This window comes from Balaenoptera musculus, chromosome 9 (genome assembly GCF_009873245.2).
Source record: "Balaenoptera musculus isolate JJ_BM4_2016_0621 chromosome 9, mBalMus1.pri.v3, whole genome shotgun sequence".
NCBI classification, from domain to species: Eukaryota; Metazoa; Chordata; class Mammalia; order Artiodactyla; family Balaenopteridae; genus Balaenoptera; species Balaenoptera musculus.
The window spans coordinates 57,197,834-57,321,794 of record NC_045793.1 but is presented as its reverse complement, the minus strand read 5'-3'; the positions used below and the strand labels follow the sequence as shown (position 1 = coordinate 57,321,794).

The 123,961-nt window shown below is 37.1% G+C and overlaps 4 protein-coding genes across 10 annotated transcripts; 3 read left to right on the top strand and 1 right to left on the bottom strand.

The window, feature by feature from the left end:
• The first annotated feature begins 396 nt into the window (after window positions 1-396).
• FAM133B (family with sequence similarity 133 member B) lies at window positions 397-24,765 on the top strand. 3 transcript variants are annotated; one of them, XM_036864418.1, is made up of 12 exons: window positions 414-523; window positions 6,263-6,360; window positions 8,150-8,228; window positions 8,923-8,997; window positions 9,131-9,163; window positions 9,586-9,645; window positions 10,113-10,205; window positions 11,543-11,593; window positions 17,288-17,380; window positions 19,333-19,405; window positions 19,730-19,777; window positions 22,977-24,765. In XM_036864418.1, exons 1-11 carry the CDS (start codon window positions 500-502, stop codon window positions 19,756-19,758), a joined length of 708 nt encoding a protein of 235 aa, XP_036720313.1. In that variant the 5' UTR covers window positions 414-499; the 3' UTR covers window positions 19,759-19,777; window positions 22,977-24,765. The 3 variants fall into 3 exon arrangements, with proteins under 3 accessions (XP_036720312.1, XP_036720313.1, XP_036720314.1); XM_036864417.1 differs by lacking the exon at window positions 19,333-19,405 and having other exon boundaries at window positions 397-523; XM_036864419.1 differs by lacking the exons at window positions 19,333-19,405; window positions 22,977-24,765 and adding an exon at window positions 18,127-18,195 and having other exon boundaries at window positions 19,730-19,770.
• Window positions 24,766-31,029: 6,264 nt separating this feature from the next.
• LOC118900542 (EF-hand calcium-binding domain-containing protein 1-like) lies at window positions 31,030-42,326 on the top strand. Its single transcript, XM_036862944.1, is given in 5 exon segments — window positions 31,030-31,122; window positions 34,262-34,397; window positions 35,376-35,480; window positions 37,984-38,132; window positions 40,237-42,326. Coding segments are annotated over 5 exon segments (663 nt in total). The 3' UTR covers window positions 40,417-42,326.
• A 650-nt stretch (window positions 42,327-42,976) lies between these two features.
• On the bottom strand, window positions 42,977-49,780 carry RBM48 (RNA binding motif protein 48). Of its 2 annotated transcripts, XM_036864415.1 has the most exons (5): window positions 49,487-49,650; window positions 48,754-48,944; window positions 46,827-46,972; window positions 44,936-45,489; window positions 42,977-43,305 (listed from the first exon to the last, which is right to left on the bottom strand). In XM_036864415.1, the coding sequence occupies exons 1-5, from the start codon at window positions 49,595-49,597 to the stop codon at window positions 43,219-43,221; spliced, it is 1,089 nt and encodes a 362-aa protein (XP_036720310.1). In that variant the 5' UTR covers window positions 49,598-49,650; the 3' UTR covers window positions 42,977-43,218. The 2 variants fall into 2 exon arrangements, with proteins under 2 accessions (XP_036720310.1, XP_036720311.1); XM_036864416.1 differs by lacking the exon at window positions 48,754-48,944 and having other exon boundaries at window positions 49,487-49,780.
• A 79-nt stretch (window positions 49,781-49,859) lies between these two features.
• PEX1 (peroxisomal biogenesis factor 1) lies at window positions 49,860-122,220 on the top strand. Of its 4 annotated transcripts, XM_036864410.1 has the most exons (24): window positions 49,928-50,099; window positions 55,267-55,410; window positions 57,873-57,956; window positions 62,672-62,786; window positions 62,885-63,651; window positions 65,333-65,452; window positions 75,435-75,558; window positions 75,790-75,893; window positions 76,796-76,878; window positions 78,038-78,170; window positions 82,031-82,127; window positions 83,603-83,773; window positions 85,962-86,116; window positions 88,322-88,511; window positions 88,942-89,108; window positions 90,609-90,743; window positions 93,462-93,526; window positions 95,932-96,074; window positions 96,160-96,263; window positions 97,078-97,254; window positions 98,349-98,579; window positions 99,590-99,784; window positions 100,054-100,184; window positions 121,710-122,220. In XM_036864410.1, exons 1-24 carry the CDS (start codon window positions 49,968-49,970, stop codon window positions 121,792-121,794), a joined length of 3,852 nt encoding a protein of 1,283 aa, XP_036720305.1. In that variant the 5' UTR covers window positions 49,928-49,967; the 3' UTR covers window positions 121,795-122,220. The 4 variants fall into 4 exon arrangements, with proteins under 4 accessions (XP_036720306.1, XP_036720307.1, XP_036720308.1 ...); XM_036864411.1 differs by lacking the exon at window positions 65,333-65,452 and having other exon boundaries at window positions 49,860-50,099; XM_036864412.1 differs by lacking the exons at window positions 100,054-100,184; window positions 121,710-122,220 and having other exon boundaries at window positions 49,860-50,099; window positions 98,349-98,620; window positions 99,590-99,674.
• Window positions 122,221-123,961: the final 1,741 nt, after the last annotated feature.

The window sequence follows — 123,961 nt, the reverse complement described above, 5'->3', positions numbered from 1 at the left end:
TGGAATTTAACTTAAAGAGCAATTTCTTTAGCAACATCTATGACAGCAGTGTCTTCTCCCCCACCGCCTGATGGACTCTGAGGGACCACGTCTGTCCTGGTCCTTATTTTATCCCCAGCATTTGCACTATGCTAAGCACACCATAAGCGTTGGAATAATCATTATATCCTAGAAAGGATTTCAGCGCATCAGGAATGGAAGAAAGCAAAACAATCCCAGGCCAAACGGAAGTGAGCTGCCTGGGCGAGGTTGTCGTACTGGGTTGGTGGTAAAGAACAGGAATCCCCAGGCGAACCCTGGGAACCGCGGGTGAACGCGGGCGCCTGCCTCTCCTCCGAGGCGGTAGGTGGCGCCGTGGCCGGGCGTGGCCCCCGAGTCGGCGCGGCGCCGCTCTCTGGACGGGGTGGGGAGTTGGCAGAAGGACTTGCGGCGGGTCCGCTTCGGCCGGCGCTCTGGCCTGGTCTACCCCAGCGGCTGACTGAGCGCTCAGTGCGGCACCATGGGGAAGCGGGACAATAGGGTGGTGAGTACCCGGTGGGGAAAGCAATGCGGCGGCGCGAGGCACGGCGGCAGGAGAGCGGGACCCCTCGCTGTTCCTGGCTGGGCCTGAGAGTCAGCGGCGGTGCTCGGATCTCGAGCCAGGAGACCCAGCTCCTCCTCCCCGCTCCGGCCCCAGACGCGCGTGCGCCGCGCACGAAGTTGGCGCCTTCGGCTCCCCCACTCTCTTTTCTCTTCTCTCTAGTCTCTCTTTTCTCTACACCCCGTCAACCGTGCCGCACCCTTTGGCAGTGCTCTCTGGCATCCTTCCCTTCCGCACTCGGGCCAGCAGTGCCCAGTTTCTAGAGCCCTGGCGTCCCCTGTACCCTCCTGTAAATAAGTCCGAAGTCTGAGGCCCGTGGAGGTGCCGGGACTCTCCCCCTACGCACCGCGACCGGGATCGCGCACCCAGGTGGGACGGAGGCCATGGACGTGGTCCCTCCACCCGGGGGCCTGCAGGGCGCCCAGTTCTAGCAGGAGTCGGGCTCGCATCTGAGAACCAGGATCAAAGCATTTGGCTTCGGGCCCCAGTGCCCAGCACTGCCTGGCACCTAGTAGGCTCTGTAAAGGAACGAATGGCCTGGTAATGTTGACTCTGGAGTCAGGCCCAGACTGGAATGTCAGTTCTGGTCCCTCGGGAGTTGGGGGACCTAGAATAAGTTGCTTTTCTTCTTTGAGCCTCAGTTTCTTCATCTGTAAGAGGGGATCAGTGTTGCCCATAACTTTGCAGAATAGTTGAGAGTGCAAAAGGCAAGGTGGCCGGGCGAGTGCTTGGCATGAAGGTTATTCTAGTGAATGAGATCAAAGAGATGCAGAAGTAACTAATTGCAGAAAGAGTAAGAAATATCTGTAAGTAAGAAATTCGAGGTTCTGAGGGCATTTTGACAGGCGGAGATGGGAGGAAGGCATTCTAGGTGGCTACTAGCTTGGTGTGGACAGCCCAGGTTATGAATCAGATTGAATGGGCAGTAAACAGAAGGGATTAGCAGTAAGCTTAGGTTTCAGCCTTACATTTCCCAGGCTTGGCTATGATAGAGTTTTAAACCACTGAGCAGCAAAATGAAAAAAATAAATGCCATTGAAGCTAATGTACTAAATTTAATGAACTAGCTTTTCAAAAATTAAACGATTATTTCCTTTGCGGTTAGGGAGTAGGGGGAGATGGGGCGAGGTACTAAAAGAGCTTCACTTTTATGAAATATTTCCTGTCTTCATAATCAAAGATGTCTAGGAACCACAGTGGTGAACTTTGATTACAAGGTTGAGGAATGTTCTTTTCTCTTGCTTTCCTGGCTGTAAGTCAGACCTTGTGGTATTCTGATTCTCATAGAGTTGAAATGGTGTTCTCCTGGAGCATCCTTAGGCTTAAGGTGTTAAGAGTGTTTGGGCTCTTTAATGACCTTAGGCCTTAAATGCTTAGAAATTACCGGACCTTGGGTACAGTTTTCATGCAGAGGCCTAAGATGTTTTGTTTTACTGGCAAAAGGTGTTGGTTTACATATACTTCTAAAGCATTTGAAAAAGTTTCCAAATTAGTTTCATTTACTAGAGCATTGTGGTAATTCTGAGCTCTACTTATTACTTGGTATGTTGTCTTGGCCCATGGTGGTTCTGGTAACATTTTATATGCACTTCAAAGGTTGTGGAAAGGAAAACAGGAAATTAAGATGTAGAAGACACAGATCTTCTAATTCAGTCTCCTCATTGCAATGGAGGAGGAGATGGAACTGTTTAAACTGGGACAAAAAAAAACCTTGGGTCATCTGATAACTTAGTTTACTATTTCATAACTCTTGATTTTAAGTACAATGAACATGTGCCTCTGAAAATAATGGCTTTTTTTTTCTTTTTACATTGATGATAAAAATCATGGTTTTAGAGATGACAGAATTGGTTTCTAAAATGCCATAAATTTCAGGTTGAAGTTTTTGTAAAAATAGGCTTTACTTTTTAGAGCTGTTTTGGTCTCAAGGCAAAATTGAGCAGAACGTACAGGAGTTCCCATATGCTCCCTGCCCATAGACATGCTCAGCTTTCCCTACTTTCAACTCCCACACCTGAGGGGAACATTTGTTACAGTCAGTGAGCCTACATTGACACATCATTTTCACCTGAAGTCCTTAGTTTACATTAGGGCTCACTCTTGGTATTGTACGTTCTTGAACAGCTTTTATTTTTTTTTCACTGAACATTTTAATTCTTGAGATTTGTAAAGGGCTCTTTAATTCGTGATGGCCACCCTTTGTGCCCATTGTTTTCCAGAAGTTTCCTTCGTGTTCTTTTCTGTTACTAAAACAGATGTATCCTCTAGATAAAAATAGGTAATCAAAGTAACAAATGAAATTCTGCACATTTTGTCCTTAGCAGTTTCACTGCATTGCTCTTTTCCTAGCTTCCCACTTATATATTCCCTTGAGCTCAATTTGCCATCCTAAGTTTCAAAGACAAATTGTTTTCTGTTACCCAAACTCAGGCAGCAGTTTGGAGCCACAGACAGTTCTAGTTACATATGAGTATGAGTGTTTGCTTTAAAAGGGCAAGGGCACTTTAAAGTGATTAAGTCATAGGCATCTTAAGAAATTGCAGTTTCTTTATTTTGATTGATGCCCAGCCACCCACCGCCTAATGTTAGAGCATTATTTTTCACACTTACACATAATAAGTGAAAGAGCTTTACCTTTGTGAAATACTTTTTTTGTTTTTAAAACCTTTCTGTTGTGCATAGTAAAAGGAGCACTGTTGCTTAGTAATTATGAGCACAGACTTTTGCAAGGAGCTTGTAAGATGCGCTTCATAAATATTGCTATTATAATTGAAATAAATAATGGAGATATTTAGAGCGGTTGAATTTTTCTCATTTTGTTTACTATTAATATTATGGCAGTGTTTGCATGTAGTATTTTTATTTTTGTTTTATAAAGGTAATGAGTTATTTTTAAATTTTTTCTCCAGTGTATGAAATTATGAAAGTAGACGTCTTCCTTTACATTTTGGTGCACATGCACCAAAAACTTTTTTAAAATTTATAGCTATTTATTAAAATGGTATTTTTTTTTTTTTTCGACTTGCTTTTGCTTTTCACCTGAGAAATTTTGGACATCTTCTTTTTAATGGCTACATAATATTTCCTTTTGGGAATATAATGTATTAAATGAATCTCAAATTGACGGCTATTTGGGTATTTTCAGTTTTTCCTATTTTAGTGATAACAGTTTTAACATCCTTGTATATATTTACAACTTTGAAAATAAACAGTTTTTACAGTTTTAAACTTAAAATATTTTACTATTAAGTACTGCTAAAATTATGACATGATACCAAAGAAATGAGAAGGTGATAGATATTATAGTTTTTAAAGTAATGATCTTAGCTTGCACATTGTGCTTGCTTTTGGTTATGATGATTGTCAGTGTCATTGGTTGGGCCAACAACTGCTCTGTTGTGGCCTCTGTTGGTTGTCATTTCCACATGAACTGATTGAAATTCTCAGTAGAGACAGCTGAATGAAATATTTGAGGGCATAACATTTGATATAAAAAATAGGACTTTATGCCTCGGTCTTAAACGTTGCATTTGATATCCACATGTAACCCTGATTCTGTCAACATCTCTGACCTTAGGAGCTCTAGCATTCATTCCTGCTAGTAAGAAAATTATATTAAAGGTTTAACTTTTTCATCTCAAGTAAGTAGGTGGTATCCAATTGAATGGAAGTAGTTCTCGGTATGTGTTGTTTATAGTGGTTTTATATTGTATATTATATTACTCTGCCAGAGTAATCTAGAAATATATAACATATTTGTTATGAAGGTGGGCAATTTTGTCATCTTTAAAGATATTGTTAAATAAAATGCAACAGATGCATTGTACCCTTTCACTTCTTTTCAAATGTTAGGTATTAGGTTTAAAATCAACCTTGGTAATAGTCATTTTCAACCAAAATTCTTTTTATTTATAAAGTAGAAGAGTTTTTATAAATGTTGACTTGAATTAAATTTGGAAAGCTGAATCATAGGGTCAAGAGGTTGAGACTGAATTAAAGACCAGATTTTGTATGTTCTAAAGTGAATTCTATTTAATAAAGCAACACCTCTTTGCTAGACACTGTCATTAACAAAGAAATATTCTGCTTTATTTTGTCTCAGTGTATTTTGGGGGAAAGTGTCTAAAAATGTGTTTTACTGCTATAGTAAGTGTAGTATACAGAGCATAATATAATTTCTGTGGTTTTTTTATTGTTCAAAAATATGTATAACATAAAGTTCACCATTTTAAGTGTATAGTTAAGTGACATTAAGTACATTCACAATGTTGTACAACTATCACCACTATCCATTTCCAGAACTTTTTCATCATCTCATACAAGAAGCTCTGTACCCATTACACAATAACTCCCAGCCCCTGGTAAACTCTGTTTTCTGTCTCTGTGAATTTAGTTATTCTAGGTACCCCAAATAAGCTGAATCATACAATATTTGTCCTTTGGTGTCTGCCTTATTTCACTTAGTATGTTTCCAAGGTTCATCTGTGTTGGAGCATGTGTCAGAATTTCACTCTTTTCTAAGGCCGAATAATATTCCATTGTATGTATATATCACATTTTGTGTATCCATTCTTCCATAGATGGACATTTGGGTTGTTTCCACCTTTTGGCTGTTGTGAATAATGCTGCTATGAACATGGGTATACACATATCTGTTTGAGCCCCTGCTTTCAATTCTTTTTCAATCCTACTTAGAGGTGGAGTTTCTGTTTAACTTTTTGAGGAATCATCAAGCTTTTCCAAAACAGCTGCACCATTTTTTATTCTCACCTGCAATGCTTAACTGTTCCAGTTTCTTCACATCCTTGACAACACTTGTTATTTTCTGTTTTTGATAGTAGCCATTCTAACTAGGGTGAGGTGGCATCTCGTTGTTTTGATTTGCATTTCCCTAATGACTAGTGACATTGAGTTTCTTTTCATATGCATATTAAGACATTTGTACATCTTCTTTGGAGGAACGTCTAAGTCCTTAGCACATTTTTGAATTGGGTTGTTTGGGGGTTTTGTTGTTGAGTTGTAGGATTTCTTTATGCATTCTGGATATTAACCCTTGTCAGATACATGATTTGCAAATATTTTCTTCCATTCTGTGGATTGTCTTTTCCGTCTTTTGATAATGTTCTTTGATGAACAAATGTTTTTAATTTTGATGAAGTCTTGTTTATCTATTTTTTCTTTTGTTGCCTTGCATGATTTAATTTTTGATGTTAACAATTCGAGTATAAAATTGCTCTCAGCATGGCACAGTATTTCCTGAGATAGAAGTTATAGTAGAATAAGCAATGAATTTAGAGTTAGGTCTTCTTTAACTTCTTTGGAATCGAGTTTCTTCATTTACCATTGTGCATAATATTATTACCCTCTGAGCTTTATTGGGCTTCAGGAGAAAGCACTATAAAGCCATCTTAGAGTAAGAGAGAGGTGTCATTATTATTTTCGTCAAATCTCTGGTAAAAACACACTTTCTGTGAAATAGCAGTATTACTTATCTCCCAAAGTTATGAGGCTTAATAGAGCATTAAATCTACTTTTTGTAATGAAAAGTTGGTTAGTCAGATTGTTCATGCTTAGTTGGACATAGTATGCATTTATAATAAAGATTGCTTTATGAGTATACAAATGTACTTTTGTGTTTTCAGTGGTTATTTTAATGGAGTTAATTTTTGTTTTTTCCTCAAGGCCTATATGAACCCAATAGCAATGGCCAGATCAAGGGGTCCAGTCCAGTCTTCAGGTCCAACGATCCAAGATTATCTGAATCGACCAAGGCCTACCTGGTATTTGTGAAACAATTTACCTATATATAAGGTTTTCATAAATTTTTTAAAGGTTATTTTTACAACTTTTATTGATTGCCAAGCAATTGCAAGATACATAATTTTTTGAAGTGGTATTTGATATGTGCTTTGTTTTGAATGTATAAAACACATGCATGACTGTAAAGCAAACATTTGAGAACCCCCCACCCGATACAGCTAAAGCACTGCCAGAGAATCTTTTATACCAAGCACATCTTTATGTCTTAAAAGAGACCTTAACCTTGAAGTGTTCTAAGCTATTTAAAATGGTAGGTTTGAATAATTTCGCCCTTCTTCGGGGTGTAACTAGGTGTTGAGACAGATGACTTTAGACCTTGTTTCTAGTTTTATCTGCTGGCTTTTCAAAGAGTTAGGATTTCCCATTGTAAAAGTTTTGTTTTAAATTTTTTGTTTGTTTTGCCCTTGTTGAGTGGCTCTGATTTTTTGTAAATAAAGTATCATAGCACTTACATTATTGTTTTTTAGTATGTCTTATTATTAAATACCCATACTCCTGAGGTAACATAAGGCAAGCTTCAGAGTTGTTAACTTTGGACTCCTTCTAAGGGCCCCTGATAGCTGGGCAACTACAGTTGAAAGTTGTATTTACATACAACAGGGAATCCTTCCTTTGGGTTAAATAGGAAGTAAGGTGTGTCTGCCTCTTAGAATGTTCTTGAGTGCTATTGTTTATTGTTGCAGCATACCAAAAAATAAATCATCTCAAAACAAAGTATATTTTATCTTTAAAATTGGGGAGACAGGATGAATTTTAAAGGGGAAGTGCCTAAGCTAGTGGATTACATGTATGGTCAGAGGTCCCCAAGACAACCCTCAGGTTGGGTAATTGCTAGAAGGACTCATAGATAGTCGTACTCGTGGGCAAGATTTATTATAGTGAAAGGATACCAGCCATAGTCAGCAAAGGAAAAAAGTGCATGGGTTGAAGTCCAGGGGAGACTGGACGCAGGCTTCCAAGGCTGCTTCTGTGGAGTCCTACAGGATGGATTTCATTTCCTTAGCAATGAGTTGTGATAACACATGTGAGGTGTTGCCAACCAGTGTGATTCAGTGTGTCCAGCTTTTTTATTGGCGACTGATCAGCCTCTGCCTGTCAGGTGCCAAAATTCCAGGCTTCCAGGAGGAATGAAGGTGTTCATATAAACTATATTATTTGTGTAGACAGGCACAGTAAGCCACTCTTATCGGGGCGGGGGGGAACCAAAATCTAAGTTCCCAGATACCAGCCAGGGCTACTCTTCTTAAAAGCAGGTACGTTGTAAAATGGGTGATTTAGTAATAGACTATAGTAATTCAGTCATATAGATCTTAACTCACCCTAACACTGAAACTACTAGCTTTGTGACCTTAGGCAGATTTTCTTCCCTTCCTCAAGCTTCAGCTTCTTTATCTCTAAAATGGGGGTAATAATACTACCTTTTCTCACAGGATTGTTGTGAGGATTAAAGGAAGATGTATTTAGAACAGTGCCTATTGTATGGAAGTGCTCAAATGTTTGGTGTGTTAGTTCTTATAATCTGTGTTTAGAAGGGAAGTGACTAGTGTTATCTGATAGGCTTTATTATGATAATTGATTTACAAGGACGTGAACAAAGAAATTTAAAATGTAGCAGCACTGGAACTAGAATGGATATTTATTAGGATATTAAGAAAGATTTATTTATGAACTTTTTGTTGCCTTGTTTGTAAGCATCCATCTCGAATTTGAATTGCTTGAAAACTTACTTGTACATTCTATTTTTTTAAGGGAAGAAGTGAAAGAACAACTAGAAAAGAAAAAGAAAGGCTCCAAGGCATTGGCTGAATTTGAAGAAAAAATGAATGAGGTTTGTAAATTGTGCCTTTAAAAAAAATAATCTTTTTTCTTATAATAAAAAAAATGAAATCATTTTTTTTTTTTTTTTAATAAACCAAGAGTTTGGGCCTACCTCTTTAGGTTAAGGGTGCTCTGTATTGTAGAAGTGTTTTTGTTATATTGAATACGGTTTGTGTATGTTTGATTTCTTAAGAAAAGAAATAGAGAAAAGCCATCTTACAGTAATTTAAATCATCTTAAGTTTTCTAAATGTTAGGTTCTTCCCTTCACTCCCCTTATCCCCAGGCCCCCATCTTACCCTGGGATTTCCATGGTGATGTTTGCTTGTTTTGATTACAAACATATATGTAGTATTTCAGCCACAGTATAGATTAATTCAACTTTTACTGTCTAGAAAGAGAATCTAACCACTGTTGTTAAAAAGAAAAAAGTTCTCAGCCTCAGTAATAATACCTACTCTTCCTTTCAATATACAGTAACGAACTCCCACGTCATAATATCCTTTTTGAAAGGAGCTCGTAGAGGCTCCTTTGGTGACAGGGTAAAGGATTCTGGCACCTGCAGTATCTTTTGACTGTAATTAGAGGCTGCGATGAGAGCGAGGTAGTAGAGGATGGAAGGAAGAAAGTAGTGGCTGTCTCTATATATTTAGGTATATTAGAAGGGGATAGGTAGCCTCTGATGTGTTTATAACTTTTCTGCAGAACTGGAAGAAAGAACTAGAAAAACACAGGGAGAAATTATTAAGTGGAAGTGAGAGCTCATCCAGAAAAAGACAGGTAATGCCATTTTTAGTTTATTGCTATTCTTAATCTCAGAGTTGCGTTTTCATAATAATGCTGTGTACTAGTATTAGATACATTTGAAAACACCACCTTATTTAGATTTGTACTTGTATTTGTTTGCTTTTAGAGAAAGAAAAAAGAAAAGAAGAAATCTGGTAGGGTGAGCAAAAGTTTTCCATTTTTCTAAATGTTATAATCAAGAACCTACAAAAAAAGTAAGAATAATTGATATAACCTGTACGCTAACTCTAGATAAGTCAAGGAGGTCCTTTGGTGGTTACGGGTGGTTTTGTTCTATTAGTGATAATAAAAGAGAGGTGCCAACCTCCTTATAACCTAGTTACTCCTTCATTACTATTAAAGAGGGAAAATTGACTACTGTTGCTACATCTGTTGTTACCTTGTGTGTGTGTATGTCTGTGTATGTGAGGGAATGTGAGATTTGACATTTTAGTACTTAAGTCATGAATATGGCATCTGTTTCTCAGACACTAGATTAATTTTGTTAAGTATTTGAAAGACTTAGTAAAAGAAAAAAATTCCTGCATCTCACAAGCTTTAATTGTTTTGTGCTTGGTCAAGTATTCATCTTCTTCATCAAGCTCTGATTCTTCCAGCAGTTCTTCAGATTCTGAAGATGAGGTAATGTTTGCCTGTAATGATTCATGAAATAATATCTCTGATATCTTTAATGACAGGTGGAAACCCATTATGAAATATCTGTTGAAAATGTTTACTTCCAGTTTTTGATTAATCATCCATAACTGAGAGCGCTGATATGAATAAATAACTAGGTATTTAAATATTGGTAAATGTGTTTTTTAGATTCCTAAATTTGTCTTGTTCATTTAAAAATATTAGTAGAAGAAATGGATTTAAAAATCAAAAATTCTATTTTAGCTAAGAATTACATGTGACTCATCACTTAACATTTTTTAATAAAGCAAAGTGATGTAAGTTACATTTTAAATATTAATTATTAAGTAAAACATATTTACAAGCTGGTCCTTTCATTAAGTTTTGTTCATTGATAAAGTTTTGATGTTAATAAAATGCAACGATTATATTTTTGAAACAGAAAGCAAATATTTCTGAAATGTTTTATGTAGGATAAGAGACAAGGAAAAAGAAAAAAGAAAAAGAAGAGCCGTTCACATAAATCTTCTGAAAGTTCCATGTCAGAAACTGAATCAGACAGTAAGGTAAAATCATTTAAATGAGCAATAATTTGGATAGCAGACATTTAATTAGGTTCTTCTTTTAGTTCTTCCTGTCTTAAATTGCTCTCAGTTTAGAAATGTGATACTGTTTTTGTACTTTGATGCTCTGTGTCACTTAATTGATGTACTTAATATTGTACATAGGGCATTTAATTGTTCTCTAAGTACTTTGACATATAGGTCTCCACGTCTCAACATTTTTATGACAGCTTTATGATAAAGCATGGCAGACATTATTTTTCCCATCTACATAAAAAATTTGTAGTGCAGATGAAAACATCTTGCTTAAATTCATACAGATAGTGTTAGAATTGGAAGTTGAATCTATCTTCTAATATCTGATTCAGTGTCCTTTTTACTGTACTGTACCTAAATCTGTTCTGTACTATCCAGAATTGTCAGATGCAGTTAATTCTCAAACATTAGTGGTCATAAGAAATACATGCAGGTTATAATAAAAATGTGGATTCCTGGGCCCTGTCTCCAGAGTCTGATTTAGTGAGTCTGATTAGGATCAGAAGTCTACATTTTAAACAAATGGTCCCTATGATTCTGATGCAGTGCTGTCCATGGGCCACAATTTGACGAGCACTGTCCTGGGGTCCCAGGAGAACAAAGCAACTATTTATATATGGTTTTATGGCAGATATCTACTTGCCCTACTGAGACTTCTTTTGATAAAATGCCTGGCTATATAAAGTATTCAGTAGATGTTGGTTTTGTTTTTTAAAGCCAAAGAGCCAGTCTAATGATACTGATAGCTAACGTTTATAGAATGCCTGCTATAGATTGAGCCCAGTTCTAAGCACTTGACTTGTTAACTCAGTCCTCTCAACACCCCTATGAAGTAGTTTTTTGTATATCCCACTTTATGGATAAGGAAGGCTCAGAGGTTAACAGCTAGCACTGAGGGATTCAAAAGTAGAAATTCTTGCTTCCCCACTTTATAAGGAAGAGTAGGGAAATCAGATTGATGTCTGAGCATGGTGTGAATTACAACTTCAGTGCATATGATCACTACAGGTAAAAATAAGCAATAAAGTCTTATTTTAAAATAAACCCTGTGGTTATACAGATAACGTCCGTTGTTTTAGGTGTACAGAGATTTGATATACAGCCAGATAAATGAAGTCTCATTTCCTCATAAGCACATATATACACAACCTGTATTTCTCCCATATTTTCAGAATAAAATTCTGGAAGTAAACTTTTTTCAGTCATAGAGTAAATCATTTTTTTGGTATTTTTGTTCCTTCTGTCATAGTGCTGTATCTTTCACATTTAAGATTGATATATATATATATTTTTTATTTGTTTAGGATAGTTTAAAAAAGAAAAAGAAGTCAAAGGATGCAACTGAGAAAGAAAAGGTAATTTATACTTTACAATGCCTTAAGATACTTCATTTACTTCAAGAATTGCTTCAAAAAATTAACATTAAAGCATTCCCCTTTTTACCTTAAAAGATTTCTTTTGCTTATTGGGTTCGTTATTGAAGGTAAAAGATCAGAAGAAGCTTCCTGCAGAGAATTTGAATTTGTGTAGATAAATGTATTATCTCAGTTTAAAATTCAAAATAATGAAGATTTTAAACATTTCCTTTGTTTCCTCAAGTCATTTTAAAGAAGGTCCTTTTAATGAAAGAACATGGACTTCTGTTTCAAATTGAGTGTACCATAGCTAAATTTGAAAACTTTTTTCTACTGTAAGTAGATGTTTTATCTTCATTTATAGCTTATCTATACTTAATGCTTAATTTATCCCTACCTAAGTTTCTGGTTTATATTTTTAGATCTTTCTGATTATTAAAAATAAAAGCCTAAAGAAAGCAACTACTAATAAAAGGAAAATAAAGACCAGTGTCACTGTATTTTATTCAGTCTTTTTGTATCATTTCTTAAAAATTGAGGTGAAATTCACATAATATGCTATTAACCGTCTTTAAATTACAGTTTGGTGGTATTTAGTGTATGTACAGTGTTGGGCGTTGTTCACCTCTGTAGTTTCAAAATTTTTTCATCATTCCATTGAAAACAACCCATAGTCATTAAGTAATCAGTTTCCTTCTTCCCTCCCCACTCCCAATCTCGTGATAGCCTCTAATCTGCTTTATGTCTCTATGGATTTGTGTATTCTCGATATATCATATAAAGGCAGTCATACTATATGTGACCTTTTGTGACTGGCTTCTTTCACTTAGTATAATGTTTTCGAGGTTCATTCAAGTTGTAGCATGTATCAGTACTTCATTCCTTTTTATGAATGCATATAATATTCCATTGTATGTATATACCACAGTTTGTTTATCCATTCATTCATTGATGGACATTTGAGTTGTTTGTACCTTTTGGCTAATGTGAATAATGCTGCTTTAAATATGCATGTTTCTGTATGGACGTATATTTTCATTTCTCTGGGGTATATACCTAGAAGTGTTGTTTTTTTTTTTTTTAAATCAGTTTGCAAATAAAAATCCATTAACACACTAAAAAAAGAAACCATATTGACAAAGTTGGTTTAATTAATTCCAAGGATTCAAGGATAAGAAATTTATTAATATAACTTGCCATATTAACTGGTCAAAGGAAAGAAACCGTGTGATTATTTTAATAGTTGCCAATAGGGTGTGATATAATTTCAACAGAACTTCCTGATTTTTCAAAACCATTATAAAATAAGAATAATTGGTTACTTTCATGTTTTAAAAAAATTGTAAAACTAAAAACTGTCAATTTACAGACATGAAATACTATAACAACTGCACTGTGATTTTTGAAGTAATTCGAGATATACAAAGTATAGAGTAATATACACATATATAAAAAATAACCCATATGCATACCAACTAGAGTTAACAGATGGTTTAAATTTTGTCATATTTGCTTCAGGTCTTGTTTTATGGGGGAAAAAAAAAGTCCCAAGCACTTTCTCCTTCCTTAGAGACAGCTGTTTCTGAAATTACTGTACCTCCTTCCCATCCATATTTATACACTTTTATTAACATAAGTATGTGTTCAGAAATAACAGAGTATTTTGTATTTTTAGAAGGGTGTCACCATGTTTCCTCTGAAGCTTGTTTTTTTCTCTCAAAATTAGTGTTGACATTTATCCTTGTTGATACTCTCAAGTTTGTTTCTTTTGCTTACAATATTCCGTTATTTTAACTCACCACAATTTGTATCTCCATTCTCCTGTTTGTGGACATCTAGGTTATTTTCATTCTTCAGTAATGCAAACAGTGCTGCAATGGCTATTTGTTATCCATTTCTCCTTTTCCTTAAGTTGTCATTAATTTTCTGAGGTATACCTGGGAGTATAACTTCTAGGTCCTAGGATATACATACGTTTCACTTGTCTACATTTTGCTTACCAAAGTGCTTGTTATTAATTTACATTCCTACTAGTAATGTATGACAGTACCCTTGTTCCTCATACATACTTGTCACACTGTGAGACCTCCCTTTTTGCCAGTTCAGTGTGTAGAGATGTTTGAGCCCCTTTATTTGATTATTAGCCGTTCAGATTTCATTTTCTGTGAATTGCCTATTCATGGTCTTTGCCCATTTTTCTGTTTGATTGTTATTAATCTTTCTGATTCAGAGGAGTTATATACTTTGGATGCTAATCTTTCAGAGAGGTAGTTAACATCTTTTGGTCTATGGCTTCTGTTAATCCTGTTTAGTGTGTTTGTTATAATCTTACATGGTTTTAATTTTCAGTTATATGTATCAGTCATTAGTTTTATTTTATTTATTTATTTATTTATTTTAATTTATTTATGTTTGGATGCTTTGGGTCTTCGTTGCTGCGTGTGGGCCTCTCCCTAGTTGCAGTGAGTGGGGGCTACTCTTCGTTGTGGTGAACGGGCTTCTCATTGCGGCGGCCTCTCCCGCTGCGGAGCACGGGCTCTAGGCACGTGCGCTCAGTAGTTGTGGCTCGCAGGCTCCAGAGCACAGGCTCAGTAGCTGTGGCACACCGGTTCAGCTGCTCCGCGGCATGTGGGATCCTCCCGGACCAGGGCTCGAACCCGTGTCCCCTGCACTGGCAGGTGGATTCCCAACCACTGCGCCACCAGGGAAGCCCCAGTCATTAGTTTTAGCTCCATTTTTATTTTAAATTGTTCTGAAAGTGCTAGGCAATGGAATACCTAATTAGAAAATATAGTGGAAGAAAATATTTCATTTATGATAGTAACAAAAAACATATAAGAAAATCTTAAAGAAGTGAGCAGGACTTATTTGAAGAAAACTAACAGATCTATTCAGAAACGTGAAAATTTAATAAATGTTCCTGGGTATGACTTGCCCTGCTAGAAGTTAAAACATTTTTCATATGCTTTGATGAAAACAATGTTGTATGATCCAGGAATAGAAAAACAATGGAACAGTGTAGAGTCCAGGTAAAAATTTGTAAGTATTTGTGGAATTTAATACATGATAGAGGGGGCATTTCTTGGACCAAAATGACTAGCCATTTGGAAAATATAAAGTTGAGCACTCCTTAAGGCCAAATAAATTCCAGATAAGTGAAAATTTTAAATGTATGAAAATGCAACTAGAGAAAGACATGGGTGAGAATAACATTGGGATGGGAAAGGCCTTTACCTCAAATCTCATGAACTTTTGACCACGTAATTCAAATTCTGAATGGCAAAAAAGACATATAGGTTATAAAAAATAAGCTATGAACAAAGTATAAATATAATGAACAGACTAAGAAATACTACTAGGAATACATAAGACAAAAACTTGATCTTCAGTAATTAAGGGAAAGAGAATACCTCACATACACATAAAAATAGGTAAAATACATGTTGAGGCAATTTTTAAAGAAAATATGAACTATATTCTAATAATCTGAGATTGATATGGCTGATAAAAGAATCTGATGAAGAGGCTTTTTGGTGAAGTGTGATTCATGAATGAAATAAGAAACAATTTTGAGGGTTATGGGAGAGAGTGAGAAAATCATTTGGATGAAGGCTGCTTTGGTCTTTGATTTAGTCATTATTGTTAGATAAAGATTTTGCCCTCACGTACCCTTTACTATATTTCAACTTTGTTTTTAATAGCGAGGAACTCATATGCCTGCCCTCCAGAAGGAGATGGGTTAAGTAAATTGTGGTATCTACTTTCAGTGGTATATACTTTCAGTGAATGTTAAAGGCAGCCAGAAATGATGGTGTAGTTGGCATGGAAAGATACTGTTGGGTGAGAAGAGTGGGTTCCAAACAAGTATTTATGTAAAATTGTACATACACAGAGATGTTTCCCAAAATCCCTGTAGTGGGATTTTGGTGAATTTTCTTAAAATGAACATTTATAATTTCTACCAAAATAATAAAGCTGTTTGCAGAAACAAATCACCTGTAATCTACCACATATATCATCACTGTTAATTTCTTTTCTTCATTTTTAAATTTATTTATTTTATTTTATTTTTTGGCTGCGTTGGGTCTTCGTTGCTGCACGCAGGCTTTTCTCTGGTTGCGGCGAGCGGGGGCTACTCTTCGTTGTGGTGGACAGGCTTCTCATTGTGGTGGCTTCTCTTGTTGGGAGCACGGACTGTAGGTGCACGGGCTTCAGTAGTTGTGGCACACGGGCTCAGTAGCTGTGGCTCGTGGGCTCTAGAGTGCAGGCTCAGTAGCTGTGGCACATGGGCTTAGTTGCTCCGCAGCACGTAGGATCTTCCCGGACCAGGGCTCGAACCCGTGTCCCCTGCATTGGCAGGCAGATCCTCAACCACTGCACCACCAGGGAAATTCCCAGAATGTTTTATTTCTTTTTTTTTTTTTTTTTTTTTTTTTGTGTTTTTTTTTTTTTCTTTTTTTTTTTTTTTTTTTTTTATTCACACACACACACACTGTATTTTATTTTTACAAGACATAAATAGACTGACACCAAGCATTGTACATGGATGACCACAACAAAAGCAACAATGATTGCAATTACCAAACATGAAACACACTCATACTATGTCATAATATTGACATTCAGTCCAGTAATCCTCCACTGTAACAGCTCCTTTACTTTGCAGTGAAAATTGATTTGTATATTCTTTGCCTCTGAGTCCTTGTGGGATTTTTTTTTTTTTTTAAATTCAGACAGAAAGTCACAAAAATTATACTCATCCTCATTAGTTCACTCAGTCCCATGTAATTAATTTTTTTTTTCATCTTGATCTTTTGTTAGCACTTTTATGAGTTCATCAGTTTTTCATTAGAGTTCTGAAAATGCTTATTCATTCAGTTCAGCAGTACAGTCAGTTACCAGAAACCTGTACTTGTCAGAGTCTTTTCCATGAATTTCTTGAAGATGAAACCCTTTTATAGGAACATATTTGCAAAATCATCAGAGTACACCCAGAACTGTCTGTAAATGACAAAAGACTTAAAAATGACCACGGTTAAAGATTTGATGAAAGTTCATAATAATGCAGTTGACAAGAAAATTAGTTATTTCTGAGCAGAATGTTTTATTTCTTAAAAAATGTTTTATTTCTTAAAATACGTATTTAAGCCCCTAAGTACTCCTCCCCAGAATTACACATTTTCTCATCATTAAATACTTAGAGATTAAGTTTTGTTTGTTTTGTATTTTAATGTGAATTTAATACTTTAAATGCACTAAGGGAACTACCGTGCAGAGACCTTTTTAGGCCATCACAAATAATTACCCATTGATTTTCTTTTCTGTAGCACTAGGCCTGTCTGATCCAACCCAGGGTAGAAACAAAAAGAGTTAAACTGCACAGGACCCAAATCTTATACCATATGTTTTCCTTAACTCTTTAAAACTTCATCATGTATAATTAAAGAAAATAAGGAGGATATTGCATCTAAATGGATGTATAGGTATTTCTTTTCAAGTTATTTAATAAAAGCATTGCTTTATTGGAATTAGAAACTGATTCCTGATAATTGTCACCAATTTTAGACGTTTCTAAAATGAAAATGGATAATTTTTGTGATAATTGGGAAAATTCTTAAATAGAACTTAAAAACGTAAAATTCGTGTGGCATAGTATTATATCTGAGTCAGCATACATGTATTTATTTTTCATAGGACATTAAAGGACTCAGCAAAAAAAGAAAGATGTATCCTGAAGATAAACCTTTATCATCTGAGTCCCTGTCAGAATCAGATTATACTGAGGAGGTAAGTCTATAATCAAATCCATTTTCTTTACTTTAAAATATTTAGTTATTTGATTTAATAAATATGAATTAGTAAAAAGAATTTTCATAAGATATTTGATTTACTCACTTTTCAAATATGTAAAAGAGATGCCATTTCAGAATAAGTTTTGTATTTTTACAGAAGATAGTAATATGGCTTTTATTTTGATAATCATATTCCCAGATACCTTTCCAATCTGAGATCTTTTATTTTTACCCTTCTAGTGTTTTCTTTTTACTACCATTTTGATGACATGAAAGATACTGTGTAGCATGTACCATATTAAAACCCAAGCATTCCCTTGTTTTTGTTTGGTGCTCCTCTTTAGGGAGTAGAAAGGTGATAAGGTGGAGCAGAAATGTTGACGTGACCTCAGTTTTCCTATCCATAAAATGAGGGAGTAGAATTAGGTCATCTGTACAGTCCTTTTCAGCTCTAATATCCCTGTCTTAGATTTTGTATTCTCTTGGAATTAGAGTCCATTCTTAGTTAATTTTAGGTTTAAAAGTTATCTTTGAAGTATTTCTCTGCTTGGACTTGATTTCCTCATTTGTAAAATAGGACCTCTTGTCCCCATTTGTAGCAATATTTTGTAATACTCCTTTAATGAAGTTTGTAGCTAATATAGGCTACCTATACACATTTTTATATTAGTATCCTCTAAAGAAATAAAAACGAATACAAGAGAATAATATATAATTTTATAAAATTATATTTCGATGCAGAAGTACTTGAGCCTAATAACACTAGAAGACATAAAATATTAAGCTGTGACAAAATTCACGCTGTAGCAGGTACGTTGACCTATGCCCTTCAAAAGCCATACAATAGCATTGTCACCAATGACATTTTCCAAAATGGTGGACAATTCCCAGTAAAGCTCTGAATGAAACAAAATACAGTCTTCCCTCTATTTATGTGATATAGCTGTTCTGGAACATTCACTGTACTGTCATCCTTCGATATCTGCAGGGAATTTGTTCCAGGACCCCTGGGGATACCAAAGTTCACAGGTGCTCAAGTCTCTTACATAAAATGGCGTAGTGTTTGCATCTAACCTATGCACATCCTCCCATACACTTTAAATTATCTCTAGAGTACATCTAATACCGAATACAATGTAAATGCTCTATAAATAGTTGCTGGCGTGTGACAGAGTCAAGTTTTGCTTTTTGAAACTTTCTGCAATTTTTTTTTCCCCAAATATTTTTGATCCGTGGTTGGTTGAATCCATGAGCGCTGAACCCACGGATATGGAGGGCCGACTGTATCTTAAAACCCAGTACAAGATACTCTGTGTTCATGTTGTAATAAACTTAGATTTTATATTATAATTGGGTCCATTATATGAATGTCAAGCAGGCTATTCTAAAGTTATTTCCGGGCTCCCTACATTGCCTGACGGCACTCCCTGTCCTGGCCCCACCCCCTCAGTCACTGAGATGACAAAAATAGCCACTAGAAACGATGATTGCATTCTCTAAGCTCTTTCTGGAGAGAGCTACCGCTCCTATTGAAAGTTAATAGTCTTTAATGCTTCTGTGTTCTATTCCTTCAGTCTACTTTAGTTTATTTGTGCTATTGTTAGTTACATTTTCATGTATTTAACATATAGTAACCTAGCAGATAAACCAAACAATTCAATATTTCGGCAATTTTTGTGCTTTAGTATTATGTTGTATTAATTATGTTTGTCTTAATATAAAATATGTTACATTTGGATTTAACATTAATACACATCAGCTTTAGCAACTTTGAATTTAATGTAAATCCAGTGTATCACACTTTAAAATATTGAAATAAAATGTTAATGGGGTAATAATTGTTACTTGAAAAGATTTTTATCAGTTCATTGATACTGAGTACACTATATATATAAAGCCACCATTTGTTAAACACCATAGGTAAGAGAAACACCTACTGTATTCCAGGCATTCCCCCTTGAGGGTGGATATTACCTACATATTACAAAGACGATGAAACTGAGGGTAATACATAGCAGAGGTAGGATTCAGAACTTGGTCTGTTTTATTTCAGAGCCCATGTTTTTTATCTACTGTACCTCACTGCTGTTTTTAGGTGCTGAAAGAAAATCTAAGAGAAGCCCTCTAGAGATTTAAAATTTTAATTTTCTTTCCTTTAAATGTTTTTCATTGAATCCTCATTGTGATATAATAGAGGTTTGAGGTACAGCAAGGCATTTAAAATGTTATTTGATTGTCAAAAAAAGTTTTTTTACATAAAGGTATATTAGTGAATGAAAAAAAATGCCTTGGGTATAAGTTACATATTTATCTTCTGTTCTCCACAAAAATTTTAATTTTGTAGATACGAGCAAAAAAGAAGAAAAGCAGTGAAGAACGAGAAAAAACAACAGCAAGTATCACTTATGTTTTTACATGGCAACAGTATAGCTGTTTTTGTTTAATATAAAATTAGTCATTGTAAAGCATGATTGCACTTACTAGAACTAAATAAATATTTATTGGGAAAGGTGTGGTGTTCAGCAGCTTCACTTAATGGGTTGGAGAAAATTAAGTTGACTCAGAAGAAAGGAAACATATCCTGGTAGCAGACATCTCTGTTTCATTTTCAGTATTTTACTGTTAGAAATGTAAGGTTAAACTGTTGTTTGACTTTCTTAAGCTGTAACAGGAAGTATGAGAGTAAAGTATGGTGATTCCCTCCATCTTCGATAGTAGATACTCCCAGATCTGCCAAACCTGGTAATAATAGAAAAAGGCTCATGAAGCACACGCTGCAATGAAAAATAAGCAGGAATGTGACAACATAAATGATTCACTAATAAAGATGATTCTTTCAATCATTTCTAAAGCCAGCTGTGCTATTATGCAGGTTGAGAAGTAGAGGAGAATAGGAAAGTGGAAGTGGTATCCAATGAGAAGCAGACCAACCTAGAGAAAGTCTGTAACAAATTATCAAGGAGAAATGCAGATCATATCAGCAAAGTAATTTAGGAGCACCCACATAAGTGTGGGCTATGGCCTTTGAAGGCATTTTCTTAGTGAGGAGGAGAAGAAAAATGAGAACAGCATCCTTTGTAGGTTTGAGAGTAACTACCCCTTCCCAGAATGTCCCTGGCTCTTAAAATGAGGGTCCTTCTCTGAGAAGGTTCACCTGATAATGTGTGATTCAGAAATAACATTTTATATGCTTCAAGACCAATGAGACATTTAAGAGACTTTTTTCCTGAGTGGGAAAATAATTTGGGTGAAGACTGCATCTTTGGTTCAGATTATTAAGACGTAAAGTTAATTTTGGATAATTCTAATTTATATTTGCATACTTTACTGTTTCATGCATTCAGCTAGCATGTATTTGTTAAGCTTCTCTATGCAGGCACTCTTCTGTCTTGGTAGAGCTGTTATAATGGAGTACGAGGTAGATAAGAGTGTGACAAATGAGAGGCTGACTCAGGGAGAGAAAGCCTCTTTGAGGACGTAAAATTAAGCTGAAATCTGATTTACAAAAAAGAGCTAACCATTAGAAGATGAAAGATAGAATATCCTAGACAGAGAGAAGAGCTCAGAACCTATGGTGGGAGTGAGCTTGATATGTTTGAAGAAGTGAAAAAAGGTAGGCTTGGCTTACACATAGTAGATAAAGAGGATAGCATATAATGAGGTCGGGAAATAAGCAGAGGCCATATCACAGAGCACACTATTTGGGTTTTAATCAAAGCAAACAGGTGACCTAAATCAACTTTACATTTTAAAAATATTTTGGCAGAAGTGATGACTGGACCTAAATGAGGAATGCTGTTGTTTGTATTACAGTGGTAGTGATGGAGATGGACTGGCATGATGGATTTGAGATATGTTTTGGCCTTAGGTGGTAGGACTTGCTTGGTGCTTCAGGGGTGGAGAGTGGAATTAAAGAGTAGAGTCAAAGATAGTTTAGATTGTTTGACTTAAACAAAATGATGAATTAGTGGTGCCATTCACTAAGATGGTTGAGAAAGGATTTGGAGGGAAAAATTAAGCATTTTTAATAACTAGCATGGTAGAGCTAGTAATAAGGCACTTGCAGTCTTGAGTTTAGAGCATAGGACTGGATATAAAGATTTGGTCTGTTAAGTGGTATTTAAAGCATGTTACTGGGAGAGCATGTGGAAAAGAAGGGAAGGAAGCCCACAAAGGTTGAGCAGAGGAAGAAGAGCCAGCAAACAAGGTCTTTGTGATAGAAGGAAAGCAGCAGAGTGAGGTGTCATGGAAGCCAAGAAGAAAAGTGTTTTAAGAACAGAGTGGCCAGCTGTCCTTTTATGAAAAAGTAACCTGTACCCAAAACTTACTTTTAAAAGCCCAGATATAAGATTTTTGACTCTCTAAAAGTCCCTGCGTACCTGGGCTCGTAATGAAAAGAACAGTGAAAGTTTGTTAGAGTCACAAAGTGGTAGGGGCCTTAGGGAAGGCGGGGGGGTGGAAAGTTCCAATAGATAAGGAGATGGAGAGGAAGTTTTATTTTTGCCACCCTTATATGGCTCTTGCCTTTTCTTTTTACTTTCTTCTACTGAATATCAACAACTAGTATATTATTTGATACTATATTTCCACATATCTGTTTCTAAAAGTTCTGCCTTCTCTTTTACATCAGAAAGTCAGGAGAGTCAGGGTTCAGCAGAATTCTAGCTTCCTTTGTCTAGTCACAGTATGACTACTTTTACTAGGCTTCAGTGGCATTTTCCTCTAAAAACCAAGCGTCCATTTTTCTAAGCTGAATATACTTTTCAACTGTACATCAGTATTTTGTACCAGATAGTTGTTAACTTAATAATTAAAGTAGCGCTACCAGTCTAAGCAGTACCTAATACCTGTTCCTATTTACTTAAAAGTAGCAGGTTTAATGTATTTGTTCTCTAAAAGCTATCATTTTACAAACAATCGTGTTTTGCTGTGGTATGACGATTCCTTTGCAATAACTAAAATTATTTCACCTTTAAAATTTTTATTTATTTATTTCTTTATAGCTGTGTTGGGTCTTCGTTTCTGTGCGAGGGCTTTCTCTAGTTGCGGCAAGTGGGGGCCACTTCTCATCGCGGTGCGCGGGCCTCCCACCATTGCGGCCTCCCCTGTTGCGGAGCACAGGCTCCAGACACGCAGGCTCAGTAGTTGTGGCTCACGGGCCCAGCCGCTCCGCGGCATGTGGGATCCTCCCAGACCAGGGCTCGAACCCGTGTCCCCTGCATTAGCAGGCAGATTCTCAACCACTGCGCCACCAGGGAAGCCCCTTCACCTTTAAAAATTAGATAACATGAAGTATAACAGTTGATACCATAATTCAGTTGAATTTATTTTCTACAGGAAATTTTGTTAGAAGCTACATTAATGTGCTACTGACTTAGAGTTTTCCTTATCTTTTGAAAATTGACAAGCACTCTCTTAGTCCTCATACAATATTATTGAGACTTTTCAAGAAATGTTTTCAGTAGCTTACTTGTTTGTGTGGATTGTTAGAAATAACTATACATAGTAGCTTAGAAGTACCATGGTGAAGTTGTTGTTTTTAATTTGCGTATTTTCATGTAGCTATGTCTAACATGGAACTATCTTTTCAGGAAAAAACAAAAAAGAAAAAGAAGCATAAGAAACACAGTAAGAAGAAGAAAAAGAAGGCTGCTAGTTCAAGTCCTGACTCACCATAACATTAAGAAGAATCAGGATTCACTTATAAAGAAAGTGCAATGTCTAAGGAAATTTCAACTGTGAAAATTATGACATATTTACTAAAATGCATGAATTTTCTTGTTTTTAGAATTATTCCTGGACTATCAGTAGCCACTCAGATGCCGCTGTGTGAAAGGGCCATAACTGTTGCCTGCTGCTTGAACATCTGTTTTTTTCTCTTCCAGTGCTTAATAACTTGGAGATAACACACCGCAGTCATACTAGTGGTTAAGATATTTGGGAATAAAGTTAATATTTTTGACTAGGAGTATCTAATGATAAATCAACAGAAACTGAATCTGGATACATCATTAAGATGTAATCAGAGATGACCAGATGACTCTAGTTAACATTTTTGAAGTAGGGATTACGTTGATGTTTCAAAATCCTTACTCTGTAGATAAGCGTATTTTAATTTTTTCCCCTTGTATACTTTTGTTTACCTGGGGAAGGAGCTTTTAGGGGTGGGGGTGGGGTTTGATATCACTTCAGCTAGCAGAATAGCGTGCCTTTATCCTCACACATCTTATTTTTGTGGACACAGTAGCCATGCTTCATGGGGAGGTCAGGGCCGGGTATGGCAGTCTTGCCCTTTACTGAGCTTAGTGACATCCTTGGACTCTGTCATATGCTACTTTGAGTGAACCAGAGAAATAGCCTTTTGCAGCATGAGAATGCCCCAAAAGCTCTGGGATTTACCTCCACTTCAATAATACTGAATGTTTTTTAGCATTAGAATGTGTTATAACATTTGAACTAATTTTGACTACACTTTGGCTTTGAAAAGGAATCATTTCAAATGACACTGGTACTTTTTGAACTTGATAGCTAAAGATTCTAAAATGCATGTTTTATACTGTTAGGTTTTAACCAGTCAGGAAAATTTTATGTAATCAGTGATAGTTCCTTTATTTTTTGTATGAGTTTTGTTTAGGCTGTAATGTTTAGCTTTTTATTAACTCCTTATTCTTGCTATTATAAATTCCTTACTGTGTTTAACAGCATACTTGCCAAGATATTTAGCATGTAAAAAGCAGGTTTTTTATTTCTTTTTTTTTAACAGCTTCATATTGAAGCTGAGACTTAACCATAAATAAGTTGAGTGACAGGCCTGGTATGCTGTGTCTTGTTACACAAAACTATTCCCAGAATCTTAGTAAATATAACGTTTTAAAGGTTTGTCTTTGTATATTCACAATGGATTATGACAAGTTAAATTTAAGTGAGAATTACATATTTGCTTTTCCTGTGTCATATTTTACTAAGATTTTGTGCCTCATGTCTCCTGCTGAATTGTTTACTAGTAATGTTAAAAAGAATTGATAAATCATTTTCACTTTACATTTTTATATAATCAGGTAACATGAAATATAATTTGATGTACAATTTTGCGTGTTACAGAGGGTGTGCTAATTATAGTGGTATATGCACAAAACATTTTGGCATGACAAGCTGAATAAATAGCTATTTTACTTAAAAATAGCTGTGTTCTTATCAGCTCCCTTTGAGTCGCAAGTTTTAAAGATTAAGGAACACTACCAGGTGTTAAGTGCTAGGTGGATAAGTCATGTCCCCAAGTTTTTAGCCATAAAATATAATACATTTCTTGGTAAATTTTCCTAAATTTTATGCTTAAAGCTTCATAATCTTTCCTAATAAAAGAAATCTATAAGCTCTTGAGTACACAGCAAGTTTGGGAGACATTTTTTATCCAAAAAGAAGTTTCTCGGAATTGTTCGTGAAAATGCTAAAAGATAAGGTTATCAGGTTATCTGTTGATCAGTTTTTCCATGACATAAAAGTGTACCTTTGCAGACTGGTCCAGTATATGATGATTATGTCCCACTGGAAGCAGCAGTTCATTTTATTAAACTGGAAAAGAAGGTGATTTGGCAAAAATTGTATTCTTTCCAGGTTGTGTTGACTGCCTGGGAAACACCTTTTTCATCATTATTCTTGTGGTAGCCTTAACAGTTTTCTAATAAGGTATACAAAGAAAATTTGACCAGGTGATATTATGTGCAAGTTAATAACATCTCTTTCTCCACCAAACCACCCTTTTACTTGAATAATTATATACTAATTTTATAAACACAAAGCATGTTATTTGGATAATGATGCCAGGGTAACTGCAACAAAATTGATGAATGTCTGAGTAGAAAAATTGTATTTATACCTGGTGCTACCTTTTTCTGGTTGTTTTGGATTCCTTGGGTTGCCCTTAGTATATTTAGGTATTTTAAATACCCTAAGAGTGTCTTGAATTTATTTTATCCAGAGTATAGATTCGTATTCCTCCAGTCAAGATGTGTTAAAAGCCTATTTCCTAATTTTCTTTAATTTTACAGAGAACAATAGACTAGCCACTAAGAACAGTTACTAAAAATTGTCAGTTTTCAACTTAAAATCTATGAACGTTTGGTATTTCCTTAAACGTTTGGGGAAACTTTGTTTTGTTTTTTCCCAGTTGTATTTGCCTTATTTTAAAATTTGTTCTTATGTGTTATTTAAAATTTAGTAAGAATACAGTGTCCTAAATTCTAAAAATCATTTTAGTACTTTTTTTTTTGCCTTGCCACAGTGAAGGCCAACAGACGTACACAAGAAGATGTTTGTTCTTTATACCAGGATTTGACAATGGATATGAGAACAGTTGCCATCTTGGCCAGCTTTGGCATAATCATACCATGTTTTCCTAACCAGTCAGTCAGATAAGTTGGAGAGGTAAAAGTGAGGGGTTTTACGTTTCTCTAGAAGCTCCCAGATTGAGGCCTCTGTTTGCTTATTATGAGAACGTGCTTGGTTAGAGTTTTCAAAGGAGGTTATTATAACCTTTGAAGGAGCTCTTTGTAGCCTGGGAAGTTATTTTACTTCCACTTAAAGAATCAGGTCTTTATAGTCTTTACTTAGTTATTATGTGTTCATCCGTAAACATTTTCAACTCTAGAATTTGTGCTCAAGAAATATAAGTGGCAATAATATAAAATACCACTTTAAGTGGTGTGTAACCCCAAAGAAGAGATAAATGTTGGAATTGCTGTAATATTTCAGATCACATCATTAATGAAATCACTGCTGTTACACTGAGTGGTAACAATCATTGTTGCATATTTTTCCAATTACTTGAGAACCTTCAGTGTTTGGTTGCTGGAATGTTGCCATGGTCACGTTCTGTGCTGGGTATGGAGTGGTGCACTGTGGAGTCAGTGGCAACCCAGGACGCCCAGGCTTGGAACTAGGCTATCTGAGAAGTCTGCATTGTGTTGAAGCCACACTTGACGTGGACCAGAAGATTCTGAAGAAACTGGTGGAATCCCATCAGTAATACTGTCAAGAGCTGTAAGTACTGACCAGATATCCAACACTGCCTGAACACATCATTCAATCAAACAGAAACGTTGGTAGACATACTAGTTGGACATTAACGAGTGCTTTGTAACCCCAGAAGTAGGGTTGCTCTATTTTCTATCTAATATTTTGGCCATTTAAAAAAAATAGCAAGTGAATGATTATCCCTGCACTTACACTGAAAATGTTTTAATCATCAGGTGTCCTAAAATATATTGCATATGTGGGAAGACTAGCTTGAGAATTTACATGACATCATAAATGCTAAAGGATTATCAGCCAACCAAGTACTGATTTTATTAATGGTCTGAAATTTAACCAGAGATTTCAAAGTATAAAGGTGTACTTTGACAACTTCCCTGAGCTCTCTGGCACAAAAGCCATAGAGGCAGATGATTGCTGTACTTCACAGTCCTGATAGAGATACGTAAGATACTTTAAATGTTGAAGAAATATCATGGTGCTTTTGCACATGCCAAGTGTTTATTAAAACTAAGCTAATTTAACAGATTTTTTTAGGATTCCTTGCCCTGCCCGACCTTAAAAAGTAATCTTGTGAATTTTTGTTTCTCAAGCATGGCCACAAGCAATCCTGACTGATAATTCTAAGAATTTGTTTTTATACTTTAAGGAAATTACTTTTATTTCAGCTGGCTTTACAGCCTCGTTATTGGGTGCTTCCATTTTCCATTGTGTGACCTTGGCAGGGTAGTCACCACCTTGTCTGAGAATCTCATTGTGGACATAATTCAGTTTTTTCTTTTCTCAGTTGGATTTTAAATGATCTAAGCTCCTCAAGCACTTCTGGGTCCTGTTTTCCCATCCTGCTGTTATACTACCCTTTAAAATCCATCCAGCAGATTTAGACAATATTGAATATAGTAAGAAATGCCTGCTGTCATGTGCTACTTTCTTAACAGCCTGAGTTTTATAACATTCAAAAGGAAATTTTGCATGCTTTAAAAATCTGACTCCTCTCCCCATCCTAATGAAATTATTTTTAGCAGTGTCTGCTACCCATATGTGTGTTTAATACCGTTATTTGTTATTTGAAAGCAGTTTCTGAAATAGTCTGTAGATATAAGTATGTAATACTTGATCAGACCCATATCCCTTATAGTCTTCTACAAAGAAGATAACTTATAGCTGTTTGAAAAAAGGAATAAGTTGCATTCCTTTCTTTTTCCAAAGTTTTTGACACTTACTGATTCTTAAGTTATTGTTGAAAGTTCAGGCGCTAAATACCGAAACATAGCTATTCACCAGTGTAGCCAGATGACTAGATTTCTAACAGCTGATGTTTATTGAGCTCTTCATTGGCAAGACAGTGCAAAATGGTTTATGTTCATCATCTTTATTCTCAGAACAAACCCAGTGAGGTAGGGGATGTTATCCATGTTTTCAGGTGAGGAAACCTCATCTTAGATTGTTTGTCTAAAGTTAACAGCTAGTGGACTTTTCTCGTTGAGGCCAAGCTAGTCTGATGCAGAGTCTGCACTCAGTCTTTATTTTTCAAATTAATCCTACTGATCAGCATTATAGTCCCTCATGGTCGTTCTGTACAGTGCTTTCACATAGTAAGGGGACAATTAAAATTTGTTCAAATCAGTTCTTGAGTCCTTCCAGTTGAGACCAGGATAGACACTGGTCCTCTCATGACTAGAATTTGGTTATTAATGGGTAGGAGAGGGAAGGACTAAAAAGCTAGTGCTGCCTTGACCTTCTCAAGAAGGGACTGTCTTTATTTCTCTTGGTGTACAAAGTTCTAATAATTGCTCTATGTGGCAGAAAGTTGAAGTGATTTTTCCTGGGCTTTGCTTTAGAGCTTCTTGTTAGTCCCTCATGTGCCACATGGCCTCTTTCAGTCCAAGCCACTACCATTGCATACTCTCCTCTCAGATCCTCAGCCGGTTTATCCTCAGTCCAGTAGCTACATTTGACTATTTAAATGTAAATTAAAATTAGGTAGAACTTAAAATCCAGTTTTGGTCACACAAGCCATTTTTCAGGGCTTAGCAGCCACATGTGGGTTGTGGCTACCAAATTGGACAGCACAGATACAGAATATTTCCATCACCTCAGAAAGTTCTATTAGACATTGCTGCTCTGGAGTCATGCAAATAAATCTATTTCCTTTTCCAAATAATAGCCCTAATCTGGTGGGAGAGGCAGATACTGAACCTCAGGGTATAGTACATGGCTTCATGGTGTGTGTAACCTGTGTGTTCTCATAGGGCCCCATGCTTAGTTTAGTGCTCTGCTAACACTGACTTAATTTTTTTAATAAGGGGCCTGCATTTTCATTTTGCATTGGGCCCACAAATTCTGTAGTTGACACTGGCCATGTACCTCTTATTTGTAGTATGGTAGGAGTATTTCCACCATCAGAATCACCTGAAGGTTTATATTGAAGATGTAGATCCCGGAGTACCACCCTTAGTATAGTAAAAAAAGAAAATCTCTGGAGGTGGGGCCAGGCGTCCAGATTGTTAGCTCTGTGTGTTCTTAGACACTGAAGTTTGAGGGACCTGATCAGAGTTGTCTTTTCCACTTGAAACTTCAGCTCTGTCAGCCAAATGTCAGTCCCAGTTTGATTGATGGTGAGTTGGGAATTGACCCAGTCTTTTTCACACAGATTGTCATTTTTATACTTACGTACATTAATGAACTTTTTTAAAGATAAGTGAAGAATTTTAAAATTATTCCTAGTAATTTCATGTGGTTTGATTCAACTGATCATTTTGGCATCTCAAGGTTACTCTGGAGCTTGACTCTCATCCAGCATATTCCTTAACTTCTCCAGTTTACAAGTGATTGCTTATCATTTATTTAGCAAACATGTATCGAGAGCCTTCCACTGTACTAGGCACTACTGGTTACTGAATAGATATTAACATAAGAATAAGAGATTTCGCTAAAATCCCAAGTATTTTGTGAACTGCATTTCTCTGATCCGTTCTTATCAAGTGGAGGAAATAGTTAAATGTAGTATGATTTGACCTTGTGAATTCATGAGCCTGTCTTTTCTGAGCGCTCATGAGTTTTTAATACAACTGATCATCTCTTTTAGGACTCAGCCCAGGACCACCTAAGGTCCCACTAGTCCAGTATTTGGCTTTTTCTGTATTTGTGAGACCTAACATGGGCCACGATGTGTGCATACATAGGTTAGTGTACATACATATTTCCTAGCTATGTCTGCTAAACAGGCTTAGAAATATTAGCACCCCAATAGTGATTAGCATACCCAGTGACTAGACCTTGGTTTCTAAATACCAAACTCTAATAAAAGAACCAGATTTCCTTGAAAAAATAGCTGAACAGAGCATAAAGGAAAAACCTACACTACTCCTGCTTTTCTTTAACACTACTACCGTACTCAGTTCTCCAACTGTGTGGAGGTTTCTCCCAGCAAACAGTTCTCTGTGACATTAGCTGGGTGTCCCTACAATTTAACTCAATTCTGACACTGCCTGGAGAGCGTCAGATTCTACAGGTTAAGAGTTCAGTCCTACAAGACTGCTCCTCACCAGATGCCAATCACAAGTCCAGGTTATTACCTGTGCTTCTGACCAACTGGCTATCAATCAGAGGTTCCCACGACCCCCTCCTTGTGTTCAATTAGTTTGCTGGAGCAGCTCACGGAACTCAGGAAAGCAGTTTACTCTCTAGATTACCAATTTATTATAAAAGTATATAATTGGGAATGGCCAGATGGAAGAGATGCATAGGGCAAGGTATGTGGTAAGGGGTGTAGTTTCCAGGCTCTCTCCAGGCACCTTTGTGTGGTCACCAACCCAGAAGCTCCCCGAACCCCATTCTTTGGGGATTTTTATGGAGGCTTTATCACATAGGCATGATAGATCATTAACTCAATTTCCAGCCCCCCTCTGGAGAAGGGGTGTGGGCAGGACTAAAAGTTCCAAGCTTTTGAACATAGCTTGGTTTTTCTGGTGACCAGCTCCTGTCCAGGAACAACCAACAGTCACCTCATTAGAACAAAAGACATTGCTATCAACAAGGAAATGGCTAAGGGATTTAGGAGCTCTGCGCCAGGAACCAAGGGCAGAGACCTATTTTTGTTTCCTGTTCTCTCACACAGGGATAATACAAGATGAGCCTGGCAAGTAGTGCCAGAAAGCAAGGCAGTGTTGCAAAAGCAAAAGGATGAACGTATGTGAAAGAGACAGGAGTCAACTTGAAAACTCCCAATGGCCAAAGCTGAAACAATTTGGGCAGCAAAATTAGTAGCACAGTATTGGTCTAAAATAAATACATGTGACTACATACTGAAAGAATTGAATAAATAAATGGAAAAAGAGACAAATCTTCCTTAGAATAAATTAATAGTATAAATACTCCTTTCCTAAGAAGTGGAGCTTAATTCCCTTTACCTTGAGAGACTGGCTTCTAAAGAATAGATTATGGAAAGGGTAAGTAGTATCAATAGATTCAGTGGAGAAACCTGTAGACTCACTTAACCGAGTGATCGAGGTTATCAGCAGTGATAGGTCATGTTATTGATAATACTGTGTATCTCCTGATACAGGACAAGAACAGCACTTGTAGTATTCTTCCCCAAAACACAGTCTAATCATGAGGAAAACGTTAGGCAAACCTAAATTGAGGAACTTACGCAAAATAAAAAGTGTCAAGGTCATAAAAAGGATTAAGACTGAAAATTCACAGGTTGGTGGAGACATGACAACCAAATGGATCCTGGATAGGATCCTAGAACAAAAAAAAGAGTGGAAAAACTGGTAAAATCTGTAATTTAGTTAATAATAATGTGCCAACGTTAGTGTTTTAGTTTTGACAAATGCACCATGGTTATGGTGTTAACATAAGATGTTAACAGGGAGAAACAGCGAAGAACCCTACTACTGCATCTCTTATGTAAATTAAAATTATTCCAAACTAAAAAGTTTAATAAATAACATGGGCCAATCTCTAACATATCAACACCATTCTCATTACCCACAATTTCTCAAGTATCATTTACAGTGGTTCCTTGACCACATGTGTAAGGTCTTTAGATATAATGAAATGTGAGCTGTATGGATAAAACTCAGAAAAATTTACTAGCTTCTGCAGATTGTGTCTAAAATCCTTGATTGTTTCGTTCGATGACTTGTCAGTATTTGACTCAGAGCAGCTGCTGACGCTGAAACCTCACTTTCTTCGGGGATCCATTTTCACAATGCTGTTGCACTCATGTTGATTCTCCAGAGTTCAACAGGACTAGTTTCAGGAAAGCATTAATATACGATGCACTCCATACAGTGTGTCCACACCTGAGGTTCTTTTTTCTTCATATTCCATAAAAGAAAAAAAAACACTTTCCAAGTTTTTGTCCTCAGAGCACCCCCTTATATGACCAAGTCTTGAAAAGTCACATTGCTTTATTTCCACCATACTCTTGGTTAAAATGGTCAAAAATCCTCCTGGTTTCAAGTGGAGGAGACACAAACCCCATCTTTCTAAAGGAGGGGTATCAAAAGTCTATTGTAAGAAGAGCATATGAGATGGGATAGATTGTTAAAATCGTCTTTGGGAATATACAACCTGTCCCATCTGGATTCACCATTCGTAAGGTAGTTTCAAGAATCTACTGCCAAAGTGATCTTCCTTAAATGCAAATCTGATCCTGTTAACTTGCCAGCCAAAATTTTTCAGTAAGCCCCTCGTAAAGTCAAACAGTTCTGCCACCTGGCCACACCAAACTTTGTGGCTCTCCAAACATGCCTCCCTGCCTTCAAGCTGCCTCCTCTAGCAAATGCTTACTCCTTTGATGGCTTTAGCTCAAGTGACACTTCTTCCTGGAGCCCCTTCTTAATTTCTTATTGCCTCCCCCCCGTTGATGATGCCTTTCTTTGGGTCACTACCAAACACCATCAAGCATAGTGTTTGTGATACTTTATTGCACTTTATCTCTTGACCGAAGTGTAATAACTTTGAGGGCAGGAACCATGGTGTATTCATTGCCCGGTTCATGGCAGGCCCTTAATAAACGCTTATTCGATGGATAAAAATGACCTTTATGTCAAATTTGGAGCTATGTGTGAAGCCTGAGAATCTAATTCAGTTCATAAAATAATAATACTAGGTACCTTTGTAATCGCTTATTCTATAGATTTATCAACCATTACTCTAAGAGTCAAGTCATTCTCTGACCACATTAGAAACCCTAATGTAAACTGCATATTTGCTAGGGGTTCTCATTGGTTTCGGTTGGGTAACTTGAAATCATCTCAAAGAAAAAATCTAAAAATATGTCTTTGCCCCTACCTCCCCCCTGCCAAAAAAAAAAAAAGAGGGAGGGAGGAAAAAGAAGCGAAAAAATAGTAATAGTAACCAGCTTTCCCTCCTAACTCTTTTAGTTCTCTCAAATAATCTTTAATTCATAGGATCAGACTTTTAGAACCTGAAGGAATCTCAGAGATCATCTAGGATAGTACCCAAATTTTATAGGTGAGGACTTGAGGCACAAACAAGCTGAATTGTCCTAAGTCAGCTATATAGGACAAGAAATGGAAGTGGAACCCAGATACTTAAGTCTAGCCGAGCCACGAAGCCTAATCCCTTCGTTTTCCGTCCTGACTGCGTTAGAATCACTGTGTGCTGCTTAAGCAGCATCTCAGGCTCCCTACCTGCTTTCTGGCTTCATTTCCACCTCCCTAGCCAAAGCCCTATCACTCCAAGCCTGGCTTCTATGCTTCCAGTTTTCCCCTTCAATACAACTTCACCAGATGTGTTTCTTAAACCACTTCCCAGCCCTTAGAGCATAGAAGAATCAGCTGAGCTCTTGTTTCAAAGCTAACCCCTAGGCCCACTGTTAGCAATTCTGATTTAGAAGGTCTGGGGCAAGGCCTGATAATCTGCATATTTAACAAGTATTTAACAAGCCATGAGGGGGGATGATTTTCACGCAGAGGGCCCAAAGATGACACCATGAGAAACCCTGCTCCAGTAAAATAAATGTTAATCCTCTGACTAGGTATTCAAGGCCCTCTACCATCAACCTGTCCTCTTCAATCTTGCTTTTCACTTCTTCCCAACTTGCTGTGCTCCCAATAAAACATGTTCTACCTCAACCCCAATTCTTCCTCTTTCCTTTACTCATGTTACTCCTCTTCCTGGAAGTCTCCACTTCTTTACCACCTTCAATACATTCCTTCCTGTATAAATACTATGCATTCTTCAAGGCCCATTTCGAAGTCTACTCCCATGAAAAAAGTACAACTCTTCTTTCCCATACTGATTCCTCTTTATATGTCTATAGTGGTGAGTATTATACCACATAATTTATTTGTATACTGTCTTATGAGGGTTCTGGGTAAAGCCTATCTTGATTGTGTGAGCTCTTAAGTAGCAAGTCCATGTCATACTTTTTTTTGGCTGCATTGGGTCTTCATTGCTGCGCGGGCTTTCTCTAGCTGTGGTGAGCAGGGGCTACTCCGTTGCAGTGTGCGGGCTTCTCATTGCAGTGGCTTCTCGTTGCGGAGCACGAGCTCTAGGTGCGCGGGCTTCAGTAGTTGTGGCACACGGGCTCAGTAGTTGTGGCGCACGGCTTAGTTTCTCTGCGGCATGTGGGATCTCTCCAGAGCAGGGATCGAACCCGTGTCCCCTGCATTGGCAGGCGGATTCTTAACCACTGCGCCACCAAGGAAGTCCCTGTCACACTTTTTTAAATCACTAGAGCATCTAGAATCATAGGAACAAAATAGCTGCTTAGTAAAATATATTTAATTGGGTTGGAGAACTCAATGGTTAAATCTAAGTTGTATTTATTTGTATTTTCATTTTACAGTAAAAAAAAGTGAAGTAGTGTCTCATAAGAATTTTTCACAGCTTGGTGGAAAGAGCTGATATAAGACTTGCTAACACTGGACTAGATCATAACACATTTTGAGCCATCCTGCACAGCATATTTGGAATGACTAATGATATGCTAATGAATAGGGGTAAGAAGTCATGGAGACTGAAATGGGCCAAGCTGAGATGGCAAATATGTATATATTTATTTATATATATATGTTAATACATGGCAAGTTTTCACCAAAGACTTTGCATTTTTTTAATACCAAAATTAGAAAGACAATTCTGGTACTGCTACCAATTTAAAACAGTAAATTTGACTTGATCGTGAGGATGGTTTTTAATATAAACTCACTCAGAATTTCATATTTCACAGCTATACCACTTTGAGAAAGAACCAGTAATGACCTAAATAAGCTAGCAGTATTGGTTTTTTTAAAAAGATAAGCTCGTGGTTTCAATTGTCTTTGGAGTCATATGCTGTGTAGACATGTGAATTATTTACTTCTTCACAAAAAAAATGAAAATTACTCATTTTATTGAAAAAAATCAAAGAAACAATTTTATTTTCAGAATAGGAAATTTAATGTGATCCAGTCAGTCTCACTAACAGATTTTTAGTGTTCAATTTGATATGTCCTGATGTATGTATACACCATTGAAACCATAACCATAATGAAAATAATTAATATATCCATCACCCCCAAAAGAGTCAATAATATTTTATAGGATAATTCTAAGATTTCACTAGTAATTTTAAAAATAATGTGTTATTTTGGTAATTTAGGTATTATACAAATTCTTTAGAACAGGATTTTGCCACTCTTTTTAGAATAAAAATTATCACATTGATTATCTCTACTGTTGGTCTTTTTTTGCTGATAGTAACTGTACAAAACATCACAAGTGAAGCTCATAATTGACCATGGAGGAGAATGGCTTCTTTCTATAAAAATCTGTTGGAAATACATTTCCAGTAATTTTGACTCTTTCAAGAAAGATTGTGTCAAAAACTTTTTTTCCCCTCAATTTGGGAGGAAAGATTTTTTTAATCTCTTCATAATACTCTTGAATTATAAAATAGCTATAAATTACAATACACTTACATGTTCTTTTTCCTTCAGTATTTTTTGCATTTGACAAAGACAATGATAACTACATAAATGTGAAAGAGTGTGTTAAAGGATTATCAGTGTTTCTTCGAGGGACTTTTGAAGAAAAGCTGAAGTGTAAGATTTCTATGTTATTATTAACTTAGTAATATATATTGTCAAATTTGTATTTAGTTAATCCTTAAATATATATATATATATATATATATATTTATTTATTTATTTATTTTTGGCTGCGTTGGGTCTTCGTTGCTGCTCGCGGGCTTTCTCTAGCTGTGGCGAGCGCGGGCCACTCTTCACTGTTGTACGCGGGTTTCTCATTGCGGTGGTCTCTCTTTGTTGCGGGGCACGGGCTCTAGGCACGTGGGCTTCAGTTGTGACACACGGGCTCAGTAGTTGTGGCTGGTGGGCTCTAGAGCGCAGGCTCAGTAATTGTGGCGCACGGACTTAGTTGCTCCGCGGCATGTGGGATCCTCCCGGACCAGGGCTCGAACCCGTGTCCCCTGCATTGGCAGGCGGACCCTCAACCACTGCGCCACCAGGGAAGTTCCTAAATATTTTTTTAAAATATAAATTCATTGTTCTCTGTATCGCCCTTGCAAAAATAATTCATGAGAGTTAAAAAAACAAAAACAAAAAACAGATGAAATGGGTGGCTTATTTTATAGGAGAGTCCCTAGATCCGGAGTCTCCAAACACTTCCTTCACTAGTTCTGTAATACCCCAGTGTCACCAGGACGGCTCTTCGGCTTAAGGCCCAGGCAAAGGACAGCAACTGAAGTTCAGGACATGTGCCAACTCTGATCAGCTGGCAAGGCTGAGGTTTCTGGGGCTGCCTCTGGGCTCAGCAGGAAATGGCTTTGAATATGGGGCAGCATATGGCTATTCCTTGTCTTTCCATCAGAGAAAATGTGAGGGATTGACACAAAACAAGATAAAACACACAACCCTCAGACATCAATACTCTAGTGTAGAGTAAGTGTAGATGAATAAAGAGAGGGAAGAAGGCTGAGACAGTGAAAGCCCAAAGGAAGGAGGGTTATAAAGGGAGTTTCCTACAGAAAAGGACCAGGGATTCCAAAGACAAAGATCTCCCGGTTCACAATTTTGTAGAAACAGCTCTGGCCTCACCTCACCCTTACCATTGATGTGATGAATATTTTCTGTGTTTTACACCTCCTGTGCCAGGATTTGGGGTGTGAAACCCTGGAAAGAGAATAGGAACAATTTTAAGTAGCAGTTTTGAAGGGAGCAAATTGCTTAAAGTGTCAAATTACTTAAGAAAAGACTGCAGAGTTCTGAGTATATAAGCAAATTTTTATCTCTTCTTGTTCTTCCACTTGAATTTGGATTTGGGATGTTCAAAAGAAGATCTCTAAATTAAACACACGTTTCAAAAATGATAGCAACATTTTAAAAACTTACCAACTTTGCTTGACATTTATGACTTTTTTGTTTCTCTGTTTTGTGGGGGAGTTTTCCTTTTTTTCTTTTCTTTTTTCTTTTTTGCTTTTTTAAATTGAAGTATAATTGGCATACAACATTATGTAATTCTTTTTTTTTCCTTACAACATTATGTACTTTTTTTCCCCCACTTTTCTCCAATCTAATTTTTCACGGGATAACACGTATATATAGTTGTCACTTAAGTTTCTTATAGTTGCAGTGTTCTTATACAAAAGTCTCACTGAGAAATGAAAAGTTAAGTTTCGTGGTTGTAAATTCTTGTGAAAGTGGTCGTGACACAATGCAGCTAGACATGATTGAATAGCATCACACTATCAAGAATTTTTTCCTCCTCTAATCCCACTTCCTAAAAATGTTTCATGTACATTTCAAGATATGTTAATTTGGGGAAAATACTACTTCTAGTAGGGTTGTGTCACAAACTCATATATGCTATATATTGGAGAAATGCAACAAAAGACAGAATTAATCTGATACTTTGGAATTTTATACCTGGTTCTTTTTCTCCCCCCACCCTTCGTCCCTTCCTATCTTTCTCCCGCTCTCTCTCCCTCTCTCTCTTTCCCTCCCTCCCTTCCTTCCTTCCTGTCCTAAAACATTTAACTAGATTACAAACTCCGCAAGAACTCCTTCACTGTTATATTCCCAGGACCTGAGTAAGGTCATTTGTGTGATGAATGAATGAACTGTAGTAGTGCTTACACACTGCAATGGAAGTTGTGGAAATCACTCTCTAGGGAGAGATGGATCATTTTGGATAGTGCAGATGGGTAGGCCCCAAGGAGATGACAGACTCACTACCCAAATATATTGAAAAATGTTCTTTGTCAATGATATAGTGAAGTGTACACACTAGTTTTTGCACTCTATGTAAGAAGGAAATTATAACATTAAGATACACACACATATGTATATGTGTGTATATATATATATATATATACACTATATATGTATGTGTAAAGTCTTTCTTTTCATATCCCCAGGGATATTTAATCTTGTGGAAAGATTTATAAAATTCCTCTACTATGTAGAATGTAGGTTGTATAAATTGTTTTTATCCTTCTTTAATTACATATTGAAATAACTAAGGAGAAAACTAATGACATTTTAACTGTTCTTATCCAAGTCTTTAAATTTCGTATGCTTTAAAAAGTCTGTTTTGAAGTTTATTATTTCAATGGTGATGGTTACATTTCTCGAGGGAAAATGTTGGACATGTTGAACAGTCTACACCAACAGTCACCTGAAGAAGAGACTGATGAAGGAATAAATGAGTTGGTGGATATAACACTGAAGAAAATGGTAAGAATAAAAAAAACTGTAATTCATTATATCTAATCAAATGGATGTTAGATAAAGCTAAAGATGAAGAAATGATTTATTTCCCTATGTAATGAACGTAACCATTATGAGGGCAGGAGTTTGTTCTCTGCTCTATCCATTGCCTAGAACAGTGCCTGGCTGATAGTGGCTACTTAAAAAATATTTATGGAATCCCTGCCTGGGTGATTAAATGAATCACTACATTAAATGAATGTTAATTTTATTATTTTAAAATATTTTACTATCAGTAAAACCTCATTATTTGGGAAGTGGGGTGACAGATTCAGTTCTTTTAAAATTGGGTACAAATGTAGTCTGTCTTCATGACTTTTGCTCTCTAATCCATCTAAACACTCATTATAAAGTAATAACAATAATAAAAATAGTTGTCCCTTATAAATTGCTTACTATATGCCAAGCCTATCACAGAACTTTAATATATGAACTCATTTTATCCTCAAAACAACCCTATGAAGTAGAAATCATTATCTCTACTTTGCAGATGAGAAAACTGAAGTGCAGATAGGTTTATACAAGGTCATGATAGAAAATGAGGCGCAGAATTCATCTTTCAATGAAACTAATAATACCTCTTTATTATGGACATAGTGATTTCTCTCTTTTTCTTACTGTGACCCTAAACTGGATACCAGTGAAGGTTTATGACTCTTAAGGCGGCCCGGGCTCAGCTCACCTCCATTACTTTGGAGCTCAGGAAAGTAACAGATGATGAGGTCTGCCGAGTCTCAGATTCAGCTAACTTCAGGGTGTCTTCTTCCATTAGAAATAGTCAAGAGCCCCAGCTAGGGCTGAGGGTAGACTTCTTGAGAGACAGTATGCTTCCCACTACCACACCCACCCCCTTCTTTTTTGAAAGAAAATGTTACGGAGTGAATCTTTTTCTGAAAATTATTCAAACCTTTCTTTAAACTAGACTCTCAGCAACCCTGATTTAGTTATGCCCAGAAGTGAAAAAACCAGGACCCGTCAAATCAAATCCGAATTGGATTAAGCCGTTAAAGGTATTCATAATCTACACACATGCTCCCTCCATGATTTAATCTTCCATAGTCCCTGTCATGAATACTCCCTTCCAGGCTGGTCTGTCTTCTTCCTGACTTGCATTCCTGCTGTCATAATCCACGTTGGGCCATTCGTCTGCATTTCCTCCTGACACCTCTCCACCTATCTAGATCCCAAACATCTTTAACGGCCTAACAGGAATCTGCAAGCTTCTTCTCATGACCCTAGTCCGTCTTGAATTATTACTGTTCTCTCAGTGCCTTGCTCCTTATTAAGCAACTTCACTTTTATACTTTTTACATTATATCCTTATCTCAAGTAAGAGATCCTTTGAGAAACAAAGCTAAAAATTAAGCTTAAGAATCTTCGGCACTTATTTTATCACAGAAGTATTATAATGGGCTTCCTCTAACTTTCTGTCTTATTTCCCCAATTAGGGTATAAGTCCGTTAGGGATAGGGTTTTGTATGTCTAAGGTAATTCAGGTATCTTAGCCTGCTTGGGCTGCTGTAACAAAGTATCATAGACTGGCTGGCTTAAACAACTGGAATTTATTTCTCACAATTCTAGAAACTGGGATGTCCAAGATTAAGGTGCCAGCAGATTCACTTCCTCACTGAGGGCTCTCTTCCTGCCTTGCTGACAGCCACCTCCTCAATGTGTCCTCACATGGGAGAGAGGGAGCTTTGGTCTTTCTTTCTCTACTCACAAAGACACTAATAACATGATGGGGCCCTACCTTCATAACCTCATCTAAATCTGATTTACCTCCCGAAGTCCCCCACCTCCAAATAGCATCATATTGCAGGGGTTAGAGCTTTAAGACATGAACTTGGGAGGTGGGGAGAGACAAACATTCAGTTCATACCAGGTATGCCTATTAGACTAATAGGAACAAAGTAAGTGGCCTCCATAAATTAGTACCTTTTGATTTGTGTAAGTAGTGCCTATAGAAGTGTGAACTTACAGTTTGACTTGGTAAAATCTTTTATTCTAGACAGTTATTTTCCATGCAAAATTTAAAACTCTATCATTTATCAAGAAATTATCTCCTCTCCAGGATTATGACAGCAATGGCAAGGTATCTTTTGCAGACTTTGAAAAAGCAGTGAAAGAAGATAAACTTTTGTTGTAAGTGTTTGGACCATGTTTACCAGAAGCAAAGGTACAGTGCCAGCAGCCAAATTGGTTGAGGGAAAATTTCAAAGGATCAGAAAAGAAACACTTGCTAGACACTTAACCTCTGTAGGACTTCAACACACTACTGAAGTTTGGGCAACCATGAAGATTTCGGCCCCATCCTAACATTTGGGACCCAAGACAGTAGTGACTATTTTATTATATTCAAGACTTTTTTTGAGCTTGTAACCACCTTAGCCATACACAATTCCTAATTTCCTGTATGTTAATATTTTCCCCAAAAAACCCCGAGATATATTGGCTTGCTTAAGGGATAGAACAGCAAATACAGAGTGGATTCAGCAAGTACCCACCATAAACTGCTTGGAGAAAACTTCATCTTTTTCTCTTGTTTGTTGTCAAACAATGAGAATAAATTAAGTTTTTAAAATTTTGGACACGTATAGTACTTTATAGTATTTTATTTGTGCTCATGAAGGATTTTTGAGTATGAATATGACAAAGGTTTTCTGAGCCAGAAGAGTCAGCCTGATAATTAATTTCACTCATTAACATTTCCTTTCTTAATTCTTCCTTTGACCAACTGTGCTTTGCAAACATGTGATATAGGAAGAAACTTTTTATTCTCTGCAGTAATTTAGATGGTGATTTTGTGAATGAATTTGCATACTGTTAAGCTATCCTTAGCTATTTCAGCTCATCTAACTTGTCCCGTTGTCGTTTATTCTGTTTTAATTTTGTCTGGGAACCTGATGGGTGAAAGAGTTTAGAATAATGGACTAGATTGGAGTAACTACTTAGGTTCAGATGGAACACCAAGGGTTCTTCAGCTGCTCCCCAAGTGTTCATCTGTAAGCCAGTTATCTAGAGCCTTACTACTCAAAGTGTAGTCTGTGGACCAGCCGCAACGGTATCACCTAGGAACTTGTGAGAAATGCAGAATCTCGGACCCCACCTCAAACCAGCTGAATCAGAGTTTTTTTTTTTTTTTTTTTTTTTAAGTGCTTGACACAAGAAAGGTTTATTTTTTCTCTCATTATGGTCAAATTTTGTGTATGTTGGCAGGGACAAGGAGGGCTGGCCTTCACACAGTCACAGATGGGGAATCCACTCAAGAACACAGAACCCACTTAGCAGCTCCTCCCTTTAGGGCTATCAGAGAAAATTTTTTTTTAATTGAAGTATAGTTGATTTACAATGTTGTGCTAATTTCTGCTGTATTGTGGTAAAATACACCTATCATAACATTTACCTTCTTAACCAATTTTATGTGTACAGTTCAGTAGTGTTAAGTACATTCATGCTATTGTGCAACCAATCTCGAGAACTCTTCTCATCTTGCACAACTAAAACTCTATACCCATTAAACAACTTCCAATTTCTGCCACCATCAGAGTCTGCATTTTAATAAGACCACAAGGTGGAGATTCACAGCACCTTAAAATCTGAGAAGCCTGATCCAGAGAGCAACTTGCTTTTTCCAACTCTATGCTGAGGTGACTAATATATTTTTTTAACTGAGAGTGCAGCAAAAGTATAGTTGACCCTTGAACAAGATGGGTTCGAACTGTGAGGGTCCACTTGTATGTGGATTTCTTTTTCAATAAATACATACTACAGTACTGCATAATCCATGGTTGGTTGAATCTGAGGATACAGAACAGCAGATATGGAGGGCAGACTGTAAAGTTATATGTGGATTTTTGACTGTGTGGAGGGTCAGCAACCCTAACCCCGCGTTGTTCAAGGGTCAACTATATATCTAATTACCTCACAAGGAAGTAGAGCCAGACAGACACCTTGCCTGCAGCTTCTTTTAATACCATCCACAACTAAGTGCCTTCCTAGCAAGTTTGAATCAGTAAGTCATAAATGAAGGAGGAACTTCCTAACCTTTATATTCAAATTCAATCCATTAGGCAAGAGGCCCTTAAGGACAGGGAGAAAAACAGACACCATTTGGTATGGGCCTCTTCAGGTTATTGTTATATCAGTAAAAAAAAAAAAAAAGAAAGAAACAGCCTGGACATACTTGGATTTCCAATTATGTGCTCCACTGACAGGAAAAAAAATGTGGATGTGCTAAAAGTAGTGGTAAAAGTCTAGCATTTACAAATACTGATTTGTTTCTGCCATAGATGAAGTAAATTACTCTTTGAAGTTAACTAAAGCATATAAGCTTCTAATTTTAGCTTTGTTCTAATAGTTTAACTTTTTTGTTTATAGAATTGTCTTGATTTTGAAGCGCTGGCATTCCAACACATCCTGACTTCTAGTTTTTGAATGTGAATTACTCAAAATTATTAAATTCAGAAACAGATCCTGGTTGCCTATATTTATATTGTAAAGTTTCTATATTTGCTTCAATTAATTTACATACAGTGACTGCAGTGTGAGAGGTAATAAGAATGACTTCTGTAATATTAAGTATGGATCAAAATACATCTATGATAAGTAATGATAAACTAATTAATTAATTTGTTAAGTTAACCAACAACCTGAGATTTGGGGGCAAATACTGTGAATCAGCCATTCACAACCCTCTTTTCTCTTGCTTCCTCAACCACAGAAGTTGGAAACCCAAACATTCAACATTCTAGACTCCTCTATGAGGAACAGCCACGGGCCCAGTTCTAGCCAATAAGATGTAACCAAAGTCACTGGCTGGAACTTCTGGAAAAGTTTTAGTTTTTTTAAGGGACATAATTGGCTGGCATGTATTTTGTCCATGATAAACTAATTTTAAAAGATGAAACTATATGAGACAAGTAGGTTGAATGAAATTACAAAGAGGAGTGCATTAAAAAAAATACCAGCAGTAAAATCTCTTTAAGAATTAAAATGACAGCCTAAAAATCAAAAATAAATAGGCTTTTAAAAATATTAGTTTACTGCAGACAATTTATATTCTTCTTCTTTGTTTTAAAGGATGACTTCCACGCACATCTTCCAGCTTGTCCTCTGGAGGCTTCGGCACAGATGAAATTACCTAGTTTAAAAAAAAGAGAACCACCAACACTATAATTTTTATAGTACAAGAGTAATAAACCATTAGAATAGGTAGGATATACATCCAGTAGTTTAATCCTTGCCATCACATTTAAGGCAGTTAGCCCAAGTTCAAGGTGCAGCTTACAATCTAGGCACAGAGCAAAGTTTTCTGTCCAAACATTGCTGGGAGTAAAATTTCTAAAGCCATTTAACAAGAAAGAAATTTTGAGGGGAGAAAAGTAAACATATGCTCTACTTTAACATTCCTTTATAGATGTTATTTTATGATGAAGTCACTTGTAATTTTATAAATACAGATAGATACCCTGGTTATGCATAACTTGAAACACTGATAATATTTGATATATTTAGAGACATGGAGGCTCCAGTGGGGATGGGGGATGAAAAATTTAAAGAAATAAGCAGAAAATGCTAGAATCCTCAATTTCTTAGGGAACAATGAAATCAAATACATCAGAACAAGGTAGACAGTATAAGTTAAAGCACAGTAAGACAGTCTTCACTTAAAATGGAAAATTATTAGAAACTGTAGTAAACTGTATTTAGTGTTTCTCCTTTTTGTTGTTCTACTATTTCTATATCTAGGATTTGGACCTAACTTTTTTTTTCTTGAAAATACAGTCAGCTCTGGCTAAGATAGCTATGTATCTGTATCTAGGTCTCAGTTTAGTTGTATCTGAAGGAAGGGTGCCAGTACAAGCAAAAAAATTCTTAAAGAGGCTTAAGCATAAAAATTGTGTCCATGGATTTTTATTATTATAAAACAATTCCTGATCCTCAACTGGATAATAATTTTGAGGTTAAAAAAGGGTACATAAAAGAATCTACCTTAGCCTATCTTAATTACATTGTAAAATATATGTACAACTATGTGAGAAGCACTTTCTGAACCTGAGTTCAAGTATAAGAGAATGGTCTTTTTCCAGCAGATTATGATTTCTGAAAGGCTTGCCCCACGATAAGGTATTTTTCAAACGCTAACTCAAATGTTAACTTTCTTTTATTTGTGCTTAGAAAATGGAAAATGGTTATGTAAATAACATTAAAAAATTGCTACCTAAGTAGAACAATCTAGCTCTAAACTATTTAAGAAATTTAAAATTAAAATTCAGACCTTAAGGCCTAATCTTTAGAAATCTCACCTTCTTCTGTGGCTATCTGTATCAAAGAAGCAAAATAAGCATTTAAATTTTATGTGATTTTGAACTTGAGAGATAAATTGTAATAATTTCCCCTCAATGCAGTAGTTCTCTACGTTGGCTCATATTAGAACTATCTGGAGAGCTTTTAAAAAAGGGAGGGCCTGGGCTCCATTCTCACAGATTGATCTAACTGGCTAAAACTACTGCTTTTATATTTTCTACTTAGAGTGATATAAAATATGTTTAAAGCAAGGATTAAAGGTATCAAAGCAAATACATATCTGTGAGTCAAATTCAGTTATTGTACTTCAATAGAGAATTGTAGGAAACACATCTAAAAAGTAAAAATGAAAAAAACAAGAATGATAATACCGTAGTTCCCAGAAATAAGTCTACATTCAGTTGTTAGTCCTGTAACAAAATCGTCTCTTAAAACGTTTTTTTTTTTTTTTTAAATGATCTTACCTCTTTAAGTTTATTCCGAATTAAACTCGCTGTTGTATTCAACGAGTCATCGTGCATGTCCACTTTAGGAATGTCTGGTAACTGAGGGCCAATCATAACCTCATTACTACTTGTACTTGCTTCAAGAAGAGTTCCATGTTTACAATCATCTTCTCTTCTTCTTTTCCGCTCCTGCAGTTGTGTTGTCCTAGGCATAAATCTGTCAACTGCCTCTGAAGTAGTAATAGCCTTCTGTGCGCCAGGGAAGGCCAATGAATTTTTCAAACTTTTCATCTGCATTTTCTGCAGGGAGTCATAGTGGTTACAATGCTCCAGTGTTTCATCATGGTTTCTACCATCCTGAGAGGAGTTTGATGCTCTGTCCACATGTTCTCCTGATGAACATGTACATTTGGGGGAGAAATAGCACAAAGGCAACTCACAAGAATAAGGAAGACAAAGATCTGAGTTCCCAATAGATGTGTTCAAAGAGGCTGCAGGAAATCCAGAGGTCTTCGAATGGAAGTCCTGTCTAAAATCTTTTGTATCTGTATGCTTCTTTGTCATGTAATGATCTTTATATTAGAATTTAAAAGGTGAGAGAAAGGGAAACAGAAATGGTTCATTTATTGTTTTCATCATTCAGAAACATGTAATTTTATAAAAAGAAACATTATTTTAAGATGTTAATGAATGCTACCCTAAAAAATTTACTTCTTGAGTAGGGAATACATTCACATGGTTTAAAAGCTAAAAAGGATATCTGTCCAGTACGTCTTACCTTTCTTCCTCCCACTTACCCCTCTTTTTCTCCTGTAATTACCCATTTCTCTGAACCTTTCTGCTTTCCAGTTAACTCTAAATCTTGGGGAGTTTTTCCATGTCATTACATAGAAAACTTTTTATGGCTTCAAAGTATTTTACTATATGAATGTATCATGCTGCTTGGTTTGTATTTGTAGTTTTTAAAGGAGACAATACGCTGGGTCCATATTTTATCATTTCTTTGGTCACACATACAGGTTTTCCTGAAGCTAGTTATTTACACAGGTTAAAGTTCAGTGTTTACAACTGACCAGAGACTCCCAACAGCTCCTGCCAAAATTTCAGGTAAGTTTTCCACTTTATTTCTCTCTTCACACTGCCACATGCCCCTTACTCAATCAGCCATAAACTCATCATATTTGATAGCTGTCTGGACCCTGTCTTTGTCTTTTAACCAAAGGGTGGAAATTTGGTAATTTGAGCCTCTGGAACTATTCAGATTTCAGACCACACACATTATCTTAGTCCAATTCTGACTGCTCTAGTTCTACAATCCATGTGCCAGATCCTATGACTCCACTCCGTGCACTGGGAATTTGTGTCTAGGGCAACTTGGATGGGCATATTGGGCATCTGGCCAGCTGGTGTTCATCAAAAGTGGAACTCATTCACTTTTTGCAGTTGTAACTGGTCTGCACATCAGAGGTGTTTCTCACTACCTTTTGGTCAAAGCCTTAATTCCTCAGCACGGACACAGGCTTTTCAGGCTTTACTTCCTGTCTCCTTTTATCTCTCACCAAAGCTGTGTTGTGGTTATCATGTACTACTCACTGTTCCTTAAAATGCATGATGCTCATTTATTCCTCTGGCCCATCTTTCCATCTCTTCCTCTCCCCTTCTGAGTAATGTCTACTTACCCTTCAGAACTCAGCCACCTCTCTCATCCTTAGGAAGTCTTCCATGAAACAACACCTCTCCCTTCCCAGCCCACGTTACATAGCATTCTGTAAAGAACCCTGTAGTTTACAGATATTGAAAACTGTGATCCTTTACTTGTCTGTCTTCTCACTAGACTGGGAACTCCATGATGATAAACCTAGCAAAATGCCTGACACATAGGAGGTGTTTAGTAATAGGCTTTCCATACCTTTATTTTTAGTAGTTCTTGCTACATAAGCATTCCTCTCTTGTAATTTTTTTCTGGTTTCTTCAACTGTCTCAAATTCTGGAGCATAGCACACATGAAGCAATCCACCAAAGAAACTTTGTTCATCCATTTTTCTCTTGGCTATCCTAAACAGAAATACATATCATGGTTTACTAATCTAGATTTACTTAGGATGAAAGCTTAACTAGTATACGATACACTGATCTAAAGAGCAAAGTCCAGCTTTTGCTGTGTATATATATTCTATAGCTTGGGAATTAAGATGCTCTGCTTGTGGATGGTATTGACCCTACTGATCCACTGCATACTCTTTTAGAGCCTTTCCTCCCCTCTCCCAAGAGTCCTAATAGGTTTTAAGCTAAGTCATCTATACAAGCGAGATTCCCTTTAACCAATATAGGATCCAGCTGGTTGGTCTGAGGTACACAATCTGTGGTCATGAAATAGAGATTTTTCTCTGTGTTAAGTTAAATGGCCCTTGAGAGTTAGCTCATACCTAATTTAGCCTTTTCAGCACAATGTTTTCCTATAATGGGATTCACATGTAAGAAATTAGTTAAAAATATTGTTACTGTAAACCTTCAATAATGGAGGAAATACTGAATATGTAACAATCGGTGAGAAAATGAGAGGATGGTATTCATTCAACAAATACTTATTAAACATCTATGACTGGCCAGGAATTACTACAATAATTAAGTACTTCTGTGCCCAAGGAAAATGATAAGAAATATTCATTGAGATTTTACCACGTGACAGGCAGTGTCCTAAGTGCTTAAATGCTTCACTTGAATTAACACTTTACAACAATCTTATGATGAAACTAAGACCTGGGGAGATTTATAACTTGGCCATGCCCACATTGGTTTGTGGAGCTAGGATTCAAATCCAGATGTCACACTGCATGGTCTACTGTCCTAGGTGGTGTGGGAGATGTAAAAACTCCTTAGAATGAATGCACAATGAGAAATATGCTTCCCTCACCATGAGGAGCTGGCAAGTTGGTTAGAGCAGTGAGATTATACATAAGAGCAACCGGACAACAATACATGACCCCGTGTACCCAAGTGCTATTTGTAGCACAGAAAAGAAAATAAGAATTGTAATAGCCACGGAAGGATGGGTCTTGGAGTGTATTAGTGACAAGAATAGGAATCAACATAAAAAGAGATAAGGCATTTCACATTTCAGCCTTATTGGAGCAGAGAGTTTATGTTATATATAGAAGGATAGAAAAGATGGGGTAAATTCACATAGGTGCATAACAATAAGAAACTCAACAGCTAATTTTTTTTTAAAGATTTTTTTGATGTGAACCATTTTAGAAGTCTTTATTGAATTTGTTACGATATTGCTTCTGTTTTATGTTTTGGTTTTTTGGCTGCGAGGCATGTGGGATCTTAGCTCTCCGACCAGGGATCGAACCCGCACCCCCTGCACTGGAAGGCAAAGTCTTAATCACTGGACAGCCAGGGAAGTCCCTCAACGGCTAATGTTCATTGCATTCTGAACAGAAGGCATTTGCTAATCCCTTTACGTGGATTATCTCATTTCATCCTCACACAACTTCAATAAGTAGATCCTTTTACCATATGGATTTTACAGAATACGAAAACAGGTTTAATGGGGTTGAATAACTTGTCCAAGGTCACGATGTTAGTAAGCAGTGGAACCTGAAAACTTACTCCAAACCCAATCTTTAATCTACCACTCTACACGACAGAATATTGTTAAGTATGGGAATGACCTGATAGACAGAGTTTTGGTAAAGCTAACACTTAAGAAAACTGGAGAAAAATAATAACGGCCATGTTAGGTTATTGGGTAATTCAGGAATGAATGAGGGAGGCCAAAATGATACCAATGGGAATGGAGAAAATGAGACACTGCTTAACTTGCATATTACCTTGCACTTTGTAAATTAAGAAATTTAATAAGATAAACTTCTGTAAAGTCTTCTGCTGGGTATTCGTCTAGAGCATTATACTGTTCAATTGCACCATATAAAGCACATCGCTCAACTAATTCCTTCATCGCTCCCACTGCAGGAACTCCTTGTATTAGTAAGTACCGAGATTCCAAATTGACTGTGTATACCTAAAAGAAATGCAGACACATTAAATGTATTTCACAAATAAGCCTAAGACAAATCTGCTCCTATTAAAAAAAAAAAAAGTTGAAAACAAGAACTATTCTGTTCAGAGGGTCTGCAAAAAATAAAGAATCTAAAAATTTGCCCCTCTCTCTGCATAAAGAATTCACCCTACGTGTGAAGGCCTCTAGCTAAAGCACCTAATAGACTACCTTCAATCGACACGTTTTCCAGAAGTTGGCTCGGTAGATACGACAGGAAAGAGTTAACATAGTCATTGAGCCTTACAATGTGACAAGGACTAGTGTAAACGCGGATGATACAATGACTAAAACACAGCCCTGTTTTCACGGAGCTGAGGTTCTAACAGTTGACTAAAGAGGTCGCAATAATATCTGGTACCTGAGTACCAGCGTTCCTCACACTCATCTCCAGTGAATGGATGTGACCGCAGCCTTTCAAGATTTTATTTACGTAAGCTAGGCATGTGAAACTAGAGCTCACATAAAGTTACTGAGGATAGCGAATGAAGCCAAAATCACTTTACCTTGACAGCGCGAGGCCGTCGCCCCTCCCGATACTTGGCCCGCGAGTCGCACACAGCCTTTTGGACGTGGTGGTCGAATACGCCCCCAAGCTCCCCGCCACTCGACGCCATCTTGCCGGTTTGGGCCCTCGCAGAGACGACAACATCCGCCTCGTTGCCCTCTTGTGCATCCAATAAGAGAGAGGGAGGGGTCAAGGCGTGCCGAGATTGGCTGAAGAATCGACAGAGTCAGCCATCGTTTCCTGTGAGCGAGGATTTGGTAAACGAGGTGCCGCCCCCCTGCGGCGCGGCGGAGAGGCCCGGAGAGCCGGAGCAGGCTTCCATGCCCCCACCCGCTACAGATGCGCGGCAGGGCAGGGGGCGGGTCTAGGGGCGGGTCTAGGGGGCGGGGCCGATCGATTTTCTCCGGCTCCGACTTCCTCGGCCTGCCGGGTTAGCCCCGGTCGGCTAGGGTGTGCGGCCGCGGGAACAGCGCTTGCGGATGATGTGGGGCAGCGGTCGCCTGGCGGGTGTTGGGGGTGACGGGGCGGCCGTGACCGTGGCCTTCACCAACGCTCGCGACTGCTTCCTCCATTTGCCGCGGCGCCTCGTGGCCCAGCTGCATCTGCTGCAGGTAACGCGCCTGCCCCGGACGGGCTTCCCGGCCCCGAGTCGGGGCACCTGGTGGGCAGTCTGCGGTCGGCCGGGACCCAGGTCTATTAGGGGCGCAGCGGCCGCTCAGGCCTCTCCCGGCGGCGGGACGCGGGCTGCTTTCCCCGGGCCGCCGACCGGTTCAGAGGCCAGACTGTGGGCCGGTCTGGGCGGTCTTTGCAACCACACCACGTCTAGTGCAGCCCCGGGCCTTTGAGTTAACTTGCCGCATTCCAGGTCTTTTACTCGGTGAAACTGGGCTTTCAGACATCCTGATATTCTGCCACTGCGTTCAACTATTTCTCACTCCACGTTGGAAAAGCTTTTGAGAAGTCGGGTTTGTTTGTCTGTTTGGGTTTTGTTTTGTTTCATTTTTAAAGAGTTTTTCCTACCAATGATTTCCAGGTGCCTGCACGGCTGTGGCCTGGGCCTCCAGAAGAAGGGGCAGACTTGGTTTGTGGAGCCCCTGTAGGTTAACAGAGACTGAGCCCTGTGTCCCACCAGCGGGATAGGTTAATAAGATGAAGGTTCTTCCAGCGTCTCCGTTGCTCGGACCACCTCTGAGGTGTGCTGGGAATGTGCAGTGGAATTATGCATGCTTGGACGTATGTAGTTAGGATTACTTGAACCTCTGCTTTCAGTTGCTGTCTGAACATTGTGACTGTGGTAGTTCATAGCTCTAACCACATCCCTACTTTCATTATTTTAAAATAGAGGCACCTGGTCTACGAGTTTGAGTGCGCTTCTGGGGGCAAAAGGATAGAATATTCGAAATCTTTGAAAATCCTGGATGCCTAGTACCCCACTACTGGCTAATCCTTGCAGGAAATATTTAAGAGTTTGCAATAATTTCAAATGTCCCACCTTTCCATTTTAGTAACTACTTTTCTAGATTATATTTGCCCCGTCTTTCAAAGCATGTTAATTTCAACAGATCCTGCCATTATTTCTTTTACCATAAAGTAGGTAGTCTCTTGGCCCTGATGAGCTCCCTTCATGGCAGGAGATGAGTTAGTTATGTCACCAAATCCCAGGTAGATCCTGCCTGCCCTGTGCTCAGTCAGCTTTGATGGAAATTGTCCACAGTGCCTTCAAATCTCCACCTAATGAGTTTATAGGAAACACTCCCCACCTAATGAGTTTATAGGATTGCTTCCTTACAGTAGCTGTAAAATGTGGATGCTGTGTTACATTCATCACTATTTAGGAATTTAGTGGTCTTGATCTATTTTTAAAATTCTTGGCCTTCAATAAGTATTCATAAGAATTAATTCATAGATATATTTTTGAAACTTAAATCCCTTTAGCCTTGGAACAAACTGTTGTTTCTGTCCAGCCTATATCAGCAGAATAGGCCAACTTTTCTCCCCAATTAGAAAAGTAATACATGTTTTATAGGAAATTTGGGAAGCATGGAAAATTATAAACAAGAAAATAAAGTTACCCATAATCCCCAAACCTAAAGATAACTAATGTTAACAGTTTGAATCAAATCTTCTAGTTTTGTTTCTAATCTCTATTTTTAACAGAAATGGAGTCCTACACACACCCTTATATGTAGTTTTGTATCCTGATATTTTCCCTTAGTGTTATTATAAGTGTTTTATTTTGTTAAAAAGTAATTGTCACTTTTAGTGGCTAATTAGTATTCTGTCATAAGTTTGCCGTTATTTAATTGTTCACTGCGATGGAACGTTTATATTGTATTCAATTTTTAGACATTAAAAGTGATACTGTAATTATATTTTAATAAAAGTTAAAAATAACATATCTTTGTTGTATAATATATAATAAAACATTGTTTTATTTTCTGGTTATTTAGGATAGGCTTCCAGAATTATTGAGTTAGAGGGCATAGATAATTGTTAAAGTAGAAAGTCATGAGTTGGGAGTTAATAGATTGAATTACTTTACTTCAGCTGAAGCATTGAATACGTAATACAGATAATACTGTAATGGGTAAAGAGTCAGAATGATGATTTTCTGGCCTGTGTCAGATTTACCTTTTTTTCTTTCAGTTTTGAGATATAATTGGCATACAGCCCTGTGTAAATTTAAGGTGTACAGCATAATGATTTGACTTGCATGCATCATGAAATGATGACCATAGTTGGTTTAGTGATATCCATCATCTCATATAGATTAAAAATTATAGAAGTAGAAAAAAACGTTTTCCTTGTGATGAGAACTCAGTGTTTACTCTCAACAAGTTTCATATATATTAATGCAACAGTGTTAATTGTATTTATCATGTTGCAAAAGGCTTTAAAAATATGGATGTTCTGGTTCTTCCTCAGTCCTACTGAATCAGAATCTTGGGGAGTGGGCTTCAGGCATCTGTAGTTTTAGAAATAACTTAAGGCTACTTGGATGCACAAAAAGTTGAGACCCGCTGTTCTAGAATCATAGAATGTTGATGGTGAAAGAGACCTTAGGTATCTAGGTCATTTCTGTATTTTCATGCATGAGCAAACTGGCCAGTCCATTTCCCTGCAGTTAATTTGCCCTTGTCTGTAACTCACCTGCATCATCCACCCTCGCCTCCTCACTGTTTCTTCCATAACCCAGCTCCTTCCCACTTCTGTACTCTTACTCAAGCTATTCTTCTGCCCTAAAGCATTTTTCCTCATTCCATGCTTTTAAAAAAAGCATAATTCTACCTCCTCCACGTAGTTTCAGATTCTCTGTTGCCCACATTTGTCTCCTTTTCAAAACTTCACTGCAGTGTTTATGTGACACAGCTCACTTGTTATATTCTGTTCTGTGTTTTAAGTATTGTCTTCTTTTGTTTATCCAAGTCCTGTTTCAGGACTGGGTACCCAGAGGATGCTTTAACTCAGGATTTCTTCACCTTGGCACTACTGACATTTTAGGCTGGGAAATTTCCTGTTGTGGGGGACTGTCCTGGGTATTGTAGGATATTTAGCAGTATCTTTGGCCTCTACCCACTAGATGCCAGCAACACCCCGCCTCCCGGTTGTGACCAAAAATATCTGGAGACATTGCCAAATGTCTCCTGGGGGAGAAAATCACCCTCAGTTGAGAATCACTACTGTAGCTTAGTTACTTTGTCTGCATTACTGAAACAGGGGAGAGGATTCATATCCACACTGAGAGCAACCAAATGAACCTAAATCACCCTCCAGAAATAGCCATTTTGTCATTTCCTTTGTGTTACCCAGGCCTCGGACCTGGCGGATCCTAAGGCACTGCAACCTATGGTTTCACCCAGCAATTTCCTTCAAGTGATATGGATACCATGGGTTTGGGCAAAAGCAGGTCAGTCATTTGTTGATTAGATTGAACTCCTGGAAAAGGGGCTCCCTTCTCTCTAGGCTGTCCTTTTCTTCTCTCTACCTGAAGACCCAGGGGCTCTGTGGTCCAAGTGAATGATTTTTGACCTAAAAATGAACTCAGAACATTAGTCTGCAAAGTTTACTGAACCCAGCTGAACATATATTATGACTTTATGGGGCTGATTACTACCTTTTGACCAAATGAATAATTGAAGTATTTTTCATATTTAATGAAGTTGATTTTTCCCTTTTCCAGGGAGTTGGTGGGTTCTCCTTTTTGATATTTCAGGGCATATTTCATATTTCCTTATTTAACATCTGTGGTTTTAAAAGTTTCTTCATATGAAATAGGGGAATTGATCTGCATTATATGTCAATGACTGATGAAGAAAGTTTTTGGGGGATTGGTCACCTTGACTCTTATAATCTCAGCTCACATAGTTACAGCTGACCTAGTAACTTTGGACTTTGACTCCAAATCTGAGTTTCTCTCTACTGTATCACATTGTTCTCAGTGGAAAGATTTTGTCAGCCAGAGTGGTTGAACTGTCCTGTAAAGAATTGTAAGAAGGACTTCCCTGGTGGCGCAGTGGTTAAGAATCCGCCTGGCGATGCAGGGACACAGGTTCGAGCCCTGGTCCGGGAAGATCCCACATGCCACGGAGCAACTAAGCCCATGCGCCACTACTACTGAGCCTGCACTCTAGAGCCCATGAGCCACAACTACTGAAGCCTGTGTGCCACAGCTACTGAAGCCCGTGCGCCTAGGGCCTGTGCTCCGCAACAAGAGAAGCCACTGCAATGAGAAGCCCGCGCACCACAACGAAGAGTAGCCCCCGCTCACCACAACTAGAGAAAGCCCTCGCGCAGCAACAAAGACCCAATGCAGCCAAAAATAAATAAATTAAAAAGTATATAAATTTATTTTAAAAAAAAGGATTAGCCAGAAATAGACTAACATGGTTGATATTCACATGGGAATATCAGTAATTCCTTTTTTCCCTTCCAGGTTTATATGTTTCCCAAGGTTTCTTTAATAGGTTTGTAATTTTTAAATCATAGAAAACATTTTTTAATCCTTAAGCACAGACATACATATTTTATATAATTGCTCTTAAGAAGAATAAATTTTATATTTTGCTTTCTTTTACTTATGTTTCCATAGTTCAAGACTTTTAAAAATTATTATTTAAGAAGCTGCGTAATATAAAACTTCTGGAATGTACATAAGAAGCTATTAACAGTAATTACCTCTGGGAACAGGGACCAGCCCTCACATTTTATGCTTTTATACTTTTTGTGCTTTTACCATGTATTACTCTTCTAATAAATAAATACTATTACATTTTTATTGATTACATGTTTCAACTTATTGACTTATACTTTACTAAAATGGTAAATTTACAGCTTATTTAGTAATTTCCATATTGCTAGACATATAAGACAGTCCTAAGTTTTCACATAGAAAATACTGAAGAGATATGTTCTGGTGTAGTTTTTTTCTTCTTTGAATCATTAATTCTAAATAAGTAAGTAAGGTCAAAGGCTATTAAGTTCATTGGCTACCTGTTGCCATTGTAAATTCTGGAATGGTTGAATCAATTTATAATGCCATCATAAGAATATAAGAGTATTGGTTTCACCCATAGCATCACCATCATTGGGTACTGGAAAAGATTATAGCTTTTAAAATGCTCTGACAAATGTGGATATAACAGAGTGCTATCAGCTATTTATAGAACTCTTTTTGTATGTGTGGATTGCAATAATAGTTTATCTTTTATGTGAATCCAGAGAAGCATGTAAAAACTTTGAAAACTTTTCTCCCCCATTTCTTATTTTTTGAATAAATAGAATCAAGCTATAGAAGTAGCCTGGGGTCACGAGCCTGCATTCTTGAGCTGGGTGGAAGGCAGACATTTTAGTGATCAAGGTGAAAATGTGGCTGAAATTAGCAGACAAGTTGGTCAGAAACTTGGACTTTCAAATGGGGAACAGGTAAGCACAAAATGTGATGACAATGACTTTCTTCTGATGTCACGTAATACAGCAATAGAAATAAAAGTTCAGATATATTTTTTAAGGCGGTAAGACGACACCTAACTTGTGTGCTGCTATAACCAATCCAGGATGTTCAAGTTGACTGTAACTGTTGTTAAGTCACTATCTACCATATACTCTATTAAGTCATTATCTAGTAGTCTCCCATGGTCCCTAGTTGATTTTGTATTCTACTATTTTACTCACTTTCCAGGTTCCCTAATTTTGTTTTTGTGCAATTATTTTTGCTCTATGAGTTAATGAGTTTTACTTAATATTATTGAACTTCATTTTATTTGTTTCTGACAGATTTTCTAACCTTCTAGGGTCATACTTGATTTTTAAAGACCTGTCCTACAAAGAGGGTTGTTATTTTTCCAGTTTCGTCTCGCCTGTGAATTTCATGTGCTTAGATTGTAAACTCTAAAGCTTAAGGACTCATGTTTCTCTTCATTTTATCATATTCACCAGTTTATGGTTTTAACTATTTTAAACTGCAGAAGTAATACATATTCAGTACAAATGTTTTACAGTTGAAAGTAGAAAATGTTTTTCCGTTTCTCTAACCCCAGCCTCAGAATGATTGTGTACTGTGGGATCTCATTAGACCTTTAGGATTTAAAGAATGAGATCATACATATTTTCTGCAATTTTTTCCACCACAAACTATATCAGAGATCCTGTCCACATATTACAGACAATATACATTGAACATGTCTGTATATGTATGAAGTGAAATAAATATTAAAAATTGAATTGCCAAGTCTAGGGCACTGCACATTTAAAAATTTGATAGATGGGGCTAAATTGCTTTCTATTACCAGTTTCTCACAAGAATACTGAAGAATATCACATCTTTTTAACTTGTTTTGAACACAGACTAATTTTTTTCATGCATGTTTCTGATAATGAGAATAGGCCACTGATGAGAAATCCATAGGCCTAGCACTAGTCTTTTGCTTACCTTAAATTTTTGCTAGAATCTTAAAACTTTAGCAGCATAGTGACCTTAGAAATCACTAACTTTGGTGCCTTGCTCTGCAAACCTAGGGAGATGGACTATTTTGCCCAGGATTGCATAGCAAGCCTATAGATCTGCTCTCTTTGAGTATATGGCACTTCCCTATGGGAAGCATCAACTTCCTATTCCTGATCTTGATGTCTTTATCAGCACCTTGAACAGTCCTGCTTGTTTTTAATTCCCATTTGCTTCAAAGTGAACTTCTATCCGATTTTCTGCACATTCTCTGTATTGTTAACACCACCACTAAGGCACTGTCTCCCAAACAATCACTGATAGGAACAGAAAGTGGACTGGCTTGGCCAGGATGATAGCTTCTTGTTTTGTGCTTCCTCAGAGTCACCCCTTTCAAGTAGGGTATATGGGAGGTACTGAGGGAAATAACTGAGGAACAGATGAGGCACTTGGGGAAGTCTGCTCCAGTCCACAAAAGGCAGAGAAGGAGCATTTAATACTCGGTGCCTTTGGATTTTACTCCTCTAATCCCCAGAAATGCCCATAGAAGAGGAAAGAAAGTAAGAGGGTGAATTCCAAATTCTTTTTTTTTTTTTTTAATTTAGGGAAGGCTCTTTTATTTATTTATTTATTTTTATATTTATTTTTGGCTGTGTTGGGTCTTCGTTTCTGTGCGAGGGCTTCCTCTAGTTGCGGCAAGCGGGGGCCACTCTTCATCGCGGTGCACGGGCCTCTTCACTATCGCGGCCTCTCTTGTTGCGGAGCATAGGCTCCAGACGCGCAGGCTCAGTAGTTGTGGCTCACGGGCCCAGTTGCTCCGCGGCATGTGGGATCTTCCCAGACCAGGGCTCGAACCCGTGTCCCCTGCATTAGCAGGCAGATTCTCAACCACTGCGCCACCAGGGAAGCCCCCAAATCTTGAGAGACACTAGGATTTCCTGTGTATCTATAGACTAGAATGAGGGGATATTTGTTTTACTATACTTTTAGCTGTGCATGATTATGCTTCAAAATAATTGGTTCTGATCTCTATTTCAGTGTGTTTTTTACTTTTCCAGAAGCAGCATGGCTTGAAGTTAGTTATAAAACTAAATTGCAGAACTGCTAGAAATAATAGTATTTATATACAAGATCAAGCCATGACTTCATGACATCATTGTTTTTTCTTGCATTTTTAAACTTATATTTCTTTTCTTTAAATGGCTATCTTTATTTTATATTATTTTCTAAAACTTATATTGTGCTAGAATGTATTTTCCTTTATTTTATAATTAGTTGTGAAATAATTTTTTCTAAAATGCTGAGTATATCAGGCCTTAGGGCCTACCTAAGGACTACACACACACACACACACAAAATTAATTACATAGCTAAAGAGAGAACTTATTTTCTAGGGATATAAAAAAGGCTTTTAATAGTAGTTTTGTACTTTAATTTTTTCCAGGTGTTTCTCAAGCCTTGTTCCCATGTGGTGTCTTGTCAACAAGTTGAGGTGGAACCCCTCTCAGCAGATGATTGGGAGATACTGGTAAAGAAAACAAAATGAGAACTATCCCAGTTTAAGGTTAAACTATTTCAAAATATCAGTGTCTTTTTTTTTTTTAATTAAAGTATAGTTGATTTACAATCTTGTGCTAGTTTCTGCTGTACAGCAAAGCAATGCAGTTATACACATATATACATTCTTTTTTTGTGTTCTTTTCCATTACGGTTGATCCCAGCAGATTGGATATAGTCCCCTGTGCTATACAGTACAACCTTGTTGTTTATCCATTCTAAGTTTAATAGTTTGCATCTACCAACCCCAAACTCCCAGTCCATCCCTCTCCCTCCCCCTTCCCCCTTGGCAACCACAAGTCTATTCTCTGTGTCTGTGAGTCTGTTTCTATTTTGTAGATAGGTTCATTTGCACCATGTTTTAGATTCCACATAATAAGTGATATCATATGGTATTTGTCTTTCTCTTTCTGACTTACTTCACTTAGTATGATAATCTCTCGTTGCATCCATGTTGCTGCATGTGGCATTATTTTGTTCTTTTTTATGGCTGAGTAGTATTCCATTGTGTATATGTACCACATCTTCTTTATCAGTTCATCTGTCGATGGACATTTAGGTTGTTCCCATGTCCTGACTATAGTGAATAGTGCTGCTGTGAACATTGGGGTGCATGTATCTTTTTGAATTATAGTTTTGTCTGGGTATATGCCCAGGAGTGGGATGGCTTGATCACATGGTTCTATTTTTAGTTTTCTGAGGAATCTCCAGACTGTTTTCCATAGTGAGTGCACCAACTTACATTCCCACCAACAGTGTAGTGGGTTCCCTTTTCTCCACATCCTCTCCAGCATTTGTTATTTGTAGACTTTTTCATGACGGCCATTCTGACCAGTTAGAGGTGGTATACCTAATTGTAGTTTTGATTTGCATTTCTCTAATAATTAGTGATGTTGAGCATCTTTTCATGTGCCTACTGGCCATCTGTATGTCTTTGGAGAAATGTCTATTTAGGTCTTCTGCCTATTTTTCGGAGAGGTTTTTTATTTTTTTGTTGTTGCGTTGTATGAGCTATTTGTATATTTTGGAGATTAAGCCCTTGTCTGTTGCATCATTTGCAAATATTTTTTCCCATTCTGTAGGTTGTCTTTTCATTTTCTTTATGGTTTCTTTTGCTGTACAAAAGCATGTAAGTTTGATTAGGTCCCATTTGTTTATTTTTGTTTTTATTTCTATTGTCTTGGGAGACTGACCTAAGAAAACATTGATACAATTTAGTCAGATAATGTTTTGCCTATGCTCTCTTCTAGGAGTTTTATGGTGTCATGTTTAAGTCTTTAAGCAATTTTGAGTTTATTTTTGTGCATGGTGTGAGGGTGTGTTCTAAATTCATTGATTTACATGCAGCTGTCCAACTTTCCCAGCACCACTGACTAAAGAGACTGTCTTTTTCCCATTTTATATTCTTTCCTCCTTTGTCAAAGATTAATTGACCATAGGTGTGTGGGTTTATTTCTGGGCTCTCTATTCTGTTCCATTGATCTGTATGTCTGTTTTTATACCAATACCACGCTTTTGAATACTGTAGTTTTGTAGTATTGTCTGAAGTCTGGGAGAGTTATGCCTCCTGCTTTTTTTCTTTTTTACCCCCTCAGGATTGCGTTGGCAATTCTGGGTCTTTCATGGTTCCATATAAATTTTTGGATTATTTGTTCTAGTTCTGTGAAAAATGTCATGGGTAATTTGATAGGGATTGCATAAAGTCTGTTGCCTTATTGATTTTCTGACTGGAAGATCTGTCCATTGATGTGAGGGGGTGTTAAAGTCTCCTACTATTATTGTATTCCCATCAATTTCTCCCTTTATGTCTGTTAGAATTTATTTTATGTATTTGGTGCTCCTATACTGGGTGCATATATGCTGACAAGTGTAAAAATCCTCTTCTTGTTTTGATCCTTTTGTCATTATATTGTTTCCTTCTTTATCTTTCCTTATAGCCTTTGCTTTAACGTCTGTTTTGTCTGATATGAGTATTGTGACCCCCACTTTCTTTTCATTTCCTTTTGCACGAAATATCTTTTTCCATCCCCTTCACTTTCAATCTCTGTGTGTCCTTTGCCCTAAGGTGGGTCTTTTGTAGGCAGCATATTGTAGGCTCTTGTTTTTTAATCCAGTCTGCGACTCTGTGCCTTTTGATTGGAGCATTTCGTCCACTGACATTTAAGGTAATTAGTGATACATATGTTATTTATTGCCATATTAAACCTTGTTTTTCAGTTGATTCTTTGCTTCTTCTTCCTTTTTGTTTTTCCTTTTGTGGTTTGATGATTTCCTTTTATTTTATGTCTGTGTCCTTTTCTTTTTGTTTTTGTGAATCTATTGTATGTTTTTGATTTGTGGTTGCCCTGTTTTTCAAATATGTTAACCCCTTCCTATATCTGCTTGCTTAAGACTGATAGTCATATAGGCTCAAACACATTCTAAAAAAAAAAAAAAAAAGAATCTGTATTTTTGTTGATGTCCTTTTTTACATCTTCATGTTTATCCTTTTGCTGTCCCTTGTATTTATCATCACTTTCACAGACAGGGTTTTTTTTTTTTTTTTCTCTTTTTGATCTATATACTGGCTAATTTAAGTGGTTTATTTTCCAATCATGATTTCTTCCTTCCTATATCTTCTTCTTTTCTATTTAGAAAAGATCTTTTAATATTTCTTTTAGGATAGGTTTAGTATTGCTGTATTAGTTTAGTTTTTGCTTGTCTGAAAGATTCTTTATTTTTCTTTCTATTCTAAATGATAATCTTGCTGGGTAGGATATTCTAGATGGCAGATTTTTCCCTTTCAAGACTTTGAATATATTTTGCCACTCCTTTCTGGCCTGCAGTGTTTTTGTAGAGAAATCAGCTAATAGCCTTATGGAGGTTTCCTTGTAATTAACTCTTTGTTTTTCTCTTGCTGCCTTTAGAATCCTTTCTTCATCTTTAACTTTTGCCATTTTATTATAATATGTCTTGGTGTAGGTCTGTTTGGGTCCGTCTTGTTTCTCTGCTTCCTGTATTGGGGTATCTGTTTCCTTCTTTAGGTTTCAGAAGTTTTCAGCCATAATTTCTTCAAATACATTTTCAGTCCCCTTTTCTCTTTTCTTCTTCTGGAATCTCTATTATGCGTAGATTGAGATGCTTTATATTATAAGTCTCTAATATTGCTTTCATTTTTTTTCATTAGGCTGTCTGTCTGTTGTTTTAATTGGGTAATTTCCATTATTCTGTCTTCCAGATCACTTATTCTTTCTTCTGCATTATTCATTCTGCTATTCATTGCCTTTAGCTCAGCTTTTGTCTCGGCAAATGAATTTTCTAATTTGTCTTGGCTCCTCCTTATAGTTTCTATTTCCTTTTTACAGTAATCTGCATTTCTGTCTCTAGCCTTTCTTAATTCCTTCAGTATTTTCATTACTTCCTTTTGAAGTCGGTGTCTGTTAGACTGAAGAGGTCTGCTTCCTTGTTTATTCCTTCAAGGGAATTCTCTTGGTCTTTCAACTGGGAGCGTTTCCTCTGCTTCTTCATTTTGCTTATATTTCTCTTACTCTATGAGTTTAGGAGAAACACTTATCTACTCTAGTCTTGGAGGGCTATTTATATGCAGAAGCATCCCTGCATAGCTTGTGTGGGTTTAATATTTTTTTGGCATGAGGGCTGTTTTTGGTTTGGGTGCTTGCCGTCTCTTTCCTCAGCGTGCGCTGGCCATTATCCCCTTGATAGGGGGTGTGCAGGTGCGTGGCCCACGCACGCTCCCAGGAGGGGAGGGGTGGTGGTTGGTGCCCAGTCGTGGGACACTTGGTGGCGGCAGCGGTCTGCACCTGCCTCTGCAGACCAAGATGGCAGTGGCAGCTTGTACCCGCCCCCCGAGCTCACGTAGGCTGTACCCTGCTGCCTGAGAGTGCGCATATGGAGAAAGAAGCTCCAATGGTAGTCCTGCCCCTCTCCTTGCACGCCCCCCAACAATGGCGCCTTACCTCTCTGGCGGGCCCAGGCTTATTCCTGTACTCCTCGGTTGTGGTGCACCACACCCTAGCCCCCCTCAGGCTGTCTCCATGCAGCCAACCCCAGTCCTCTGCCTAGGTCTGACCTCCAAAGCCCAGGCCTCAGCACCCAGCCCCCATCTGCCCCAGCGGACAAGCATCTCAGGCTGGGGAGTTCTGGGCAGCGCACTGACCGTCTGTGCGGGAATCTCTCCGCTTTGCCTTCTGCAAACTGGTTGCTGCGCTCTCCTCTGTGGCTCTGAAGCTCCCCCTCTGTCCCAGCTGATCTCCCCACCAGTGAGGGGACTTCCCAGGGTGTGGAAACCTTTCCCAGTTCCCTCCCGAGAGTGCAGGTCCTGTCACAATTCCTTTCTCTCTTTTTTTTTTTTCTTTATTCTTTTGTCCTACACAGTTACTTGGAGATTTTCTTGCCCTTTTGGAAATCTGCGGTGTTCTGCCAGCGTTCACTAGATATTCTGTGAGAACCGTTCCACATGTTAGATGTATTTTTGATGTATTTGTGGGAGAAGGTGAGCTCCCTGTCCTACTCCTTCGCCATCTTGATCTGATCCTCTAACATATCAGTGTCTTTAGATTTCTCTTCTGTGACTGGCATTATATGTTCTGAGTTGGTTTGATTTATAAGAATGAGTTGAGATTTCCTTACTAGGCCTGGAATAGACAAAATGTAAAGTGAATTGATCTTTTTGTTTATTGGTTCTAGGAGCTGCATGCTGCTTCCCTTGAACAGCATCTTCTAGATCAAATTCGAATAGTTTTTCCAAAAGCCATTTTTCCTGTTTGGGTTGATCAGCAAACTTACATATTTATCCGGATTGGTAGGTGCCATTGTAATATTTTCCATCATACTCTTCACAGTAGCATTGAATCCAAAGCAGAGGTAAATGCACACTAATGACCTTTATTTTCTACACAGTTGCATTAATACCAGCTGCTCCTTATGGAAGGCTGGAAACTGATAGCAGACTCCTTATTCAGCCAAAGACCCACGAAGCCAAAGAGAATACGTTTTCAAAAGCAGATAATGCACATGGAAAATTTCATAATTATGGAGGAGACCAAAAAGGATTGACAAGAGAACTTCGAACCAAGCAACTTCAGTCAAATACTGTAGGAGTCACTGGGTCTAAAGAAACAGATTCAGAGGATACAGTTGACTCATCCTTAATACCAAGCTTATGGACTGTGATGGGAAGCATTTTTTCTTTTGGGTCTGAGAAGAAACAAGACACCTCCTGGGGGGTAACTGAAATCAATGCGTTCAAAACTATGCAGTCAAAAGTTGTTCCTCTGAACAATATTTTCAGAGTATGCAAATCTCAGCCTCCCAGCATATGTAATGCATCAGCAACTTCTCTGTTTCACAAACATTACGCCATTCATGTATTTCCATGGGACCAGGAATATTTTGATGTGGAGCCCAGCTTTACTGTGACCTATGGAAAACTAGTTAAACTACCTTCTCCAAAGCAACAGCAAAGTAAAACGAAGCAAAATGTCCTGTCACCTGAAAAAGAGAAGCAGATGTCAGAACCACTAGATCAAAAACAGAGTAGCCCAGACCATAGTCAAGAAGGTGGCAATGCCTGTGTGCTAAAGGTAGTCTGGAATGGACTTGAGGAATTGGAGAATGCCATTAAATACACCAAAAACTTAGAAGCTCTTCATCTTGGGAAAGTTTGGGTTAGTATAAATCTTTTTTTTTTTAATTGAAGTATAGTTGATTTACGGTGTTGTGTTAATTTCTGGTGTACAACAAATGGGTTAGTATAAATCTTATAATTAGGGAGGAAATAATTTTATGTTGCTTGAACTTCCCCAAATTATGAACTAAAGTAATATTTTATATACAAATTGAAAACCAGTATAATAAATAGTATCTAAAGTTCCTGCAGGGACACATTTCTGGTTGCAGGGTAAAGTCCTTGTTTGGGTAGGGTTTGTATACTTCCTGGCTAAGTAAACTTGGACAGGCATAAGCTAAGATTGGTACAGGCCCAGAGAGGTCAAAATTATTTGCCTGGGGTTATTAGCTAGTAAGTAGAACTAGAATTCAAACCCAGGCAGGCTGACTCTTGAGTTCATGCTTTGAATGGAGTGCCCTACAAAGCCTCACATCTTTAATGCCTGCAGAAGATGTGTTTCCAAGTTCTTGAAAATAAAGGAAGGACTTGTTATGTATTGGGGGAAATGCCCAGTGTAGGGAGAGACCCACTACGTGAGATGACCTGGATTCAAATGTACCCAGAAGGTCCTTACCCTGCTGGTATTGGCTCTTTAACTTGTGTGTGTTGGAGAGCAAAGTAGAGCAACTAGCGTTTCACCTTCTCATCTTGGCCTCAAATATATTTTTTTTAAAGATTTTTTTTTTTGATGCAGACCATTTTTAAAGTCTTTATTGAATTTGTTACAATATTGCTTCTGTTTTATGTTTTGGTTTTTTGGCCACAAGGCATGTGGGATCCTAGCTCCCCGACCAGGGATCGAACCCACACCCCCTGCATTGGAAGGTGAAGTTTTAATCACTGGACTGCTAGGGAAGTCCCTGGCCTCAAATATTAACACGAATTTTATATGAAATGAGTCACCGACCCCCTTTATTTGAACCTAATTTTGAATGATTGTGAAATGAAACTTCAGGGTGAGAAGGGAGGAAATTGTTTGGACAGGGAAGAACAATGGGAAGGAAAGGGGGTCTCCTTTGTAGATTTCTTTCACAGTTTTACCTATGACCTTTATGTAGGCGACTTACAAAATTTTAATCTCTCAGCCTACATCATTTTCTAAAGCTCCAACGATGCCTCATATTTTCTGTTAGCTTTAATCTCTTACTTAAGAAGATCCCACTGCATCTTCAAAATCAAATTGTCTAACACTGAACTTACTATGACTTTTCTCTTTCTATTAATGGTTCTGCCATTAGGCAGGAAATACCATTATTTCCTTGATATTACATGGTGAGGACGGGGTGAAAAAGGGATAATGGTCAAGTCCTGGAGACCAGGTAAGATGGCAGTGAGGAGCCTGCACTTCCCATTCTGCTTTAAAGGTTGGGAGAATGACCAGTGAGGAGTGGCAGTAGCTGCCATCAGGTACTCAGGTACTCAGGTACTCAGGCTTGACTGGGTAGATCAAAACTGATCACCTTCTGAAGAGGATGTTAAAAGAAACAAATGTAGGGGGAAAATGGAAATGTTTGTGTTATAACAGTACCTGAACGCCCATCTGGTTATACTATGAATCATGATAGCGTCTATCGTTCGCCTGAATTGATAGAAGTTCACATCAGTATTTATGCTATGGAGTATTTCTTAATCAAGCTTTTAACGTATTTATATTTTTAATTTATTTTTATATATTTCAGATTCCAGATGACCTGAGAAAGAGACTAAATATAGAAATGCACGCAGTAGTCAGAATAACTCCAGTGGAAACTACCCCTAAAATTCCAAGATTTCTAAAATTACAACCTAGAGAAAACTTAGTGAGTTCAGATTTAATGTTACATCACAGTTTTACATGTGTTGTAAAATTTCTAGTTGCTTTAGTTAAGTAATAAGAATTGTACTCCTTTATGCTAGAAGGGCAAGGAAGTCTTTTTTTCTTTTTATTTTATTGTGGTAAAATATATATAAGGTAAAATGCTATTATAACCATTTTTAAGTGTGCAGTTCAGTGGCATTAAGTACATTTATAATGTTGTGAAATCATCACCACTATTTCCAAAACTTTTCCATCACCCCAAGCAGAAACTCTGTGCCCGTTAAGCCATCACTCCCCATCCTTCCCTCCACCAGTTCCTGGTAACCTCTCATCTGTATTCAGTCTCCGTGAATTTACTTATTCTAGATCTTATATGTAAGTGGAATCATATAATATTTGCCCTTTGTGTCTTGCTTATTTCATTTAACATGTTTTCAGAGTTCATCCACACTATAGCATATATCAGAACTTCATTCCTATTTATGGCTAAATAATATTCCATTGTATGTATATACCACATTTTGTTTATCCATTCATCTGTTGATGGACACTTGGGTTATTTCTGCTTTTTTAACTATTGTGAATAGTGCTGCTGTGGATGTTTATATACAAGTATTTGTTTGAGTCCCTGCTTTCTTTTCTTTTGGGTACATACCTAGGAGTTGAATTGCTGGGTCATATGGCAATTCTATGTTTAACTTTTTGAGAAACCAAGAAGTCTTTAATAAGCAATACACGTATATATTGTGCCAATGCAAATATGGATAATTTGACTTTTAAAAGATTGATATTTTTGCTACATCTGGGTAATCTTTAAAAAAATTCTCGCATGTTGTTTCAGTATTAACATTGCAGCATAAAAGAGAGCTAGATTGTTTTACTTTTCAACACTGTTAATTTAGTAGAATCTGATATGGTCAGGAAATGAGGTATGGAACTTAACTTTAAAATCTTTTTAATAGGATATCATCATCTGTACCAGTTTAGATTACCAGTTCTCAGAGAATTATAATACAGGAAAATTATTATATGTTTAAAAAATTCCAGACATAATTTAATCCTTCTCTGATAATTCAAGTGATACTTCTGGATCCTCTGGATATCGATGGTCATTATGTCAGGGTCATTATATAACCATTTTAACAGATCTTTCTACTTGATGAAACCCCAGGTAAGATAGCTTATATTTTCTGACTAGAGAAGAAGAAAACAAATAGAATAAATGCCATTTCCATAATAGTATGCAACTGAGCATTTAACACATTGGCTGAACAGTATACAGTGATTTGTAGTTTTCTTTCAACTTTTTGGTTATTGATCTTAGGGTTTTTTTAATTTTTATTTTATATTAGAGTATAGTTGATTTACAATGTTTTGTTAGTTTCAGACGTATAGCAAAGCGATTCAGTTATACATATACATATATCCATTCTTTTTCAGATTCTTTTCCCATATAGGTTATAACAGAATATTGAGTAGAGTTCCCTGTGCTATACAGTAGGTCCTTGTGGATTATCTATTTTATATATAGTAGTGCGTATATGTTAATGCCAAACTCCTAATTTATCCCTCCCCCCCACCTTTCCCTTGGTAACCATAAGTTTGTTTTCGAAGTGTGTGAGTCTGTTTCTGTTTTGTAAATAAGTTCATTTGTATCATTTTATTAGATTCCACATATAAGTGATATCATATGATATTTGTCTTTCTCTGTCTGACTTATGTCACTTAGTATGATAATCTCTAGGTCCATCCATGTTGCTGCAATGGCATTATTTCATTCTTTTTTATGGCTTTTTAAATATATTCCATTGTATATATATATATATACCACATCTTCTTTATCCATTGCTCTGTCGATGGACATTTAGGTTGCTTCCATGTCTTGGCTATTGTAAATAGTGCTACAGTGAACATTGGGGTGAATGTATCTTTTCAAATTAGGGTTTTGTCTGGATATGTGCCCAGGAGTGGGTGGGATTGCTGGATCGTATGGTAGTTCTATTTTTATGGAGGTTTTAAGGAACCTCCATATGTTCTCCACAATGGTTGTACCAATTTACATTCACACCAACAGTGTAGGAGGGTTCCCTTTTCTCAACACCATCTCCAGCATTCATTGTTTGTAGACTTTTTGATGATGGCTCTTTTGACTAATGTGAGATGATACCTCATTGTAATTTTGATTTGCATGTCTCTCATAGTGATGTTGACCACCTTTTCATGTACTTTTTGGCCACCTGTATGTCGTCTTCGGAGAAAGGTCTATTTAGATCTTTTCTACTCATTTTTTGATTGGGTTGGTGTTTTGTTTTTTTGTTTTTTGGGGGGTTTTTTTGATATTGAGCTGCATGGGCTGTTTGTATGTTTTGGAGATTAATCCCTTGTGGATCGCATCACTTGCAAATATTTTCTCTCATTCTGTGCGTTGTCTTTTTGTTTTGTTTATGGTCTCCTTTGCTGTGCAAAAGCTTTTAAGTTTAATTAGGCCCCATTTTTGTTTTTATTTTCATTACTCTAGGAAGTGGATTCAAAAAGATATTGCTGCGATTTATGTCAGAGAGTGTTCTCCCTATGTTTTCCTCTAAGAATTTTATAGTGTCCAACCTTACATATAGCTTTTTAATCCATTTTGACTTTATTTTTATGTATGGTGTTAGAGAATATCTAGTTTCATTCTTTTATATGTAGCTGTTTAGTTTTCCCAGCACCACTTATTGAAGAGACTGTTTTTTCTCCATTGTATATTCTTGTGTCCTTTGTCATAGGTTAATTGACCATAGGTGTGTGGGTTTATTTCTGGGCATTCTATCCTGTTCCATTGATCTATATTTCTGTTTTTGTGCCAGTACCATACTGTTTTGATTATCGTAGCTTTGTGTTATAGTCAGAAGTTAGGGCGCCTGATTCCTCCAGCTCCGTTTTTCTTTCTCAGGATTGCTTTGTCTATTTGGGGTCTTTTGTGTTTCCATACAAATTTTAAAATTTTTTGTTCTACTTCTGTGAAAAATGCCATTGGTAATTTAATAGGGATTGCATTGAATCTGTATATTGCCTTGGGTAGTGTAGTCATTTTGACAGTATTGACTCTTCCAGTCCAAGAACATGGTATATCTTTCCATCTGGTTGTGTCATCTTCGATTTCCTTCATCAGTGTCTTGTAGTTTTCAGAACAGAGGTCTTTTGTCTCCTTAGGTATGTTTAGTCCTATGGTAAATGGGATTGTTTCCTTAATTTCTCCTTCTGATCTTTTGTTTTTAGTGTATAGAAATATAAGAGATTTCTGTGTATTAATTTTGTATCCTACAACTTTACCAAATTCATTGGTGAGCTCTAGTAGTTTTCTGGTAGCCTCTTTAGGATTTTCTATGTATAGTATCATGTCTTCTGCAACAGTTTTACTTCTTTTCCAATTTGGTTTCCTTTTCTTTTTCCTTTCTGATTGCCATGGCTAGGACTTTCAGAACTATGTTGAAAAAAAAAATGGCTAGACTGGGCATCCTTGTCTTGTTTGGGATCTTAGAGGAAATGCTTTCAGCTTTTCACCATTGATTACGATGTTAGCTGTGGGTTTGTCATATATAGCCTTTATTATTTTGAGGTAGGTTCCCTCTGTGCCCACTTTCTGGAGAGTTTTTATCATACATGGGTGTTGAATTTTGTCAGAAGCTTTTTCTGCATCCATTGAGATGATCATATGTTTTTTATTTTTCTATTTGTTAATGTGGTCTGTCACACTGATTGACTTGTGGATATTGAAAAATCCTTATATCCCTGAGATAAATCCCACTTGATCATGGTGTATGATCCTTTTAATGTATTGTTGAATTCAGTTTGCTAGTGTTTTGTGGAAGACTATTGCATCTGTGTTCATAAGTGATATTAACCTGCAATTTTCTTTTTTTGTGATATCTTTGGTTTTGGTATGAGGGTGATGGTAGCCTCATAGAATGAGTTTGGGAGTGTTCCTTCCTCTGCAACCTTTTGGAATAGTTACAGAAGGATAAGTGTTAACTCTTCTCTAAATGTTTGATAGACTTTGCCTGTGAAGCCATCTGGTCCTCAACTTTTGTTTGTTGGAAGTTTTTAAATCACAGTTTAAATTTCAGTCCTTGTGATTGGTCTGTTCATATTTTCTATTTCTTCCTGGTTCAGTCTTAGAAGATTGTACCTTTCTAAGAATTTGTCCATTTCTTCTAGGTTGTCCATTTTATTGGTGTATAGTTGCTTGTAGTAGTCTCTTACGATCCTTTGTATTGCTGTGGTGTCCATTGTAACTTCTTTTTATTGATTTGAGCGCTCCTTTTTTTTCTTGATGAGTCTGACTAAAGATTTATCATTTTTGCTTATCTTTTCAAAGAACCAGTTTTAGTTTCATTGATCTTTCTGTTGTTTTCTTTGTCTCTATTTCACTTACTTCTGCTCTGCTCTTTATGGTTTTTTTCCTTCTACTAACTTTGGGTTTTGTTTGTTTTTCTTTCTCTGGTTGCTTTAGGTGTCACGTTAGGTAGTTTATTTGAGATATTTCTTGTTTCCAAGGTAGGATTGTATTGCCATAAACTTCCCTCTTAGAACTGCTTTTGCTGCATCCCGTAGGTTTTGGATTGCCATGCTTTTGTTTTCATTTGTCTCTAGGTATTTTTTGATTTCCTCTTTGATTTTTTTTTTAATTTTTATTTTTTTAATAATTTATTTTATTATTTATTTATTTAGATTGCGTTGGGTCTTTTGTTGCTGCACACGGGCTTTCTCTAGTTGCAGTGAGTAAGGGCTACTCTTCATTGCAGTGCACAGGCTTCTCATTGTGATGGCTTCTCTTGTTGCGGAGCACAGGCTCTAGGCACACGGGCTTCAGTAGTTGTGGCGCACAGGCTTAGTTGCTCCGCAGCATGTGGGATCTTCCCGGACCAGGGCTCGAACCCATGTCCCCTGCATTGGCAGGCGGATTCTTAACCACTGCGCCACCAGGGAAGCCCCTCTTTGATTTTTTTCAGTGATCCATTGGTTGATTAGTAGCATATTGTTTAGCCTCCATGTGTTTGTGTTTTTTACAGTTATTTTCGTGTAGTTCTAATCTCATAACATTGTAGTGGAAAAGATGCTTGATATGATTTCAGTTTTCTTAAATTTACTGAGCCTTGCTTTGTGGCCCAGCATGTGCTCAATCCTGGAGAATGTTCCATGTGCACTTGAAAAGATTGTGTATTCTGCTGCTTTTGGATGGAAGGTCTATAAATATCAATTAAGTCCATCTGGTCTAATGTGTCATTTAAGGCCTGTGTTTCCTTATTGATTTTGTGTCTGGATGATCTGTCCATTGATGAAAGTGGGTTGTTAAAGTTCCTCACTATTATTGTGGTACTGTCGATTTCTCCTTTTATGGCTATTATTATTTGCCTTATGTATTGAGGTGCTTCTGTGTTGGGTGCATATATATTTACAATTGTTATATCTTCTTCTTGGATTGATCCTTTGATCATTAATGTAGTGTCCTTCTTTGTCTCTTTTAACAGTCTTTATTTTAAAGTCTATTTTGTCTGATATGAGTATTACTACTCCAGCTTTCTTTTGATTTCCATTTGCATGGAATGCCTTTTTCCATCCCCTCACTTTCAGTCTGTATGTGTCCCTAGATCTGAAGTGGGTCTCTTGTAGACAGCATATATACAGGTCTTGTATTTGTATCCATTCAGCCAGTCTGTGTCTTTTGGTTGGAGCGTTTAATCCATTTATCAATACATTTAAGGTAATTGTCAATATGTATGTCCTTATTGCCATTTTGTTAATTGTTTTGGATTTGTTTTTGTAGGTCTTTTTTCTTCCTTTCCTCTTTTGTTCTCTTGTGATTTGATAGCTATCTTTAGTATTGTGTTTGGATTGCTTTTTCTTTTTTTTGTGCGTATCTATTGTAGATTTTTGGTTGGCAGTTCCCATGAGGTTTTGATATAGCAGTGTATATATATATACAAGATTGTTTTCAATTGCTGGTCTCTTAATTTCAAATGTATTTTCAATATCCTGCATTTGTGCTCTCCTCTTCTCACGATTGCTGGTTTGGGTATCATGTTTGTATGTGGATGATTCCCTACCTTTGCTCTATGTTTGCCTTTACCATTGAGCTATCCTATTTATAATTTTCTTGTTTCTAGTTGTGGCCTTTTCTTTTCCATCTAGAGAAGTTCCTTGAGTATTTGTTGTAAAGCTGATTTGGTGGTGCTGAATTCTCTAAGCTTTTGCTTGTCTGTAAAACTTTTGATTTCTCTATCAAATCTGAACAAGAGCCTTGCTGGGTAGAGTGTTCTTGGTTGTAGGTTTTTCGCTTTCATCATCTTAAATATATTTTGCCACTGCCTTCTGGCCTACAGAGTTTCTGCTGAAAAATCAGCTGATAACCTTATGAGGATGCCCTTGTATGTTATTTGTTGCTTCCCCTTGTTGCTTTTAATATTTTCTCTTTGTCTTTAAATTTTGTCAATTTGATTAACATGTGTCTCGGTGTGTTCCTGCTTGGGTTTATTCTGCCTGGGACTCTGTGCTTTGTGGACTTGAGTGAGTGTTTCCTTTCCCATTAGTTAAGGAAGTTTTCAGCTTTTATCTCTTCAAATATTTTCTCAGGCCCTTTCTCTCTTCTCCTTCTGGGACCCCTATAATGTGAATGTTGGTGCTTTTAATATTGTCCCAGAGGTCCTTAGACTGTCCTCATTTCTCTTCATTCTTTTTTCTTTATTCTGCTCCGAGGCAGTGACTTCCTCCAATCTGTCTTCCAGCTCACTTGTTCATTCTTCTGCCTCATTTATTCTGCTATTGATTCTTTCTAGTGTATTTTTCATTTCAGTTATTGTATTGTACATCTATTTGTTTTTTCAAGCTTCTAGCTCTTTGTTAATCATTACTTGTACCCTCTCAGTCTGTGCCTCTATTCTTTTTTCGAGATTTTGGATCATCTTTACTATCATTACTCTGAATTCTTTTTCAGGTATAGTGCCTATCTCCACTTCACTTAGTTGTTCTTCTGGGGTTTTATCTTTTTGCTTTGTCTGGAACAGGTTTCTCTGCTGTGTCATATTTTCTAATTTTCTGTGTTTATGGTCTCTGTTCCTCAGGCTACAGGATTGTAGTTCTTCTTGTTTCTGATGTCTGCCCCCTGGTGGGTGAGGTTGGTCCACGGGCTTCTGCAGGCTTCCTGGTGGGAGGGACTAGTGCCTGCCCCCTGGTGGGTGTAGCTGGATTTTTGTCCCTCTAGTGGGCAGGGCTGTGTCAAGAGGTGTGTTTAGAGATGGCTGTGGGCTCAGGAAGACTTTAGGCGGCCTCTCTGCTCATGGGTGGGGCTGGGTTCCCACCCTGTTGGTTGTTTGGCCTGAGGTGTCCCAGCACTGGAGCCTGCAGGCTGTTGGGTGAGGCCAGGTCTCAGTGCCAAAAGGTGACCTCTGGGAGAGCTCATGCCATGAATATTCCCTGGGGCCTCTGCCACCAGTGTCCTTGCCCCCAAAGTGAGCCACAGCCAACCCCCCACCTCCCCAGGAAACTCTCTGAGACCCGCAGGTAGGTCTGGCCCAGGTTCCCATGGCGTCACTGTTTTGCCCTGGGTCCCAGTGCATGTGAAACCTTGTGTGCACCCTCCAAGAGTAGAGTCTCTGTTTCCCCCAGTCCTGTGGAGCTCCTGCACTTAAGCCCCACTGGCCTTCAAAGCCAAGTACTCTGGTGGCTCCTCCTCCCAATGCCAGACCCCCAGGCTGGGCAGCCTGATGTGGGGCTCAGAACTCTCTCTCCTGTGGGAGAACCTCTGCAATATAATTATTTTCCAATTTGTGGCTCGCCTACCCAGTGGGTATAGGATTTGAGTATATTGCAAAAGCACCCCTCGTACCATCTCGTTGTGGCTTCTTCTTTGTCTTTGGGTATAGATATCTTTTTTGGTAGGTTTGAGTCTTTTTTCTAGATGGTTATATAACAGTTGTGATATGGGTGTTTCCTTGAGAGGAAGGTGAGCTCAAGTCCTTCTACTCCACCATATTGTCTCTGTCTAGTTGCTCAGTATCTTTTTTAAAAATATGTGAAGGAAATTTAACATTGTCTTGATAACTCCAGGATTTTCAAAGTCAGATATTTTGCTTTCTATATATATTACCTTGATATTCTTAAGAAATCTTTAAACATGTAGACCATATTATAAAAGTCTTTGGAACAGGGAACTTCCATGGCTCTTGACTTTTTTTAAATTTTCTTTTTTAAGTTTACAGGAGCTCTGCTTTTACCTCGGTTATCGATCTTGGTATTTTTTTCAAAATTTAGGTCTTATGTACGAAAATAATTAGCCACTGCTCATTGTTTTTTTGTTTTTTTGTTTTTTTCTGGTGTCAGGAATGGAATATTACTACTGAATTTCTTTCCTGTCCTGAGTTGCATACTTTAGTGGAAGCTTTATGACCTTGGAAGGTCTCTCTGGGCTGATCATATCACTTAGGACTTAAGGATTTTTAAAAAATTTTTTTTTATAAAGTGACATACGCTTTTTTTTTTTTTTAAGGAATTCCTTTATTTTTATTATTTATTTATTTATTTATTTTTGGCTGTGTTGGGTCTTCATTTCTGTGCGAGGGCTTTCTCTAGTTGCGGCAAGCGGGGGCCACTCTTCATCGCGGTGCGCAGGCCTCTCACTGTCACGGCCTCTCTTGTTGCGGAGCACAGGCTCCAGACACGCAGGCTCAGTAGTTGTGGCTCACGGGCCTAGTTGCTCCGCGGCATGTGGGATCTTCCCAGACCAGGGCTCGAACCCCTGTCCTCTGCATTGGCAAGCGGATTCTCAACCACTGAAGGATGTTTGATTCTAGAGGAACTATGAGTTGCTTTCAGATCCTAAAAGTTTTGATTTTAAATAGTTTTCATTTTCATTTTATGACTTCCTTTAGGTCTTTAATCCCATTGCCCAATAATATTCAAAGAAGTAACTGACTATTTCTGTGATTTTTAAGAATGGGAAAATGATGCCTTTTCTTAGTTTAGCTTGCTTTTGGTGGTAAGCATATTCTCAACTGAGCTTAATCAGTGAATCTAAGCTTGACTCTGAATGAAGAGAGATAACAGAAATGGACCAGTTGAGAAATGGTGGAATAGAGGTTTATTTTCCTAGGCAATATTAATTATCTTTCATATATGAATTTTTGTTATTCCCTTTTTAATTTCAAATAGATTTTTAAAACTTAATAATGTTAATCTAAAAGCATCAAAAATTAGCAGTGTTTTTCTCAGAATTTCTTACTACCTTTTGAACAATTTATTAACACTCTACTTGTTGAGTGCATCGGCCATCTTAACAGAAAAAAAGAAAGAAAGTGGCACTAACATATAAAACGTTTATTCTTCTCATGCGCAGAGAAGTTTGGAGGAGCTCAAAGGGGTTAAAACATGTAACCAAGGATCTAGGCTCCTTTGGTCTTTTTCTTCTGCCATCTTTAGCCTGTGCCTCTCTTCCTCTTAGATGCAAGACATTTGCAGTAGTAATAGGCATCACGTCTGCATTCTTGGGAGCAGAAGGAAAGGCACAAAGCAAAATTCTTCTCCTTGCAAGGTTTCTCTACTTTTTAATTAGGAAGAGAAGGCCTTCCCATGGATTGCTGACTGTAAAGCATTGGCCAGAGTGCAGCCACATGCATGCACACACAGTTCCAAGCTGGGAGTAGAGGAGTTTGCTCTCCCACTGTAGAGTTTGCTCTACAGTACAGGGAGGCAAGGGAGAATGGGGCTGGAATGGTTATCACGTGAGCTAGATTATGGTGTGTGTATCACTGGGCATAGAGAAAAGGAGCATTTAAAACTTTGCCACTTGTGTAAATGTTTCTTCAGGCTGTGCTGTACTCGTAATGTCAAATCCCGAATCTGTGCCTATGAACATCATTTTATTGGCAAGATAAGGTGTTAAAATAACAATGTTAAGGTTAAGTTCATGTATTAGAATATCATTACTGTTCTTTCCTTTCCTCTGGCAGCCTAAAGACATAAGTGAAGAAGACATAAAAACTGTGTTCTATTCATGGCTACAGCAGTCTACTACTACCACACTTCCTCTGATAGTATCAAAGGAAGAATATATTAAGTTGGAAATGGAAGATGGTGAGTATATTTTATTTGTTATTTCAATATTTTTCCTGTTAGAGAAGTCAGAAAATTTTTCATTGTTTTTCCAACTTGTGATATGTATGAACGGGAAACCTAATAATGATAATTAAACAGTAGATTTTATGTATCAAAGAATGCCTCTGTTTAAATTTAAATAAATTTAAATTTTAAGTTATTTCATCTCAGCTTCAGTACTAACTACATTTATTACCTTCCTTTTAATAGGGTTGAAGGAGTTTTCTCTGAATATAGTTCATTCTTGGGAAAAGGAGAAAGAAGAAACTCTTTTTCTGTTGAGTACCAATCTGCTACAGAAGATGACAATAGAAGTAATTACATACTATTGAATATTTAATGAAATAATATTTTCACATGTGATTGATTCTAAAGTATGAATTTACCTGTTACCTTGCATCCTAAAGTGTATTAGAAACTTGAATGATAAGAGTAAGGAATAACTTGATTTAAAATATTTTATTCTATAATCTCTTTAACTTATCTAAACAAATTGTTGATTTATCCTAAATTTGAAATTGATGCCTCCACACAATTAAGTTTTAAGAATAGAATTGATCGTGTTAACTAGCAAGTGGATCATGATTTTAAAATCTTCTAGTACTGAAATAAATGAAAACTTAGCTTAGGGGGTTAATTTTTTTAATTCATATTTTTATTTGCAGTTTTGCTGCACAACCCGTGTTATTTTGTCAGTTCTTTATTTCTCAACTCTTCACAAATATTATCAGATCACTTTTCTTCCAGAAATATTTTTAAAGTGCTCCTTTTAGAATATTATGTCTTGGTTAAGATATTCACTCTTGTCCTTATAGAATTAAAGATTCTCTAGTCATTCAGAATTTCAGTGGTTTGAAATTAGACATTATTTGTCTACTTTTGAAATATAATTTAAGGAATACCATTCAGAGAAGATACAAATTTAAGATTGTGAAAAGAAATAAATGTGACACAAATCAAAATTGCAAATAAAGATATATCTGTAAACTCTATTAAGAAGATGACATTCTTTACTGCTTGTTAACCATAAATATTTATATTCCTTGGACGAGTAAATTATTATTGTTAGGGCTATTTTAAGTTATAATCTTGCATGTACAATATATCTTTTCTCTCTGGTGTAACAGAATCAGCAATTCAGTTTCCTGGGACCCAAGAAAAACAGGCTAAAGGTATAACTTTGAAATGTAAAATTGATTTTTCCTTGCTACTGTAGGTCCTTCTGGATCCTATGGTAAAAGAAGAAAACAGTGAGGAAATTGACTTTATGCTTCCTTTTTTAAAGCTGAACTGCTTGGGGTAAGAAGTTATGGCCAAACTAGCATGTTTAGACACATGTTTGACATTATCTTTGCCAGGGCTTTTATGTGTAAATGTTAAATTAGATGTTAATATCATTGACTAGTCTTACTAATGCAATAGTAAATATTTTTTTCAAGGATTGTTTCTGTTTTCACACCTGGCTTAGTAATTTGCCTTCTCTTCTTAGATAACTAAAAGTCTGGAACTTATTAGAAATTTTACTTTGAGATTTGATTTGTGAAAAGAGAGCCAACTAGATACGACCTGGATCATACATGCTTGAATAAAACAATAATCCTTTAAAATTAATAAATTAATTTTAAAAGTTAAATCCAAAAACATTAGTTGAATGTTTAAAAATATTTCAAATTAAGTTATTCCTTCACTGTCTTACTGATGTACTGATTGGGGTTATTAGTGTTTTCCTCAACTTTAAGACAAACAAATCTGAAAAGAACCTCCTCAATTTCTTTAGCTCTTAATACAGTATAAGAATCTCACATAAACATTACTTCTTAGAATTCTTCACAGAGGCCTTTAGTAGATATAGTAGTAGTGATTTGATTTCCTGCAATAGTATAGTCTATAAATGTTTTAGTAAAAGGATTAAACTATAAAGTAACAATGCTTAAATGTGGCATAATATTCAAGTATAAAGTAAAATCTCTTCGGTTCAGACTAATTTTAGGAATTTATGATATTTATTATCAGAAATAAACTGGCAGAGTTAGGAAGTAGGTCAAAGTTCATATTTGTATAATCTACAGATTGAAACTGGATTTCAGAAATGACGGTTAAGAGGAAATAAGTCTTCAATTATGCTAACACTTGAAAAGCACTCATTTATGATAATGTTGGATGACAAACCAGAAATCATTTTCAGGGGGATATTTGTATGCAGTAAGACAAATTCCTTAAGGAGTACTATTAGGGCAAAACTTTTAGTTACTGCACATGTTTGAAAGTAATAAAAATAGTTTTAAAATCTGTGACTCAGATTTGGCACTAATTCATTTTACTTTCAAGTAAGGGAGCATTTTTAAGATTTTACTCTTTATTAACTCATTAAGTAGCCTGGGAAGAAAAGTTTCAGAATTTTTTATAGCTAGATTTTACCCTGTTTCAGTGTTTTATCATGCAATTTACATGTTTGCAGAGGAGTGAACTCCTTAGGCGTCTCCTCCGTGGAGCACATCACTCATAGCCTCCTAGGACGCCCTTTGTCTCGGCAGCTGATGGCCCTTGTGGCAGGACTTAGAAACGGAGCCCTTTTACTCACGGGAGGAAAGGTATGTGGTTAAAATGTGCTCATTTTCACTAATTAGCAATTTTTAATTCCTCTCTTTGGGTTTTGATCATCTATTATATAGGGTTGTTGATACCAGATATGGAAAGCATTCATTCATTCACTAATATTTTTGAGTGCCTGCTGTTAGATATTGGGAACATGGTGATGAATAAGGTGATGGTCTCCCTGCACTTTTTCTGTATCAATTGATATGATTGTATGAATTTTCTTTTTTAGGATGTTGGTAGGGTGTTAATAAGGTTGATTGATTTTCAAATGTTCAACCAGCCTTGCAAATCTGTAATAAATCCCACTTGGTCGTGGTCTATTATTCTTTCCATAATATCTTATGGAAAAACCCGAACGAACTTTTTGGCCAACCCACACATTCCTGGGTTCTGTTTGCTAATATTCTGTTGAGGATTTTTGCATGTAAGTTCATGAGCAATATTAGCCTATAGTTTTCTGTTTTTGTACTGCGTTTGTCTGGATTTGCTCTCAGGGTAATACTGGCCTCGTAAAATAAGTTGAAAAATGTTCCCTCCTGTTCTGTTTTTTGGAAGAGATTGTATAAAATTGATGTTAATTCTTTAAAATGTTTTGTAAAATCTCCACTGAAACCATCTGGGCCTAGAGATTTCTTTATAAATTCAAAGTCCTTAATTGTTTCATTTTGGCAGGCATTTGGTAGTTTGTAGTTTTTGAGGAACTGGTCAAATTTATGAGCATAAAGTTTGTAACATTCTCTTACTGTGCTTTTAATAGGTGCAGAATCTGTTGTGATGTCCCATTTCCTGTTATTGGTGATTTGTATCTTCCCTTGTTTTAATCTTTGTCAGTCTTGCGAGAGGTTCCCTGCCCTTTTAAGGGGCTTACAGTTTTATTCTCTACCAATGCAGTATTTTTTCCAGGGCTACAGTGTGGTCTTTGTGAGTCTTCGTGCTTTTTTTCAATTCAAAATTATAAGGCTTTTTCATTTCTATTCACTTTTAACTCTAGTATAATAACTTTTTTTCCCTCTTATTAGCCCAGTTGCTCACTTTTGATTCTTACTTAAAATATAGCAACTACTCCAATAATCTAAGTTTCCACTTTAGGAAGCTAGAAAAAGAAGAACAAATTAAATCCTATGTAAGCACAAGAAAAGAAATAATAAGAATTAGAGCAGAAATCAATGAATTGAGAACAGGAAATCAGTAGAGAAAATCAGTGAAACCAAAAGCTGGTTGTTTGAAAAGGTCAGTAAAATTGATAAGCCTCTAGCCAGGCTAAGAAAAAAAAGAGGATACAAATTACTAATATAAGAAATGAAAAAGTGGATATCAGTACAGATCCCATGGACATTATAAGGATAATAAAGTAGTAATAGTAATAAACAACTCTATGCCTAAAAATTTGATAACCTAGATGAATAGACCAATTCCTTGAAAGACACAGTCTGCCAGAACTCACACAAGAAGATATGGACAATATAAAAAGGCCTATATCTATTAAAGAAATTGAATCAGTAATTAATACCTTTCCAAAACAGAAAGCACCAGGCCCAGATGGGTTCACTGGTGAATTCTACCAAACCCTCAAGGAAGAAATTATACCAATTCTCTACAGTCTCTTTCAGAGGATAGAAGCAGAGGAAATACTTCCTAACTCATTCTGTGAGGCCAGCATTACCAAATAACAAATCCAGACAGAGGCATTACAAGAAAACTACAGACTAATATCTCTCATGAACATAGATGCAAAACTCCTCAACAAAAGATCCAATGTATTAAAAGAATTATATACCACAATCAAGTAGGATTTATTCCAGGTATGCAAGGCTGGTAAAATACAGCAACTACTCTACATGTTTTCTAGATTACCTGTGTCAGATTTCAAAATATATCATCATGGTAGAATATTTATTTTGAAAAACAATATCCTATTGATTCAGAAACCAGAGTTCCACTGTCTCACATAGAGGTAGCGTGATTAATAGAAAGAGCAAGTAGAAGACCTGAATTTGAGCCCCACCTTTGTTATATACTTACTGGCTGTGACCTCAGGCAGTTTTCAGTTTCTTACCCTGCCTTTTAGGATTAACCTCACTTAAGAGAAATAATATATATGAAAGGTGCTATACAAATGTGAATTACTTTGAGTGAGAGAAAAGGCTCTCTGATTAGGCAAAAAGTGACAGGTGGGGCCTACACCCCAGCACCCCTAATTTCTTTATTCTTTGGGGTCCAGTGACTTTAAATATAAATGCAGTTCTGTAAACTATAATGATGGTAGTATTGTTGAATGCCTGCTAAATTTCAGACTTTGCACAATAAGCTTGGCTGTTTTTCCAGTTCACAGTAATGAAAAGCAAAATATTACAGCTGGTGCAGGGGTGTTAAAGCTAGACAAAGCAACAATGGTAAGAAATAGTAGTAGATTGGACTTCCCTGGTGGCACAGTGGTTAAGAATCCACCTGCCAATGCAGGGGACACGGGTTCAAGCCCTAGTCCAGGAAGATCCCATGTGCCACAGAGCAACTAAGCCCGTGCGCCACAACTACTGAGTCTGCGCCCTAGAGCCCATGAGCCACAACTACTGAGCCCGCATTGCACAACTACTGAAGCCCGCACGCCTAGAGCCCCTGCTTCGCAACAAGAGAAGCCACCACAGTGAGAAGCCTGTGCACCACAACGAAGAGTAGCCCCTCCTTGCTGCAACTAGAGAAGGCCCACACGCAGCAACGAAGACCCAACTCAGCCAAAAATAAATAAATTTATTAGGGGAAAAAAAAGGAAAGAAATAGTAATAGATTGAGGGAGGAGACCTATATTAAAAGAATTATAAAAACCTAACAGTGGCAGACGTAGAGAATGGACTTGAGGACATGGGGAGGGGGAAGGGTAAGCTGGGACGAAGTGAGAGAGTGGCATGGACATACACTACCAAATGTAAAATAGATAGCTAGTGGGAAGCAGCCGCATAGCACAGGGAGATCAGCTCGGTGCTTTGTGACCACCTAGAGGGGTGGGATAGGGAGGGTGTGAGGGAGGGAGACGCAAGAGCGAGGAGATATGGGGATATATGTATACGTATAGCTGATTCACTTGTTATAAAGCAGAAACTAACACAGCATTGTAAAGCAATTATACTCCAATAAAGATGTTATAAAAAATAAAATGAACACAGAATCCAAAAAAAAACCTAACCGTGTTCAGTCTTCTAAGGGGCACTTATAGCAATGTTTAGCAAAATTTAAATATGTGTACCTTTTGATGTAGTAATTACACTTCTAGAAATTTATTCTGAAGGTATAATCTGACAAATAAGTAAACATATATGTATGGATATTTATTTTAGCTTTACTTATAATAGTTAAAAAGTGGGAGTAGCATAAATATACACCAGGAAGGGTCTTGATAAACACATTATGGTCCAGTACATCCTCACAGTGGTATTGTACTAGGGAGCTGATGCAGCTCTATATCTGTTGATAAAGAGGACAATGATTTATTGTAAACCCTCAGGAATACTGTAATCCCATGTTCATAAATTTGCATAAAATGTGTGTGGTGTGTCTGGAAGGATGATAAGCAAAACAGTTGACAGTAATTAATTCTGTGATGTGGGACGATTACAGATTTTTTTTGACCTTCCTCTACTAAGTATTTACAATTATTTCGTATTTTTTAAATGTTATTTTATAATCAGGGATGTGGATTTTCTTTTTTTCCCTGGCCGTATTGAGATGTAATTGTTATATAACATTGTGTAGTATATACTTGATTGATGAGGCTGAATCTTGGTGGTTAGCACAGTGACAGAGGCTATTTCTGTGACTGAATACATTAAGAGTTCTAATTTAAGCAATTATTTTCTAGGGGAGTGGAAAATCAACTTTAGCGAAGGCAATCTGTAAAGAAGCATTTAACATATTGGATGCCCATGTGGAAATAGTTGACTGTAAAGCTTTACGAGGTATGAATATGGTAATACTCTACATAAATCTTTTTTCTGGTAGAAAGAAATGTTACTATTTAATGCTGCTAATCTAATAAGTACAAATATCTAATCTTTAACTTTTCTGTTGGTCATTTAGTCATTGAAATTACTTAGAAATTTTAAATCTTTGGCTTTCTAATGTTTTTAATGTTTCTAATAAAAATTTTAAAACTCTCCATATTTGATGGAGGCCTTTTTTTTTTTTCCTAGCCAAAACTCTTTGTAGACTATATTCCTGAAAATTCCAACTTACACCACTCTGAGAAAGTTAGTATCTAGAATATACTCTAATGGGTATAGATTCCCTCTGACTTGCTTTGGGACACTCGTAGGGTGGCTGCCTCAGGAGAGGGAAAGTGGGTGGCTAGGGACAGCCAAGAGGAGACTTACAATTTATCACATACAGCTGACCCTTGAACAGTGTGAGTGTTGGGGTGCCAGCCTCCATGCAACCAAAGCTCTTTGTGTAACTTAGAGTCACAGCCCTCTGTGTACGTGGTCCCTCTGTGTCCACAGATTCAGCCAGCCTTGGGTGGTGCAGTACTGTGGTATTTACTGCTGGAAAAACCCACATATAAGTGGACTTGCACAGCTCAAACCCATGTTGTTCCTGGGTCAGCTGTACGCTTGTACTTTTGAAAGTCTTTAACATTTATATTATTATCTATTCAATTTTTTAAAAATCAGAAAGATTTTACTGCGTAGTTAATTTCCCCCCCCTTGGCTACCACTACCATATAGTCCCAACTAGTCATATTCTGTTTTTTAATCTAGCATATGATAGGAAACTAAGAAATGGCCTTTGAAACCCCATTACTTCATATTCTATAAATGTGGTTTTAGAGACATTGTCCATCTCTTTAGAGTCTTGCTTGAAGCCTCATGTGAAAATTTTGTTTGAGAACTAAGTAACAGGAACTCTTTACATTGGTTTATGAATTGGTATGTTCTCTGTTCTTTGAAAATTAAAAGTTTGTAATTCACCAGGAAGATTGAAGCCAAATTAATGATTCAAATATAGCAATTCTAGGATCTCTAGGTGGCTACCTTTGTGTTTGATTTTATCTGACTTGTGATCCCCTGCTTTCATTTATATTTTCCCACATCCTGCTTTTATTTTACTGTTTTGTTGCAAGCCATCTGAAATTCTCCATGGAATGAGGCAAGGATAAATAAATACATATGTATAGAAATTATAGTAGCATATTCCTTTTTTCAGTTTTATAAAATTCAGTACTTAGTCCTTTGAGGCTGTATTATTTAAACCATGTTAGTGATTAACAAATTTTAGTGATTGGTATATATATATATATATATATAAAACAAAATACTGTATCGATTGAATTTTCATAGTCAAATCAATATTGAGCTTTTCTAATGCTTTCAAGGGCAGCCTGAACTTTCCCAGCCCTCAAGTAACAATAAAACCGTTTCATATCTTCTGTGTTAAGGAAGAAGGCTTGAAAACATACAGAAAGCCCTAGAGGCGGCTTTCTCAGAGGCGGCGTGGCGGCAGCCTTCCGTTGTCCTGTTGGATGACCTGGATCTCGTCGCTGGCCTGTCTGCTCTTCCAGAACACGAGCACAGTCCCGAGGCTGTGCAGAGCCGGAGGCTCGCACGTGGTAACGTCCCGTGTTCACTCGCTGGTTGCAGGCCCTTGTCCTTTATCAGACAGCATTTCCAGTCTTCGTAGTAAACCTGCTCTCTTTAGAGAGCAGAGTATGTGCTATGTCATGTGTTGCTTTTGAGGCCTCTGGTAGCATTCTAAGGTTGCTCTGTATTAGCAAAATCAGTGGAGTCAGAGCAGTGTGAAAATCCTGCGACTTCATCATTAGTCTTTGGGGCCTTTTCATTCTCCTCCACTTATTAGAAATTGCTGAATTGTACAGATTTACTCTTGCTTTGTTCATTTGACAAATATTTCTGTGCACAGTCTATATTCTCAGAGTCTTGGAGAGGAAATAAAAGTAAACAGATATAATGTTAGTACAGAAGACTGATAGTCATAATGATAGCTACCATGTGTTGACTGCCCTTTTGGGGCTAGGGGTTGCTTTGTACTCTACATGCAGATATTCTCCTGGTTTTACAGGTGAGTACATGGAAATTCAAAGATTATGTAATTTGACCAGGATGACACAACTAGGAGGTAGGTAGGATATGTTCTCCTAGAAGTATGTACAGGGTGTGATAGCACATATACTAAATTGAGGGTGGTGTGGGAAGTTATCAGGGTCTTTTGGGGGGAGTTCATAACTGAGATGAGTTTTGTTTTGTTTTGGCTGCCTTGGGTCTTCGTTGCTGCGCACGGGCTTTCTTTAGTTGTGGCGAGCGGGGGCTACTCTTTGTTGCAGTGCGCAGGCTCCTCATTGCAGTGGCTTCTCTCTTTGTGGAGCACGGGCTCTAGGCGCATGGGCTTCAGTAGTTGTGGCACGCGGACTCAGTAGTTGTGGCTCGCGGGCTCTAGAGCACAGGTTCAGTAAGTTGTAGCGCATGGGGCTTAGTTGCTCTGTGGCATGTGGGATCTTCCCGGACCAGGGATCGAACCCATGTCCCCTGCATTGGCCGGAGGATTCTCAGCCACTGTGCCACCAGGGAAGCCCCCTGAGACGAGTTTTGATGGAGGAGTAGAAGTTATTATGGAACAGTTTCAGGCTAATGAAGATGCAAAGGAAGTGTGGTCCACAGACAAAGGTACAGAGGTAGAAGAAATCGCAGTGTGTTAGACAGTACTCCTTTGCCTGGAGCTTAGAGTTCAAGGAGAGGATGGGGCCAGGGTGGGGGTTGGAGGTTTTGCAGCCTTCCGCTGGCTGCCTCGAGGTTCTTAAGAGGTGAAATAGATAAAAAAACGCAGCCACAGTGGCTTGGGTTACCGTAAACTGGTGTTAATCTCACATTTGGAATCCTGTAGCGTCTGCAAGGCTTGTTAGTCTAGTGTTTAAGGGAATGCTACAGATTTCTAGGTCAGGACTCAGATATACGTTATTAATGCCTGTTTCAGTTCTAACCTCATACCAGCCAAACCTTGCAAAAGCTAGGGTAGAAAGAGATTGTTCAGGAAGTCATAGGAATATGAGCTGTACTTTGCTTAAACTTCCATGTTGTGTTCTGTTACCATCCTTCTATAATATTTATTTCAATCCTTGTATAATATTTACTTCAGAGCCTCCTTTTCATTTACTTAATAAGATCTAGAAGAAGGAACCTCACTAGGCATTGTTCTGAGTATACAGAGTTTACAGTGCTTCCTATACCTTCATTAGATTGAGTAGAGCCTGGCCAATATTAAGTCCTCAGTAGATAAACTGATGAATGAATGGAAGATTTAACTTTTAAATGGTAAAGAGGAGCCATTCCATTCATACTCCACCTTAAAGCTCAAGTTTAGGTTATTATTTTTTTTTTTTTTTTTAATTTTCATTTATTTATTTATTTTTTTTGGCTGTGCTGGGTCTTCGGTTCGTGCGAGGGCTTTCTCTAGTTGCGGCAAGTGGGGGCCACTCTTCGTCGCGGTGCGGGGACCGCTCTTCATCGCGGTGCGTGGGCCTTTCACTATCGCGGCCCCTCCCGTTGCGGGGCACAGGCTCCAGACGCGCAGGCTCAGTAGTTGTGGCTCACGGGCCCAGCCGCTCCGTGGCATGTGGGATCTTCCCAGACCAGGGCTCGAACCCATGTCCCCTGCATTAGCAGGCAGATTCTCAACCACTGCGCCACCAGGGAAGCCCTAGGTTATTATTTTTAACGAGTGTATGATTTTAAAATTTCATGCTTTTGTGTACTAAGCTTTTACACTATATTACTTAATTCTAGCTTTGAACGATGTGGTGAAAGAGTTTATTTCCATGGGAAGTTTGGTGGCACTGATTGCTACAAGCCAGTCTCAACATTCTCTACATCCTTTACTTGTTTCTGCTCAAGGAATTCACATATTTCAGTGTGTCCAGCATATTCAACCTCCCGACCAGGTAACATACTACTTGTGAAGATTATTGAAATATGTCCCTTTTTTTTTTTTTTTGGCTGTGCTGCGTGTTATGCAGGATCTTAGTTTCCCAACCAGGGATTGAACCCATGCCCCCTGCAGTGGAAGTGTGTAATCTTAACCACTGGACCGCCAGGGAATTCCCGTATGTCACTTTTTATATAAATTACATATTTTTCAATTTTATTCATGATTTATAGCTTTAAAGTAATGCTTATGTTAGTGATCTTAAGGGTACTAAAAATCAACCTTCAGTGAATGTTTTGCTATTAGATGCACAATTTTCATTTGTAACCATCTGAAATATTACTGGGTGCTTTCCAAGGAAATGTCTTTTTAAAAAACAGCATTTCTTTTTTTTTTTTATTATTAAGTTTTCTTTTTTATTCCATTTAAAAAGAAACAAAAACCCTAAAAATTCTGAACTGCTTCATTTCGCATTGGTAACATCTGTAAATACACTATGGAAATTAGAATTTTTTTTCCGCTTTAGTGAGATATAATTGACAAGTAAAATTATATATATTTAAAGTGTACAACACGATGATTTGCTGTACGTGTACACTGTGAAATCTTTACCACAATCAAGTTAATTAACACATCCATCACCTCACATATTTACCTTTTTTTAAGCATTTCTTCTTTTAAAAATTTGACTGACTAAACTTTTTTTTTTTTTTTTTTTACCAGCACTAATATTCTGTACCCACTATGACTCTGGCACCCATTTCCAACATGTGGGGTTTTTTTCCCCACACCATCAAGCAATTTTTGGACACCAAGTGGGTGTCCTATAATTCAGCTCAATTCTGACACTACCCAGAGATAGCATCAGATTCCACAGGTTAAGGCCTCAGTTCCACAAGACAGACCTCCAATTCAGATGCCAATGTTACCTGTGCTTCTGACTGGTGATAAGTCAGAGGTTCCCACTCTTCCCTCTTTGGGTTCAATTAATTTGCTAGAACAACTCACAGAACTTGGGAAACTGGTTTACTCACTAGATTACCAGTTTCTTACAAAGAATATTAAAGGGTACAAATCAACAGTCAGATGAAAAGATACATAGGATGAAGTCTGAAACAAAGGAGCTTCTGTCCTTGTGGAGTTTGGGGCCTGGCCCGGTGGCACGTGGAAGTGTTCTGGTTCTCCAACCTGGGAGCTCTCCAATCCCGTCCTTTTGGGTTTTTCTGGAAGCTTTGTTACACAGGCATGACTGATTAAAACACTGGCCCTTGTCATCGATTCAGCCTCTCCCCTCCCTGGAAATCAGGGGGGTGGGACTGAAAGTTTCAATCCTCTAGTCAAGGTTGGTTCCCCTGGCAGCCAGCGCCCATACTTAGGTGCTTTCCAAAAGTCCCCTCATTAACGTAAACTCAGGTGTGGCTAAAAGGGGTTTGTTATTAATGTCAAGACACCTTTATCACTCTTATCATTAGGGCATTTTAAGGGTTTTAGGAGATCTGTGCCAGAAGCAAGACAAAGACCAAATATATACAAGCACACACAGCCTGTCACCTCCTCTGGGGACTTCAGTCCTGACGGCTTTAGTGGCAGCACGCTCAAAAAGAATGTTCTGGGACAGGCAAGCATATTTTAACTTCTTGTTTAAAATTCTTACGTCTACTCTAAATATTCAGACCCTGTGCTAATTAAAACAGTTACTGAAGAATAAAAATACACCTGTTATTCAGCATAACAGAATGGTAGTGGTATTGGTCATTGAATGTGTTTTTAGAATTATGTTTTATAGGAATAACAACAACCCTTAAAGGAACCAAAATAAAAATCTTACTGGAGAACAAAAGAGCAATCATTTATGAATGTGATTTTTTTTTTTTTACAACTTTATTAAGGTGTAATTGAAGACAACATACTCACTATTTAAAGTGTACAGTTTGATGGGTTTTGATGGGTTTTAACATATATATATATATATATATATATATATATATATATATATATACCATGAAACCATCACCACAATTAAAGTAGCAAACATTTCCATCCCTCCCATGTGTTTCCTACTGCCCCTTTGCAATCATCCCTCCCCCACTCCATCTGCAAGCAAACACCAATCTGCTTTCTGTCCCTGTAGATTATGGCAACCTGATATTTCTCAAATACATGTACAAAAATTTGCACTTAAGTAAAATTATAAATTTGAATTTTTTGTTTTTTTCTTTAGGATCAAAGATGTGAAATTCTTTATAATGTAATAAAAAATAAACTAGACTGTGATATGAACAAGTTCACTGATCTTGATCTGCAGTGTATAGCAAAAGAAACTGAAGGGTTTGTGGCTAGAGATTTTACAGTGCTTATGGATCGAGCCATACATTCTTGTCTCTCTCATCAGAGTATATCCACCAGGGAAGGTAAGTTTTACTGTTAAAACCAAAATTTGGACCCTTCTTTCCGTCGTGGAGAAGTGTAATTGTAGCAAGGTAAGAATTAAATATATTCCATTTTAGTATTCAAATAAGCAGCTATTTGAGTAGAAAATTGGCATTTCCAGCTAAATTGATGGCATTTATTTTGAGTTAAGATTGGCTAAGTGAAATCAGACGGAGAAAGACAAATAACATATGATTTCACTCATATGTGGAACATAAAAAAAAACAAAAAAATACATGAACAAAGCAAACTAAACAAACACGTAGATAAAAAGAACAGAGTGGTGGTTACTAGAGTGGAAGGGGTAAGGGAGGGGAAAATGGGTAAGAGAGGTCAACTGTATGATGGCATGTTTTGAAAATTCATATACAAATAGGGCTACCAAAAGAAGTTTTGTTTATTTTTAAACAGAATTAGTTTTAACAACATCGGACTTGCGAAAGGCTCTCCGAGGATTTATTCCTGTGTCTCTGCGAAATGTCAACCTGCATAACCCTAGGGACCTGGGCTGGGATAAGATTGGCGGATTACACGAAGTTCGGCAGATACTTGTGGACACTATCCAGTTACCAGCCAAGGTACTTAAAAAACAACCAAACCAAGCACTACCAACTGCCAGAAGAACCACTGAATCATCCATCGGTTCTGGCTGTTTATGTTGGCTTGCCCAGCTTCCATTTGGTCCAACAAGTATTTATTGTTACCAAATAAATGTCCAGTCCTATTTTTGGGACTCTAACAGATTTTTAAAGTATCTGATGTATTCCTTGCCCAGAAAGAAAGCTGAGGTGTTATTTATAGTAAACACATTTTGATGTGAATTTCAGAGTTCTTGTGTTTTTCTTGAATCACCCAGGTTGTACTAAAGCAAATGAACTGTCAGCTAGGGTTGAGCAGAAACAGATAGGAATAAACTGGGAGGTGGGAGAGTCATTTAGATCCACAGAGCTGATGGATTAAGCCAGATTTCTAGACTCTGGGTGCCAGTCTAGAACGGCAGAGTTAGCAGGCAGCATAGACCAGGCAGACAGCAGGATAAAGGGGGCAGTTGTAGATTGTTCTTTAGAAGATCAAAAGTAGAATCTAGGAGGGTGGTGTGTTTGAATCAGAAACCTAAGACAAAAGGATCTTTGCATGAGATCAGGGGCCCATCCAAAGAGATAAAGAAATGGGTAAGGATCTCAGTTACATGTAAGGACCTCAGTTACAGACAGTCCTGGGACCTGTCTGGTGGGGCCTGGGACATACTGAGTGCAGCCCAGGACTGGGGGTTAAAGCCTGTTTGGGAGAACAGGGACGTGGGAAGTACTTGCCTGCGGATCATGACCCCAAATGCTGGGTCTGGGCACCAAACATCAGTATCCAGATACATCCCGGGCCAGGTACGTGAGGCCATCTGCGTAAGTGCTGACTTTGGGGCTTCTTTCAGATTAGAATGGAGGTTGAAATTTTGTCAGCACGTGGGACTAAATAGGTGTACTTAATAGAGGAGACTAGGAGATTGCTGACAGTAGCCTGATGTTTGGCTCACCTGTTCAAAAAGTTTTCTTGCTGAGAAGCTGGTGATTTAGAAGATAATTTAGAAGCAGTCAGTTACTTGTTCAGCATTGAGACTCTTGGGAGATTTTACTGTTGATTATAATTACACATGCTTCTCTATTATTTATTTTCTTTCTTTGATTGAATATATTTGAATATACATAGCTGTCATAACTTGCCACATGAACCATACAAGTGGAAGGCAGTATACTTGTTAAAAGATTGGGTTTCATTTTCTTAATGTAGTACTATTATAATGTTTGGGGAAAAAAAAAAAACAGGAAAAAATGGAAAGAAGTTCTGATGCATTTATATGCTTTTTATGTGGAATGTATTCCATGGTCCAGTTGGGAAAAATCTGTGGTAGTTCCTTTGAGTTCATTTATTATTCTGAGTAGGAATGTTTTTTCTATCATTGTACTGTCATAAAGATGGCCGTTGTTACCACCCAAGTACTTTTTTCTATACATTGATCTTTGGCCACTGCTTAGTCATTTGTTTTAGAGTTGAGCTCTTTGTCATATTTTTGTTTCTTTCAGTACCCAGAATTATTTGCAAACTTGCCCATACGACAAAGGACAGGAGTGCTGTTGTATGGTCCTCCTGGAACAGGAAAAACCTTACTAGCTGGAGTAATTGCACGAGAGAGTGGAATGAATTTTATTAGTGTCAAGGTATGTTTGGCATTTATCTTTTTTCTCTTCTTTTTTTCTTTTTTTTTAATTGAGGGGAAATTTACATAATTAACTATTTTAAACTGTACAGTTCAGTGGCATTTAGTGCATTCACAATGCTGTGTAGCCAGCACCTCTCTCTAGTTGCAAAACTTTTTCAGCCCATTCTCCTTCCCCCAGCCCCTGGCAACCACTAATCTGCTTTCTGTCTCTATGGATTTGTCTGTTCTAGCTATTTCATATAAAAGAAATCATGCAATATGTCACCTTTTGTGTCTGGCTTCTTTCACTTAGCATGATGTTTTCAGGTTTCATCCAAGTTGTAGCATGCCTCAATAGTTCAGTACTTTTTATGGCGGGATGATATTCAGTCTTTTTTAAGGTGGTGTGGATATGCCACAGTTTGTTTATCCATTCATCATTGGTGGACATTTGGGTTGTTCCCATTTTTTGGCTATTATGAATAACGCTGCTATAAACATTTGTGTATAAATTTCTTTGTGGACATATGTTTTCATTTCTCTGGAATACTTATATACCCAGGAGTGTAATTTCTGGGTCATATGGTAATTCTGTGTGTAAGTTTTTGAGGACCGCACCATTTTACATTCCTACCAGCAGTGTGTGAGTGAGTATACCTATTTCTCCATATCCTCGCCAACACCATTTATGTTTCTTGATAGCGGGTTAATCTCATATTTGGAAAACTAGTAGGAGCAGTGATCCATCTATTAGTTGAACTGTGTGGGAAATTGAATAATGAGGCATCTCTCTTTTGTAGGGCTTATTATGTTCTTGCTTAAGGCAGATCTTCATGCATTATAAAATAGAATTATGCCTAAATAATCAGATAAAAGAACAAACTTGAAGGGGGAAGAAAACCTAGAAGACTAGGGGCTGGAGACCACACTAAGGCAGGAAGCTGGGGTTTTTATTTGTTGGCTATATTTCACCCTTGCTGTGTCACACCAAGTTAAATTTTTTCAGATATAGGGTGAGTATGGTCATTAAAGGACATGCTAGCAGATCATTTTGGGTAATGCTTCACACTCCACCCCTGGTGTGTCATTATGGTCTGGGATGTGCTGTCTTAATTTGTACAGCTTCAGCACCCCAGCAATATTTGTTTGCCAAAGAGTGATTACATTTCAAGGCAAAGGAATCATGCAGATTTCCCCCTACCATCCGGAAGTAGAGTGTTTCTATGAAACATTACTGTAAACTGAAATGGTAGAAAACAAAGAAGCAATTGGACACATCTTGCTAATGGATGAACAAAATAAATCGAGATAAAGCGCAGATGCTCCCAGACACAGTTCAAAACTATGATGGCTCAATGCTGAGATGCTGAGTGTAGTTCCCTAGGAAGAAGCTTGGTGGCGCCACTGTTGCTGCTGGGGTATGTTCTGCCTCTCCAGCGGCTCACAGCGGGGCAAACACTGAATGCTTTTCGCTTTTCACCCTTTTTCATAAACGTGAACATTTTCTTTGGATTTCTTTGTTAGTGAAAACAGTTACTAATGTAGGTCTTTCATAAAAGTGAAGTAGTGTAAAGCAAACTTCAAAAAGTGAGTGAAACCTGTAAACTTATTCAAAATTGATTTATAATCTGGAAGCTGGTTTATTAATTTGCAGTTGGGTTATGCCTACCCTCTTTTTATCACATGAGTTTTTCTGAGCTGGTTATGTGGGTATCCTGGCATTGATGGAGAGCTATAACTTTTAAATTTTCCTATCTTCTTTTTTTGGAATTTGGAATAACTATGACCATATTCTTCTTTTTTACTTGTCACCAGAATGTAGTTTCACTTTTTTTTTTTTTATCTAGATGGCTGAGTATTAGAAATTCTTTATTTTGGTCACATATCCTGATCAGTTTTTGGTCTTTTCAAGGTAATGATTTTTCATTGGAGATCACTTTAGGGCCTATTCAGTTTTTTAAAATATCCCAATTTAAGGAAGGACTGTCCTCATTATTGATATTGTTATATGTAGTAAAGTTTGTTTTGAAAGTTTTGTCAGTTGACTTTTAGGAAAAATGATATATTCTTCAACTTCTGAGCAAATAAATTGGTTTCAGTTACTGAAGATGCTAATTAAAGTAATTCATGTCTCATTACATATTTTTTGGAGTCTCCAAAGATTTGAGATAAATGGAACATTTTCCCTTTTTAAACCATTCATTACCTTACTAAACAAATAATTATTCAGTACTTATTATGTAGCAGGCACTGTTTTTGGCACTGGGGGTTCAGTAATGAACAAAACTGCCTTTTCGGAGCTTATATTCTACTAGTGGAGGGAGACAATAAACAGACACATTCAGTGTATAATATACTGTCAGGTGGTGGTAGGTACTAGGTAGGAAAACAGTCAAGGGAAGGAGGTGTAAAGTAACTGGAGTGGGTCATAGATGGGTTTGTCAGGCAAGGCCTTTCTGAGGATGTGGCGTTTTGTCAGAGATCTAAATAAAATGAAGCAATGAGCCATGAGACTATCTGGGGACAAATGTTCTAAGCAAAGGAAACACCAAGTATAGAACTTGTGGTATGATATTTAGTCCAGCCGCATTAATTTTTTAAATGTAGTTCAGAGAAATCCATTAATTATATTAAAATTTTTCTACTATTGCATTTAGACTTAGTCATGAACAAAAATTATATTTTGTTTTTAGATAGTTTTGAATTAATTCTAATTTAATTTTATTTTACCTAATAGGGACCAGAGTTACTCAGCAAATATATTGGAGCAAGTGAACAAGCTGTACGGGATATTTTTAGTAGGTTAGTTACCAGTGAATGTTTTTTTTAAGTAACTGACTCTGTGGTTATTTATCAGTCAATGCTTTTTGGTCTTCACTTGTTTTTATGAAAAACTGATGTTTGAAACCTGTGATTTATATGGGTTATTAATAAACTGAAGAACAAAAATTCACTGTTTTACCAAATACCACTTAAATATAAAACATTTTTGATATTAAGTTTTGGAAATTATTTGGTTTTATATTTACAATAGAAATATTTCTGAAATGCTGAAAGTGGAATCATAAGTGGTTATTCAAGGATTCTCAAAGTATATGAAGCACATAATTACCCCAATTTATCTCTTTTATAAATTAAGATTCCATGTGGCCAATGTAATTAAAATAGAGTATAATTATTACTGCATTTATATAAAAATACATATGAATACAGAAGCTAATATTTAAGAGTAAAAAAATTATTTAAATGTGATGGGATTACAGGAAGCTTCTAAATGAAAGAGCTACTTTGTTCCATTCCACTAAAATTTTATTATAAAATATGCAATTAGGAGAATATATATAATGTACATATATATTTTAAAGGATAATAAAATGAACTCTTGTATTACTACCACCCAATTTAAGAAAAGAATATTACCAGAAAAGCCTATTACAGGTAAAGACAGTCAACCACATATTGACAAAAGGTTCAATTTACCAGAAATATATTACAATTATAAAATTATTTGTATCTAATACTGTAACTTCAAAATATTTAAGGCAAAAATTTATAGAACTCCAAGGAGAAATTGACAGATCCACCTTCATAGGAGAAGATTTTAACACAGTTCTCAGTAATTAGTTAGTGAAAAAATAGTAAAAATTTAGAAGATTTAAACAACATATTCAGCAAGGTTGATGTAAGCATATTTAGAACATGTACCCAACAACTGGAGAATACACATTCTTTTCAAGCACACCTGGAACATTTTTGAAAATTGGCCATATGTCAGGCCATACATAGCGATTGCAATGTTTCAAAGAAATATAATATCACACAGACTCCATTTTCTGAAAACACAAGTTAAAATAATCAAAAAAAGGATAAGCCCCCCCATACATTTAGATATTTTTTAAAAACTAAATAAATCATAAGTGAAAGAAGAGATCTAATGGAAAATAATGAGCACTAATAAGGAAAATGCTGTTTATTAAAATTGTGAGATACTGCAAAACTTATTTCAAGGAAAATATATAGCTTTTAATTTTTAGAAAAGAAAAAGACTGAAAGTTAATCACTAGGTATCCATCTCATGAAATTAGAAAAATACAGATATAAATGAAAATAAATAAAGAGGGAAATAATAAAGAACAAAAATTAGTGAAATAGAAAACAATTCAGTAGAGAAGTTCACAAACCCAAATATGTTTTGTAAACCTGGTACAATTGATCTCCAGCAAGACTGATCAAGAAGAAAGCAAGCATGAATAAACAACATTAGGGATAAGGGGGAGGAGGGCAAGACTAAAGATATACCAGAAATGTAAAAGATAATAAAGGAATATTGTGAAATAATATTATAAACTTTATGCCAGTATATTTGAAACTTGGGTAACATAGACAAAATATATTTGACCAAAGTCAAGCAAAGAAGAAACAAAATCTGAATAGTCTTGTTAAGGTAGGAAAAAAATGGGTCGCTAGTTAAAAATCCTTGCATAAATCAAACATCAGATCTAGTTGGTTTTTTAAGAGAGTTTTGCCAAACATTCAAGGCACAGGTAATCCAGTGTGTTGTTGGCCCCAGATTTATCTTACTTGCCATGTATTTACTAAGATATTTGTTGGTTTTTTTCCGTCACCATGACAGATATTTTGTATTAGGGGCGATTCTTTAGACATCTAGTCCATCCTTTGACCCCAGAGATGGAACTTATGTTACCTTCTTTTTAATTAAAACAAAATTAATTAATAAACTAATAAAACTATATGTCAAAGTTCAAGTTAGAAAAAAATGTAATATATATAACTAAAATATATTTTATAGAGAGGCTTACAAAATAAAAATACTAAGCTCGCCAAAATGTAATGGACAAAAGACATGAAGAGACATTGCACAAAAGAAGTGCAGGTGGCCAATAAGCATATTAAAAAGAGTTTACTTGTAATAATAATCAAAGAAGCATTTCACTCATTGAGTAAGACTGGTTTTTGTTTTAGTCTTTGTCCAGAAGGCATGTGTCTTCCCTGACCTCTCTAAGACCCGGTTTACTGAAAACAAGGATAATTACATATGCCTTGCCTTCCTTAAGGGTTTGTTGTGAAGAATTAAATAAATAAATATATATATGTGTGTATGTGTATACAGATATAGATATATATATGAAATTACTTTGCAAACTCTGAAGCCCTATTCAGATAGGAAATACTGTTTGTTTCCCCAGAGCGCAGGCTGCAAAGCCCTGCATCCTTTTCTTTGACGAATTTGAATCTATTGCACCTCGACGAGGCCACGATAATACAGGAGTTACAGATCGTGTAGTTAACCAGTTGCTGACTCAGTTGGATGGAGTAGAAGGCTTACAGGGTAATAATTGTAAATACAGAAATATCGTCTTCTAACAAAATTTCACCAGGATTTAGTAAAGGATTTTTATTCCCCCCCTCCCCAGGTGTTTATGTATTGGCTGCCACTAGTCGCCCTGACTTGATTGACCCTGCCCTGCTCAGGCCTGGCCGACTAGATAAATGTGTATACTGTCCTCCTCCTGATCAGGTGACAATTTCATATTTTGAGTCCAAAATCCAACAAATGCTATGCTCTTTCCTTGTGAACTTTACTTCTGCCAGGTAATAGAAGTTGTCCTTAGAAGACCAGCTTTCGACAAAGGCCTTAGTCACTGCTTTCTTACAGCATGAAAAGATTCTGAATTAGATGCAAAGCCTTTTTTTGGCCCAGCCATTCCATGCAAGTCTGAAAACTTTATACTCTTTCAGTGTTGGCCAATTGGAAAAACAAGAAGGAAAACAAGTATTGCATGTCCATGTTCCCTGTGTTCAAAGATCACACACCTCATTATCCTGACAAAAGACTGATACTGAATCAAGCATAGGACTAGGAAGCATCTATGCATGTTACATAGAGATATGACTTTTTCCTAGTCCTATGTCGATGGAGCTCTTGTTCCCAAATTTAGAAATGAATGACTGAGTAAAAGAAGAAATAGACAAATGAATAGTCAAAGGTATAAAATATCTATATATCACATGTAGCAGTTATTTTAATTTTCCTTTCAAAACACTTTCTTGACTCATTTGCCCAAATCTAGAAAATAAGCACTGTCTGAATAAGAAATGATTTACACTGAATAGTTAAGAATGTTGATTTTCATTCATTTTCCTCCCTGTGTTCCTTCTGTTAGGGAAAAAGTTCCAAGGAAGATAGATGTAGCCTAGTGGTACATTCCTCAACTTATTTGTAAAGCTTATAAGATATATGAAGTGAATTTATAAGAAAAATCCTAAGATACACAGTTTAAAATAACATATTCAATTTTATTTGTTAAATCAATTAGTTTTTCTCCCTTCAGGTGTCACGTCTTGAAATTTTAAACGTTCTCAGTGACTCTCTACCTCTGGCAGATGATGTGGACCTTCAGAACGTGGCATCAGTAACCAACTCCTTTACGGGAGCTGATCTGAAAGCTTTACTTTACAATGCCCAGTTAGAGGCCTTACATGGAAGGCTGCTATCCTGTGGGCTGCAGGTGAGTTATATGAGGAGATCGTTACTATGGCGTCTTATGAGCGATACGAGCAGTTCAGTGTCAAAATTTCAACCTTAAAAAAAATTCCTATTTTTTAACAACTTTAGTTAACTGTATAGAAATTTACCTTTAGTCAAGCGTACCATAATTGGAATGTTGGCTTTGCAGAGAATTTGTAATTATATGAAGAGTTTGGTGTCTGTTTCTTTAACATTACCTTGCTATTGGCAAAATATGTTGGTGTGTGGAAGGATATTCTTTGAATTGAGATAAGAATTATATTGAGATTTTAAATTCGTTTTTTACTTTTAAAAAAGATCATCAGATAGTTATTTTGAAACTCAGGTTGTCCCAGATATGGCCAGTAGGAGCCCCTTTTGGATGGCTTCTGTGTCCTTTTGATATGTCCTCATCATCCTTTGATCACTTACTTACTTCCCTATACAACAAGATGTTCTAGGTTTATCTTATACTCTCTGTACTCCAGCCCTAGAATCAGTTTTTTTCTCTAAGTATAATATTTTAATTTTGGCAGAAAATAATTTGATCTCTGCCACATTATGGACTTTACCATATATTTTCTGGGAAGGCTTTTCAACTATATACTCCCCTCTCCTACATTTTGTTGGAGATTCTTGCAGGGATTAAATTTAGATACTACCAAGTTTTTGCTATTTATTTTGGCAAGCCATTGAAGTTTTTTTTCTGCTAATGAAAGGGGAAAAAAGGTGTTTACAAGTAAACTACTCTCTAATGATGAATCAACCATGTTATAGAGTGCTTATCATTTCAGAGTAGAAAAATATGAATTGAAAGAGACATGAAAGTAAAATCGAGGTCTGAGTCCTAGCTTTGTTAGTTTTGGGGGAAATGGTTGGCAAGTTATCTACAGATTCCGTTTGGTCTTTCCTTATTTTAATAGTTAAAATTTTGTGATGTGACTCAGAACCATTAGAGAATCAATAAGAGCTTTTGTAAAAAAATGCCTCAAGTTTCCTTGTACTGGTCTATTAGAATGCTGTCTCTATGTGGTTTATTTTTGAATTGTGGATTATTTAGAGCTTTACAACTGGTTGTCCTTTTGTGTGTTTTAGGATGGCAGTTCCAGCTCTGATAGTGACCTGAGTCTGTCTTCAATGGTTTTTCTTAACCACAGCAGTGGCTCTGATGATTCAGCTGGAGATGGAGAATGTGGCTTAGAGCAGTCCCTTGTTTCTCTAGAGATGTCTGAGGTGCTTCCAGATGAATCAAAATTCAATATGTACCGACTCTACTTTGGAAGCTCTTATGAATCGGAACTTGGAAACGGAACCTCTTCTGATTTGGTACCTTGTGCAGTCACTGTACAATTCTGAAATAGACAGCTGTATGTTGTTGTAATTTATGTCCTAACTAGCCCCACATGCTCTTTCTGGTTGGTTTGTCCTTCAGTAAAACAGTCTTTTCTTACACTAATCATTTTCATTCCATGTTAAGACAGAGCTGGCAGTAAGGGGAGCCGAAGTAGCCAGTGGTTGTGATTACCCTTTGGTTTCTTTCAGGTTTTTCTTCCTTCATTAGTGGCTTTAAAACATCTTTAGTAGCAGATTCATTTTGTATTAAACTTAAATTCTATTATTGTAGAACAGTTGAGGATAATGAGAAATTTGGTACAATAATGTCAAAAATTCTAACAACCAAATGTTATCTATTGGTAATACTTCTGGTGGAAAAATATAAGCACAGTGAAAAAGTTATTAGTAGTAGTAGTGTTTCAACAAGGAAAATGTTTAGATTAAATTTGGGCAATATCATTGTTTTTCTAAATTAAAATAGCATTTGACACATATCTCAAAAAATTAACAGTGGTTCACTGTTGCTTTATTGGTTAACATAACATTTTTACAAATATTTAGTAATTTTGGGATAAATTTCCTTTATTAGGTTTTAAAAAATATAAACATAACCCATTTTTATTCTCAATAATAGTAAGCTGTTTTAATTCTAGTCTTTGTTTTCTGTTTCTTAAATGTAGAAATGTCCCAGAACCTTAGTTTAGTATATACCCTATCATTAGGGCATTTGTGGTGGATTTAATAACAAAGCATTATAAAAACCTTGTATGATGGCAGTTTTCACTCTGTGGTGGTTCAACAACATAGGTATAGATGAACCTTTATAGAATATGAACGTATTTTAAACTTGCTTAATTTCAGTTACGTAAAATGTAAGCTTACCCATGTTAAAGTTTTATTGCTTAAAGTTCATAATTCTATCTTTGATAAATACATAATTTTTTTCTCCTTTGCTCTTTTTCCCTCCCTTCCTTCTCTCATTATTATGCCGAACAACGCAGAGCTCACAATGCCTGTCAGCACCAAGCTCCATGACTCGGGATTTTCCTGGAGTTCCTGGGAAAGATCAGTCTTCACAACCCCCAGTCTTCAGAACAGCCTCACAAGAGGGTTATCAAGAGCTCACACAGGAACAAAGAGATCAACTGAGGGCAGATATCAGTATTATCAAAGGCAGATACCAAAGCCACATTGGAGTATGGCTTTTTCCTCTTCATTATAATTGTAAAACTTTTTAAAAATTGTTTTTCCTTTTTGATATGTATTTTTTTGATTGGTAAATGAGCTCTATAAACAAGGGACTGAAACACATCGATCAGTCAAATGATTATGTGCTAACAATTTTTAGTAATCTTATGAGAAAGGGAATGTATAGTCTAAGAAAACTGGCAAAAAGAAATAACACTTGGACTTCCTTTTTCATCACATCTCTAAGTTAACTTTTTGTCTTTTTTTTTTATTTAAGGAGGATGATGCCCTTAACCAGCCAGGCCCCATCAGAACCAGTCTGGCTATTAGTCAGGCACATTTAATGACTGCGCTCAGTCACACAAGGCCATCCATCAGTGAAGATGACTGGAAGAACTTTACTGAGCTGTAAGTAAAAGATTCTGATTCAGAAGTATAGATATTATTGCAGGTGATAGTTATTCAAACGTTTAAAATTCTTTTAAAATCACAAATAATATTTTGAATATTTAAAAGCAATTCAAAACATTTGCTTAGTAGCCATGCGTTTAAATACCCAAAAACTTGAGGAATATAAAAGTCAAAAATGAATTTTCATTATAAATAATTCAAATGTAATCAAATGAATTGGTTAATGACTTGGTTTAATTTTAAAAGCATCAAAGAAAAAAAAAGGAAAATCAAAAGCCCAAAATGATTCCACTATACAGTTTCCAAAAATTATGAAAATACAACTGTTGTTTTGTTTTCAAAATAATTTGTTTTATTAATCTCATTAATAATTAAAGAACATTTAAATACATTCACATTTATTCACTTGTAGACCATGTTTAATATACATTTGAATTTATAGGCTTGCATTTGTCTCACTAGTAACTTTGGAGTCTGAGACCCATAGACTGGGAACCATTCTAGGTCAATGATTCAACTTAATTCAAGAAATGACTACAGTTAACAATACTGTAGTATATATTTGCAAGTTACTAAGAGAATAGATCTTAAAAATTCTTTTCACAAGAAAAAAAAATGTAACTGAGGTGATGATGGATGATATCTATACTTATTGTGGTAATTCTTTCACAATATATACATCTATCAAATCACTATGTTGTACACCTAAAACTAATACAACCTTATACGTCAATTATATCTCAATTTAAAGAAAGTTAAAAATGGGAAGAAAAAGAAATGTATTCCTGGTCTTTAGAAGTTGCAACTTGTTGAATTTTGCTACACTCTGGGGTATGCATGCACATATGTGTACATGCATGTGTACATTGAAAGGGTAGAAAAATTTTCCCTTCCCTTCTGGGTTCTTTGGTTGGTCTAATAATTAAATTGACATAAGATGGATTAACAGGAGAAAAACTAATTTTGTACATTCAGGATCTGCATAAAAATAGTAGACTAAAGTCAGTCAGGCAGTTGAGGCTTATATACTGTCCTGAGCTAAGGACAGAGATAAGGGCCTGGACTTCAAAGGGGAGGAGGGCAATTCACAGGAAAATGGGAAGAACAGGTGTTTGGTAATCAGACGTTTGTCCTGTCATGCAGATAAGTCTTTTGAGATTAAAAAAGTTATCTCTGTTAATAGCTCTTTCTGGTGCAGGTCCTGTATCTAAATTCTTTTAGGCAGTTAAGGGAGAGGTAAAAAGCTTTTCTCAAGTCTGCTGGGTCTTGATTCCCTTTAAGTCAAAATAATCCACATGGCAGTTTGGGGTGGAAACTAGAATAATTCAGGATCCAGTCTAATTTACAGGTAGAAATCCAAACGTCAAAGACAATTAACAGCACTAGAATCTGATATCCACAAAGGTGTATTACTGAAACATGATTTCTCTCTCTACAATGACCCCCATTTCTAACAAAGATAACCACAGTAAGACTAAACTATTTTCAAATTAAGTCTAGTTGCACTAAACTTGGCCTGATTATTTACATAAGTTCGACAAGAATAGTAATTGACCATATAGATGCTTTTAAATCTCCTTTCCTGGAAATTTTCATAAGGAATCTCAGATTGACCTTTTAAAAGCCTCTTGAGACTAGGAAGCCAAGCCAAGGACTTACCATCAGATTTCGCTTGCAATAGCTATGTACTGTTGACCCTTGAACAACATGGACTTGAACTGCGTGGGTCCACTTACACACAGATTTTCAATAAACATGTACTGCAGTACTACACAATCCATGGCTGGTTGAATCTGTGGATGCAGAACTGTGGGTACAGAGGGCTGACTGTAAGTATGCAGATTTTTGACTGTGTGTTAGAGGGTAGAGGGGTGGGGTTGGCACCCCTAACCCCTGTGTTGTTGAAGGGTCAACTGTATTTGGGTTAACTTCTCTTTTAGAGGTCCCCAAAATAGCCTGAAGTCCTTGTACTTGCCGGGAAATGACCTTCCTTACTCACCTGGTAAGGTTACTGGGAACTCTGTAAGCAAGGTACCAGGCTGGTTTTCCAAGGAGGTTTATTGGCTCCATAAAATCAACCTTAGTTCCTTAAAACTGTCTAGTTTGTTTTTCTGTTCTATGCATTCTCAAATATGACATTCCAGTCAAAGCCTTGATGATATAACCAATGTTTCCAATTGTGTCCTGTTACGAGGAGAAAGGATTCTTATTGAACTTATGGAAATAACTGTATCCATGAAAATAAGAACGCTTACTAAGAGTTTCTGAATTCTGGAGGGATCAGGTAGGAGAAAAACACGTTTCATCTTTGTTCACAAAGGTATATTTTACCAAATTACTGATAGCTTAAGAGAAAAGAAAAAGGTTTCCTTAAATCTGGACAAACAAAACATAAGAGAACAATGTTTCAAACAAAGTCATAAAAATTATAATGATCCTCAGTAGTTCATTCAGTCCCATGTAGTTAATTTTTATGGATCTTTTGTTAGCAGTTTTATGAAGCCATCAGTTTCCCCATTAGAGTTCTGCAAATTCTTACCTAATTCAGTGGTATAAATTGAAAATTATCAGAAACCTGTTCTTGTTAGAGTCCTTTCCATGAGTCTCACTGAAGATGAAGCACTTTTGCAGGAACACTTTTACAATAACAGTAAATGACAAAAGACTTAAAAATGGCCATGGTTAAAGATCTGATGAAACTTCATTATAATGCATTTGATAAGGAAATTTGGTTATTTCTATGACACAACATTTTAAGACAACTGGAATTATGGTTGATAATATTACATATCAGATACTTAGGAATTTTATAAAGTTTCTATAAGACATATTAATAACATATCCATATAAATATAACTTCTAGTATTATTTCAGTGTTTCCCATGTAATTTAATATATCAAGTAATCCTAATTTATATCTCTCTTTTTATAAGGGGAGAGAGAGAACAAATCTTTTGAGATGTTCCAGGGGCCCTCTGGAAAATCCCAGAGTTAAAGGTCAAAAAGCCTTATTTAGAATTTGATTTTGGAGAGGTTTGTCAAAAATATTTGGTTTTAAAACATCATACTATCATAGATCACTGTTAAACAATACTATTCACTTAACCAAAGTGACAATTAAAGACTTTGAAGGCAAATACAGAAAGTTACATAGTTGTAAAAAAAACAAACAACAAAAAACATCTTAGAGAAAAGCATTTTCTTAAGCAATCAGACATGAGGCATAGGAAATTATTTTTGTTTTCTAGGCAGACTACTTAAAAAGTAAAGAAAAACCTTTCACAGTCTTATCAATAGCAGACCAATAGTCCAAAAAAATTTTGTCTTGAAAGGGAAGAAAAGTTTTAATATCAGTAGTGTACTTCTATAAAACTAAAACTTATTTTTAGAACACTTATAATAAATTCATTCCATTTTAGCCAGCTTGACAAAGTAAAAGTCTCTCTCTCCAACTTTCCATACCCATTTAGTTTGTCCTTTATTCTCTTTCCCATTCTGAAACAATCAGAATAGAGTTGCATACAGTTGTTTTCCTTATTATTTCTCAGTTTTAATTATATAAATTAGAATTCTTAACACTTAAACCTTAATTTCTAGTGATTGTGAACTCTTACACCAGCATTCTGTAGACTGGCAAATTAATGCATACATTTCATAATTTCTAAAAGAATATACTTTAACAGTACAATTCTTCAGTGTAGAATAGGACACATTTATTTCTACATCTAAGTATATTTAGTTCCTATGTAGTAAGAAGCCAAAAGTAAATAAATGTTCAATGATTAATGTTTCAGTATTTTATTTAGAAATGATCAAGATATCCAAAGAAATTTCATCACTTGCCAAAACTCTAAGGGTATAAGTTACCAAAGAGATTCTGGAAACTATTTAAGTAGACATATCATAAAACTTAATTATTGTTGAGAAGTTCACTTAAGAACTAGTTAAGTTTTAAACAATCATATTTAGATTACTTATGAAAATTTCATGAAACATTAAAACAGCCACCATGGCAAATTTTGTAACAGATATATACTTAAACTAGCTTTTATTTACTGAAAATTATCCCAGATCACATAAACTTGAGAAGAATTTGGATTGGTTTGTATTATGTTTCTGAGAGTTTAGAAATATTAAATTTGATGAGTGCTTTTTTCTTTAACCCAATTAAATAGATCTTTTTACAAATTAATTTTGGCAATATTCATCCAGACATAGAAAAGTATCACATATACATAACATATCCATAGACGTAACATAAACACACAGAGACAAACAGACCCTGTAGCTTCCATCCCAAAATTTTAGCCATGGAAGTTTTTATAGCAGTCTGTTTTTTAAAAGCCTCTTCCCCTAACTCCTTTTCTATCCCAGTCTCAGGTGATTATAGGCAGTATCTTAGCTATCTCCTGGGTGTTTACATTTCAAAGACATAAGATTTACATCTTCAAGGGACAGAGGAAGAATGCAAGTTTTCTCGTAGGAGTTTTTTTTTTCAAGTATAGTTGATTTACAATATTATATTAGCTTTAGGTGTACAACATAGTGATTCAATATTTATAGATTATACTCCATTTAAAATTGCAAAATAATGGCTGTATTTCCCTGTGCTGTACAATCTATCCTTGTTGCTTATTTTATACATAGTAGTTTGTACCTCTTAATCCCCAGCTCCTGCCTTGCTCCTCCCTCCTTCCCTCTATTGACTGGTAACCACTAGTGTGTTCTCTATATCTGTGAGTCCATTTCTGTTTTGTTTCGTACATTCGTTTTATTTTTTAGATTCCAAAATAAGTGATAACAGAGTATTTGTCTTTTCTGACTTATTTCACTGAGCATAGTATTGTCTAGGTCCATCTATTTTGTGGCAAATGGCAGTATTTCATTCTTCTTTAAGGGCTGAGTAGTATTCCACTGTGTATACATACTACATCTTCTTAAGCCAGTTGTTCATTGATGGACATTTAATGTTGCTTCCATACCTTGGCAATTCTAAATAATGCTGCTTTGAACATTAGGATGCATGTATCTTTTTGAATTACTGTTTGTTTTCCTTGGATATACACCCAGGAGTAGAATTGCTGGATCATAAGGTAGTTCTATAATTTTAGTTTTTTGAGGCACCTCCATATTGTTGTTGTTTTTTTAAAAAAATCTTTATTGGAGTATAATTGCTTTACAATGGTGTGTTAGTTTCTGCTGTATAACAAAGTGAATCAGCTATACATATACATATATCCCCATATCTCCTCCCTCTTGTGTTTCCCTCCCTCCCTCCCTATCCGACCCCTCTAGGTGGACATAAAGCACTGAGCTGATCTCCCTGTGCTATGCGGCTGCTTCCCACTAGCTAGCTATTTTACATTTGGTAGTGTATATATGTCCATGCCACTCTCTCACTTCATCCCAGCTTACCCTTCCCCCTCCCCATGTCCTCAAGTCCATTCTCTATGTCTGCGTCTTTATTCCTGTCCTGCCCCTAGGTTCATCAGAACCATTTTTTTTTTAGATTCCATGTATATGTGTTAGCATACGGTATTTGTTTTTCTCTTTCTGACTTACTTCACTCTGTATGACAGACTCTAGGTCCATCCACCTCACTACAAATAACTAAATTTCATTTCTTTTTATGGCTGAGTAATATTCCATTGTATATATGTGCCACATCTTCTTTATCTATTCAACTGTTGATGGACATTTAGGTTGCTTCCATGTCCTGGCTATTGTAAATAGAGCTGCAGTGAACATTGTGGTACATGACTCTTTTAGAATTATGGTTTTCTCAGGGTATATGCCCAGTAGTGGGATTGCTGGGTTGCATACTGTTTTCTATAGTGGTTGCACAAATGTTCATTTATACCAATACTGTAGGACAGTCCCCTTTTCTCCACATCCTTGCCATTATTTGTTATTTATAATCTTTTTGATGATAGCCATTCTGACAGGTGTGAGGTGATATCTCACTGTGGTTTTGATTTGCATTTCTCTGATAATTAGAGATGTTGATCATCTTTTCATGTGTCTGTTGGCCATCTGTATGTCTTTGGAAAAATGTCTATTCAGATCCTCTGCCCATTTTTTTACTCAGGTTGTTTTTTTGATATTGACTTGTATGAACACTTTATATATTTTGGATATTAACCCCTGATGGGTCATATCATTTGCAAATATTTTCTCCCATTCAGTAGGTTCTCTTTGTTTTGCTGATTGTTTCCTTTTCCTAGGAGTTTTTTTTGTTTGTTTTTGCTTTTTAAAAACATTTATTTATTTAGTTAGTTATTTTCGGCTGTGTTGGGTCTTCATTTCCGTGCAAGGGCTTTCTCTAGTTGCTGTGAGTGGGGGCCTCTCTTGTTGCAGAGCACAGGCTCCAGACGCACAGGCTCAGTAGTTGTGGCTCAGGGGCCTAGTTGCTCCGTGGCATGTGGGATCTTCCCAGACCAGGGCTGGAACCCATGTCCCCTGCGTTGGCAGGCAGATTCTCAACCACTGCACCACCAGGGAAGCCCCTTTCTAGGAGTTTTAAGGTATATTTCTTTATTATCAGAAGTCTAGGGTAACTACTATTTAAAATTTCCTATCTATCTTTTTAGAACAGTTCTCTTCTAACATCCTGATCTTTTACAGTATCTGCAAGCATTTTGAGATGAATAGGGGAGGTTTGGGGGTTGGTAAAGTGAGGTGAACTTTTGAATTGTTTCTAGAGCCACAGTTCTGGTTTTGCAGACTCTAATTTGTAAAATAAGGACAGTCTGTTTTATTTCCTCAAAGAACTGGGTTGCAGCCTGAATGCAAGCAAGGGGCTGACCCACCCATACAACTACATGAGGATTTTTAATTATGATGGAAATCAAAAGATTACTATGAGAGCCTACAACATGCTGCCTACAAGAGACCTACTTTAGGGCAAAGGACACACATGGATTGAAAGTAAGGGGATGGAGGAGGATTAGCTCAAGATAGTGAAGTAGAAGGATGTGAGCTCACCCCCTTCCTACGAAAACACCAAAATTCACAACCAACTGGTGAACAACCATTGACAAAAAAACGCTGGAACTTACTGAAAAAGATACCCTACATCCAGAGACAAAGAAGAAGCCACAGTGAGATGGTAGGAAGGGCACAATTGCAATAAAATCAAATCCCATACCTGGTGGGTGGGTGACCCACAAACTGGAAAACAGTTATTCCAGTGAATGTTCTGAGCCCCGTGTCAGGCTTCCCCCAGCGTGGGGGTCTGGCAACAGGAGGAGGAGCCCCAGAGAATCTGGGTTTGAAGGCCAGCAGGCTTTGATCACAGGATTTCCACAGGACTGGGAGAAACAGAAACTCCACTCTTGAAGGGCACACACAGTCTCGTGTGCACCAGGACTCAGGAAGAAAAGTAGTGACCTGATAAGAGACTGGGCCAGACCTACCTGCCAGTATTGGAGGATCTCCTGCAGAGGTGGGGGGCAGCTGTGGCTCACTGAGGGAACAAAGACACTGGCAGCAGCAGTTCTGGTAAGTACTCATTGGTTTGAGCCCTCCCAGAGGCCACTGTTAGCCCCACCATACAGCCTGTAGGCTCCACTGCTGGGATGCCTCAGGCCAAACAACCAACAGGGTGGGAACACAGCCCCACCCATCAGCAGACAAGGGCCTTAAAGTCTCCCTGAGCAAAGCCCTACCCACCAGAGGGACAAAACCCAGCCCCACTCACCAAGGGGCAGGAACCAGCCCCTCCCCTCAGGAAGCCTGCACAAACCTCTTAGACAGCCTCACCCACCAGAGGGCAGACAGCAGAAGCAAGAACTAAAATCCTGCAGCCTGTGGAACAGAAACCACAGGCACAGGACGTTAGTCAAAGTCAGATGGAAGAGGAATATGTCCCAGATGAAGGAACAAGATGAAACCCCAGAAGAACAACTAAGTGAAGTGAAGATAGCCAACCTACAGGAAAAGGAATTCAGAATAATGTGAAGATAATCCAAGATCTCGGAAAAAGAATGGAGGCAAGGATCGAGAAGGTACAAGAAATGTTTAACAAAGACCTAGAACAACTAAAGAACAAACAAAGATGAACAATATAATAAATGAAAAATACACTAGATGGAATCAATAGCAGAATAAATGAGGCAGAAGAATGGTTAAGTTACCTGGAAGACAGAATGGTGGAAATCACTGCCACAGAGCAGAATAAAGAAAAAAGAATGAAAAGAAATGAAGACAGCCAAAGAGACCTCTGGGACAACATTAAAGGCACCAACATTAGCATTATAGGGGTCCCAGAAGGAGAAGAGAGAGAGAAAGGACCTGAGAAAATATTTGGAGAGACAATAGCTGAAAACTTCCCTAACATGGGAAAGGAAACAGTTATCCAAGTCCAGGAAGCGCAGAGAGTCCCAGGCAGTATAAACCTAAGGAGGAACATGCCAAGACACTTAGTAATCAAATTGACAAAAATTAAAGACAAAGAAAAACTATTAAAAGCAACAAGGGAAAAATGACAGATGGCATACAAGGGAACTCCCGTAAGGTTATCAGCTGATTTCTCAGCAGAAACTGCAGGCCAGAAGGGAGTGACACAATATATTTAAAGTGAGGAAAGGGAAGAACCTGCAACCAAGAACATTCTACCCAGCTAGGCTCTCATTCAGATTTGACAGAGAAAACTTCTCTAGGCGTGAAAGAGACCAGCAACGTAAAACAACCTTGTACATATATATATTGCTATATCAAAACCTCATGGGAACAGCAAACCCAAAAACTACAATAGATACACACACAAAAAAGAAAGCAACCCAAACACAACACTAAAGATGGTTATCAAACCACAAGAGAACAAAAGAGGAAGGGAAGAAAAAAGATATAAAAACAAATCCAAAACAAGACAATGGCAATAGGAACATACATATCTTTAATTGCCTTAAATGTAAATGGATTAAATGCTTGAACCAAAAGACAGACTGACTGAATGGATACAAAAACAAAACCCATATATATGCTGTCTACAAGAGACCCACTTCAGCCCTAGGGACACATAACAGATTGAAAGTGAGGGAATGGAAAAAGGTATTCCATGCAAATGGAAATCAAAAGAAAGCTAGAGTAGCAATACTAATATCAAACAAAATAAACTATGAAATAAAGACTGTTACAAGAGACAAAGAAGGACATAATGATCAAGGGATCAATCCAAAAAGATATAACAATTGTAAATATATATGCACCCAGTGTAGGAGCACCTCAATATATAAGGCAAATACTAAAAGCCATAAAGAGGGAAATTAACAGTAACACAGTAATAGTGGGGAACTTTAACAACCCACTTTCATCAATGGACAGATCATCCAGACACAAAATCAGTAAGGAAACACAGGCCTTAAATGACACATGAGACCAGATGAACTTAATTGATATTTATTGACCATTCCATCCAGTAGTAGCAGAATACACATTTTTGTCATGTGCATGTGGAACATTCTCCAGGAGTGACCACATGCTGGGCCACAAAGTGAGCCTCGGTAAATTTAAGAAAGTTGAAATCATATCAAGCATCTTTTCGGACCACAACACTATGAGATTAGAAGTCAATTACAAGAAAATAACTGTAAAAAACAAACATGTGGAGGCTAAACAATATGCTACGAACAACCAGTGGATCACTGAAGAAATCAAAGAGGAAATCAAAAAATACCTAGAGACGAAAGCACAATGACCCAAAACTTATGGGATGCAGCAAAGGCAGTTCTAAGACAGAAGTTTATAGCAATACAGTCTTACCTCAGGAAACAAAAAAATCTCAAATAAACAACCTAACCTTACACCTAAAGCAACTAGAAAAAGAAGAACAAACAAAACCTGACGTTAGTAGAAGGAAAGAAATAAAAGATCAGAGCAGAAATAAATGAAATAGAAAGAAAGAAAACAATAGCAAAGATCAATGAAACTAAAAGCTGGTTCTTTGAAAAGCTAAACAAAATTGATAAACCTTTAGCCAGACTCATCAAGAAAAAAAGAAGAGGACTCAAATCAATAAAATTAGAAATGAAAAAGGAGACACAGAAATACAAAGGATCATGAGAGACTACTACAAGGAACTGTATGCCAATAAAATGGACAAACTGGAAGAAATGGACAAGTTCTTAGAAAGGTACAATCTCCCAAGACTGAAACAGGAAGAAATGGAAAATATAAACAGACCAATCACAAGTCATGAAATTGAAACTGTGATTAAAAAACTCCGAACAAGCGAAAGTCCAGGACCAGATGGCTTCACAGGCGAATTCTATCAAACATTTGGAGAGAATTTAACACCTATCCTTCTGAAACTGTTTCAAAAGATTGCAAAGGAAGGAAAACTCTCAAACTCATTCTATGAGGCCACCATCACCCTGATACCAAAACCAGACAAAGAGACCACAAAAAAATTTACAGACCAGTATGGCTGATGAACATAGACACAAAATTCCTCAACAAAATACTAGCAAGCAAATCCAACAATTCATTAAAAGGATCATACACCATGAGCAAATGGGATTTATCCCAGGGGTGCAAGGATTTTTCAATATCCGCAAATCAATCACTGTAATACACCACATTAACAAATTGAAAGGTAAAAACCATGTGATCATCTCAGTAGATGCAGAAAAAGCTTTTGACAAAATTCAGCACCCATTTATGTTAAAAACTCTCCAGAAAGTGGGCACAGAGGGAACGTACCTTAACACAGTAAAGGCCATATATGACAAACCCACAGCAAAACATCATACTCAACAATGAAAAGCTGAAAGCATTTCCTCTAAGGTCAGGAACAAGACAAGGATGTCCACTCTCACTACTTCTATTCAACATAGTTTTGGAAGTCCTATATACAGCAATCAGAGAAGAAAAAGAAATAAAAGGAATCCAAATTGGAAAAGAACAAGTAAAAATGTCACTGTTTGTTAATGACATGATACTATACATAGAAAATCCTAAAAGCACTACCAGAAAGCTACTAGAGCCCATCAGTGAATTTGGTAAATTTGCAGGTAACAAAATTAATACACAGAAATCTGTTGCATTTCCTTTTTTTACATTTTAAATAGAAGGGTGACTACAATTGTTTCTTTTTTAAAAAATATTTATTTATTTATTTATTTATTTATTTATTTATTTGGCTGTGTCAGGTCTTAGTTGTGGCACACGGGATCTTTCATTGCAGTGCACAGTCTTCTCTCTAGTTGTGGTGCGTGGGCTTTAGTTATGGCACACAAGCTCTGTAGTTGCGGCATATAAGCTCTCAAGTTGTGGCACATGGGTTAGTTACCCTGTGGCATGTGGGATCTTAGTTCCCCAACCAGGAATCAAACCAGTGTCCCCTGCATTGTAAGACAGATTCTTTTATTTTTTTAATATTATCTTTTTTTTAAATAAATAAATAATTTACTTATTTATTTATTTATTGCTGTGTTGGGTCCTTGTTGCTGTGTGCTGGCTTTCTCTAATTGCGGCGAGTAGGGGCTACTCTTTGTTGCGGTGTTCGGGCTTCTTATTGCAGTGGCTTCTCTTGTTGCGGAGCACAGGCTCTAGGTGCATGGGCTTCAGTAATTGTGGCACACGGGCTCTAGCACGCAGGCTCAGTAGTTGTGGTGCATGGGCTTCATTGCTCCATGGCATGTGGGATTTCCTGGACCAAGGATTGAACCCGTGTCCCCTGCATTGGCAGGCGGATTCTTAACCACTGCACCACCAGGGAAGTCCCTATATTGCATTTCTATACTCTATTGAATTTCTCTTTCTGATCTTTTGTTGTTAAACAATCCCATTTACCATCGCATCAAAAAGAATAAAATACCTAGAAATAAAACTACCTAAGGAGACAAAAGACCTGTACTCTGAAAACTATAAGACACTGATGAAAGAAATCAAAGATGAAACAAACAGATGGAAAGATATACCATGTTCTTGGATTGGAAGAATCAATATTGTCAAAATGACCGTTCTACCCAAGGCAATCTACAGATTCAATGCAATCCCTATCAAACTACCAATGCCATTTTTCACAGAACTAGAACAAAAAGTCTTAAAATTTGTACAGAGATACAAAAGACCCCGAATAACCAAAGCAATCTTAAGAAAAATGGAGCTGGAGGAATCAGGCTCCCTGACTTCAGACTGTACTACAAAGCTACAGTCATCAAAACAGTTTGGTACTGGCACTAAAACAGACATATAGATCAATAGAACAGGATAGAAAGTCCAGAAATAAACCCATGCACCTATGGTCAATTAATCTATGATAAAGGGGGCAAGACTATACAATGGAGGAAACACAGCCTCTTCAATAAATGGTGCTGGGAAAACTGGACAGCTACATGTAAAAGAATGAAATTAGAGCACTCCCTAACACCATACACAAAAGTAAACTCAAAATGGATTAAAGACCTAAATGTAAGACAAGACACTATAAATCTCTTAGAGGAAAACATAGAATACTCTCTGACATAAATCACTGCAATATCTTTTTCAATCTATCTCCCAGAGTAATGAAAATAAAAACAAAAATAAACAAGTGGGACCTAATTAAACTCAAAAGCTTTTGCACAGCAAAGGAAACCATAAGCAAAACAAAAAGACAACACACAGAATGGGACCAACAAGGGATTAGTCTCCAAAATTTACTAACACTCATATGGCTTAATATCATCAAAACAAACAACCCAATCAAAAAATGGGCAGAAGACCTAAATAGACATTTCTCCAGTGAAGACAAAGAGATGGCCAAGAGGCACATGAAAAGATGTTCAACATCGCTAATTATTACAGAAATGCAAATCAAAACTACCATGAGGTATCACCTCACACCAGTCAAAATGGCTATCATCAGCAAATCTACAAACAATAAATGCTGGAGAGGGTATGGAGAAAAGGGAACCCTCTTGCACTGTTGGTGGGAATGTAAATTGATACAGCCACTATGGAGAACAGTATGGAGGTTCCTTAAAAAACTAAAAATAGAACTACCATACGACCCAGCAATCCCACTACTGGGCATATATCTGGAGAAAAACATTGTCTGAAAGAGTACCTGCACCCCAATGTCCATTGCAGCACTATTTACAATAGCCAAGACATGGAAACAACCTAAATGTCCATCAACAGATGAATGGATAAAGAAGATGTGGTACATATATACAATGGAATATTACTCAGCCATAAAAAAGAATGAAATAATGGCATTTGCAACAACATGGATGGACCTAGAGATTGTCATACTGAGTGAAGTAAGACAGAAAGACAAATCATATTATATTGCTTTTATGTGGAATCTAAGAAAAATGAAAGTAAGGGGATGTAAAAAGGTATTTCGTGCAAACAGAAATGACAAGGAAACAGGGTTCGCAGTACTCACATCAGACAAAATGGACTTTAAAACAAGGCTATAAAGAAAGATAAGGAAGGACACTAATGATAAAAGGATCAATACAAGGAGAAGATATTACGCTTGTCAACCTATATTCACCTAATATAGGAGCATCCAAATACATAAAACAAACACTAACAGATATAAAGGGAGAAACTGACAGGAACATAGTAATAGTAGGAGGCTTTAGCACCCCACTCACATCAGTGGACAGATCTTCAAGACAAAAAATCAATAAAGGAACAGAGATCCTAAATGATATAATAGAACATTTAGACTTAGTTGATATCTTCAGGACATAACATCCAAAAAAAAACCCCAAAATACACATTCTTTTCAAATGCACACAGAATATTCTCTAGGGTTGACTACATACTGGGGCACAAAACAAGTCTCAAATTTAAGAATATAGACATTACTTCAAGCGTCTTTCCTGATCATAATGGCATGAAACCAGAAGTCAACCACAGAAAAAGAAACGAGAAAAAATATTACATGCAGAATAAACACTATGCTACTAAAAACCAATGGGTCAACAATGAAATCAAAGAAGAAATTAAATACTTTGAGGCAAATGACAATGAAAACACAACCATACAAAATCAGTGGGATGCAGCAAAAGCAGTTCTTAGAGGGAAGTTCTTAGCGATACAGGCTTCTTTAAGAAACAAAAATCTCACATAAACAACTTAACCCACCACCTAAAAGAATTAGAAAAAGAACAGACAAAACCTAAAGTCAGCAGAAGGAAGGAGATAATAAAGATAAGAGAGGAAATAAATAAGATGGAGATTTAAAAAAAAAAATAGAAAAAAAATCAATAAAACCAAGAGCTGGTTCTTTGAAAGCATAAACAAAATTGACAGACCTCTGGCCAGGCTCACCAAGAAGAGAGAAGACCCAAATAAAATAAGAAATGAAAGAGAAGAAATCACAGCTGATACCACAGAAATATAAAAAAAAATAAGAGAATACTATGAACAATTATATGCCAACAAATATGACAACCTGTAAGAAATGGACAAATTTTTAGAAACATACAGCACACCAAAACTGAATCAAGAAGAAATAGATAACTGATCAGACCAATCACTAGAAATGAAATAGAATCTGTAATAATAAAAAAAAAAACCTCCCTACAAACAAGAGTCCGGGACCAGATGGCTTCACTGGGGAATTGTACCAAACATGCAGAGAACTTATACCGATCCTTCTCAAACTCTTCCAAAAGATGTAAGAGGAAGGAACACTCCCAAAGACATTCTATGAAACCACCATCACCCTGATACCAAAACCAGACAAAGACATAACCAAAAAAGAAATATGGCCAATATGTTTGATGAATATAGACACAAAAATTCTCAACAAAACATTAGCAAACCGAATCCAGCAACACATAAAAAAAGGTCATACACCACAACCAATTTGGATTCATCCCAGGGTCACAAGGATGGTTCAACATATGCAAATCAATCATTGTGATACACCACATCAACAAAAGGACAAAAACATGATTATCGCAATAGATGAAGAAAAAATCTGATAACATTTGATAAAATTTAATGTCCATTCATGATAAAAACCCATAAGAAAGTGGGTATAGAGGGAACATATCTCAACATAATAAAAGCTACTTATGACAAACCCAAAGCCAATATTATACTCAACAGTGAAAAGCTGAAAGCCTTCCTGCTAAAATCTGGAATGTCTTATGGCCCACTCTCACCACTTCTCTTCAACATAGTACTGGAAGTCCTGGCCACAGCAATCAAACAAGAAAAACAAAAGGTATTCAAATTGGTAGGGAAGCAGTAAAATTGTCATTTATATGCAGATTACATGATACTATATATAGAAAACCCTAAAGACTCCACACAGAAACTACTAGAACTGATAAACAAATTCAGCAAAGTGCAGGATACAAGATTAACATACAGAAATTGGTTGCATTTCTTTACACTAACAATGAAATATCAGAAAGGGGATGTAAATAAACAATCCCTTTTAAAATCACATCAAAAAGTAAATAAAATACTTAGGAGTAATCCTGACCAAGGAGATGAAAGACTTATATACTGAGAACTACAAAACATTAATAAAGGAAATTAAAGAGGATTCAAAGAAGTGGAAAGATATCCCACTCTCTTGGATTGGAAAAATTAATATTGTTAAAATGGCAACACTACCCAAAGCAATCTACAGATTTAATGTGATCCCTATCAAATTACCCATGACATTTGTCACAGAACTAGAACAAATAATCCTAAAATTTATATGGAACCATAAAATTGCCAAAGCAATCCTGAGGAAAAAGAACAAGGCAGGATGCATAACCCTTCCAGACTTCAGACAATACTACAAAGCTACAGTAACATGATACTTCCACAGTGTGATACTGCCACAAAAACAGACATATGGATCAATGGAACAGAATAGAAAGCTCAGAAAAAACCCACACACCTATGGTCAATTAATCTTCAACAAAGGAGGCAAGACTATAAAACAGGAAAAAGACAGTGTCTTCAGCAAATGGTGCTGGGAAAGTTGGACAGCTGCATGTAAATCAATGAAGTTAGAACACTCCCTCACACCATGCACAAAAATAGACTCGAAATGGCTTAAAGACTTAAACATCAGACATGACACCATAAAACTCATAGAAGAGAGCACAGGAAAACATTCTCTGACATAAAATATTACTACATAAATTGTAGCAATATTTTCTTAGGTCAGTCTCCCAAGGCAATAGAAATAAAAACAAAAATAAACAAATGGGACCTAATCAAACTTACAAGCTTTTGCACAGCAAAGGAAACCATAAACAAAACAAAAACACAACCTATGGAATGGGAGAAAATATTTGCAAACAATGTGACAGACAAGGGGTTAGTATCCAAAATATACAAATAGCTCATAGAACTCAATAACAAAAAAACAACCCAGTTGAAAAATGGGCAGAAGACCTAAATAGACATTACTGCAAAGAAGATATACAGATGGCCAATAGGCACATGAAAAGATGCTCAATGTCACTAATTACAAAACTACAATGAGGTACCACCTCACACCAGTCAGAATGGCCATCATTAAAAAGTCTACAAATAGCAAATGCTGGAGAGGGTGTGGAGAAAAGGGAACCCTCTTACACTGTTGCTGGGAATTTAAATTGGTGCAGCCACTATGGAAAACAATATGGAGGTTCCTCAGAAAACTAAAAATAGAGTTGCCATATCCAGCAATCCCACTCCTGGGCATATACCCGGACAAAACTATAATTTGAAAAGCTACATGCACCCCTATGTTCACAGTAGCACTATTTACAATAGCCAAGACATGGAAACAACCTAAATGTTCATTGACAGATGAATGGATAAAGAAGTTGTGGTATATAAATACAATGGAATATTACTTAGCCATAAAAAAGAATGAAATAATGCCATTTGCAGCAACATGGATGGACCTAGAAATTATCATACTAAGCAAAGTCAGAAAGAGAAACACAAATACCATATGATAGCACTTATATGTGGCATCTAAAATACGATACAAATCAACATAAACGTATCTACAAAACAAAAACAGACTCACAGATAATAGAGAACAGAACTGTCGTTGCCAAGAGGAAGGCGGGGTAGAGGAGAGAAGGGATGGGAGTTTGGGATTAGCAGAGGCAAACTATTTTATATAGGATGGATAAACAAGGTCCTACTATATAGCACAGGGAACTATATTCAATATTCTGTGACAAACAGTAATAGAAAAGAATATGAAAATGAATATATATAACTGAGTCACTTTGCTGTACAGAAGAAATTAATACAACATTGTAAATCCACTATACTTCAATATAATTTTTTAAAGAAAAGATTCCTATGTTCTAAAGCTTCAGGGTTTAATGCAGTATGCCTTTAAAATTTTTGGATAAAGCATTCAAAGGACTTCAGATGCTTTCCTTTTTTCTGCATGTATAATTCAACCTTGGATCAATTCACCTTAGGGGGAAAAGCCTCTACTATTGCTTCTATCAGCCCCTGAACATTGCCCTTGAGCTGATCCACTTCCTGATTATTTATAGGAGAACCTGAAAGAAATTCTGGTCATCTGTTTACCCTGTGAGGGGGGTTTTCCCCAGGTGCCATCTGGCTTGTCTGATGGCTGCACTGTAATCACAGGTGGGCAGAATACCCCTTAGCAGCCAGTCAAGGTCCCTGTGAGCGGGGTTGTAGATAACCACTAATCTTTCTAACTCCTCTTTAAATTCGGTAGTATGTTCTGAAAGTGCAGGTAAAAGGGCTTTATGATTTATTGGATCTGCTGCTATCCACGGAACATGAATTCTTTGCAGTGGCGGTCCAGGCTACATACACAAAGGATGCTGCATAGCAAGGCCCGAAGGTGGCAGAGCCTGATTATAGGGCCCTGGAAAGTCAGAGGAGTTGCAAAGGACAGCAGTGCTAGCCTTACCACCCATCCTGGGTGATTCTTCTAAATTCACTTCCTGGCTTTTAGCATCTACACAAGTAAGCTGTATACCCCTTGCCTGGGAGTCAGGCCAGAGCGCTCTCTGTAAATCTTGTAAGGAAAGGGAAGTTAAAACAGGTAAACAGGGCTTCCCAGGTGGCGCAGTGGTTAGGAATCTGCCTGCCAATGCAGGGGACACAGGTTCGAGCCCTGGTCTGGGATGATCCCACATGCCGTGGAGCAGCTAAGCCCGTGAGCCACAACTACTGAGCCTGTGCGTCTGGAACCTGTGCTCCGCAACGGGAGAGGCCGCGACAGTGAGAGGCCCGCGCACCGTGATGAAGAGTGGCCCCCACTCGCCGCAACTGGAGAAAGTCCTCACACAGAAACGAAGACCCAACACAGCCATAAATAAATAAACTTATAAAAAAAAAAAAAAAAACAAACAGGTAGACAGGGCCAGATTTTGAGAAGGGGGATTTACATGGAATGTGGACTTTTTCTTTTGAGTCTAATTTCTGTTCTTTCTGTTAAGGGAGTCCCCAAGGCTGGCTGTTGTACTCCTCTGTGTCCTCTTTTTAATTTTGTCTTTCCATCGGTTGATGGAAAGACAGTTGTTGATGGAAATACAGTTGTTTAGCATGGGAGCTCGCTCACTTTTTTTCTCAAAAATAGAAGTTTTTCCAGTTCAAAGGATCCATTCTCTGGCCACTGACAAATATGGTCTTATATTAATCTTAAAGGTGACTCAAAACCATAAGCCTTTTTATGGCTTAACCATGAACACAAGAAGTGTCCCAAAAGAGTGCAAAAGATGTAGCTTTCACAAGATCCACAAAGTTTACTCCCAGAATTAGCCAAAGAAAGCAAAAACCTTCATTGTCACAGGTAGTAAGAATGGTATAGTGAAAACGGAATTCCCACCAGAATGGGTGATGCCTCTAGTCGCAGACCTGCTCATCTCTGACACTGGGCAGGCGTTACTGGAATGGGACTTTTCCCATTGTCCTAACAAGACAATGAAGGTTGAGACAACAAAGGCCCCTTATGGGCTGGGACACCTTAAGACAAACTTCCGAAGAACTGGCACAGTTGGACAAAAAGAATGCTGCTTGTTGCACTATTTACAATAGCCAGAACATGGAAGCAACCTAAATGTCCATTGACAGATGAATGGATAAAGAAGATGTGGCACATATATACAATGGAATATTACTCAGCCATAAAAAGAAATGAAATTGTTATTTGTAGTGAGGTGGATGGACCTAGGGTCTGTCATACAGAGTGAAGTAAGTCAGAAAGAGGAAAATACTGTATGCCAGTGCATATATATGGAATCTAAAAAAAATGAAATCGTACTGATGAACCTAGTGGCAGGGCAGGAATAAAGACGGAGACATAGAGAATGGACTTGAGGGCACAGGGAGGGGAGGGGGAAGCTGGGAAGAAGTGAGAGAGTGGCATGGACATATATACACTATCGAATGTAAAATAGCTAGCTAGTGGGAAGCAGCCTCATAGCACAGGGAGATCAGCTCGGTGCTTTGCAATGACCTAGAGGGGTGGGATAGGGAGGGTGGGAGGGAGACGCAAGAGGGAGGGGATATGGGGACACATGTATGCATATGACTGATTCACTTTGTTATACAATAGAAAAACTAACACAGTATTGTGAAGCAATTATACTCCAATAAAGATCTATATATTAAAAAAAAAAAAAAAAAAAGAATGCTGCTTGTCACTTCATGTCTCAGATCCTGAGTCTATTTGGCTGCCCACCAGTTACAAGCTGATACTTGCATCTTCTGGCTGGCTTCTCTCTGGTTAAGCCAGAGAGAATATTTTCACTGGTCATGAAGCCAAGCTCTCAAGACAGAACAAGACGAGAGGGAACCTCACCCGTTTTTTAAATATAGGAGACCCACAGCAAAGTTTGTCTAAACAGATGCAGGTCCATTAGAACTGTGAACTCACCAGTCTGTGAGGCTGGCCCGAACAACAGGCTCAAAGGACCGATGCCTGCATTTCTACGCTATGGTTTTCCTCCTTATGAAAAGTGACACAAAAGCTAGAGACAAAAGAAAACAGTAACCATGGAGGAATTGGATCAATAGAAAACAAAAGTACTCAGAACAGATGTTTTCCAGAGTCACTATACCTAAGGAACTAGTTTACACAAGTGTTTTTCTCCTGCTAATCTAAATTTAGAAATGGACTCTCACCACTTCCAGGAGATTGACCTGAAGGATTCTTAGCATCTGCCAGCTCTTGTCAGAGGTCCCAGGATCTCCCACCTGCAACCCCAGAGCAAGTGGTGTCCAGCCAGTGGAGCCCCCCATGCGTACCAAATTGTAGGGATAGAAAAATTTTCCCTTCCTCCCTTCTAGGTTCTTTGGCTAATCTAATAATTAATTGACATAAGATGTTACCAGGTGAAAAACTAATTTCATACATACAGGAACCCCATAAGAATGAGACTTAAAGGCAGTCTCCAGTTGAGGCTTGTATACTGTCCTGAGCTAAGGAAAGGGATAGGGGCCTGGGGCTTCAGAGGGGAAGAAGGCAATTCACAGCAGATGAGAAGAGCAGATGTTTGCCATGCAGATTAAAAAAAAAAAAAGTTCTCTCTGGTAATAGCTCTCTTTCTGGTGCAGGCCCCCTAGCGAAATTCTTTTAGGCAGTTAAGGGAGAGGTAAAAGGCTTTTCCTGAGTCTGCTTGAAAGGTCTTCATTCCTTTCAGCTCAAAATAATCCACATGCCAAAGTGGTTCATTTTGGGGGTGGCATATTCTGCCCCCCCTTCAACATAATATGTACTCATTGCAGAAAAATCAGAAAACAGAGAAGGGAAAAAACCCCCAGAAATTTCCCTTAACCCCACTACCTCCCAAAGCATATTTATTTGTATGCTTATATGTTTTCTCTTACTAAAATAAGACACTCTGCACATATTGCTGTAGAGCAGTCCCCCTTTCATCCGTACATACATCTTTAATATTCTTCCACATTTTAAATACATTACTACTTTGTTTTTAATGTCATTTTATAATATAGATATACCATAACATCCAATTTTTGGACATTTAAGTTGCATCCACGTTTTCACTATAGGCAATGTGATAATGAACATTCTTATACCTGAATGTTTGCACATATCCTTACTTATTTCACTGGGATAGAAGTAGAATTGTTGCACCACAGTGTACTCACATTTTTTAATGCTTTTGAAATCTATTGCCAAATTGTCTTCCATACATACCAATGTATTTTGCAACAGCAATATAATTATAATAGTACCAGCTTCACCACACCCTACTGTTAAATATTGTAGTATTTCTCTAAACTTGGCCAATTTAATTGGACAAAAGTTATATCTTAAAATTTTACATTTCTTCGATTAAAATACAGAGGTTATGTTTTTATATTAATCATTGCCATTTGTATTTTATCTTTTCTAACTTGTCTATTCATCCCCTTTGTTCTCTTTTTCTATTAGAGTGTTCAACTTCAAAAATTTTACGTGTAAGAACTTCCTTTAATTTCTTGCAAATATTTTTTTCCAGCTATTTCTCTTTTGTTTCTTAAAAAATTCTGTTTGGAAACAAACCATTGTTTTTTGTTTTATAAGTTTAGCATTTACATGTATTAAATGTTACTGCACATTTTTTTTTTAAGGTATGAAAGCTTTCAAAATCCAAAGAAGAGAAAAAATCAAAGTGGAACAGTGTTTCGACCTGGACAGAAAGTAACTCTGGCATAAAATATACTTCTGATTTTTTTGTGTGTTTATGTGTGTGGTAGTTTGTCCCTGTGTTGTAACAGTGAAAATGGTGTCTGTACATTTCTTTTTAATTTAACTTAATTTGTTAATCTATAAAATCAAAGATTTGGTAAACCTGTGTTTATGTAATGATCAGGATTACTTGATATTAATACTTTAGAATAAATTGGGACACTTAAGAGATTCTGTATTTTATTACCTATATATTTAAATCCTCAATGAAGTAATATTGGCCACATGGAATAACTGATTTTTTCTCCTTTGAAGAAGAAAAGAGAATGTAATTAAATACATTTCTTAGAATTCACTGACAGTTGCATATTCAGCATCTTTCTTGCATTTGACAAGCTTTATGCTTAGCACCTTCTTGACTGTTTTGGAAATAAAATACCAATTATCTACTGATCCAATTATCTGTTCTGATTATCTGAAAATGTGGAATTTACACACAATTTAAATAAATTTAGTTGGTCCTTCAATCAGCAGTGAGATGACATCCCCCTAATATACTACATCCAGCTGCAAGGCCAGGAGCTTGAATGATGTCCATTCCTCCCCCAGCTCCATGACGACGTTATCTGGATGTGCTCTGATCTGTGAACTAAATTGTAAAGTCAGTCACTATCAACACAGACTATATATAGTAATGTGGTAAAGGGAAAGGAGAAAGCTAAGTAGAATATGCAAATAAATGCATAAGACAGCAAAGAAAAATGTACAGGCTGTAACCATTGCCCTTTCTGCAATTAATCATGAGGCCATGGCTGATATGTTTCATTTCTCTCTTCCATTACTTATTCCATGTTCCTCTGACTTCAGCCCTCACCCTAGTGCATTAGAGGCCTTTACTCAGTGGGATGGTCTAAACCTTCATTTCCATCTGTGCCTTTAGTGGCCTAAGATTGCAGATGTCTTCCATTAAATTTACCATGAACACTCAATATTACAAGGTTCCCGTCATACTTCTCCCATCCCCCACTGTATAGCACCAACTCTGTATTCACTCAGCCAATATTGTAATCCTCCCCTTTCAAACCACTGGAATCATCACTATGTTCCCCTCATAGAAGCAGTCCTCCTTTGCTTCCCTCTAAACCAGCAAAGCTCAGAATCACAAGGAATGCAAGCAAAGATGTTTGAGTCACTAGGTATTAACTGAGAAGTGCCATTCTCCCTTGCACTTTGGTTCCCAGATCCTTCTATTAAAGCCATGGTCACTGGTTCACAGTATATACTATATGTACTACATCTTGCAGAACAGGACTCCACCCTCACAGACTTATCTCGCCAAAAGGCCAGCTGTTTCAGGGTGAGGGGTATTTACATTAAGTCCAGGGAATTCACTATAAAGTGAGTTTCTTGATCAGAAGCAAGTGTCGTAAGGGATAGCGTAACAGTGAAAGCCATCTAGCGAGTCCCTGAAAGATGGTGGTGGCAGAATTTTGGATGACAAAGCAAGTCCAATTCCAGAATGTGTCACCTTCAGGGAGGACAAATTGCTGCCTCATCTCTTTTAGGAGAGGGACAAATGTAATCAACCTTCTACCAGGCACAGGCTGGCGTCCGCTGGTGTGTACCTACGTGGTCATTGCTGCAGACTAGTAGCCTGTCAGGATAGGTGGATGGTCAGGTCAGGTCAGCTGCAGTGAGGGGAAAGCCACATTGTAGAGCACACATAGACCCCCATCCTGGCCACCATGGCCACTTTGTTCATGAATACAGTAAACAAGTACTGGGTAGCTGGAAACAAAGGCTGATTGATATCCATAGAGAGGTCACCTAGAGCACCTCATTATTCAAAGCACTGAGGAATTTTAGCTGAACATTCACACAGGACACAAACATTCTCACTCTCTGAATGCATTTCAAGAACAACTCTGGCCATACCTCTCTCCCAGACCTCCTCATGGCCCCTTCTCCAATCATGCTGTTTCCAAATCTGATCATTTAGTTAAGATACTAGCCACTGTCTATGAATCAGCATGGATTTCTATATCAAACATCTCTACCTCCTGGCAAAATGGAAGAGACAAGTTGTTCAGAAAATCTGCTCCCTGGGATGATTCCCTTACTCTACTGGTCGTCAGGGCTATCCCCTCAGTATAGCAGAAATGCCTTCACTCTGATGCATTCACAGTGGAGTTCT

Coding starts and splice junctions, on each gene's coding strand:
- RBM48 (XM_036864415.1), bottom strand. CDS start 49,597: ATGGCGTCGAGTGGCGGGGAGCTTGGGGGCGTATTCGACCACCACGTC. Junction 48,945..49,486: donor GACGGCCTCGCGCTGTCAAG/GTAAAGTGATTT, acceptor CATTTCTTTTAG/GTATACACAGTCAATTTGGA. Junction 45,490..46,826: donor AAGAACTACTAAAAATAAAG/GTATGGAAAGCC, acceptor TCTAATATAAAG/ATCATTACATGACAAAGAAG.
- PEX1 (XM_036864410.1), top strand. CDS start 49,968: ATGATGTGGGGCAGCGGTCGCCTGGCGGGTGTTGGGGGTGACGGGGCG. Junction 83,774..85,961: donor GAGCCGGAGGCTCGCACGTG/GTAACGTCCCGT, acceptor ACTTAATTCTAG/CTTTGAACGATGTGGTGAAA. Junction 90,744..93,461: donor TGAATTTTATTAGTGTCAAG/GTATGTTTGGCA, acceptor TTTACCTAATAG/GGACCAGAGTTACTCAGCAA.
- FAM133B (XM_036864417.1), top strand. CDS start 500: ATGGGGAAGCGGGACAATAGGGTG. Junction 9,164..9,585: donor AAAAGAAGAAATCTGGTAGG/GTGAGCAAAAGT, acceptor TGCTTGGTCAAG/TATTCATCTTCTTCATCAAG. Junction 10,206..11,542: donor AAACTGAATCAGACAGTAAG/GTAAAATCATTT, acceptor TTATTTGTTTAG/GATAGTTTAAAAAAGAAAAA.